Source organism: Melanostigma gelatinosum (assembly GCF_949748355.1).
Source record: "Melanostigma gelatinosum genome assembly, chromosome: 22".
In the NCBI taxonomy this organism is placed as follows: domain Eukaryota; kingdom Metazoa; phylum Chordata; class Actinopteri; order Perciformes; family Zoarcidae; genus Melanostigma; species Melanostigma gelatinosum.
Genome location: NC_136655.1, coordinates 17,861,730 through 18,005,908, shown reverse-complemented (window position 1 = coordinate 18,005,908; position 144,179 = coordinate 17,861,730). Strand labels below are relative to the sequence as shown.

The following is a 144,179-nucleotide window of genomic DNA, read 5'->3' as shown; positions in this document are numbered from 1 at the left end:
ACTGTAAATGGACATTGTTGGGCTCTGACCATAGTGGCTTAAACATGTGCTGTGGACAAAGAGAATCAGGCCTTCACTTTGTCAAGCAAGGGTCTCATCCTGAGTTGTAGTTTGAGGAGAGCAAAGGAATGTCACACTAGGGTGTGAATTCCCCCTCCCCCCAAACAACTATGGCTCCTGAAGTCACCTGAATGCACCGCTGCAATCTCATTGGCCGAAGGCCAAGAGACCCCAGGACCCCTGTGGTTCAACCACTGTCCAACAAAAGTGCCTGCAGATCACACCTCCTTGCTTTTCCCCTTCGACCTCGGTTGAGTTAGGGAGCACGCAAACGCTCTCTTCGCTCGGACACCCCCGTCCAGGCCACGAGGGAGCCCCTCAAACCCTCACCAAACCCTGTCAGGTCACGAGCCATTTCGCTGGACGAAACAGCCCGCGAGACGACTCCGCTTCAGCGATCCGTTCTCTGCTTTTTGTTTCTTTTTATTTTGTGCACAAACCGGCACAGAGGAGCCCGACGAAGCCTCGCTCCTCTCCTGACCGATGATTACCGGGAGACCTACGGACCACGTCGTCTCAGCCGAAGTTAAACTGTCCTCCCTGCAGCGAGGATAGTTCACGTCTGCGTTTGCTCCAGAGCCACGCCACGACGGACCGAAACAGCGCCAGCTCAACGCCGTGCGACACACAGCGCCCGCTGCAAAGCCGCGCCGACCCGCAAGCTCCCCCCCTGTCCCCCTTCCCGACGAGGAAAACGGACCGCTTTGCTCACGAACACTTCAACGTTGCAACGAAGCATCTACAAGTAAGGTTCTTGGCATTTGGGCATAGCTTAGCTTAAATTAACGTAAGTTTAATTCAGGTCATTCATTTATGTGTTGATATTCCCGTGTTTTTGTGTGTTTAAGTTACGGTCGCGTGATATCGAGATATTGCGCAATCATTACGGAACAGAGAAGTTCCGCTGTATTTGTGTATCAACTATGACTGTTTGCTTGGGATTTATTTGATTTCTTTTCATTCATTGTCTTCCACTCCGGGTGGAAGTTCTCTTTTCATTAACTCGACTCGGTGAGTGAGCTGAGGTGCGTGGTTTATCACGGCATAAGTTACCGGCAGTTCAAAGACGACAGCGGTATATTTATGCATGATAGAACCAGCAAGCAGGCTCCCTACCACATCGCACGCCGAAGCGTGATTCACTTCGAGTTCTCGCTCCTTTTTCTCTTTCCTCCTCTCACGTAACACACACAGCTCCTAGCTCTACACCTGAGAAACCCCGTTGAAACGATCGCCTCACACACGTGCTGCCCAGGCACACGTGATTACATACAGCAGCCTAACTGCCATTTTGTCCGAGTTACTCGACTCCGCCATCTTTGTAGTTTCTAGCTGTAGTTCTTAAGGCCCCTCCCCTTTTGGCCCGCGTCACTCGACGCCGCCATCTTTGTAGTTTTTAGCGGTAGCTGTAAGACTCTCCTTCCTGTTCACCCACAGACCCACACACACACATACACATACACACACAGACATACACCCTCATCCATTTTATTCATTCTTTAGTTTAGGCATATAAAATTGTATGATAACGTTTGTTGGTTGCAATATTAATTGATTTGATCATTTATTATTTTGATTCAATAAACTCTGTTATACTTTCAGGAGCAGTCGTCTGTGATTACTTGTGCATATGTATTTGATAAGACTGTATGTAGTAGCCTGTGCTCGAACTTAAAAACCTTCACTGTCACTGAATGTATAGTCATACGCAGACTATTGACATTATGAGTGACTACTAATTATGAGACTTAGTTTTGTCGTTTGGTTATTGGTCCCTGTTCGCAGGGTGGTGCCCCGTTTTTATTAATAATCATTAATAATTGTTACATACATCAATAATTCTATTGATGTCAAGAATTCAGTTTCTTAAATGCTGATAACCCAAACACGTTCCTTTAGATCCCAACAGACATCTCTATAAATGGACTGTTTGGTAGAAGCTTGTAATGAAAACAATATTTTTATAATATTTATTATTGTTATTATTATCATTATTGTTATTATTAGAGTTTAATTTTCCACATTATGTTTTTATATTGAGTTATTGTATAGATATTGGTCAAAGGCATGTAAGAAATTTGAGTAAAAAACTGTAGTTAGTAGATATAATAAGTGTTTAATAATTCATAATTAATAATTCATAGTTAGTCATAATCATAAGGGTTTTGAGAATGCATAATTAAGATAAACATAAGCATAAACATAAACATGCAGAAGCATGAAACTTCTGCCAAGTTGCAGAAGTATAACTTTTATTTTGAAGGATTATTATAGAAGGGTTTAAAACGTAACTGACAGTCATTGAATGTGATATTAAACTCAGAGCCAGACAAGTGAATACGCTCCTGGAAGTTAGCCAATAGGAATCGGGATAAACGGAGGAGGAGGGGTTTCGAACAAATGTGGGAGGTTTAATTTGAAGCCTTTTTCTCTCTCTCACCTGGATGCTCGCAGAGGACAGACGTGTTAAACCCTGAGGAGCTGAGTAGAGTTTTTTGCAAATGGGGTTTTATTGTTTTAATATTTCATAGGAGTATGTACTCCAATGTATAACTGTAATCGTGCTTACATCAGTGGAATTAAATTCCTTATAATTGTAAACCAGTTTTGGTAGCGTTATTATTGCAGTGTGTCGACGGCACAAGGAAGCCGGCCACATGGCTGGCTCGGCCTCCCCTTTGTTATGAGGTAAAAAATACTATCTTAACAAATTTGGCAATCCACGAAGGGACAGTCTTGCCGGCCTCGCTGTGTGTGCTGACGGCGGCGTTAGTCAAGCAAACATCCCGGGCCCACAATATCGGTAGGCAGAGCCGTTTCATGAAATCTGTGAGTTAGCTTCTAGGAATCTTAGGGGAATCTCTGCTTGGCTAAGCGCTGCTAACGGCTAACGCTCCGTTGCCGGTGGGTACGTTCCACGAGGGAGGCCACGTTCCACTGAGGTAGGTACGATTTACTGTCTGAAGTATGATGAACTTAAGGGATTAGTCAAGAGTATAAGGATCCTAAGAATTAATTAAAGACGGACAGCGCTGTGTAAGTAAATCACCACATTGGAATCAAACAAGCTGTGGTACAGGCGAACTGCTTTGCTCATGCTGGGAGTCTCCTTCGGCCCAACATAAGTATTGTTAGGCCTGCAAATAGCTAGTTTAAAGCAGGTATGTGACTTGGCGGACTGAAATATCTTGGCATTCCGGCTTAGGGGTGCGATCCTTTGTTGTTTTGGCCCAAGAATTTTCGGGCTTTGAGCATACGCTGCTTAGAGAGCTAGGCTAGCGGGAGTTAGCTTCTGAGGCCGCAGGCTCCAGGAAAGACACTCTTGCTCGCTTTGGCTGTGAATATAATTAGTGGATCGTGTGGGTGATTCAGAAGACGTAGAATAAGGGCTTTTGGTGAAACTAGACAGACTGGGTGAGTGGTTTGTGGCGTTGGCAGTGAATAACTCGCGTTTCATATACGTAACAGTGAGCTCGGGTCTGGAGAGCTAAAGCCCGTTAACCGGAGGTTTAAGGTATAATAACACCGGACAATAAGTCCGATAATACGTGTGACTAGTCTGTGTTTTAGCAGCGTGGAAATACGTTTAAAATGATTAATATTGCATGATCGCGCTGTGGGGAGCTAACGCTAGCTACGTGTAGCTCCGGCGTTGCGGTACTCTGTATGTAAAATAAGTGCTTATAAAATAAAATAACGGCTGGATTGAGAGAGGAGACAGAAGGCGTATGAGTGGAATTAAAGTGTGGGATTTTGGTGATACTTGTGTGTGCGTACGCTTTATTAGAAGCTCCGTTTTTGTCGTTAGCATTGCGGTTAGCATATCTGTTACAAAAAAAAGCCGGTTTCATGACAACTTCCGGTTCGGCGCAGAACAACTTCCGGTTCGGCGCAGACGGCAAGGCAAGTTTATTTGTATAAGCACATTTCAAAGTGCTTCACATAAAACCATTAAAAGCATCAAAACATAAGGCAAAAGAAAAGGAGATTTAAAAACAATTAAACAGAAGGAGTAACTGCAGATAACCGTAAAGAAGTGTTTAGAATCTGAATTTTTCAGAGATTCATTGTCTAAGAGCTGTGAGCTTATATCCTGACCTTAGTTTTAATTAAGCATTATAACTTTAGTCGTTGACTTTGGTTTTAGTTCAGCATTTTAACAAAGATTAATGGTTTCAGTTGTGTTTCTTCAATTCTTGAACTTAATTGTGACTCATTATTGTGCAGACCAGAGTGTAAGTGAAGTTCAACAGTTTGACTTGCATTGGTATTTCTGATTGAATATCTTTGAACACAGTTATTGATTTTAAAGTTGAATTTAATATTTAATTGATTAATTATTCATTGTTTTTTTAATTTCATTTTACTTCCAATTTTAAACCTTTCGAATTCTGATTTGGAACTGGATTGAGATTGTGATTCTGATTTAGATGTTGAGTTTGATTTCGGAATTCTAGCTTCAATTTTGGATTCGAGATTCCTTCACATATCCAGTATTGACTAATTTTGGTACACTTACTATTTTACATAGTTCCTAAGAATCAATTTTGACACGGACGGCGCAACATATTTGAGAGATCGTTGACCTCTCTTACACTACAGACGTATGCTAACATTTACTGCTGAACTTTTGGCAGTTCTGTGTTTGTTTTAGTCAAGGTGCGTGGTTGAGTGGGTCCAGATCTGGGAAGTGGAGCAGCGGATCCCAGTTTTGGAGTCAGCAGGCCACACGCCATACAGCACAGAGGGTGAGTTGACTTTGATTCATGTGATGACAAGCATGCACATTTAATACACACATTTGAATACTCCTAGGCTGCATAATGTTCACATTAAAGAAGCAGAGGAAGGAAGCAGGAGAACTGGTAAGAAAACTAAGATGTGGAGTAAGGGAAGTAGGAGAACTGGTGGGAAGACTAAAATGTGAAGTAAGAGAAGTAGAATGCATCAGAAAAGATTTGCAACAGCAGATAGAGGAAAGACGAGCAGAAAGTAAAGAAGACGAGGATATAAAGAGAATGCAGCGGCGACTGCTGAAACTGCAAGTAGCAGAGGTCGACAGAGAATTAAATAGAAAAGTTCAGGCCAAGAAACAGATGATAGCAGCAGAAGCCCAGCAGCAACAAAATCCAGCAGTACCAGCCCCCACGGTGGTGTACAATCAGCCCCCACCACGATGCAGAAGTGGTGCATCCAACAGAGGGAGAGGTAACGATAAAGGGGGGCATGGGGGTCTTGTAAGTAAAGGAGTGTGCTACGTATGTGGGAGAGAAGGTCATTGGGTGAGAGATTGCCCTCATAAAAGAGCAGGAGGACCGATCAGTGCAGCACCACAACATGCTCCGTTCCCACCACAACATCAGCAGCACCTACGACCAGGTCCAGCTGGACCTCCTCCCGTGAGACATCAACAGATGCCCATGCTGTCACCAGGACCATGAGGAGGTTCAGTGTATAGCAAGATACATAGATGGTTGCCATGTGATCCCTTACAGCAGAGATATCGAGGTGAAGGGGGGATATGGTAAGGTGTCAAACATTTTTTGTAGATCCACATTTAGAATTGTTTTCAGTAAAGGTGCTACTCACAAATTTTGAGATTTAATAACGTCATGATAAACCACAACTAGACTTGCTAACTCTAGAAATTGAGAAATATACGGGAGCTCTAACTAACATGAGCCGAGTGTTGTTTTCTCAGGTGACAAACGCAGAAGCAGCAGCTGACGAAAGGAAGCAGGCTGACGTGTCACCAGGCAGTCTGGTGTGGATAAGAGTCCATGAGCGCAGGTGGAGTGAACCAAGGTGGACCGGTCCATGGGAGGTAGTATTGGCAACCTCACATGCAGTAAAGGTGAAAGGTAAAACTGGAGCTACTTGACACCACCTCACTCACTGTGCAGCAGCGAAGGTAACGAGTGTGACACTCGCAGAGACAGGAGTGAACATCAGACAGGAAAATTTGAAGCCAAAGACACCTCAAAAGAGGGGTTAGACAGTACTGAAGATGACGTTTCCCCCACAGTTTAAGCGAGGGCGTCCAGTAGGAGACTCTAGGTTCAGTGGGTTATGGAAGTCTGTAATTATTTTATTCCTGAGTTCAGTAGTTTACCTCTTAGTATGTGGAATTAACCACAGACAGGAACCAGAACACATGCATGACTACATCAGGATTCGACATTTAGCCTCAGTAGCTAATCAAACCGATCTTAGACCACGTAGAGAGGCTTCTCTGACGACACTCACCTATGAAAATGTAACTCTCACTCTTATGTTCAAAGAAGGTACAACATCAACGGTCCAGTTCGACTTCTGTGAAGTAGTTTCCAGTCCCAAGTATGAACACGCCTGCGGGTGGATGACCAAAACCGTGTGCATCATAACTGACGAGTGTGGGCCTGCCACACATAAGTATGGGAAGCTGTTATCATATTATGCCTGTGATGTGTACAAAGGGGGTGGGTAGATGTAATCCTTTAAGACTTACCTAAATTGACTGACTGAGGACTTTACGTAATACAGGGAAAGGCTACTGATAGTCCTGCCCCACAAGGGCTCATTAGGATTATTGTTAAGCCTGTAAAAAGACCAGGTTCGACATACGACTGACGCAGAGAATGAGGTAAGGGGTGGAAACTGGAATGGCAGATGGGAATTTATGGTGGGTACAATAGACGGCTTCAAGTCAGTAGTACAGATTGTATTGTGTGTTCAGGACCGAGCAACCCCTAGCAACACCAGTTCCTTCAAGATTCAGACTCATAAGTCCTGAATTTAGTTGTATTTTAACTCTGTTTACTGATGACACTTTGCCTCTCCATCACACTTGTCAGAGGCTACACTGGCATTACCCACCTGTAGAATATAATACCCCACCTCTGTTCAAAGTTACAGAGGGTCCATTTGATTGTATAGTCTCAGATACCGCTAAGGGCCCAATGTAGGTAGTATTATTGCAAATTAATGCAAATTGTAGCAACAGTCACAACGCTAGCGACTATCTATATAACAGTGTGTTAAGACAGACAGCACCTAGAGCTGATTTATGGTGATGGTGTGGAGGAAGAACCATACATCCAATCCTGCCTAAAGATTGGACCAGTAGATGTGCGTTGATGCAACTTGTATTGTCATTCTATATCCTGCCTGTCACTGATGCAACTTATGGAGAACTCATCTCTCCACGCCCACATGCTAACAGAAGATCCAAAAGAGATGCCGGTGGCCCGAAGGGAGCCTTTGATGATCAAGTGTACATAAGATGTCATAAGACTGCCAAGGGGGGTGTCTAATGACTTTCAAGCCAGAAATCAAATAGCAGCAGATTTAGAATCTGTTTTCTCTCAGAGGGTGACGATTAATAAAAATGTCGATTGGATCAACTACATTTACTATAACCAACAGCGTTTAGTAAACTTCACCAGTGACGCCATATCAGGACTGCATGCACAGCTGGCGAAGACTAGTTTAATGACCTTGCAGAACAGAATGGCATTAGATATGATTTAGCAGAGAAAAGTGGCGTGTGCCAGATGTTTGGGTCTGCGTGCTGTACTTTCATTCCAAATAACACAGCTCCTGATGGATCGGTGACCAGGGCTCAGGAGGGACTGACAGCACTCAGCCAAGAGCTAGCGGAGAACTCTGGTGTCACGAATCCATTCACCGACTGGTTGGGAAGTATGCTTGGCCAGTGAAAACATACATTTTTGGCAATCGTAATTATTCTGTGTGCTGTCGTCATAGGCCGCCTAGTTGTCTGTGGATGGGGGTTCCCTTGCATCCGTGGACCTCTACAGGGGTTTACTGCTCTACCGATGAGCCAGACACCAGTCCAGGCAACCAGTTATGTGACGAGGATGAGGACGAATTGGAGCTTCTGATGGCCACAGTCTAGATGAGGCCACCAGAGGGACTTCACGAGCGGTTCCTGACCATCCTCTCGGAGATCCTGAAGGACCTGATAAAGGCCCAGATGGACTTCTAAAACATCCAGTGAGATGTTGGAAGTTTGGAAAATAGACGGATTGTTTTGGATGAGTATTTGGAGATTAAATTTTTTTGTTTAATTGGGTTATAAAGGGATTTTAAGGTGTAAAGATTAAGAAATGCAATTTTGTCAAGTGTAAATGAACAGTCAAGGCTTCTCAGTATGTGTTCTCTAGCCTACAGGCTGTATCCTGATCCTGCCAGCCCCAAGACATGGAAGGCAGTGACTTTCAACGCACTCTATCTTGAAACGAACTGAACAGAAATACTTGAAATGATATCTGTGTGCATGAATTCTTTGCCTCTGTTTAGATAGATAGGGAGCCTCTCCCTGGATTGAGTAGGGGGGAGGTCTCCAGGGACATTTGAAAAACTAACTACATTTGAGTAGCTAACTCACAGTGAACTGTGAGTTAGGGGGGAATTGTAAGAAATTTGAGTAAAAAACTGTAGTTAGTAGATATAATAAGTGTTTAATAATTCATAATTAATAATTCATAGTTAGTCATAATCATAAGGGTTTTGAGAATGCATAATTAAGATAAACATAAGCATAAACATAAACATGCAGAAGCATGAAACTTCTGCCAAGTTGCAGAAGTATAACTTTTATTTTGAAGGATTATTATAGAAGGGTTTAAAACGTAACTGACAGTCATTGAATGTGATATTAAACTCAGAGCCAGACAAGTGAATACGCTCCTGGAAGTTAGCCAATAGGAATCGGGATAAACGGAGGAGGAGGGGTTTCGAACAAATGTGGGAGGTTTAATTTGAAGCCTTTTTCTCTCTCTCACCTGGATGCTCGCAGAGGACAGACGTGTTAAACCCTGAGGAGCTGAGTAGAGTTTTTTGCAAATGGGGTTTTATTGTTTTAATATTTCATAGGAGTATGTACTCCAATGTATAACTGTAATCGTGCTTACATCAGTGGAATTAAATTCCTTATAATTGTAAACCAGTTTTGGTAGCGTTATTATTGCAGTGTGTCGACGGCACAAGGAAGCCGGCCACATGGCTGGCTCGGCCTCCCCTTTGTTATGAGGTAAAAAATACTATCTTAACAGGCACTTTAGAGTAAACACACGGCTGATGTGATGATGGAGTGATCAGCTGATCTGCCTGATGACCACTTTGATCCCATAATAAAAGCAAACAACACAACAACTTTCCTCAGATTTGTATTCAAATATTTAGCAAAGATCCTCATTGGTGGTCAGAAGTTTGTACATCACCTTTTTACAACTGAGCATGAAAACATAAAAACGCAGAAAATTGTGTTGTGCAATATTACAAAACACCACATCGCTTATAAGAAGCTGATTTAAAAAATAGGTTTTCAGAGCTTTTGAATACATAGCAATTATAAGGGAAGCTTTGTTCCTTATATGAAAAAACGGCAGTTGTTTGTAATATATGCAACATAGTAGAAATATATTGTTACATATTCTCCACAAAATGTCATAGATGTAATAAAAATGTAGATCAATATGGCTCTATAGCCACGGCTTAAAGAATCATGTACAATATGTAAATTTTCTAGATCTCTTCATGTGAAACGTGTATTTGTTGCGTTGAGTAAAATAACTTGAGCCTGTTGTGTTTCTATGTTGAAGAACAGAGAATCAGTGGCCAGTGTGTGAGCGATTGTCACTCTTAGAGTTCTAATGACCCACTAGACAAGTCTTATTGTTATCGCCCCCATCCAAGCACTACAGCTGCCCCACTGTGGATGTTCACCAGCAGCCCTGACTACCTCCATTTGGTCCAACTTCTGGGGGGCACCATCTTCCCCTCGTCACTCCCCCCTTCTGAAACATCCATAACGCCGGAGCAGTTTTGGAGAACAGAGGGCTCCAAGATGGTTCACGTGATTGGTTCCACACTGTGGTGCATCCAGTGGAAGAGGAAACGAGGGCGAGAGTGAGCGAGTAACAGGCAGCAGCACATAACGAGCCTCATCCTCCGGCTTCATTAGAGAGGAGGAGTCCCTAACCCTGGGGGGAGATGGGGCTGCTCCCACGGCCCTCATTGCACTTTTTAACAAGCCCCTATTCCTGACACCACCAGAGGTTTGTCGAGTCCATCTGATTTGTCGAATCCAGCCCACTAGCGCATTTTTAGTTTAAACAGGAATCCGCCCCAGATTGTGGCGGCCCTGTGGGAGCTGCCGAGCCTCCCTCTGACACCGCCTGCGTATGTTCGCAAACAAGCGGAGTCTCTGCAGCAAATAAGGTATCAGGAGCCAAAGAAGGTTCACATATTACCTGAGCACCTGTTTAAAGACAACGCCCACATAAGACAACATGTTTGAACTTGAAGCTGGACTAACTTCCAGGGATGTTATTGCACAAAAATATCACCAGATTACGAATCACCTTTGTTTGCCAACACACCTCTTGGTCTCGTCAATATGCTTACCGACGTCACGTCCCTTATTTGCTGGTGCTGAAGGCCGCGGACTTCATGGCTGACACAACATTATTATAGTGACAACGCGCCGCAATCCATTTACAAGAGGGGCCTCTGTAATAGCTCTCCAGGTATGTTCAGCTCATATTCACAACAACTGCTTCTCCTAACAGGAGGAGACGAGCGCGGTAATCATCCTGTTTTCTCAGAGAAAATGCCGTTATTATTCAAACTTCACTGTGAATAATTGAGCCGGTGAATGTGATGGGAAGGGCCCAGAAATGAGACAGTAAGTGTGTGTGTGTGTGTGCCTTCTTAGCATTCGCCTGCTTGCCTTCCCTTTGAGGAGCAGCCATTACTAATCGCAAAGAAATTTCCTCCCTTTCCTACCTGCGGGCCTGTCAGGTCGTAAATGAAAAGGAATTAAGTAGAAATCCATACGTCTCGAAGCCTCCTCTTCCATCCCCGCCCGCCTGCACCGCACTGCCGTATATCATTAGAGGAGCAAATTAAACATTAGCGCTTCGGCTGCCGCTAGTTTGGGCTAATTGCTAATCAGCAGTAAAAGTTGCCTGGCACAGAATATTGCTTACCATAAGCTAAAGGTAATTTGCTTCTCAAGACGAGCTCGACCGGCTCGTCTGTTGTTGTCCAGAGTCCATGCCTAATTACTGCTGGAGGGTGATGACAGTCACTCAATGGAGATTAAGACCGAGGCGAAAAATGGAAATGTGCCATAATGCTGGAATGAGCTAGAAGTGCTTCTGTCTGCTTTTCTTTAATTCCCTCTCTTTCTCCCTGCATGGCTTGCCACTGAAATAGATGAATTCTGGAAGAGGAAGTTAGAGACAGGGCTGTTGCTCTCTGCAGTGGTCCTGCATTATAAGCATTTATTAAGGAATTATTATAACTTAATGTGTTCTTCAAACAGGCCAACTGATTTAGGTTTGATTTTACAGATATTGAATTACTACAACATGTATTGTGCTTCAAGGTCACGTCCTGTTCATTCGAATGAAGGTTTCTCACGTGGGAGCAGACACAGGGGTTCAATGTGTTTGGGCCACTACCGCATGAAAGACCGTCTGTGACTCCCCAACAACATGAATGGCAAAAAATAAATGATTCATTGTAGCGGGAATAAAAAAAAGATGGTGCTGGAGAAGGGGGGAATATTCTATTTTCATCATGAAGGATAATACATTTGGATATTCTTTGTGACTTGAGTGGTAAATTTGTGATGAAAACCTCAGAGAATTTCTGAGACTGACTGCTTGAAGTTGATGCAATCTTGGAAGGTGAAGCGATGTGATTAAAACGCTTTCATAAGAATGAAAAAATTGTCTTCAATTGTCTTCAACAAATAGAGAATTTCTGTGTTTATTCTCTTAAATTTTAAATAGTTTTTTCCTCCGAAATTTACGACTTCAATCTGGGAAATTCTATTTTTTTCCTACAATGACCCTAATCGCCCTAATCGCCCTAATTGTATTTGTTTGGGACAAAGAATTTAGTCATTATTTTTACAACAGTGATGCGTTCACTGACTGTACGTACTGAAATGTATTTCAGCGCTGATGCAATTGCTTAGCTTTGAAAAGAGCAAATGACCTGCTTAGTCAGTATGAATCTATAAAGTGACCTGAAGTGAATCATAATTCACACCTCTACAGCGCGCATCCAACGAACCAGCAATTATGACTTTGGCCACTGTGCCAAAACTGCCTCCAACCCCTGTTGGATTGGTTGGAACACAGATATGTCTCACTGAAAAGGGAAAATGCTGTAGTTTGCAAGTGTTCCTCACCATGCTGCAGTTTTAAACCTGTGATTAACGTAACAAAACAAAACGAAAACACAACGAAATTACTGAGGCAACTAAACTACTTGCTTATATATATATTAAAACATCAAGTTTTGCCTTATAAGTACATTGGTTATGTTATTGAAGTTACAGACCTAAATCAAAGTAATTCAATGCTGACCTGTGCTTCCCACCGGACACAAACACTGGTCTCCTGGGTGAAGGTCTTGTGTTGAATCTTCCACCCAGACCTCCTCCCGACACAGACTGTGATATGATTCGAGACGTAATTGACAAATCGGTTCCGTTGTATTGGAACATACTTTGAAGGAGACCAGGATGTCACTGTGCTGACGTCGGTCACCTTCTCTCATGAGGTGTTGATGTCTGCTGTATGCCTGTATGATGGCGGTAGATCATGCTGTCTGACCTCTGCGCTGCTTCCTCTGTCTCTCAGCTTCATGTTTCAGAGGCCGTGGCTGTAGAGCCGGTGATGGAGATGATAGTCCAGTCCACACACATCATCATGAACTATCTCTCCTTGCTGCTCTACTGCTCTACAGGCCGACATTCAGGCCTCTGTCTTTCTGGGGCACCTTCTATTGAGGGACTATACTGGTGCACTGTACATTCATTGGTAATATATGCCAATTTTATTCTAAAGGAAAATGGTTTTGGTGTCATACTTCAGTATCACACCAGTTTTTTTTCAAGCTTTATGCATATTACTAAAATTTCAGAGACAACAAAAGACATCCTCGGTAACACTTCATAATAACTACACACCATGAAGTATTAGTTAAGTATGAGTAAACACTTCATTCATCCTTTATAAAGCATTGTTCCTACATTAACACTCATTATGCAGTTCATAACAGTTATAAATGTTTTATTCTTCATTAATAAGCTCGTCTATTATGTTTCATGATTGTGTTTTCATACTTTATAAATGATGGATTCCCAATTCATAAATGAAGGATTATATATATTACCAACCAATTATTAAGGAGTTGAAGATGATTAATAAGATCATTTATAAAGTGTTAGTAAATGATTAACAACGTATTTATCCATTTATATATATTTATATACATATATACATATGTATATATATAATGATTTATGGTTAGGGGCTATGTTAATATATGCTTTATAAACTCGTATTAATACTGCAATTCATGGTTAATTCATGATTAATTCAGGTAGTTGCTACTCGTTCGTAAAGTATTTTCTGTGCCCTCATCTACAGTGAGGATTATTTATGCCCTATAAAGCATTTATTAATGACATTGAAAGGCCATCAGTGCCTCAAAACCCATACTTTTTCAACAGAAAAGGCAAATAGACACAACACAAAGTGATCAAGAACATATCAATATTTATTGCAAGATGCAAACGATATACTGTTCAATAAAAACCTCTCAGCCATTAATTCATGTAAGAAACAAACAAACAAAGAGATTCTCCTTCAGGAGAACATGGCTGCATATACAACGAGCTAACCAGGAGCTTTGCATATTAGTTTACATTTACTTATTATTTACAAATAAATCAGCGTTGACTTGTCATTTCACACGCGGCCTCCTGGGTGGAAGACCTGCTGTTCATGACTCATTCATGATTTCCTGGATTTGGGGATATTTAAGAAATACAACTCATTCATTTGAGTAAGTATAGCTACGAACGCTGTATGAGAACCGCCTGCTTCACGGCTCATCTCCCTAACATGTTTGACTGTTTCTCTTGTTAGACAACTGAAGTATGAAATAATGATTTAATCAGGTCTCATAATCTTAATTTGTCCCAATCTTGTGATGCCCCGACCACATCCAACTTAGACATTGAACTGAAAGCTCTGGAAAAGGCAAGTTAGTGGACCTTGAGTTGAGATTGTTGAATCATAATGTATTCATTTTAAAGGTTCAAAAGAAAATCAAAAACTGAGAACGATTATTCTTCAAAGCAGTCAGTTCAATAAAAGGCCGGCAACATGTTTAAATATTGCCTTTGAAATGCTGTTGAAGCCTGTGAAAGGTTAGTGGTTGCTGCATGACACCAAAACATATCGATGACCCTGAAAGAGAAAAGCTAGAGACACACAGATGGTAATGCTTCAGCTTCAGACACTTGAATGTGTTATTGAATAATAAAAGCTCTTCTCACTGGGCAGTGTGCATTCTTTCTTTCTTCATTACAGTAATAATGACATCACTCAATCTGATCAATACGCATTCACCCTACACTGATGACTGAAACAAATACACTGTAACCTGGATCAACAAATGAAAACTGGTGTTAACCTCAAAGGATAAATGTCTTCGCATCTACAGCAGAGCAGTGCTCACTGGAACGTCATGTCTTCTCTCCAGACTGATTCAGGAAGAAGCCTCCATCATTCTGAGAGCAGAAGATACTGACCCTCCCAAATACCACGGAGAATAAAAGGCCAATATCTGCCTCATAGAAAGTTCCAACCTTGTTCAAGAAAATAACTTCTTGTAAGTGTGCGAGCTTTTTCTTTGTGTGTGTGTCTGTGCGCGTGTGTCTGTGCGTGTGTGTGTGTGTCTGTGTGTGTGTCTGTGTGTGTGTGTCTGTGTGTCTTGTATTTCATACAGAGTTTCGGGGCCTGTCTTCCTTATGTTAAAGTCCAAAATAGCTCCAAACCAAAATGTACAGCAGCAGATACTGGACGATGGAGAGGAGGTGTCGGTGTATCTGGCGTGAAAAGCAGCCCGGTTGGATCCCACTACAGTCCAATCAATATGTCGTTATAGATCGTAATCATGTGAAGCGTATAATCGCCTAAAACCTATCAATTATAAAGAGAGAGATAGCCAGGGCCTCCAAATCCTGGCCCGCAGCCCTCTCCCTCCTTGGATTAGGATCTGAGATTGGGTCAGGATCATAGGGGCTGCGCCCAGGCCGGCCAGATATCAGATTAATGACCACTCCAGGGGCACACATCTCAGCCAGCAGTTAGAGGCAGAGGGATCAGCGAGTTACTGCAAAAATAAATAATACATCATTTGGTCTGGGAGCTGACATAATTATCACCTAAGACACAGGCGCTCTGGCCAGCGCCTGAAGTCTCTCATAGACCAGAGTGATGTCAGCCCGTAGGAAAGCAGCTCAGATACATGTGATGAAGAAAATACAGAGACTTGAATTTACTCGTAGTATTTTCCATTAACTTGATTTTGTAGATTTAAAAGAAATAAAAGAACACTATTTAGGTCAAACCAGCTCCCAGACTTCCTTCAGCCACACCGGGCAAACAGAAGGAGATTACACTAGATAACAGGTGCATACTGTACATCCCGGTAATTACCCTCAATGCAAAGCATCCCTGACATGATAATACTCAAGGACTACATAGAATGGACTGTATAGGGTGTCGAAGTGTAAAAGCAAACCATGAAGCATAACCTCCATCAACAGTATGCTGGCTTGTTCATTCCACATGTAAAAGATAGTACACGTTTAAAAAAAATAGAACATTATTGTTATCAGACGGTCGCACGAGCATGAGCGGATGTGGAATCGTGACGAGAAACCTTTTGGATCTTTTATACAAATTCAGTGTCATCTCTCTTATTGTTCGATTCTTATTACAACACTTCCACAGAGTCCAGATGAATTATTCACTCCTTTTAAAAGTCACCGTTGGGTCCCCCCTCTGAATGGGCAGATAGCTCATCATAGTTTAGGATAACAATCATGTACCGATCAGATGTTGCAGGGCCTGTGCCGCCATAGGCCACTCCCTGGACACGCCCCCGTCAACTGGCTCTCCATCACCTGCTGCTGAAACACCTTGTTGCTAACAGCAAGGCAATTAAAGTCACAGGAAGTCATTTCATTTACGTGTCTCAGCAGCTGAAATCTCCAATCGGGAGACTGTGTGAAGTGAGGCTATGCGTGGATGGGAGACCTCCTGCTTCCAGCTCGCCTCCACCCTCTGCTTTCACTAAAAATGAAAAACAGTCTGATGGTTATGGGAAATCCAACTACAAAAACAAAATATGTATATTTTCAATTTATCTCACCTCCCATACCTGCCTGTGCTCCCCACAAGCCTTGGCATCTCTGCTAGCTGCCCCTCCAACTCACTATTTAAATTCAGAATTTCCTAAGCGGATTTTCTCAATTTAGCCATACTTTTAATCTTTGGCGAAATGAGTGATGACTTCTTTCAATAAAAAAAAAACCTGACAGGCTTACAGCGCACACCGGCGGATTAGTTTCCCGTTGAGATGAGGTTTTCCTTTGTGCCGCCGTGTGTCTGTTTGATGGGGTTTAACAGGAAGCGTTGGTGCTGAAATTGGATGCAGCAGGGATGGTGGGTAGATGGCACAGGTTCGATACGGACCCCCACACTGCAACTTTGCCCTGTGCCTTTTCCTTCATTTTTCTTTCCCTCGGGTCCAATGGCTGAGTCTTTAAACAACTGAAGACACACTGACACACAGATACACACACCTCCACACACAGTTACAAACAGAAATACTGCTTCTAAACACACATACGCAAACCACAAAGCAGCACACACACCAGTGCATATGCTGTTAGCAATATGCACATCCCTCCAGAGCGCCTCCTTTGAACAGTCCAGTGGAGTATTAAATCCCACCGGCTCCATAATCTATCGGGGTGTCCACACTTTGTTGTGCTGGATGCTCGCCATCTTTCCTTACACAACAGTGGAGCACCAGACAGTTCATCATCCATCCCGGACATACCGGAGCCATCATCGCCAAACATTATGTGCATGTTGAATAGTACCTGTGATGTCATTGTGATGAAGGCAGGAGCATGTCTTTCTCTAAATCAGAAGTCTTCAACAGGGGTCCGCGACCCCTCGGGGGTCCGTGAAATATTTGGTTGATTAGACAATTCTTTCTTTTCTTTTTTTTTCCAAACATGAATGTGTCCATTATTGTAATAGTTCAGTATTGTATGAAAGATAACAGGTATGTTTATGCATGGCAGTGGCACTAATAGGCCATCACTCATTTGTGTTTCCACATTTATGTTTAAAATAGAAATATCAGTTTGAATAGCTTGTGTGCATGATTATCATGCAATTGACAGATAATGTTGATATTGACATTGGTATCAGTTGACAAGGTGTGTTTATAAATGTCAGTGGCACGGCCTCCCTACTCACTGTACCTTGCACATGTTTAACATAACAACATGAATATATGAACCTGTGTCTTATTTGAATAGCTTAGTATTGAATGCACAATAAAGAGGTATGTTTATACATGGCACTATGCCCAGTTTAATATAAAATTGTATACAATATATATAGTCGAGGGTCCCTGCTCCATCTCTATCAGTTTGGGGGTCCTTGGCCTGAAAAACGTTGAAGACCCCTGCTCTAAATGAAAGAGGGAATGGGAATGTCACCATTTGATTGGATCTATAGCTGGTGATAAGATGCCAGTGGCTGGTAGCTCGTCCAATCAGAGAACAGAGCTGTGAACTGTAGCCGCCGGTTCCAGAAGTGTTTTTCACATAGACTGTATAATGTATCCATGGACTTAGTGCCGTCTTCCGTAGGTGTCTGAAGAGCCATTGTGAAGCTCTGTGTGGGCGGCTCCGGCCCTCGCCATCTTGCCAGTGACGACACAGCCTAACTGGGACCTGGGTGATGTAGCACAGGAGACAGCTGGCAGTGAGCGGCCCGGGACGGTAGCCACTTGTCACTGAGGGCGTTGCACTTTAAGCATCGATACAATTTTAACGGGTGAGTTATTTAAGAATTCAACCTCGTACAGTAAACAGGCAAATTAGCTATTAGCTATTAATTAATAAGAAACCAAAACCGTTTTTTTTACCAGGCTATTTATTGGTAAAGTTGGGCATTTTAATAACATGGAAGTCTATAGTGACTCGCTTTTGGAGCCGGCCTCAAACGACTCTGGATATGTTAGTATGCTAATGTTATTAACTAAGATGGTGACCATAGTAAGCATTATACCTTCTAAACATTCAGTATCTCATAACAAAATAATAATAACAATAATTGTCATTGTCAGCATGTCACCATGCTGCCGTTAGTGTAGCCTAAGCACAGCCTCATGGGGTTTGCTAGCATGACTGTAGACTCCTAGTCTCGTGCAGCGGTTCCCAAACTTTTTAGGCTTCTCTCTCTCCAATCATACATTCCACCATCTCTCTGGCAGCTGGCAAGCACGTCTTCGCCGATTGTGTGCGGTAGCCCCTTTCTCGCTATTCTGTAACTGTCACCAGATATGAAGCCCGTAGTGCGTGTTTTGTAGACCCAACATGAATGAGACTGCAGTTGTTTTTGGGCTGTTTTGTAACTCCTCCAATTTCGATATAAACAATGTAAGGGGCTTTTGACTTGCACTGGCATGCTTGGTGTTCAGGTGGCGACGTAAATAAGAGCTTCAGACTGTTAGCCAGAACCTCACTGCACACCACGCACTGTGGCTTTGGGGAATCTGCGTTGCCAATCCAAGTGAAGCCCAGACACAGATACTTTTCATCATATTTCCTCTTTTTTTCCCAGTCTGATGCTCACTCTCGTTTCCTCTTTTTTCACCTTGACTCGATGGGCCGATGTGCTCCCGATTTGTCTGTGCTATCCCTTCCTCCTTTTCGGTCTCCTCTGTCTCATCTTCCTCTGACTCTGGCTCGATTTCTTCTCCCGGTCTCTCCCCAACGCACCTCTCCGTTCCCCTCGCCTCCGATTCCTCTCTCTCTCTCTGTCCCTCTCTGTCTCTCTCCTCTTTTACGACTGATAGCTTCAGATGTCCCACCTGACAGTTTCCCCGATTTCAGCCAGTTTAGCATATTTAAATGAATGTTGCTGAATGAATGAAGTTCGCTGTTAGCTGACGTTAGCTGCACAAGCTAGGCTCGCTAGTGTGTACGACTGGCGGCAGGTGGCAAGTCTGCCGGAAGGAGCTCAAGTGCATTTATTAAATTGTACGTTTTTCATTTTAAATCTGACAAAGGGAATTTTTCATAATTCATGTTTTTATTTTGTGAAAAATCCCACTTTTAAAATTAAAATTACATTTTTTTTATATTTAATATTATTACACCATCAGACACCGCCATTACACCGCCATTACACTTTTCCTCTCGCGCACCCCCTCGAGGCAGCCCCAGGGGTAAGATGAGAAGATTAATATCAATCTAATGGGGAGAGGGACGTGAAGGGTCCAGGGACAGCGCCGTAGAGCTGGTAGTCAGGGCTCAGCCGCTGCAGCTGCAGCACAGGTTGCCAGATACGATCCCATTGGTTAGCACACGTTTCCGTCTGCCAGGGAGCTGATTTATTTTTGAATGTTGTGGTGAAAATGCTGCTCAGAAATTAATTCATTTGAATTTAGTTCTTATCTTTTGGCCTTTATTGAGCAGCTGAAGAGACAGGACCATGACAGCAGGCCACTACAGTAAGGCGTCAGTATACTGGTGCCTGCTCTACCAGGTGAGCACACCTGTTTTTAAGTAATTTGGCAATATCTCCACAAAATCTGACAAGTTCTCATGGAAACAGAAAGCGGTGACAGCCCAGTGAGCTGTGGAAGAGTTCCTGTGGATGTCAGGGTCTGTCCTCTGCTGTAAGGCCTGATGATAGTCAAAGTAACCACTGCATGTAGCCAAAGGTCCAGGACCAGGGTCATGACAGATGGGCTCAGCTAGGCTGGGCTCAGACAGTCTGAGACACTTGGCTTGGTGGCTGGAGTTAGAGTATCTATGGCCCGCCATTATTCCTATACCTCCTTAATCCAGCATGGAGGACTTAAGCTTCTTTGTTTGCTCATTTGACTGTGTGGGTGCCATATCCCAAAGCTGCGGGTAGGATTAGTCAGGCATTGTGTCAGTAGCTTGTGATGATGCCGGGGAGGGGGAGGGGCTGCTTGATTAAACAGAGGCAGCAGAAACAACAACACGAGCTTTCATTTGATGAGGGACCGCACTGAGGTATGAGGGATCCCACAAGGACACACCGGCCGATTCTATAAAATCCACCAGATACTTTGGCATTTCTATAAGATCTGTTGACTCGTTTTAATTTGACGCAGCCTTCCCCACCAGCAGGAGAGGCATTTAAGTAATCTAACAACACAGAGAGCTTTGGAAATAGCCGTCCTCGTCATTTCCTTTGATGTGTACATACATTTAACGTGAGCCAGAGCTGGCTGAGAAGCATGACTAATCGCTGGAGAGAGTTCCTTCTCTGCACGTTTTTTTCCACGGGGTCGGGCTGGCGCTAGGGCAGTGCAGGGCTGGGAGATTTTGGCATTCCTTTTTGGAACTCTGCACTTGACCTACTTTTCATTAATGGGGATTCTTGGGTGAATAAGATAGCTGTTTAGCCTGTGAAAATGCATAATGACATTTGGTTAAAGGCAGTGGACAGAGCAGATGCAGTCCCCCCCCCCCCCCCACACGGTTGTATGCCTATTGTGATGGGGCGAGGCTGCTGGTTGGAAAGGCTGGCTGAGCGGAGAGCTAGATGAGCTTGGTGACACAAACACCTTTTGAAAAATGTTTGGTGAAAGCACTGCTGGGAGGTATTCAATGCCCTCGCTCATGAATCCAAAAAAAGGTAATTTCCGAGATGCTCGGAACTTAAAGTCCAAAGGGGATATATTGTATGAATTGCATTCACATCCATCATACTGAGTGGAGATGAGCTGGCCTTAGGTGAGGAAACCACCGAAGTTGGCCTGAGTGCAGTGGCAGCAGGTGAGCGAGAGAGACATGTGAACACTGTCCAGAGAGGGGAACGCTACTGAGCCGCGGCAATTAGAGTCTCACTTCCGAGGTCCAACGGACATCAAAGAGAATAATTCAGGTCCCGCCCTTATTCCTTTATTTTATTATGGCATTGTGACCTCTCATCGCTGCAGCCACAATGCCTTTCACCAATTAGCCTCGCTATGTGGATGCGGCCGATACGCTGTCAGAGCATGAAAGGTGGCACAGCATACCTAATGTTGTGTCTCAATCTGCAAATTATTCACTGCAGCACATAAATATATGATGACTGTACCTCACAGCAAGGTATTGGATTCTTCTAACCCCCAAGGTCAAATATATGGAATGTTAAATTGAAAATATAGATGTTTCACAATAATATGCTTGACGGTCTTAAGTATCTGCTCCTCTCCCTCTTCCTCCCTTCCTCTCTTGTTCTCTCTCGTGCTGGTGTAGCCGCTGTCTCATTTGCTATTTGAAGCAGCTATTAGTGTTTTAACACCACAGGAAAGCGGCTTCATTGAAATGCAATGAAAAACTGCACAGAGAAGGCAAAGTTAACGAATGGGCTCAAATTTTCAAACGAATGCAAGATTAAAGTCAATTGAATCTCCCATTGGGTTTTGACTGAAACCCTTTGAAAAGGAGCCCCACAGTGGGTTTCAGAAATGAAAAATAGGGCTTGTTCTAAAATATTAATAACATTTTATACCCTCATTACAGCAAGCAATAACATTTGTTCAGAAACTTACTTCTATCTTTACCTTGAGGTGGTTCATGTGGTGCGGAGAGGCCGGTGTCGGCTCACCTCAGCCTCCTTTGCAGATGGTCCTCATTGACACATCACAGGGCAGCATATCACTGCAAATATATTATATTCATATTTCATCTGCAGCTCTAAACTTTCCAATGCTTTTTCATTGTGAGCACAATTTGAGCCATGATCTAGTTAAAATGGATGAGAGGGAAGACATTCCCTGACAATATTATGGTGTCTTGGCTGCCAAAAAAAGTAAAAGAAAAAAGAAGAAAAAAAAGTGGGGGAGCATAACTACAGAATAACCAAACAGAAGAAAGAGAGCTGAAGCAAAGGGGGAGGGAAGAAAGGGAAAAGAAGGTGTTGTCTGACTCAAAACCTTAGAGAGACAACTACATGGATTCCTTGGAGGGCGTCTTTTCTCCTTCCTTTGCACTATTATTTAAGGAGCACACACAGCAGATCCTCCATCAACTACGATGGCCTAGTTTTTCAACTTTATATACCATGAATTAAATATATTTTACAATACGTGCCCACAGTCCCATAAATGAAGTGTGCATGATAAACGAACAACATAGAACACATTAGGGAAAGTTGGATCTCATTCTTTGACAACAGATTCAACTCTTTGTCTCCGGCTCTCATTTCTGCGTGCCTACACACACCCACACACACCCACACACACTCACACACACACAACCACACACTAAAGTGCATGTTCTCCCTGACTGTCTTTGGAGGATTTAAATGTGTCAAAACTCACATTCAAGCCTCAGACAAAGAGCAGCAGGCCCACAGGAGTGACAGGAGGAAGATCTGAAAACTCTTGCGTTGCCTGTAATGGGCTAGAAGTCATTAAAAACATCACTGCCGGCCTAATTAAGACGGGACATCTGGTCTTTCCTCACAGAATGGATCGCAGCAGAGTACAAATAACTCCTCGATGACAAGTTGAGAGGTGTCATACATCTCAGTGATCGTCAGTCAACATGGGAGTTATGGAGCTCTTTCATCATTAACGAGCAAATGCTTTGTTTTTGCCGTACGAGAGAAAGCAGTTAGAGGAATTAAAATAAAAAATTCTGTATCTTCCAATGCTGCTCAATCTCCCTTTTATGTTGCTGCCAATTAGTTGGAATAAACTTTACTCTGTCTTTGATGATATCAGTCTTTGCATGGAGCAAAAGTTGGCTTGAGTCATCTGCGCTCCATTCGGTCATTTCCCATTAAATGGGTCAATCACTGATTTAGCTACAGCAGCATAAATATGGCTTAATATGTATGGTGTAGTTACAGGGATGAAAGGAAAAAATGCAATATCATTGTACAGCATATAATACTACATGTTGCTTCCTGAAAAAAACAGAGTAACATTTATTTGTTGTGTAAATAACGGCCAGAAACCTAAATGATCAGCATTTCAAGAAAAGATTGTCCATATAAATAAAGCTTGTCTCTTGCTTCTACAAACGTGAGTGAATCCTGATAACTTAATACATTGTTTATATAAAGCCAGAAATATTTACCTGGTTGGCTGCTGAGAGGTACCAATAACCATCCGACGGCTCGCTCAGGAAGGGAAAGCAGGGCCTACCCGCTGACCCAGACGGGGGACATCGTCGGGCGGTTGAAAGAGCACTTTGAGGAACTCCTCAACCCGACCAACATGTCCCATGGAGAGGAGGCAGCGCCTGAAGACTTGGGGGGCGCCGTACCCATATCCCTGGCGGAGGCCGCTGTTGGGCTCTGGCCTATGGCTTAAACATGTGCTGTGGACAAAGACAATCAGGCCTTCGCTTTTTCAAGCAAAGGTCTCATCCTGACTTGTAGTTTGAGGAGAGCAAAGGGATTTCACACTCAGGTGTGAATTCCCCCCCCCCCCCCAAATAACCATGGTAACCGCGGCAATCTCATTGGCCGAGAGCCAAGAGACCCCAGGACCCCTGTGGTTCGACCTCTGTTCTATAAAACTATCTGCTGCCCCCACTTCTATGCTTTTTCCAATCGACCTCGGTTGAGTTAGGGAGCACGCAACCGCTCTTCACCCGGACCTTCGTCCTGGACGCATGAAGACACCTCGGCCTCTCCTCCCCCCTCCAGCACGACGGAGGCCACGAGGAAGCAACGGCCCTTCAACCCTACTCAAACCCTGACAAGCCGTTTCGCTGGATGAAACAGCCCGCGATAACGAATCTGCTTCAGCGATCAGTTCAGCGCTTTTTGCTCCTTTTTCTTTTGGTGCACACATTCCGGCGAAGGAAAGACGACAACGCCTCCCTCCTTCACCGACGATTCCCGGTAAGACGCACGGACCACGCCGTCAGCCGAAGTTAGATCACCCTCCCTGCCGCGAGGACAGATCACGTCTGCGTTTGCTCCAGAGCGAGCTGCGCCACGACAGACCGAAACAGCGCCAGCTCAACGCCGCGCTGAGAAGCACCCCCCCCCCCCTTCCTCTCGAAGAAAAAGGACAACTTTGCCACGGACACTTCCACGTTGCAACGAAGCATCTACAAGTAAGGTTCTTGGCATTTGGGCATAGCTTAGCTTAAATTAACTTAAGTTTAATTCAGGCCATTCATGTATATGTTGATATTCCCGTGTTTTTGTGTGTTTAAGACTGTCGCGTGATATTGAGGTATTACGCAATCATTACGGCGCAGAGAAGCTCCGCTGTATTTGTGTATCAACTATGACTGTTTCTTTGGGATTACTTTCATTCATTGTCTTCCACTCCGTGTGGAAGTTCTTTTTTCATTAACTCGACTCGGTGAGTGAGCTGAGGTGCGTGGTTTATCACGGCATAAGTTACCGGCAGTTCCAAGACGACAGCGGTATATTTATGCATGATAGAACCAGCAAGCAGGCTCCCTACCACATCGCACGCCGAAGCGTGATTCACTTCGAGTTCTCGCTCCTTTTTCTCGTTCCTCCTTTCACGAAACACGCACACACACAGTAGCTCCTAGCTCTACCCCTGGGGAACCTCGTTCAAACGAGCGCCTCACATCACGTGCTGCCCAGGCACACGTGAGTACATACAGCAGCCTAACTGCCATTTTGGTCCGCGTCACTCGACTCCGCCATCTTTGTAGTTTTTAGCTGTAGTTCTTAAGGCCCCTCCCCTTTGGCCAGCGTCACTCGACGCCGCCATCTTTGTAGTCTTTAGCGTAGCTGTAAGACTCCTTCCTGTTCACCCACAGACCCACACACACACATACACATACACACACAGACATACACCCTCATCCATTTTATTCATTCTTTAGTTTAGGCATATAAAATTGTATGATAACGTTTGTTGGTTGCAATATTAATTGATTTGATCATTTATTATTTTGATTCAATAAACTCTGTTATACTTTCAGGAGCAGTCGTCTGTGATTACTTGTGCATATGTATTTGTTAAGACTGTATGTAGTAGCCTGTGCTCGAACTTAAACCTTCACTGTCACTGAATGTGTAGTCATACGCAGACTATTGACATTATGAGTGACTACTAATTATGAGACTTAGTTTTATCGTTTGGTTATTGGTCCCTGTTCGCAGGGTGGTGCCCCGTTTATATTAATAATCATTAATAATTGTTACATACATCAATAATTCTATTGATGTCAAGAATTCAGTTTCTTAAATGCTGATAACCCAAACACGCTCCTTTAGATCCCAACACCGCTAAGGTAGTCAAAAAGCTCCTTGTTGGGCTGTCTTGTGTGACACACCTCTTCAATGTCGCATGGGGGTCGGGTTCCGTGCCTATGGACTGGTAGACCCATTTTCAAAAAGGGGGACTGGAGAGTGTGCTCGAACTATCGGGGTATCACACTACTCAGCCTCCCGGGGAAGGCTTATGCAAGGGTGCTGGAAAGGAGGCTCCGACCGTTTGTCGAACCACGGATTCAAGAGAAGCAATGCGGATTCCGTCCCGGCTGTGGAACAGTGGACCAGCTCTTTACCCTCACAAGACTACTGGAGGGGTTCTGGGAGTTTGCCCAACCAGTCTACATGTGCTTTGTGGACTTGGAGAAGGCTTTCGACCGGGTCCCTCGGGGGTTCTTGTGGGGGGTGCTGCGGGAGTACGGGGTGCCGGACCCATTACAACGGGCGATCCAGTCTCTGTACGACTGCAGTAGGAGCTGTGTCCGCATTCTCGGTAATAAGTCAGACACGTTCCCGTTGGGTGTTGGCCTCCGCCAGGGCTGCCCTTTGTCACCGGTCCTGTTCGTGACTTTCATGGACAGGATATCTAGGCACAGCCTGGGGGTGGAGAACGTCAGGTTCAGGGGTCTCGGGATCACCTCTCTGCTGTTTGCAGATGATGTGGTCCTGTTAGCCTCCTCGGATTATGACCTCCAGCATTCACTGGGGCGGTTTGCAGCCGAGTGTGAAGCGGCGGGGATGAGCGTTAGCACCTCCGAATCTGAGGCCATGATGCTCTGCCGGAAACCGGTGGATTGCGCCCTCCAGGTCGGGACGGAGTACCTACCTCAAGCGACCCGACCCCGGATAAACTGTAGAAAATGGATGGATGGATGGGTGTCAGAAGGTGTTGACTGAGTCCTTAAGCTCATTGTTTTGGTTTTATGGCCCACAATTATACTGTTTTGGGTTCAGTCTCAGAGCTCGAGTTAGCCTTGCTTCCGGATAGAAAGTGAAAAAGCTCTATTAACCCCTAGCTGCTGGATGTTGTTGTTTTTCAACAGGCCTATATTTGGAAGAGGCGTCTACATTTTGTATTCCTTACGCACAAAACTCTTGCTCTGCAAACATGGTATATACTATCAAATTGTTTATTTAAACCAGTAGAAATATTACTTGTATAGAAATGAGGCTATCAACAAACATATTGATATTTCAATTACATATTGGTAATCATTAATTTCATCAGCCTGCCAACTACGAGCCTATTTGACTCACCAAAAATGGAAAACTCAACAGAGAAAGGTGGGGCCACTTTTACTTTGGTGCCAGCAATGTATCAAAAACAAGCATACCCCAAATCACAGTGCAGGAAGAAGAGGAATCATTGTTTATGTCAGTTCTAATGTGATCTTCATTTGTCGGACAAAGTTTGCAGACAGTGAACAAGGACTTTATGTGACAATAGTCACAAAGACTGAAAGAATCCATGAAATGAACTAAGCAATTTAATTGTGAGAAGAAGGATCTAATGCTGACAAAGGTTAGCCAGGCTTCTAACTGAGAGCTGCATTGATGTCAAACTTGACTCTGGTTCTAATTGAGGCTCAACTACTGTAAGTGCACAATTATCTTGCACTATTGGCTCTGATAATGTACAGCAGGGGGCGTACTTAGTGATTTGGGGTTCTAGGCAAATTTTGTGTTCTTTTGTGATTTTTCTTTCTGCTGGAAAGTGTATGAAGGCAAATCACTGTCAAAATCCGAGAGCGCAAATGAGATCCATGCGCGCTTTGGATTGGCCGGATATCACTCCACAGACACTCGGGGGCGATTTTCAGATTGTACTACATCACAGAGGTAAATACTGTACTGTACTGACACTACAAATATACCATGAGCTGATAGAATATGATGAATTGCTGATTAAACTAACCAACAGTATATAAAGGAGTTAAAAACATGCAGCATGCACGTCAATGCAGCAATATATATCCTGAAACATCAGATATACCGCACTTTCCGGACTATAGAGTGCACCGGTATATAGGCCGCACCAGCCGATTGTCAAAAGAAAAAAAGAATTTGCACATAGATAAGCCGCACTGGTCTATAAGCCGCAGGTGTCGCCGTTAAACAGCAAGATGCTTTTAACAGTACTAAAGTTGTCTTCTATGAACATCATAACATGTCGCTAGCTTCTAAGCTAATTTTAACATTACGGCCAATGGGGAAATGCTAACCGCGATTAGCATTAGCGAATACAGTGAATATAATATATATTCATACATCTTTTCATGCAGACATACTTACAGACTAAGGTCTCTCAAGGCTACCAAACTGAAGAAGTAAAACGAAGCAGCGTGTCTTCTCATTAGAATCTAAAAGCAACGAGGCAATAACTTGTTGCTCGTAGCTGTAGCTTCTGAATACCGTAGCTGCAACAACAGGACTCGGACAGCAGTTATATTACAAACCAAGATGATTTATTGCTCTCACTCAAAAACACGCACACAAAAACACGCAATAACTGTCGTTGAGCAGCAAGATGCTTTTAACAGTACTAAAGTTGTCCTCTTCTCTGAACATCATAACATGTCGCCAGCTTCTAAGCTAATTTTAACATTACGGCCAATGGGGAAATGCTAACCGCGATTAGCATTAGCGAATATAGTGAATATAATATCTATTCGTACATCTTTTCATGCAGACATACTTACAGACTAAGGTCTCTCAAGTCTACCAAACTGAAGAAGTAAAACGAAGCAGCGTGTCTTCTCATTAGAATCTAAAAGCAACGAGGCAATAACTTGTTGCTCGTAGCTCATCTTGGTTTGCAATATAACTCTGCTGTCCGGAGTCTGCATTTGGGTCCTTGAACACACCACATCATGTACCGGTACCTTCATGGCTGAATGACAACGAATGGCTGAGATAAAGCAGACTATCATCATACCAGCCATTGTAAACACAATTATACATGAACTAAGATCATATCTGGAAGATTTGCCACAATTGTGAAAAAGCTGATCTTCTCATGCAGCGTGTCGACGTGTCGACGTTGCTCATAGCTCTGAATAGCATTTACGGCTAACTGGCTTGGCCAGTTGCTGCTAGCACAACAGCTATTCAGAGCTATGAACAACAACAGTTACCGGTATTGCCTCATTGCTTTTCGTTTGGTAGCCGTGAGAGACCTTAGTCTGTAATGCAAGTATGTCTGCATGAAAAGATGTACAAAGAACATTATATATTCGCTAATGCTAATCGCGGTTAGCATTTCCCCATTGGCCGTAATGTTAAAATTAGCTTAGAAGCTAGCGAATCGGACATGTACTGTTAAAAGCATCTTGCCGTTCAACCTTTTTTGTTAACAGTCCTAGTGAGACGTAGGTCAAAGGTACTTCATCCATATTGTAGCGACCCTGTCAGTAACAGCTGGTAGCAACTGTTCTGTGTCGGGAGCTAGTAAATGTTGTGTTAGACCGGAACCGGAAGTTGCGGTTGTTGTTGTGGTGGAGAAAAGCTACGGAAAAATCCGTATATAAAGTGCACCGGCCTATAAGCCGACGCCGCAAAGCGTGGGGTAAAAAGTAGCGGCTTATAGTCCGAAAAGTACGGTAATAGTAAAACACTGACAGGGTACATTTTACTGCACGGGTACTTTTACTTTCTGCACTTAAAGTACATTTTGCTGATAATAACATACTTGACCAAGGTTTTGAATGCAGGTATTTTACTCGTAGTGGATTCTTTCATCAGTATGGTATTAGTACGTTTACTGCAATGAAGGATCTGAATACTTTTTCAACCACTTCAATCACTTTGTCAGTGATTGAAGTTTGGGAACTCACTTGGCAAATGTAATAGACAAACAATGGTTCCTAACCGTGGCTCCAGATCCTTGGCCGGGTCAATTGTTGCTCATCGTATGCACAACTACATTATATCTGTTAACATCTGTAAACACGACGGTATGATTAAATATGATCACATCATGTTTGAATCAATCAAGATCAAAGAGTTTCTTTGAGCTGTTTGTCACAAGAGGTTTGACGATCAAACACATTGTCCGTAATAGAATGATGATTGAATTTAAACCAATCTGAGCAACTTGACTCCATTTTATTTACAAGAGAAACACATTTTTAATGATTGTATTTCAAAACACTCGTAACATACTTAAAAACCTGTCAGACAAATGTAGAACCTTTACTTCTGAGATGTAGTGGAGACGTGTTTAGTGGCGGATTGAAAACCTCCTGAGTGACATCCGGCCAATCTAAAGACAAGGATTGTAACCAATTCAATTTAGTTAAACAATGATTACTGGGTCTGCCCACTTGGTGTCAAAAATAAAATCTAAAATACTTGTAAGCGAGCAGGTGAAAGTTTGGCGAGCAGAAGAGCGGTGATAGTACTCGCGCTCAAAGCATGGTTTTCTCCTCGCAGGCTGCAATCTTCCTCACGCGAGCAGAGACATTCTGCACGGAGTAATATAAAAGCGCTCGTCAAAGTAATTCATTTGCACGTGTGGGATCTCATTCACGCGCTCGGATTTTGACAGTGATTTGCCTTCATAAAAGTGTGCAGTTTTTTTTTGTTACAGGAAATCACACGTTGATTTTGCAACTGGCTTCTCGAGCTGGATATCGTGAGAAATGTACTACAGCTGTGATGATTGACTGAACAAATAAGTTTACCAACAACTTTTCTGCCATTTGAAATCCTGATATGCAAATCAAAACATAGATACCTGCAATGTGAACTTTCATAAAGCATCCAGCCTTGTTTTTGGGACTGGTTTGGCACTTGCAGAATTTTTCCAGACCCAGTAGCTTCACTTCCTGTCTTGCTACATGTGTTGAAGTACTGAAGTGTATACAGTGAGTGTATCATATCCATATCCATGAACTAGCCTCATCGTGTCTCTCGTATAGCAGCTCGATTTCTACACACAGGGTGGAGGCAAAACACTTTTTTTATATTAAAAAAAGAATTGAGTCAGACACTGAGGGAGCAAATGCATGAAAATAATTGGAGCCCAAGGGGTAATATTTGTTCCCCTGAAATGATAATTATTCTTATGGTCTTTGTGTACCAACGCTTTGCTACAGAGGGAGAGCACAATCCACCATTATATTTTCATCAATAACCGTTTGTGGGCGTCAGTGGAGGCAGCTTTGTTTCATGCATGTCGTCAGCCTCACTGTTTACACAGAGAACATAACTCCTGCCTCAGAGTATTCCATCCATTCACCTCATGGGTTTATGATGGACCACATTACAATACCCAATCTGGGGCCGATGAGGCTTTTTACATTTTGAACAGGCGTCAAAAACATTGTCGTGGGGTTGTGTGACATACTTATCATAGTTGGAGTATTACTACCTACAGAGGTTGGCCGGCAGGCCCCGACCTGAAGAGCAGAGCACAGCAGCACCAAAGAACATCAGTTTAAGTGACACTATATTGAGCACATTCTCGCTGGTTGACTTTGCTGTAAAACAGCGGGTTCCATCACAGAAACACTCAAGATGTTGTATTAATCTCTGCTCTCGCCAAAGCCACCAGCATGAAAGAAAATGTAATGTCACCTCACTGAACACGTGGGATGCTAGTCTACCTCCGCCTCCATTGTTTGTGTTCTTTGGTTAGTCCGGTTCTTATATTCCTGAAAAAATCGAAGAGAGCTTGTGGCACATATTGAACTAGCAGCTCCACGATCTCACAGCTGGAGATTTGCATGAGCTGCACCGGACGGCTCAAGTCACGTCAGCGTTCCTATTAGCGGTGGCGAAAGCAAAAAGACACAAAAAGCCTTTGACGGTATGTAGTCCTCGAGGGAGCTCCGCAGTGGGCAGTTCCTATGTGGGAGTTGGATTAAGGAACCAAACCTTTGCATGTGAGCCCACCATGACAGTACATTTCCCCCAAGCCTACACACAACTCGATGAAATGTTGACAGGAAAAACTGGGGAATGATCCATCAATCCTTCCGGACAACCCGTGCTTCCATCTGAGCTGCAGCTGCCCAACACAAGGTGAGTTTAAACCCACAGATTGGAAACTAAAGGCCTGGTCATGAAGGTAGAGTAGTGTCGTCTCATAAACTGTACTGTACTGTACTTACCTCTTGTACTTGAGTACTTAGGTTTCCCCCTCTGACAACCAACAATAGAATGGGAAGGCCATTCATAAGTGATGAAAATTGCTCTATCAGTGCAGTGCACCAGCACAGGAACACTCTTAATCAATGGCGTATCCTATCCAGACCTCGGATAAAGAGCTATAATGAGAGAATGAAAGACGTCCTTATTTAGTCTAAAATAAGGCAATTTCTATGTAAATCAGCAATAAAGCAGAACTTTTACAAATGCATAAGCTTTCCCATTATTGACATCGGAAGTCGGAAGTCGTTTAGCTGCTTGATAGCAGTCATCTTATCACCTCCTCTTATATTAATGTTTCCGGCGATATGAAGCTGTCCTCCCAGGAGATAAATATCTGCTGTAGCAGCCACTCACACGATAGCTTGTGATTACTTAGCCAGGTAAGTCCTCCATAGACACAGTGCTGTAGCTTAGCAGCCACATGATATTAACTGCAAGCATAATATCAATTTCAAATTGAACCTTGGATGCATTATTGATTGACCACTGATATTGTTCTGTGAAAATAAGTGCCATTGGGTTATTGTTTAATATGAATGATAATGCCAGGCCTCTATGTGGTCCAGGTGTTCTACCCCAGCCTCTGGAATACGCTCTGATTGACTCAATTGATACTATGGGATTGCGAGGAAGGCAATACCAGCGGAGGCCAAGGTTCCGTCATGATATCAACATAGACAGCGCAGAGGCACATATACTGTGTGTTTGTACATTCTTCTCTCTTCTATATGACTTTGATTGCACTGTGCTCATCTTGCTGTTGCCTTTTCAGCAGCATCAAGATTATTAATATAATCACGGTATATTATTACCATGATAGTGTTTCCATGATTAAGTTATTACTATACTTATTTTATTTAAGACGATATTATCATTGACAAACAGGTTGTCGATGAGGTCTGTATCATGCACGGTACATTGTGTACCACTGCAGGTCTTCAGGCAACCCTGGTCTAAAACTTCAAGTATGTCTTAGTTACGGGTCTCATTCATGGATGAAATCCAGTTCAACTGTGGTTGGACCCAACAGAACACCAAAACATCTTGTATGAGAAGGTTTTCACAACCACGCGTTTTCACAAACCTCTCTTGTGAGTGACGGCAATGTCAGTCGCTCCGTCTGCTGGTCCAATACTTACATCCCGACTATATTATCTGAACAACTATTGGATTTCCACGACATGTTCCCCTGAAGATGAATTGTAATCACTTTGGTGTTCCTCTGACTTTTGATCTATGTCAGTGAAGGTTCAATGATGATGAACAATTAAAAGAGACACAACGTAGAAATCACTTCTAACTCTTTGCTGCAATTTCTTCATTCAGTTAACGGTTGAAAAGTCTTTGTCACTTCCACCAGGACACTGAATAACAATCACAATAACCAGTGGCTGACTTAAAACGACCCACGCCGTCTGTTTCCCTGACGTGGCCGTGGAAACGATGACTGTCCTCAAAAGCGAGGAAGTAACACAACGCTGTCATCAAACTACAGAACGAGAGGCCGTGTTAACTAAACGTTAACATAATCAGTTCAGTCATTCATTGTTTCTACAAAGCAGAATTTCGACTATTTCCTTGCATAATAATTATTGTTGGTCCGTTTTGTTTTTCAGCTTCACAATAGAACCAGAATCTGATTCAACACACACAGAACATTCCTGACAGCTCATTGATGAAAGGATTTGGTGGATTATTGTCAGACTCGATGGCTTTCCTCTTGGTGAATCTGAGGTGAATCTGACACTGGTTTCTCATCAGCCCTTCATTCTGCTTCCTGTACTCTCCACTGGCCATTGACTGGCCATTGGCTGATGGCTCTTGTGTATCTTGGGTCTTCGTTTCTGTGTCTGAGGGTAGATTCCCTGTAACTTGGCCTGATGCTAAGGAAAGAGGTCAAAGGAGTGGAATGAAATACTCTGCACTAAACTAACACTCACCTGATATACTTACATATTCAGAATTGTTGGCCTGAACACTTGTGCTCTTATTAACAAGCAGGCAGCTCAGCAGCTACTGTCGAATATTTGTGATGTTTTCATCAGCATACACTGAAAGTAGAGTAATGGGGATTGAATGCTAATAAAACATCATAGAAAAAGTAGACATGTGTTTCCCAAAGTCCATAAGGTCAGGATTACTGCACAACGTACAGTATTTGAATCCCAGTCAAGTATCTGAAGCAGAGGCTGCTTGGGTTTGATCCAGTTGTCTGTCACAAGCTCTGGCTGCTGATAAGCATCCAGTTGTAGGCCATTGATTTATTCATGCTGTTCCTTTAAATATTCACATTGTAGAAATCTATGGAGACATGCGTTCTGTCTCCAGAGCAACAGATGAGGTGACGCAACAGCCAAAGAAAAAGGACGAAGGACAGTTAATTATTGAGTCAGTCAAAAAATAACCATCAATGTGTCTCCCGAGGATCACGAGCATCAGCTCTTTCTACCAGGTCAATGATATGATGTGTGTATGAGAGCGTAGTGAGAACAGAGCTGCTCAGGTCACTGTTTACACGGTGGGATATACACAAACAACAGGGTTGTCCTTCCATTTGGAGGACATGTTGCTTGTGTAACTTTAACAGGAAGTAAAGATTTGTCATTGTGTTGGTTATGAATGTTGTCTTAGAAATGTCCAGCTATGTGAGACAGGCCTTGATGCTGGATGTGTGCGCGTGGTTGTGAAACAGAGGCGGCTAGGCTTAGGTAACATCACCGGTGGGCTTCAAATAAGTAAGCTATGGACGTATTGTCACGTGATGTAAACTCACTCAAAATTTAGTTTCATGCAGGATCCCGTCCCCTGAGTAAAAGTACTGTGTTCACCCATCCAGCCACTCTTGGAGGAGTTCTCGCTCTTAAAGGGACAGTGTGTAGGATGTAGTGGCATTTAGGGGTGTGGCTGCAGATTGTGTTGCGTGAACCGCACAACATACTGTTGAGGAAGGCTACATATTAACACGTGACACTGTTATTTGTGTAATTCTCATGACAGATGTCATAGATGAGGTTTGCGTACACCTGAAACAGGACCAAACAGTTGCTCTTCATACCAACAGTAAGAATGTAGAGCCGTATTTGTGTCCAACTTATACAGCTTGTCAATATTTTAAATAATACTATTCTTATGATTCAGATTTCTGGGATTTAACAGCAACCATTCATTTCATTCGATTTTTTTAATTAAATGGTTTATATTTATAATTATTATTTATAGATACTTTATTCCAGGTATTTGCATTATAGGTTATTCGTTTCCTCACGTTTGATGTCCCGCCAAATTCATACTACATACTGTACATGTCTCTGTGTGTTTAACCAAAGAAACAAAAGAAGAAACAAAGAAATACATTTAAAGAAACCAAAATTAAGAATAGTGCTAAAGATCTTTAAAAATAATTCTGCATAGTCAGCTGATATGCGACAAACATTTTGTACATATTATGGTGTCATTTGGCCAGATCTCATGTATAAATCCTAAATATATGGACAACAAACTGCCTGAAAGTTAAGGATGTATAAACTGTTGACTCAATATCCTTCAAAGACCAGAATAAAAACCCAGGGATCGTCATCAGATTGTTGTTTCTCACTCAATATCTTGTTTTAGTGCATCAATCTGAAGGCAGGGCTAATGGAATTCTGTGGAGCACACTGTCTGGCATATTCTGATCACTAAAAGATTGCAGTATTGACCAAATGTCAGCGATAGAGCAATGCAATGGTTGAATAAAAGAGGATACATAATCGAAGCCGAGGAGTCCGCCTGCTGCCGTCCTAACAACACCCTCTCTGAATCATTAAGCATGGATACGTGTGATTCACTGGCATAAGTATGGAGTTATTTGTGTCTTTGAAAACGAAATGATATAAATCAATTTAAATTAAATAAGACAATGTAGTGCAGTCTTTCTTCAAGTCAGACATTTATTTTCAAGATTCTGTCACAGCTCCGCCCCTTCTCTCCTGTCACTCTCCGCAGTTTGGGAGAGCGTCCAGCGTTTACCCTCCGACTGGTTGGACTTGTCCGCCTTGCCTCTGCCCCTGGTTCTGCCTCTGCTCCCTCTGGTTCTGTCTGCCCTCTCCCTGACAGCTCGGCGTTCCACACGTGTGCAGAGGCTTGTTGTGTGTTCAGCCTGGAATAAAGTTTCGTTCCAACTTTTCCGCGTGTCCGTCGTCCTGCTTCTGGGTCCTTACACACCCGTGGCTCAGTAACGGGTGGTCCCACCAGCTGCCCCTCTGTGAGAGCTGACTGCTTGAGCTGAATGAGCGCATACAGTACATGCTGTGATTGGCTGATGTACAAACACACACATGCACACACTCCAGCAGCTGTGCAGTGCCTCAGAGCTCACCCGCTCAGAAGAAAGAAGTACCTTTTCTGGGTTTTTGGATGTCAAACATAAACATTAAGAGAATATGACAAAAAGCCAGTTTGTGTATTACATACAAGTACCTCAGTGTTGTATCTGCATCAGATATCAAAGGCACCATTCAACCCAAGATGTTTTATAGCTTTGACTGTCCACTTCATCTATTTTGCTTCATATGAATGCAAGGATCTGCATCTGATTGAGTTCAAGTTGACATGCTGTAAGTGCAAAGGGTGGGGACTGGATTCATTAGTGGGGAGAAGCACCCACCACTACCACCCAGCCAGAGCCAGGACGGGAGCTAAGCTAACCCAGCTAGTACCGAGGCTACTCCATCACCCAATCTGCTCCTGCTGACAGTTGGTGACTGTTTACATCATGATGCTCGGTGCTCAAACACAGTCAGAGTTGATGGACAATGTTTTCCTCAAATGTCAAACTTTGAATGTTAAGATGTCGGCCAAATGATCTGCCCAGAGAATTCTTTTATTGCTGCTAGTTGACGTATGTTAGATGCATACAGGAGCGTACTACTGCCTTGGTTTTGTTTTAGTTGTGTTTTTCTGGTGTAGCTAATGAGCTACAACTGCATTTTATTGTGCAGCCCCGTGTTGCATAATGACAAATGATCCTTGAATGTGACCGATCTCCAACATCTTGTCTGACTAGATTTTGTCAATGCAACATATAAATTGAAAATAAATTCTGATTGCATGAAAACTGATTGATGTACAGTATTGGCTCTGCTGGTTCTGTACACTTAACATGCATTTAGACCTTAATGCATTGATTATATAACTAATAATACACCGTACATCTCTTCATAATGAGCTGATGCTGAGTTAATCAGGCTGCAATACAACATATTTTGAATAGAGTGGCTGGATTGTAAATGCAACTGCAGTTAATGGGCCTCAAATGGCATTTAATCCTCACATAACTCATATTAATATTGAACATTTTAAAATATGTAATGAGTTTGCACCATATGTGCAAAGGCTGATTAAAGGGATTGTTATCTCCCCATGAATAGACCTGAGGGGAGATCATGCGCTCAGATTTCTGTGCATGTATCTGTCTGTCCATGGCTAATATCCCATACTACTGGACACATCCTCCTAATATTGAATGAAAACCTATTTTAGTGACTGTTGACTCCTCCCTCTTTTTAACCGGCCAGTCGGGCTGCAAGAGATCAACAACTGCTTTTGTAGCAAAAGACATGTCAGCGAGGCTAAAAACAAGTCATTCCTCGTCTGTTGCAGGCTCAAAAACTGACATCCATCAAAAGGTTTGGTCTCATTATCTGCAGATTATGATCTACAGAAGTCAGGCACGGTACCAGATGGAAACCCTGTTTTTTGTCACATGCAGGGTCTTGGTAGGGTAAAAGATATAGATACAAAATGAATTTAGCATGTTTCTCTGAAATATGTCATTGACTGGTAATTGATGTTTATCTTCAATGAAAAAGAAAATGACACATATCAATGTATAATCAGGATATGTTGCATAAACAACGTAAAGAAGTCGCAAGATTTCTATGACTATAATCAGACCCATAAATCCTCATCATCCAGGATCTGTACACGTGACTTTCAATTGAGGAAAGTGGAAAATGTTTGAATTCTCGTATTAAAATGCGGTCAACATGGCCCCATCTGTTCTCACGGGCCCTCTGGAGCAACCCTCAGTATCACACGTTACTTCATGGGAACAATGCCTCATGAACCTTCAAGAGCTAATTTGTTTGAGGCAATTATTCCAGGACGACTGTCTCTGTGAAGCTCTCTGTCAGACAGCAGAGATGATTTGCTCCTTGCTTTGGAGAATGACTGAAGGCGATCTGAAGACATCCCATATGTTTGCAGTTGTGCTTCCACCAATAAAGACAGAAAAGGTCCGGCTGGGGACAGCCGAGCCCCTCTGTATATACAGGGTGCAGGGGACGAACCAATCAGAACTCAATGTGGGGGAAAGAATCTCTTCAAATGAAAGAGCAGCTGGTCTGAGTCAGCAGCAGCTTCTTTCTGGTGGCCCGGGCCTTCGCTTCAAAGCGGAGGTGGAAACGCTCACAGAACTGCGACACGGCGATCATGTGTCCTCCTGGCAACGGGGGCGTAGTTACAGATGACGAGCTCCATCTAATACGTCCTGACGCGGGGCTCGGCGCTCCCATTTGCCTCATCCTGCGATTTTCCCATCCATAGGAGTCCAATTATCCTGCCTCTTCTCAGCCTTTTGTAACCACGCGTTTTCATCCGGCTGTGACAATGTGACAACGTTTCATCACCTCCTTCAGCAGCCAGCAGTACAGTCACAGCAACAATGACAGCTAAATGCCTATTAGATGTGTCACCCACAGCACCGCTAAAACAAATTCTCATCCAAAGACAGAGTGTTCGACAACTGACACCTGACATGTAAGGATATTAAATATCCCGCTCTCTTTTTTTATCACTCGACTATTTTGGAGTTTTCCAAACCTTCCCTCATCTTCATCCTCCCCCAGACTGATGAGTGGAGTACATTTGAAAACAGCCCTTATCCGATCTGAAGGGAGCCTAGACGGGGAGGAAATATCAAAATGGCTCCAGAAGATGACAGGCCCGATGTGTAGCGAAGCCCTGGATCTCTCAGCCTCATCCTTTGTGATTCCAGCATATCAATCCCCCCCGATGGATAAGAGTGAGAAGAGACGGCTCCTCCTGTTTCTCCTGTCTCCATTAGCTCCCTGGTGGATCCGCCTGATGTGAAGTGACTCCAGCTATAATCTCTCACTAACTTTGTATGTTCTTCAACTTGGCATGATTGAACTCAACTTCTCACACTCTTTTCTCAGACTTTTCCCCCAGCCGAGCTGGTGCAGACAATAAAGCAGCAATGCAATATTGCGGCCTCGCACGCGCAGACTCAGTAATGTAGTCGACGTTGCACGAGGCCGTTTTCAACCTGCTTATCCACGCTGAATCCAGGTGGGAAATCATTCCCTTGCAGTTTCCTTTCATACGTACTGGTTGGGGCTTAGCTCCGCTGTGTTTGTCCCAGCACACAAAAAAGAAATTCACTTTTCAGAATGGTCAAAAGAGCAAATAAATGATGGGAGTGACATCGAGGCCGGGGTCAGCTTTCCAGATGGAGTTCCCTGTTATCAATATCGCTTTGGTGGGGAAAAAAAGAAAGGCTGCACTTGGTCCTGTGCCTGCCGTGCATAAATACAATCATCCACCTTCACCGGTGGAGCAATGTTTGGCTCCCTTTTCTCTAAGAATCAGAATAAGTCCACTTGACATAAAGAGCAGCATCCAATAGCTCACGGAGAGTGATTCTGAAAAGGACAGAGGTGACTCGCTTTCCTCCTGGATTGTTGCTGTATAACAAGCTCGTCTCGAGAATGTATTCCTCGGCCGTTGTTGCAGGCGACACACGGATATCACGGAGCGGTACCCGAGTCCCTCTGACGCTGGGTTGGGGTGTGATGATCACAGGGGGGTTGGCAAACTGTTGTGCCGGGTCCCCTGACACTCTGAGAGAGCAGTCAATTAAAACATGAAGGAGGAGGAGGAGGACGGGCGCTCTCTGCAAAAAATAAAGTAAAATACAAGCCAACGGAGTGAGATGTGAAGAGTTTTCTTGTACATCGCCGTGCGCTGCGTCTCAGTCAGAGCGCTTTCATCCGGAGGGGCTTTCAACCCCAAAGCAGCATGAACTACACGCCTCATTTGCAGCTTGATGACACAAACCCTCACAGGTCTGTACATCGAGGCCACAACATGGTACAATACCACGCTCACCACCATGAGTCCCTCTCTGTGTAACTGTGGGATTCCATTTATCTGACAGTCTGTGTGTCCTTTCTTTCTGTTTTAGTGATTTGAAGGGAATTATAATGTTTGGTCTGAAGTTTGTATTTGAAACGTACTGAGAGGGTCACCAAGTTCTACACACTGAACAACAACTGTTCATAACGTATGGCGGCATTTTGTAGCAGAACTATTTTTAAGTGTGTAGAATAATCTCTAAATGTGTCGTAACAATGTGTACAAGAATCTGCCAACGAATAATCTGAGTCAGTGTGAGTCAGATTTGTAAATGTGTAAAACAAAACTCTCCAAATCTGTATTGAGATTTGTAAATGTGTAGTTAATGATGCTGTTAATGTCTGAAGAGTGGGATTTGAAACTCAACAATGCTTCTCAATTGGTCGTCTTTTTACTCGTATCTCGCATGTGGCAATTTTCAAATGTGTGTGTTACACATCTCTCCACGTACATCTGTAAATAGTTCTGCTCCATTAATAGCCTCACAGTAACCGCCTTCCAGAACGACACAAGTCACTTCCTGATGTGACCCCGCTAGTTAGGATGACCTCATTCCTCTGTGCTTCTTTAGGGTTTGGCTCAGTTCATGATGAACTAAAAATGAGCCATAAGAACATTAGCACTGATGATGTGTCTGCTGGTTCTGCAACATTTTCCACTACTTATTTATTGTGAGACATATAAAATGCTCTGTACAGGGGATTCCTATAGAGACTTAAAAAGTGACTTTTATTAAATGAGTAATATTGCTATGCTATCTGATAAGAACAGGGCTAGCAGCTTAGGGAGGCTGTGCTTACAGGCACAGGCCTTCTTTGGCTACTAGGTTAGGTTCAGCAAAAGATGGTGTTTGTTACTGAATGAGGGCATGTACGTGAGTTCAGTATGTTAAGTAACTTAAAAGAAATCAGCGTTAACGTGGTTTCACGAGGGACAAGAAGCGTTCTGGGTGAAAGTCATGTGTTTGTTTTCCCTCCTGCCTGTACTCACCTTGTCGCTCTTCACACTGCTACTGTAGTGACTTTATCCTGTCATGTCATAATTACTACGACCCAACAGTAGACGTTGATATGGGTCATAAGAAGCTGCGTGCACAGACATCGTGTACATCGTTTGGTTGAATGCTAGAACGCTGTATGTGATGTGCCCCTCAGTGTAACCACCTCATCCTTGATCTACTCTCATTGCCACCTCAGTGCCAAGCGTTACTTGTCATTTCCACTACATTTTGAATATCGCAAATCTCAGCTGCTTAGAATCTTCATTCAAACGTCATCAACGTGTGTCGTGGACATGTTGTCCCAGGACTGCAGGACTATAAGGCCCGTCTTTAACCGTCTCCCACCACTTTGCCCCCGATGTTCTTACTGTTCCTGCAAATCAGTAATGTTAGAAATGCCCGGCTCCTTCTATCACGCTGCTGGTACCAAACAACAGGTGCTGTCAAGAAGAGTGACAAAGCCTGCAGCCGTTGTAAAATGCAGTGATTAGCTATCTTAATTAGCTGTCGTCTTTGGCCCTGGCCTTCTCTGCATGATGGAAAGTTGTGCTCCGAGGATCAATAGGGAGTAAAACAACAGCCACCCACCAGCCTCCTCTTAATCAAGCGTTCCTCTGCCTGGTGGCTGAAGCACAGAGAGAGCGAGGTGGGCAGGCTGTGTTGGTAGAGGACGCTGTCTGCCCTCACTATTGGCATCTGTTAAGCTCATTATTCATTCAGTCAATAGGCGTTACACTTCTTGCTACTTACATCAACTATTGCTGAACTCAACGCCTTTGACCTCTTCTATGACCAATAGCAAAGCAAACTCTACTCCAATATTTAATTGGATAATAGAGGAACAACCACTTTAGTCTCCGTTTCTCCAAACCTTGGTGTCCAGGTCGTTACAGTTCCTTTAACTGTCCCCAAGCCTGAGTCCTGCTGAGTGCACGGATTCTACCACGAATGTGTGTTTGCTGATTGGCCAGGGCAGAATGTGCTGGATGGCGCTAGATCTGCGTTCTCCTGCAGTATCAAGCAGCCACTATCTAGACCAGGGGTGTCAAACATACGGCCCGCGGGCCGCTTCCGGCCCGCCACGTAATTTTATGTGGCCCGCGAATCCGCCAGCAAAAACAAATATATTTGTATTACTTTTTTTACAAAAATTAAAAGTTAGATGTGAAAATAAAAATATCCCCATGGTCGAAATTATGAGATAGAAAGTCGCAGTGATGAGATAGCACACTGTAAAATGTAATTGATGACCTTACTTCAAAAAAAAAGTGACCATAACTAATTTCTGCTTAATTAGTTGACTATACTGAAGGAAACGTGGTAAAGAACACTTTGAGTAAAGTTGTGAAACTCATCAGCTCAAGTAACCTTTAATTTAAAAAAATCAGTGAGGTGGACCATCTGTAAAGTCCGGCGAACTCGGCCGCATTCGACGACTACACATGCGCAGTTCAACACTTCACCTGACTGAAGACGGTCTTTGCTCGAGGTGTAATGGCGGATGCACGAAGCGAGAGGAGAGCGCTACTTCGTCAAGTTATTTGAAGGTACGTTTCAGCTACATAATGAAATAAAATGTCACTGGCTATCTATTTAGCAAACCTAGTCGGCCCATACCGTATTATCTATCTGTTAATTAGGGGTTGGAGGTTAACTTTATGTCTTCGATTTTGAAAGCTAGCGAACGTTAAAGCTAACCTAGCTAACGCTAGCCCGTGCCAAACCCCGCTACAATAACTGTACTTTTAACAATGACTTGGCAGACGGAGCGTACTTTTTAGCGGGTGCAATGGCAACTGTGTCGATATTTCAGGGCCACTCTTGAATTCGGCAAGCATGTCTTTTCTTTTTTTTTGAGTCCGTGGCTCCTACAACCGTCTACGGCGCAGTCAAATGGGACCGTCAGAGAAGCGACCTGTTAGATCCTGGGATACTTCTGGCCCGATACGGGGCTACTTACTGACTCAGCTCTCTATTAAAAGATTGTCGAGCTGGTGTTCTTGCGAGGGAACTCGCCTGGCTCCGCTAACTGCCGTTACTCCCGTCGTCTACCCTGCTTCCTCCGGTCAGAGCGCGCTCGGCCGAGAGACCAGTCCTGGCCCCGGGCGCTCCCACCAGTCGCGTCGGTTATGGCAGCTTCCCTCTTATGGATCCGTGCTCTTGGTAAATGCCAGGTTAGGTTTTAACGGCTAGGATTACTTCTTTCTAAAACCGTAAGGGGTTGTTAAGTGGATTCGGTCTCTAGGATAACCTTTCAGAACTCAGTTGTTAGACATACAATGGCTTTAACCTTTTACTGCCACGAGGAACTTTTTACTACTTGAGCAAATGAATGCACTTGAGAAATTTACTTTAAATGCAGATTAGATATTTATTGCAGGTTATATTTTAGTTAGTTTGCAAGGGTTAAAGCTACAGCTGTGGTGAACACTAGATGGAGGCATCTCACCTCAGAATGGACACTGGTTGGGTGGTAATGGGCGGAGCCTGAGAGGGTACATAGGAACGCACCTGTACCTGTATGCCGGTTAATTTGTTTGGAAGTAAATCTCAGAGACTCCATACTCCTGTCTGTTCGTCTCATTTACACGCTTCCACAGTGGTGACCCCGACGTGATCTGAACAATGTCAGATAGTGAGGGTAACGCAGCTGCTGTCGCTCCTGCCGCGTATGCAGCGACAGTCAAGTTGCCCGGGTTTTGGCGACATGACCCAGCCCCGTGGTTCCAACATATTGAGGCGCAGTTTCACCTCCGCGGGATCAGGGTGGATGATACTAAATACTATCATGTGGTGGCAGCGTTGGATTCCTCCACTACTCGCCGGATGATGGGATTACTGAGAGATCCACCTGCATTGGGGAAATACAACGCTCTCAAAACACAGCTGTTGCGCTTGTTTCAGCTATCTGACGAGGAGCGCGCAGATCGCCTGCTGTCACTCAACGGATTGGGGGACAGCAAACCTACTGAACTAATGGAGAATATGTTGGCACTGCTCGGTTCAGGTGACACCGCCTTTCTTTTTGTCCAACTGTTCCTACGGCAGCTCCCGACGCAGGTGTGCACGGCGTTGGCCACCTTGGCGTTTGTGCGCACCAAGGATTACCGTGGGCTGGCAGAGGAGGCAGACAGGATACTGCTGGCCTCTCGTCAATATGTGGCTGCGGTGTCAGACCCCGAGCAAACTGTTGCTGCTGTATCGGGCCGGTCGTCCGAGCGCAGGGATCAGGCGCAAAGAGAGGACAGCCGGCGGTGTTATTATCATCGCCGTTTTGGCTCCAAAGCAAAGCGCTGTATTCCACCATGTTGTTATGGCAACCAGGGAAACGCCAGAGCCGGCGCTCGTTAGCGGCTATGAGCGCTGGCGTCATCCATGAGCTGCTGTTTATTGAGGACACGTCTTCTGGTCGGCGTCTGCTGGTGGATTCGGGGGCACAGAGGAGCATCCTACCTGCATCTGCCGTGGACGCTTTGGGAAATGCACATGGACCACCGCTGGATGCGGCTAATGGGACTTCCATTCGTACATTTTGCACCAGGTATGTCGATGTGTGTTTCAATGGACATCAGTTTGGGTGGGAATTTATTATTGCTTCAGTGTCGGTGCCTATACTGGGCGCGGATTTTCTGTGTGCCCACAGACTGTTAGTGGACGTTGCGAATCGTCGGCTGATTGACTCTGTGTCCTTTGACACATATCCGTGCACACTGGGGGGTCCAGGGCCGCCTGCCCTGGCCAATATGCTTGCCACCGGGGATGCGTACCAGCGTCTCCTCTCTGATTTCCCTGCCCTGACTGTCCCCGCCTTCTCTGCCGCTGTCGCCAAGCATGGTGTGGAACACTACATCACAACTGTTGGGCCGCCAGTTTTTGCACGAGCACGCCGCCTGGACGCTGTTAAACTGGCAATAGCCAAGGAGGAGTTCTCCACAATGGAGCGGCTTGGCATTGTGCGCCGTTCTAATAGTCCCTGGGCATCTCCTCTCCACATGGTCCCCAAGGCGGACGGTAAGTGGCGCCCGTGTGGTGATTTCCGGCGCTTAAATAATATTACCACCCCTGACCGGTACCCGGTTCCACACATCCAGGATTTTTCTGTCCACCTGGCGGGAGCCACTATCTATTCTAAAATAGATTTGGTGCGTGGCTACCACCAGGTGCCGGTCCACCCACTCGATGTTCCCAAGACCGCCGTTATCGCCCCGTTTGGGCTGTTTGAATTCCTGCGGATGCCATTTGGCCTTAAAGGGGCAGCACAGACTTTTCAGCGGCTTATGGATTCCGTTCTGCGGGGTATGTCATTTTTGTTCGTTTATCTGGATGACATCCTCGTAGCCAGCACATCGGCAGAGGAGCATCGGAGACATCTCCAGCAATTATTCGAGCGGCTCAACGAGCATGGATTAATTGTGAACCCGGCCAAATGTCAGTTTGGCCTGCCGGCAATGGATTTCCTGGGACATCGTGTCTCCCCCCAGGGGGCTGTTCCTCTACCCGCCAAGGTGGAGGCTATTGTTGTTTTCCCCCGCCCCCTCACCGCTAAGCCTCTTCAGGAGTATCTAGGAATGGTTAACTTTTACAATCGTTTTCTACCCCATGCGGCTCACCTGATGAGTCCCCTGTACGAGGCGTTAAAGGGGAAGAAAGACAGCGAGGACGTGGACTGGTCCCCGGAGCGGGTCCTGGCATTCGAGAACTCCAAGGTGGCTCTGGCCAACGCTGCCATGCTGGCACACCCATCGCCGGCTGCTCCTATAGCTCTCACAACGGATGCCTCCGATTACGCAGTCGGGGCGGTGTGTGAGCAGTGGGTGGCTGGCGCCTGGCAGCCCCTGGCCTTTTTCAGCAAGAAGTTGCGGGACAACGAGAGGAAGTATAGCACGTTTGACAGGGAGCTCCTGGCCCTCTTCCTCGCCATACGTCATTTCAGGTTCCTGCTGGAGGGCCGGGGGTTCACAGTGTTCGTTGATCACAAGCCCCTGACTTTTGCCATGGCCAAGATCACAGAGCCGTGGTCGGGGTGTCAACAGCGCCAACTTTCCGCCATATCGGAGTACACTACGGACATTCAACACGTGGCTGGTAAATACAACCAGGTGGCGGACTGCCTCTCCCGGGCACATGTCAGCCCTGTGCACCTGGGCATTGATTATGCAGCCATGGCCGCTGACCAGCTCACGGACATGGACCTTCAGGCTTTCAGGACAGCTGTGACGGGACTGTGACTGGAGGATGTGGCGTTTCAGGACAGCGGCGCCATGCTCCTCTGCGACGTTTCCACTGGCCGGCCTCGCCCCATGGTTCCGACTGACTGGCGACGACGTGTGTTCGACACCATGCATGGCCTTTCACACCCGGGGGTGAGGGCGTCGGTGAAGCTGGTGGGGGCCAAGTTCGTCTGGCCAGGCCTAAGAAGGGACATTAGGCAATGGGCAGCCTCCTGTGTGGCGTGTCAGCGGGCCAAGATACACCGTCACACTAAGGCCCCCCTGGAGCCATTTCTCATTCCGGAGAGGCGGTTTGACCATGTCCACGTGGACCTGGTGGGCCCACTTCCCCCGTCTCAGGGTTTCACTCACCTCCTCACTATGGTGGACAGGACCACCAGGTGGCCGGAGGTTGTTCCTCTGTCATCCACAATGGCTGCAGAAGTGGCTCGGGCGTTCATCTCTGCTTGGGTGACCCGCTTTGGCACCCCATTAGACCTGACTTCTGACCGGGGTTCTCAGTTCACCTCTGAGCTGTGGAATGCAGTGGCGGAGAGACTGGGTGTGAAACTCCACCGCACCACGGCATATAACCCGAAGGCCAACGGAATGTGTGAACGTTTCCATCGCTCCATGAAGGCTGCTCTCCGGGCCACTCTCACAGACAGCAATTGGATCGACCGTCTGCCATGGGTGATGTTGTGCCTGCGTTCCGCCCCCAAAGAAGACCTGCAGGCCTCTTCGGCAGAGCTGGTTTTCGGTCAACCTCTGAGGGTCCCTGGGGAGTTCCTCCCGAGTTCCTCTACTCCTTGGTCCATTGCAGCTCACCAGTCCACCTTCCGGGATGCAGCGAGTGCTTTGGCCCCGGTTCCTACACATCACTGCCTTCCGCAGTCCTACATCCCAAAGGACCTGATGGCTGCCAGCTATGTGTTTATCCATCATGAGGCTCACCGTTCTCCACTGCAGGCTCCCTACGACGGGCCTTTCCGTGTCCTTGAGGCGGGCCCGAAGAGTTTTGTCATGGACAGGGGGGGGAAAAAGGAGCTGATTTCGGTCGACCGTCTTAAGCCTGCCCATGTGGTTCCAGACGAGCCTGTGGAACTGGCTCAAGCCGGCCACGCCGGCCACCTAAGTCTGCACCTGTCCCAGGCCCCCCGTCCGTCGGGACCCCTACTGGTCCCCGTCGACGACGGGGACGCCCTCCTGCCCTAACCCCTGCCCCTGCCGAGTTGCCTGTGACTGTGAAATATAGCCGTTATGGCCGCAGGGTCAGACCTCCTGAGAGAGACTATTGATACTGGGTGTAAGGTTGTTTGGGGGGTTTGTACGGGGATAATGTAATGTTTGCACATACTGTCAATTCTGAAGGTTCTGGGGGGGCCTGTGTGGTGAACACTAGATGGAGGCATCTCACCTCAGAATGGACACTGGTTGGGTGGTAATGGGCGGAGCCTGAGAGGGTACATAGGAACGCACCTGTACCTGTATGCCGGTTAATTTGTTTGGAAGTAAATCTCAGAGACTCCATACTCCTGTCTGTTCGTCTCATTTACACGCTTCCACACAGCTCACATAAAATGTCACTACACTTGATTCGTTACTTTAATTTTCTTCTCAGGTTATACTCATTAGTTTTAGTTGCCGAGATGGCTCGGTTGGAGCTGGATTTTCAAAGGTGCGATGAAAAGGTTCTTTTGGAGTTGTTAGGAGCGAGGGTCTGGCCAGACCCTCGGTCCTCCTGCTCTCGCAGCGAAGTCCGTTCAACAGTCCTCAAAACTCAGTACAAAGTCTTTCTAGGGCTGCTGCGTCTTCTCCGTTGTCCAGTTGTTAAGAATCGAGCAGTGGGGAGAGGAAACCTCCGTCTTTAAATCTTATTGTCCACGAACAGCGGTCTTCTTTCCGTGAACAGAGACGAAGTCCTCAATACATCAGTTACGATCGTCCGTATCTCCTCATCGGTGCGCTTGGACGGCACCCGTGTTGAAATCCCAGTTTGCCGTTTGCAAGTCACTTCTTTTATAACACTTTTGGGCTGTCAGCCCCCTCCTGTTCAATACATGATCTCATCCCCCCACCCTCTGGAGAGGGCGTTGGGTTCAAACATGTCCGGACATGTCCAGGCTTCATCCTGTATCCTGCCTCTATGACTCATCTCTTGCAACAGTCTTCTCCTAACCCCACCCACAACATCTGGTTCCTATTTTCTGCCAAGTCATCCTGACAAACACTTTTATCGCAGCTCCGGTTACACAAGACATTTGTTAAACACTTATTACAATTGTTAAATCACTCTATGCATTACACATTAGTTACATATTGATTAAACATTTCGTTATATAATTCATACACTTTATCTTTCGATTACACTTTATTCTGAGTATATGCTTTGTGCTTTTATATCCTGACTCTCCCTTGAATGTGCCAACATGTTACACCGAGGCAGCCCTGTGGGCTCAACTCTTCTTGACAGACCTTATCGGGAAACGAGTCAAAATGTTACATCTGTTTATCCGTTTACCAATTTAGAAGTAACGTACAGTACACTTGACATATAACGCCACGTTTCATTTATTACTCTTGATGTTACCGAAACATTTTTTTAAAGGCAGACGGGATGGTGGCGGTTATATTAATAACAGTGGCTGTCTGAATCGCGTACATTGAAATACACCGCATTACGGGAGTCTCACAACGTTACTGTCAGTGAATGAAGCTGAAATGTAGTGTTCGGTTGAGCTGAACGAGGAATAATTCTCCAACAACCGTATGATGGTGGGCCTCTCGGGCACAGAGAGAGTGACACTGTCCCAACAGCAAGCGTTACGTTACGGGTTTTAACGTTAAAATAACGTCTTATATTGTGATATTTACTGGAAATTAAACGCCGCAGATCGGGAGGAGGGAAGGACGTTGAAAGTGAACGGAAAGATTAACGTGCGACAACATCCGGTTTCTTAAGATGAACATCCGGTTTTCAGAATAAGATGCCAACAAAGTATACATATTGCATAATGGAAATTTGATTAAATTAATTATATTCACATTAAGTATAAAACATGCTACCTGCATCTCGTGAGTTAAAGGGAAAATACACCTAAATTGTGCGTAAAGTGTCTTTATTCTTTGATTTGAGGGTTGCTGGAAATGAATAATACCTGACAGTCAATTAAGATATTTTACTAAGTAAAAACTCTGACCTGAATTTGTACCTTCAAATGGCACATTTAAAAAAAATTGAAGGTGCTATAAAAATGTTTTTCTCACAAATTCCACACAATGACTAATGCATGAGTTCAGCACAAAAATGGGTAATATCACAATATTTGAGGTGCTACAAAAATATTTTTTCTCAATAATTCCATACAATGACTGATTGTCCTTGAATACTTAGGAATTTTGTTTGAAATGATTTTTACAGAGTACAGATGTTACTGGGAGACGAACAGCAGTCCTCCGTGGCCTTCCTGTCATCCTTGGAGATGAGAACACAGACTTCTTCAAGACATGCTTTGTAAGTAGACTTTGTCAAATTGATTTAATTCTACACCACAGGATGCCCAATCTATCTTATGCATTCCTTCTGTTCATTTTTTGGTATTACTTACTTCTCTCCCACTCAGCCTGAATTAGTGCTGCTATACTTAAATTTTTGATGCACTGATCACCTATGCCTAATTAGGACCCTTTTAGTAGTATCTACCGTCTTTCCAGTCGGGTCCAATTGTAGCTGAGTCATAACATAACCCAACAAATGCCTTCAAGAACCAAAAAAAGAACAACAAATTGCATTTGAATTTCACACCCAAACAGGTATCTGTACACCTCCACTTGTCTGTATGATAGTAGAGGGGTTCTACTAATATCTCATATTACCAAAAAAGGTATGAAATGGGGTTAAACACAATGTTCTGAACTATCCCTAGTAACATCATCAACATTTCTTTGTCGCTTATGCTCTTGGGCAATGTGCTCGCTATACTGCCACAGGAGGCTCAGGAGTACACCGCCAATGTGTGACAGCTACAAGCGGTAGGTCGCTTACCTGTTCAGCCTCCTGTGGTAGTAGCGAGCACATTGCCCAGAAGCAGCAGTGACAATATTTGGATGTTGTCCACAATGTGGATTAAAATCACTTTTACATGTCATTTTGGAGTCAGATATTCAGAGCTACTTATTTGGATGAATATAATGTGGAGAGGCTATAGTATACTGAATAGTATATGGAAGAGTGGGATGTAGCAGCGGTAGCTACATCAAGGGATAAGCCTTGCCAACTGGTGACAACAGCAGCTGCCCTGGCAGAGAAAGTAATTATTTGTCCAACTAAATTTCTTACCAAGACCCGCCTTATGTAGCTGGTTGAGGCAAAGACGATTGGTTTAGGTCAAACATTGACAAAGGTCGGGTTTGCCGGGTTTGGCAGATCAGGCTCATTGCATGGGAGACGGGTAGACTGGTATATGTTAAACTTGTGATGCCCTCTAGTGACGCAAATCTGTAATACGGGTGTGAGCAGTTAAGTAGGGAAGTAACACCGGCGTGAAAATTTAACAGAGACATGCCTAGGTCAGAATATGGTCGTGTTTAACCACGTATTAAACTTAATTTGGTCATAGAAGTTATAAATAGAACCCCTCTACCTTTAGACAGGTGAGGACGTATACCCAATATCCGTTAGGTTGTGTTTTTTTCATTTTTGAAGATATTTGAGTTTTGGATGGGGTGAAGCTGTGACTTGACCCTATGGAAAGACGGCAGATGCCACCAAAGGAACTAACTACCTGACATTTCTATTTCACTTAGTGTTGTGATGCTACCTCATCAACCCATTGTTCTCAGGCCCATCTACATTCTGTTGTATTCCATTTTTTGCTTTAATTCCATTTAAAATATCATACTTGTATGTAAAAACCAGCCCTTTTGGAAATCCATATTTAATATTTGCTTTTGCAACCATTCAGTGAATAAAATGATCAACCAATAAATGGAGTATGTACTCTGCAGGATATTATTTTACTTGATTATCTCATAATATCTGAATCTAGCTTCCTGTTAGTGGCTGTGTCTCGTCAATGGTCAGATTGGTTGATTTTGTGGAGCCTTGTTTTGCTGTAAGGCACAAATATATTCATTGTGTGTTCTACTATAGAAATGCAAAATTACATTTGACATGCAATTGTGGTTTTAATGCTGCTATTGTTGTTAGGACTGCGATGACCCTCCAGACATGTCCCACACCTCCATGGGGATCCTGACAGTGATTGCCGAAGACGGTGTGGCCTCTCCTCACTCGCTGCACCTGGAGTCTACAGCTACTGCAATCGTTTTGGAAGGAACAATGGTGATGGGTGACCTTGACAATCTTCCGCATGCCATGTGTCTACTCTTCGGACTTATTTACGCCCTGAATCTGGAGTACCCGCAACAACTCAGGTACACCTTTGAGTTTATTCAAAGAGTGCTTCTCTCACTTGGACCGAAATCCCTAAAACCTAAAATACAATCACTGAAAAATCTACTGATGCAGTGAGTGACTGTCTTCACGATGTAAATGGTATACTGAGTCAGGCCTGAGACCTTTACCCTTTCATCTCCAATGGAAGTCTTTACTTGTATGGAAAAGGTTTTTTTGTCATTTAGTCCAGTTAACTATTGACTTTGTTTATCTGTCGTTTCTGAAGTTAAGGAAGTTCATGTCAAGATACAGACATAAAGACATATTGCTGGTAATATGTTATTTTTCGTCTATAATTTGGTAGCTTTGTTTGCAGAAGTTCACTTCATTCTACTATTTCAATACAAAAAACTGAAGAAAGGCCAAAAGAAATGTATTTTTATGTAATTTAGTCCAGTTGACTATTGACTTTGTTTATCTGTCGTTTCTGAATCTGAAGTCAAAAGAGAGCAATTCACGATGCAAGGCATTTTGATTTTGATTTGACTAATAAAACTGTATGGTCTGCGTTCCAAAAAAATGCATTTTTGTTTACATTTTTTACATATAAGGGACATCTGTTATATTTCATAACTTCATCTGGCAACATGTCCAGCATTTTGTTAGCACTTAGCAGTTTGTTAACAAACTGTCTGAGGACAAAAACTCAGACATTTGTTTTTCGTAAAAATAAACACTCTGCCTTCCATTACAAATGTTGTCGATCTTTTGTTTCAGCAACTTACAGTTTGTAGTTCAGCTTACTTGAGAATTTTAAGGCAATCGGTTTCCTGATAATTTCCTAGTAATGTGAATGCTTGGACTTGTAAGGATAACTTGTTCTTATTAGTACTGCTGACTTAATATAACTCAGAACTTTAAGTTGTCTGAATTGACAATTTATAGTCAACCTAATTAATGGTTTTGAGTTAACTTTACACAGATATTTAAGTTGTCTCAATTCACAAATTATAGTAACCATAATTAATAATTTGAAGTTAACTTTACTCAGATCTTTAAGTTGTCTGAATTGACAATTTATAGTTAACTTTACTCAGATCTTTAAGTTGTCTGAATTGACAATTTATAGTTACCGTAATTAATCATTTTGAGTTAACTATACTAGTTTACTGCAATGGCATGAGTTGCCTAAACTCAGTTACTTTAAGCTTTAACAACTTAAAATAAATGAGCTACTTCACTTCGAAATTTTAAGGCAATCGGTTTCCTGACTTTTTTTAAGTAAGGTCAACTTGTTACATTTTACAGTGCATGTTGTCTGTGTACCGACATTAAAACTATCCCAACAGGTGGACAGGAGATGCAACAACCCATAAAGAGGATTTCCAACAAGTGATCGTGCCTTTCTCAACATGCGTACTTCTCTGTACTTGTGAACTCGTGAACTTGTGAAACGTCATCAGTCTCAGCCCAAGTGCTGTTCCAATTCAAAGTTTACATCGAGCCAAGCACGGTCCTAATGCCCGGATGTGGCTCTGCCCATTTTACCGGGGATGGAGGTGACTTGTCTGTACTTGGGACTGCCAAATATCCCAGAATGCATTTTGCACCAGCAAGAGGAAACAATGGCGGAGGAGAAATCACACAAGTGGAAGTTGAAACTTTCGAAATACTACTGTTGTTAAGTCACAGAAAGTCATTTTAGGATGTTTTGAGGCAAGAAGTTAGTTGTTTAAGCACCAAATCTGTGGTCGGTTTGTCAAGATTCAGCCGATTTAAAAATGTGCTCCGACGATTTCGGAGATGTGAGGTGTTGCTAGCAGGATCTGATCCACATACATATATTTATTTATATATGTATATACATATATAATTGTATGTATGTATATGCAAATAATAATATATCATTTTTGATTTTAAATGAAAACGAAAACAGCAGGGTTGTCATATTTAGTTTGATTGTAAAAATACTTTACAGAAAAAAACGGATTAAACTCATGAGACCAGCTGAGGTGGTGATGTCATCAAGTAAGCTGTTGTTCCAATTGTCTGTAGGGCTGCAACAACGAATTGATAAAATCGATGATAATCGATGATTAAAAGAGTTGGCAACGAATTTCATTTTCGATTCATTGTGTCGCGCGATTATTACGCCATTCAATAAGTCGCGGAGATGTTTGAGTATAAAAAAAAGAAGTTGAGTTGAGCCATTCGCGCCGCCGGTCTCGCCGGGGGCTATTTGTGTTCATTCGCACTGGACGCGCCGGAGAGGGGGCGGGGCTTATTGCCCTGAAAGCCGTTCAACTGTCCGCCATTAACCATGGAAACAATAACCTCTATTTCTGCTTAGTAGGTGTTGTGGAAGTCACAGATATCCCAGGAAACTAAACTAAATATGTTTGGAGTCGTTACATTTACACCGTCTTACATTTACAACCGGCCGTTTGAGGGACCGTGATGCTGATGTGGCCCCAGAGTGAAGATGAGTTTGACACCGCTGATCTAGACAAAATATCTCGGAATCTCGTTGATGATTGTTTTTCCATCACATTTGCAGTTGGTGGATTTTCTTTGACCCCAGAGGATTATCCCTTCATGCTGACTCCACCTACCACCATCGGGCCACAGAGGATGAGCCTTACTGTGTTTGAGTGTTATGGGCTTGGTTATTGTCCCACAATCTATCAGCTCAAAGAGAAAAAGATGAATAATGGTCCTGGGGGGTATCCATAGTATGTATATATATATATAGATGACACTTTTTTCAGAGGAATTTTGCCCTGAAGTCAAATTGCAACGCACAAGAAAATTATTTTTACAAATTAAAGTTTTGCAAGATAACACAACATTTTTGGCGACGACAAATCTTTGTTAAGATTGGTAAAAGATTATGGTTTGGCTTGAAAATGAATAGGTTTATGAAGTAATGTTTCAATGGTAATGATGAATGAAGCTCTCCCATGTACCTTTGGTTTCACGCGGTGCACAGACAGCGGCCTCCAGGGTGAACGTCCTGTTTGTTTGACCCGTCCGCCCGCCCTGACCTCCTCCCTGTGTGGACTCCCGCAGACGTTTTTGTGATACATTAAGCACAAACGTAGTCTGGGAGAAAATATGTTTCCATTGAAATGTAACTGACGAGGCAGTTTAGCTGTCTGGGACGTCATCTTTAGGAGACCAGGCTGAAATACCACGAGAAATCAACAAAGTCGCTAAATTGTCAAGTTATTTAAAACACGTTGCATTACATCTAATAACTAACACTCCCAAGAAGCAGTGCCATTCATTGCCTGCTTTCAAGTATGTTGTTAATACTTTGATGCCACATTTAATCTTCATAAATTGTATCTAATAACCAGGTGTTACTACTTTCTACACTGCTAACCGCTCTATAGCACGAGTGCATTTCATGCAGGCCAAACAGGCGGGAGCGCCGGCTGCTGGACCCGCTGGGCGAGCTGTCCCCGGCATGCTCCGTCTTGTTCTACGCGCTGATGTTCTGCTTGACCGGGGCTCGGCTGTGCTCCCCTCCAGGGGGGCTCATTTGTAAGACTCCCTCCCTGCGCTACTCTAAAGCAAGAACCACTGCATGATGAGGATCCAGTGCAGAGCTCAAACTGCTGCAGCTGATGCTGAACTCTGTCTTGTAAAAACAACTGCAGTTTGGATGTCCTTGACTTGAAATAATAGTTATCATCAATAATATTGTTTTGTCATTTGTATTTACTGATTTATCTATTGATTGTGCAGTGGCGGTGCTCTTTTGCCCCAAGTATCTGCAGCTTCTCCTCTCAGGCTCCAAAAGCCTCCAGTAATAATCACAGTTGTATCACTTAGTCGTTTCTTTCTCAGCTACTTTCCCACATCGTTTGATGCAAACCCATTCACACTGCTCTCAGAGACAGATGAGGCGCAAACATCTCCTCCTTCCAACTCCACTGTCAGAGGTCACTCTGGGTTAGGTGTGACTGTTGTCCTGCTGCTGACAGAGGTGACCACCTCAAGCCTTCCATGTCTACAGACGCCTTAGTGTCAGAGGTACAAAGAATAGTATCAAGATGTATGTTTATATTGAAATCTTTAATCCAGAGTGAGATTTGCTCACTCAGCATTTTTCTCTCCACTTTCTACAAAGGGATGGAGCTCTGCACGTGTGTATTTTCTGCTGTGTGATGACCTTTTTTGCGACAGTGTGTTGGAGGATGGAACATGCTGTTGGGAAAGCAATCTCCCATCATCAGGGAGGGAAAAACTCTACTCACAGGTATTAAATTGACTTCATTCATGTGTATGTAAAAATGGCAACCGCAAATCCAATATCAACATCCCATTCTAAGCGGCACAGTTTGACTGTCAACTGATGCTCTGCACCGCAATCAGGGATTGTCGGCAAGAGATTAAAAGATATTTTCCTCTTCGGGCGGAGTAAATTGGTTTTGGATTAAGGCTGATTGATTGCTGCTGAGGTACACGGCAGTCTGTTTGAAATGCTCAGTTCTGAACACACAAGTCGTTTCAGCCCAAGCTACTCAAGGAAATGGCACTGGATGGAATCGATAGATATGATGTAGCAGTTACCAGCATTGCATTGTTCAAGGTTATCATCAGAGGCTTGGAGAAGTGATATTATATGATACCAAATGAGTTTGCATTAGTGTAAGATACAGATAGAGAGCTTGTGTTCAGATGTTGTCAGTGTGTGTGTGTGTGTGTGTGTGTGTGTGTGTGTGTGTGTGTGTGTGTGTGTGTGTGTGTGTGTGTGTGTGTGTGTGTGTGTGTGTGTGAGCTAGCATGTGTAAGGGCATCAAACATGAGTTTGTATTACATATGTCATGTCCGTATGGATATCAGTGTTTATGGATCAATGTGTCTTGGCAACGGGAATGAAGTGGAGTGGAAATGAGAGCGGGCTTCAGCTCGGCTCTTCTTCTGCCTCCGTGTTATACTTGGACTGGGCCGTGCTCCCCGGGATGTAGGGTTTCAGTTTCAGTACCAAAACACTGAAAACTGTCAATACCACTTACGAGAATAGAACAGAAATCATTCTGTTTCCTCTCACGAGTGTGATACCAAACTGCCGTGCGGGAATACGGAAAATTTGCATGCAAATTTTTTGCATGACAACTTTGCATGACGGGTCCGTGTGCATTGCACTGATCTATTTTCATCAACAAGACAAAAACAAAGAAGAGAAGAAAAGGGAGTCAAGCTGTAGCGCCTTCATTTCCTGAGGAAGAGGAAAAAGATTCTGGGTTCATCCAACTTTGTAGAGACTCGTGGAACATGGAGCTCCTCAGGCAATATTTTCGGATCAGCGTGGAACAGTTTGAGGGGATGCTCACCCCACACATCCAGAGAAAAACACTCCAACCACCACTAGTCAATCAACCTTCAGCAACGAGTATGTGTGAGCTGAGCATTTTCCTCCATTTCTCTTCCAAATGTTAGATAATTAGTTGGGCTTGATCTGTGTAAACTGCCTTTTGCTAACTATAATGACACTGTTGTCTTTGTGTCGCTCAAGAAACGTCGGTGTTCACGTTTTCACTGATCGGACATAAAACCAACGTTCAGGTATTTTATTTGTTCTGGCATGAAAATGATTAAACAATATCTAGCACATGAAATTGAGTTGTGTACTTACTGCCACTTACTCAATGTACTCAGGTTGTGCTTCTTCGATGTTCTTGCTTTGAACTCCCCAAGTTATGGAAGTTTATTCATACCACAATAAGTGAGGTAGAGGTAAGTAGGAACAGGAGTTAGTACAGAAGCTCTGACACGTCAACTCTTGGCTCATTCAAAAATGGGCAAAGAGCAGGCGGCACCCTCCAGTTTTGAAAGGTGAAGCAAACATTGAAGTGTGTTGAAGCTGCATTCTCTCTAGTGTCCACCAGGGGGCGACTCCTCTGGTTGTATAGAAGTCTATGAGAAAATGACTCTACTTCTCTCTTGATTTATTACCTCAGTAAACATTGTAAACATGAGTTTATGTCTCAATCTCTAGTTTCAAGTCTTCAATACAGCATGATGTTCATTTAGTAACTTAGTAAAGCTAAATGTATTATTATTATTATTAAAGCAGGGTGCTTAACGGAAACATTCGTTAACTGATTGGCGACGGCCAATACGCCGAACTCGAGGATTCATGACCACAGTCCACAAACCAATGGGTGACGTCAAGCCAACTCCGCCCACTTCTTCTGTACAGTCTGTGGCAAAGAGGTGGATTGTCGGTGGACCCGGGTGACGCAGCAGATTAGACAGATAAACAACGCAGTGGTCATCGCTATGTTACAATGTCAACAATATCTTTCATGCTATGTTATGCTACTTTGTGTGCAAGAAATAGTCATTTGTTTGCACAGTTTGCTGATTTGAAAGAACGATGAATCATCTGTATGCACCCCATTATACCTCCTGGGTTCTCATAGACATGCGTCTGCTCCTGAGATATTAATAGAATATAATCAAATTAGTTATTTGGTTATCTGTATGAAAGCAGAACAGACAGACCTTATCCATTAAAAGTGTACAGCGCAGACACCTTTCATATTTGCTCATATTTATTCTTCAAAAGTTGTTCTTGCTGTGCTGATTTTGAAACAGGCCGATGCTTTATGTTCAGCAACAGTAAAGTCTGATGTCTTGATAACATATTCACAACATTCTCGACTCGCCATGTTACTGGTGCTGTTTAGATGTCCACCCTTATTCAATAATATGTACATAACTTTGATTTGCATTCGTTACTCAGAGGGCCAAAGGAAAAAGTTATTGTGATGTTCCGATCAATAAGTCCTTGAATTCTGTCAGAATGTAGGGATGAGAATATATTGCCTTCTTTATATTACTCTCTTTTCTTTTATGTTTGCAAGATATTTACCAAATCCAATGAATCACGATCTCTTTCCAACAGTAGTGCCGTCTTTACTTCAAATGTAGCTCAAGCGCAAGTTCAATCAGGAAGACACTCACTAGTAATCGCTGTCTTTCCTCTCCTTGTAAGTACTCTATCAGCTGATTGGGGGCGTGTACTTTTAAGTAACCAACCAGATTCGGCACACCGGGTCCTCAAGCCAATCATATCGTTGCTGTCAATCTTTAAATAGTGTTCTCCTCTCTGCTGCTGTCAGGTGTCATTTCAGCTAAGCAGATGCAACCCTCCTCCACCCCAGTCGCCTCCAGTCAGCATCACGGTCGTGCTCCTGATTCAGCATCAGATTGCAGCGACTCCTGTCATCACCACCACCAGTGTCTGGACTCCAAGGGGGGATTAGGCCTGTTGGACCTCAGTATCCCTACCCTCTGTGATAGTACTTCAGGATGGAGTACAATCACCAAAGACTTTGCACTTTTTCATATTTGACGCTTGTATAATAAATCATTGTTAAACTTATGAAACAAGTCTCTCCTGATTGAAATATATTTGATCATCTATGACATTTATTTACAAGGATGAGCAGGTGGATTACAACTCATCACATCATTACCACAGAACTATAGTTGTGATGATAAAGACTTGTTGGTTTCACACAGGACATAACATGGTCTCCTGGTTCGACAACGGCCCACTGAGCCAATAGAGGTGGAGTAAGGCCTGACCCCGACTGACAACAGACATTTAATGGGCCGACAACATTCGAAGTGGATGCTCTGAACTGAATAGCATGTTCTGTGGATTATCCAGACAAAAACGGAATATGTTTCTCACACCACAAACTAAATTGCTGAATGTCTAAACTGGTTCAGATCAAATCAAACAATCTGCATGAATAGAAACCACCAGTTTGGTCCCTTTACCCCTTCAGAGTTGGCCTCCATTTTACTGGATGTTTACTATAATACCTGAAAATGCACTGTGCAAGTTCCTCTTGTGTTCTAACTAATACATGTGAGGAACAAGTTTCAAGGTGGCAGAGTAAGCCATGATACAGACCATGATGGCACGCATACAAACCAGGAAGTGGACCAGCTTGTGTAGGAGTGGGTGGCATCTAGTGGTGTGGTTGCAGACTGTAACCAACTGAATACCTCCACTCACTCCTCCCTTTGAAGACTGTCGTAACGTGAGCAGTCGAGGGCAAAACCGTGTTAACGCTGCTTGCCTGCCTCAGAAACCGTCCACACCTCGATAGAAGTCAGACAGCGGCTGGCGGTACCTCGCTTTCACAAGTGTGTCGGAGAACATCGGTGTCCTTCAGTGACCTGAAATGCAAAAGGCTCTTCACTAGAGCCGGTGTTTGGCTGGTCTGGTGCGGGCGACTGTAGACTCTGTGGAGAGGACCCGTTCCCTCTGAAGGGCTCGTTCTCAACGAAAACATGATTCCTCGTTTCAGGGGATTGATAAAAACACAACTATGAATATTAGATTAGATTTCTCATAATAGACCCCCCTGGAATGCTACACACAGGCCCTTTAAACATTCATTTAGATATGGGCACAGTGTCAATAAACTACATTCACCATTGCAGGTTTGGTCAATATGGAGATCAGAGGAGCTTTGAGAAGTTGCAGGCTCTATTCTTGTGCTGAGCACGGCGAGTAGCTCCCTCGTCCCTTGACGTGGAGATTCCAATCCAGGTGCGTATCGCAATCTTGGTGCCAAGAATGAGTGCGTCTGGCAGGGTGAGTGTGCACGGAGCAGCTCTGTGCACCAGTGGTCTGTGATACTGTGGTGAAGACACTCCCATATAAACCTCTTTAAAATCACACAAACGCAGACTCTAGTTCTGTTCGTCTGACATGACAGGAGAAAGACCAGTTGTATTCTGATCAGAACATTAATGCCACAGAATAAATATGAATGAGCATCCTGTTCTGCTGGCCTTCCCTTCACTCTGACTCTCTTTACAGCCATCTGCAGGCAGCAGGTATCTGTTCCATCTGCAGCCTCTAATTGGAGTGATGTTGCACGCTGTCAAGCCACAATTACACAAGAATCAACAAGCACCAATGTGGTGAAATAACCACAGAAAGCTCGGTGCTTACATGCACATCACACTTGTCTGTAGTAATTCATCATCCTACATGCTTTTTAATGCATTTTAAATCAGCAGGCATGTTGAACACTGACACATGAAACACTGTTCATGACGCTACAGTGAGACGTGAGGCTGAGCAGCAACATGATGTGATGAGATTGCTGGGTTTGTTTTTTACATATTTACTTGGATCGTTACCAGGATCACATTCATGGTGACGGTCACGTCTCCCATAAAGAGTCACTGTGTCCTGTGCTTAAAGGGGCGACTGTGAGCTTCATCCACACAACTAGAGCCCCGAGCGTCCATCCTGGTGGACATCAGGTCTGGAGTGGCAGAGAAGGTAGATGATGGTGTCAGTATGGCTTATTAACTGGCACAGTGATTTCAATGGTGAACGTTGTTTGAAGAGTATATACGCAGTACTACTTCTGAGGTTCCTCCAGATGAAGTCAGTCCATCTGTGAACCCACACAAGTGTTCTGATGTGTGTTAAGTGAGATGTTTGACCTGATTAGAAAGTCTTCCTGTAACATTTTGGGCTCGGATGAGCTGTTACATGAAACACTGGGGTGGGCCGGCTTCTGGGACTCAAGCCCTGAATGTTTCCTCAAAAGCCGCGATTCTCTTCGGTCTTTACGAGACTTTATGTCATTTCTCCTCCGTCTGTCTGGAACAGCAAATGAAAGGAGCAAAGGTTCCATCACCGGGGAAATATTGCCATAATGTGCACAATAACATTGTCTTACTATTCTATTCCCGAGAGAACTCTAATACAACTAAGTAAATGTTCTTCTGTTCGTCTAATATTCACTTCTGAGTATTGGACAGCACATTATCAGTTCAATGGGTTTCCCTGTTCTGATGTGAGGGTCAAAGGTCAGAGGATGTCCATGTGTATAGATTGTAAAGCACTCTGAGGCAAATTTGCAACTTGTGATTTTGGGCGATAAAAAAATAAAATAAATTGAACTGAATTCTCTCAGCATTGTTTAGGCTCCTCGATGTGCAATTAGAGCAGCCCAGATTATTATGCCATGGATTGAAATGTCGCAGATTTGTTAGCAAAATATTCACTCTGTGAACTGTAATCCAGCATAGTGTAACAAAGAGAGGTTTCAAGATGAGTGATGTTTCTTCCTACCCTCTCTATGTATTCTTGTTATGTAACTTAGTAATAATATCAGACAATGGTTGCCTCTTCTTTGGTGTCAGTATTAAGTCATCCTCAACATTTGTTGTGTTCTGGTTGCAGAATGAAGAAGTTGGAGAACAAATAGCAAATAAGATGTCGCCTAGTTTTTTTCTGCTTTGGCAACTGTCATGTCTTTCCCAAATGATGAACCGTGTTTGCAGGTATTCTCTTATCGAATGGCTTGACATAGTGCACGTATAGCTGCTGTGAATGGGACCCCCCCGGACCCTCCCAGGTTCGGGCCGAGCCCCCGATGTTAACCCACGTCTTGCTCCGCCCCTGCTCAGTGTGTGGATTGGTTTCTACCATATAGTCTTTGAATTCACAATGTTCACTGGATTACTCATCTGTATGAATGAAACAGCACAAATCATGTCCGGTGTCTCCAGAAGCTGGAGCCCTTGCTTCTTGCTTCTCGTTGATTGCTGATCCATCTTCAGAGTCAGACCGAACGAGACCGGGCTATTACCAGAGCCCCAGCTCTCTGACTGCTGCTGTCCTCCTTTTATATCTGGACTAAATGAATAGCGCTTGAATTAAATAATCTCCATTAACTCTCAGCGGAGTTGTAAGAAGGGTCAATACTCTTTGGACGGCTCCCTTCTGACCCATTACCGAAGGTGATTCTCCAGATTTTTTTTTTGTGGAAGGATGACTCTGAACTTAGCTCTGCCACTTCTCTTCCTGCCAAAAGACAAAATTGGCCTGCGGGGGAGAGGGAAAGGGGGAAAGTTGTCATTAAAATGACGTATCCCTTGACCCCACTTGAAGGTCGTATACTGGCAGCAATTACTGCGTGTGACTTTAAGGAGAAGCTCTGCTGGTCCTTAGTGGAGACAGTCCCGGCTATCCCCCTGGGGGAGAAGAGAGGGAGTGTGTGTGTGTGTGTGTGTGTGTGTGAGAGGGGCTGGAGGACCAGAGTGCAGCATCCAATCCTTAAGCTGCTGGTTGGCCTGTGAGCTCCACTATAGGGCAGAATGAGAGCAGAGAGGTGCTGAGTGTCCTCTATGTCAAAAGCCTCCATGAGGAGACTCTCTGAAGGACAGACATGTGAAACGTTACTGATGCACAAAGCGCTCACATCTGGTGATCATGACAGCATGATATCAACACTGTACAGCCATAACTCCTTTCAGCTGTTAGAAACACCTGCTGTCTGTGGGCTGTTTCTCTAGAAAACCCTCCGAGTCATTTCTCTCCTATGATGTACATGGGGGGGGGGGGGGGGGGGGGGGGGGTAGAAAAGAGGAACAGCCAACGAGGTCAACAAAAACTTAAAGTTCATCAACAGGAAAAAAAACTTTACGTCAAACTGAACGCTTAAAACTTTAACTGACAAACAAAACAGCACACACACACACACACACTGTATTGATTTGCATTGTCATCTCTCTGTTGATGTGATAATCAATGGTGGAAGTAACGAAACATCCACTGAAGTAGTTTGATTTACAGGTATTTTCCACTACCCTTCTACATAAAAGGACACTTTGTACTATGTATCTGACTGTAGAGTTGCTCTGTTGTTGTGTTGCCTCTAAATATTTTTAGAATTATTATTTTTTGCACACCTTAAACGACGTCTCCTCATACGGTTCATATATCTTACAAAGAGTTATGAGTTGTTGTTGTTCTTCAGTGTGTTTTGAGTTACTCTTAAATACTTGATGACACCGCGTCACAAATATAATTCTATATGTCACAGTCAAAATGGTGTTCTTCTTTATTACATGCAAAAATGTGACATTACCATTTCCCCAAGTGCTTTCTGTTGTAGCACAGCACTCTGGCTAATGAGATGCGTGATAGGAGTGGCACTGATTGACATTATAAAAGCTGCACTATTACCCCCCCCCCCCCCCCCCTCTTCTCTCTCTGTTCAAAGTTGCCATCAGAGGAATTATTTAAGAGAAGAAAGATTCTCCCCTGACAGATATTATCATTACAACCCTTTATGGACAGTGCGAACTTACCTTTTTCTCCTCCCTTTCCTCTCCTTTTCTCTCTCCATCCGTGCCTCTCACTCCCCCAACGGGTGAAAGAACAGGCAAGGAGAGAGGAAGGAGGAATAGACGAGTGAGCGAGCTCTGTCAGCTGGAGTGAGTGCACTGCTAAGTCTGGCTACACTACAAAGGTTAGCAGATCTGACTGTCAATAGTGTCTTGTGGGTGGGAGGGGGTGGAGGGGGGAGACGTGGGGTGAGGTGCTGGTGGGGGTGGTTGGGGGGGCGATCGCTTTGAGAGAAAGAGATACTTTGATATTTCGGAATGTTAGAAGGGTGAACGTGGAGAACTGGAGGTTGGGGATCTAATTACCGGGCCATAATTGGGGGCTGGGGAATAGGTTGCCGTCCTCTCAACTCGCTGCAGATCAATTATGTTAAGAGAACATCTGTAAGTAGAGCTTAATGAGGTCCATTAGAGCAACATGCGCTGCCTTCCCTAACGGTGCTTGTCAGCTTCTTGGATGAGCTGGAGTGTGCTGCTGACTGGGGACCTGGTGGAGGGGCTTAAATAGGAGAGGAGGCTCCTCTCCGCTGCTTCTTTCTTCTTCCCTGCCAGAGAAACCAGAAAGACGCACAGACGAGTCAGGGGTGAGGAAGCAGCAACAGAGGGGGGAGAGAAAGAGAGAGAGAGAGAGAGACGACCTGTGAGCCGGGGTCCGGGACGCGCAGAGAGCCGCTGGTGTGGGGAGCCGAGTTTTAGGCTGATTTGACAATTTGAGATCCTGTCGCCAAGTTTTCTTTGAGACAACCCGGAGTTGCACGAGCTCCGAGGGGAAAAAGTTGCCTCGTGGACACTTTGATTCAAGTGAGAGGACGGAGAAGACGAGCCCCGCTGCAGCGACCCCCTGACTCTTTTGCTTTGGGCATCTCTGGCTGGACTTGTAAAGGTACGTGTTCGGTCCCGTTGTGTGTTTCTGGGCTTTTAACGCGTAAAGTGTCGTCAACACATAAACACCACCAGCGCACAGCGTCTTCATCACCTCGTGCCCCCCCCTCTCCATCCGCTGTTCATCACACGGCGCGCTGGTTAAACGAAGCAGCCGCCGTCGTTTTCTTTTGGCGCAGGTCCCTGCTGTCATTTATTTCGTCATTTAGAGACACGTGCGGAAGGTTGAGGTCAGGTACAAACATGACGAGCTTCTCCTCCGCTTCCTGTCCGCGCACACGTTTGATGGTTATAAACAGGTGCGCGTGTCCTGTGGAGGACTGGATCCGCGCGCCGTGCTACGATCTCCCTCCATCCTCCACCGCTGCCGTCTCTCTCTTCCATTCACACGGGAAGATGAATAACAGATCGGAAGGGCACCCCCCCCCCCCCCCAAACACACGCGCGCTGCAGAAAATTGCATGATTACCGAGATAGGCCTCCTTGAAATAATTCAATCCATGACAAAACCTAATTACTGGCAGGTAATATACCCTGTCAGCTTTAATGCATCTCATCACTCATAATGGCGCAGAGAGCATTTTATGACCCATCTCATTATCGCTGCGTTTTAGGCTCGAGCCGCATGCCAACTATTGACTTGTATCTCCTCCTCCCACAGCCTCCCTCCCTCCCGCCCTCCTTCTCCCTACCAGAATATTCAAGGGACTAACTTCCACTTGTCTAGGCCGCGTGTTGGAACACTGAATGGTGCGTATATATGCAACAGGTGTGTGTGTGTGTGTGTGTGTGTGTGTGTGTGTGTGTGTGTGTGTGTGTGGCCGTGGGCCTCGCCGTGGTCCCAAACTATGCAATAACAAGGCACAAAGAATAATCCCGTCCTCTTATTACCGGAAACATTGACATAACGGCTGTGGAGCAGAGAGGCGATCATCGTCGGTGCAGCCCGGGACCTCACATGACGCCCGGGAGCACCGGAGGAAGAGGAATCGGTGACCTTGATTGATCGAATCTTCGTGTTGTATCTGCGCTCTACTTTTCCTTTTCCGCCCTCATAACAGAAACACACGAGTGACTGACTCATACGCACTCATTGTTTTAATGATAAACTCATAGTCCTATTCGATTTAGCCAAGTCAAGTCCAACACAAGGTGCGTGTGTGCGCGTGACTGTACCTCCGTTTAACTCGGTCTGGACTTGACGCTGTTGTTAACACTGAACAACCACGTCAGCAGGTGTCGGAAGGTGTGTTGTACGTCTCCTCGCTCGTGAGGTGCCCCTGAACGCAGCATCCACCTTAAATCCAAGACTAAACTTGTCCTGACGTTCAGACCGCTCTGCGCGCGCCTTTAGATAAACTGTGTTCCTGTCTAATATAATGAGCGCCGCGCGCACCCGCGACTCCAAAATGAAAGGACGTTGAGGGGGGCGGAATGGGCGTTCCAGGGACGCGCACGCGATGCATGCCTCTCCGTCATATAGTGGAGCGGCTTGTAATACGTGAATGACCTTATCGTGGCGGTGTAATGTTTCTCCGGAGAGGGATTGGGTTTTTTTGGAGGTAATAAAGCTCGGCTCCCCACCACGTCTCTCGCCACTCTCGCTGATGCATCGGGGACACCGTCCGGCCTGAGCCCCACGCGCACTACTGCCGCACGCTCACACCGCTTGAACACCTGTAGCCGTCTCCCACAAACCAGTTCGCTCTGACCCACGTGGAGCTCATTCCATCCTGAAGAGCGGCGCGGCGCGCGATGTCAGTCTGGTGAACTTTTTGCAGCTGTTGTTGTTTTTGTCCCGTTCAGAGGAGCAGCTGTAGCGGGAGTTCATTCTCACTTCTGCTTCACTTGTTGACAAAGGTGAGTGCGCTGGAGAAGCTTCCTCTGCTGTGACGAAGCTGGGAGGGTTCACAGATAAACAGATAGACCGGCTATGTGAGTGAATACAGGGGAGTCGTGGAAGAGCAGGTTTAATGCTTGGGAAGGGGGGGTGGGCGGGGGAACCGTTCCATCGGTGCACGGTGCCCCGGTGGCGGGGCTACGTCAAAAGCGCTGATTAGCGGAGCAGCGTGCAGCAGCAGCCACTGCGTGTAGCGGGGTTAGAAGGTGTGAGCTCCGCGGAGGGGGAGAAGCGTCTCTCCCTTTTTCTCGTTCTGTCATTCGCTGTCTGCGTCTCTCCGCGCGGTGATGACCCGACGGCGGCGAACAAGCTCGCTCGAGCTCCTCATCACATCCGCCTGTGTTTTGTTGCCCCCCTCCCCCCTCCCCTCCCCTCCCCTCCGCCTTCCTTTCCTCACTGCTCGCTGGTCGCCGTGCTGGATTGTTCCCTCTAACAAAGCGCCCGATCCCAGCCTGCCTGCAGACAGCTGCTCCCCGGGACCAGGCGGCTTTGCGGGTGTTGCGTGGTGAGGCGCCTCAGCGGGTTCAACAAATGCAGAAAAGGGAGAAAAGTTTCGGTAAGAACGCTTACTTTGCGCTTCGGTTTGTGTGTGAAAAATGGCACGTTTCGCGCGTGTGCGAAACGTGTGTGTGTTTGGCGTGCTCTGCGACGTTGCAAGTTGCAGCATCTCTCTCCGTCGTAGAGGGCGACGCGTCCAGATCCGACCTGCTGCTGCTGTGAAGCCGGCCGACTCTCCGCGTTATTCCGCTGATAACCTTTTCACCGGGACATCACCGGGACATCACCGGGACGTGCTCTGATGTCGTGGCGGTTGATCGCGGAGCCGATGCGTGCGCAGCGGCTCCGGAGAGGCTGCTTGTCAAAGCCGCATGGCAAATTGAGTCTCTGTGTTCAATCCGTTATTGGCCTTTTACCAGCGCTCCGCTGCCATGGCAACAGTAATTAAACTGATAGGGTGAAATGTCAGCATCTCTCCGCCGAACAGCTGGGACTGAAATAGCAGCGCCGCTCCGTGCCCCTCGCCATCATCCTCCATCCGGCTCGGATGGTGATACATGTGGCCGAGACCCGCGGCGGCAGCAGCAGCCTTGAAGTCCACAATGCGAGAGGGAGAGAGGGAGAGAGGGAGGGAGGGAGGGAGGATACCAGCCGGAGCACAAACAAAACAGATATGATTAGGGCTCCGAGCAGCTGTGATTCCCTTCATGGAGAAAACGAGGCTTTTGTTCACCACTTCCCCTCGGCAGTCGGAAGAGCGAAGTGGTCAAATTCTTCTTCTTCTTCTTCTTCTTCTTCTTCTTCTTCTTCTTCTTCTTCTTCTTCTTCTTCTTCTTCTTCTTCTTCTTCTCCTCCTCCTCCTCCTCCTCCTCCTCCCCGGGTTGATTGCATAGTGAAAAAGGGGGGAGTCTAAACTCTTCCCTCTTTTGGTTTGGTAATGAGCAGCGGGACTTTGTAGTGTTAACGAGGCCCGGACGGATCAGTGCCACTGAACGGACGCAGCCGGCCGAGCAGCCGCGCTCCAAAATCCAGCCAATTAACAGATGAACAGCCCCGAAGCAGGGAGCAGTGCGACCCGTTCCATAGGCTCCGCAGATGATTCATCACCAAACATAGACTGTGTGGCACGTGACAACAAGTGATCTTCATCCTGATAGATTGTTTTATTTCAGCACCGTATGTATTTAACGCGACTCAGTTAGTTTGAAAACACATTTGTTTTTTTCCTACTTCCAGGAGTACGAGTGTATTTATTTACAACATTTGAATAGAAGTAGAAAGTTGCCTGAGGACGATGAGCATCAGGTTCCACATCGTGTAATGTTGTCAATGCAGACTGTTCAGAACAAGCAGCAGTGACAGCTGACAGGATTTGTCCAACTTTACTGCACGTTAACCACTCAATGGAAAACACTGGTTTCTAGGAAGAAAGACAAAAAAACATCCCAAACAAAGTAAAACACCGCAGCATCCTTTACCAGCGGTCAGGCTTAATGACACAGTGAGAACTTCTTTGAGCTAAAATAGTGAAATAGATTTAAATACTGGACTTTCTAAGAGACACCGAGCGTGTGTGTGTGTGTGTGTGTGTGTGTTGAATGGGGCACAAAGGGGAGTGGGGGTGTGCCTCTCCTCGGGGAATGGCAGGAGAATACTAATTCCAGCCTGGTGTGAAGCGGGATAATGTGGCTCGCCCCCCCGATGGGCCAACAAAGGCTCTCCACGGTCAGCTCAGGCCAAACAATACAGGCTGCTACAAAGCCTTGCCTGTAGCCACGCCCCTTTAAACACAGAGGAGGTCAATGTAAAAAAAGTGTCCTGGCAGAAATGTGAAACTGTGGCTTTGTGTCTGTGGGCCTCGTGTGGGTCCACAGGGCAGCTGCTGGTGCTGGTCTGGCTCTACGTCTGGCTCTTGTTTTACAGCGATATGATAAACACTGACTGATAAACCACATTTTCCTAAAGTGTTGCTTTAATGCCTCTTTAAATTAGTATTCATTTGATTTAGACTATTCACGTTCTCTTCCATAACAACACTATGGACGTGAGTTACAATGAAATGACCTCACCTGTTTTTACCAGATCAGTGCAGGGGCTCCTCAAGTATTCTCCATGTAAAGTGCAATAAGTGTGTGTGTGTGTGTGTGTTCTCACAGACCAAAGACTACATCCTCCTCTTCGAGTAATGTGCTAATCAGTTAACGTTTCCATGACAATTAAAGTCCAGCGCTCCTCATGTCAGAGGGTTTGTATTGAAGGCAGCGCTGTGTGTTCTCATGAGATCTCCTGCCAGCGCTCAGAGATGTGGAGAACATCAAACATCTCAATGATTCTGACCAACTGCCTGCATGTTGCGGTGATATTGTCGGGTTGGTTGCTTTTAAAAAATGTACACAATGACACTTTGAATAAATACTGATCAGTAACGTGGATATAAAATAATACAACAGCTGGTAACTTACTGTGATGCAGCCGTTAAAACCAGGAAGAGACTTCTGACACATTAAGATACACAGTACATGTGCTGTATAGTCTCATATCAGGATATCCGTACAGTCGTAGCACTTCTAGGATGCATACTGCATACATTTTTGGACTGCACTTAATTTAAGCTTTTTTTTTTACCTTTAGTACGCTGGACTTTATTTTTGGTACACTTAGTGTGAACACTATTTGCTCACAATTAGTGTGTAGTTCTAAATTAAGACACAGCTAAACTAAGACTCCACTGCTGAAGTAGTTCTGTTCTTCACAGCTCGTTGTACAGTCCGCAGAGGAATGTCTGCAAAGTCCACCAACTCGCTCAGTGTACTTTAGTTTGTCCCTCTGAGGACTGTGTGGTCCAGATGCTGCTCTTTCATACAACACGGCTCCAGACCCATGCTGAAGAGTTGAATCAGTGTTTCTGTTACATTTGAATATGTGCATTGCCGACATGCAGTGTATGAGACCTCATGTGCTGTGTTGCAGTCCAGGGTAAAGTCTGTGTTTTTTGACAATTAGGAAAGCAAAAGATATCGTCTACGAATGCTCGTTTTAACTTGTGTCTTATATAAATAGTGAAATACGTGAATATTGTTCTGACTTTATACTGCTGCTTAAAGATGGAGGAGCACAATGAGAGCATGTGAAGAACTGTGTTTTGTTCCCATTATCCATCACTTCACTTATCAACGACAGCCTTTTTAGAAAGACCTCATGCATGTGAAACAGGATTGTTAAAGCCTCACACTCGCCCTGACTTATGATTTTTGGAAACGTTCTCCTCGTCCGTCAGTGCGCTGGTGTTGGACGAGCGTCTGAAGTCTCTCTCTCTCTCTCTCTCTCTCTCGCTCTCTCTCTCTCTCTCTCTCTCTCTCTCTCTCTCTCTCGCTCTCTCTCTCTCTCTCTCTCTCTCGCTCTCTCTCTCTCTCTCTCTCTCTCTCGCTCTCTCTCGCTCTCGCTCTCTCTCGCTCTCTCTCTCTCTCTCGCTCTCTCTCTCTCTCTCTCTCTCTCTCTCTCGCTCTCTCTCTCTCTCTCGCTCTCTCTCTCGCTCTCTCTCTCTCTCTCTCTCTCGCTCGCTCGCTCGCTCGCTCTCTCTCTCTCTCTCTCTCTCTCTCTCTCTCTCTGAGTGGAAGGACGTGTGCGGAGCTGCAGGAGCGGAGTTTTGAGAGCGATAATTAACGTGTTTTTCGACATTTCTCTTCGTTGGGTAATGTTGGGTATGATGGTGTAGTGGGGTGTGCAGGGTTCACGGGTTTTTTTTGCGTACTTTTATCGGGTTTTTGGGTCGTTTTTTTTGAGCGGAGTGCAGCCGGGCAGCAGGTGCTGTCGGCGTGCTAACCGCTAGCATGCGCCTGACGGAGCTAACCAGGGAACACGGCGTGAAGATACCGCCGCCGCTGTTCGGGTGTTCGTTGGAGGAGATCAGTTTGGCAGTGGGTGAACTTGTCGGCCACAGCCACGTGAAGTCCGCAGCACGGATGAACAGCGCGGTGGTCATCTTTTTGGACAGTATTGAACTTGCGGATGTGGTGTTGACGCGCGGGATCTCCGTGGGTGAGCACTTCCTGCCCACATATGCTCTCGCCACACCGGAGGTGAAAGTCACTGTGTCCAACGTGCCGCCATTCATAACGGGCGCTGCCATCGCCAAAGAGCTGTCCAAGCATGGGAAGGTGGTGTCTCCGGTGATAAGGATGCCCTGTGGATTTCAGTCTCCGCTGTTGCGCCACGTGTCGTCTCACAGGAGGCATGCTTTCATGATCCCCAGCGACAGGAGCAGAGCGGTCAACCTCAGCTTCCAGATCACTGTGGGCGATTTTGACTACGTCATCTTTGCAAAGACGAACGATTTTAAATGTTACAGCTGTGGGAGAGAAGGACATCTGAGCAGAGCGTGTCCTGGGGAACACGGCTCAAACAAGGACCAGAACCAGGGAGGTACTGAGGCCAGCGGGGGCAAGCAGGATGGACAAGAGGGAACAGGTGGAGCACGGGGGGTGAGGGTGGAGGAAGCAAGTGGGACCAAGGAGGTGAGGGTTGAGGAAACAAGTGGGACCAAGGAGGTGAGGGTTGAGGAAACAAGTGGGACCAAGGAGGTGAGGGTTGAGGAAACAAGTGAGACCAAGGAGGTGAGGGTTGAGGAAACAAGTGAGACCAAGGAGGTGAGGGTTGAGGAAACAAGTGAGACCAAGGAGGTGAGGGTTGAGGAAGCAAGTGGAGCACAGGAAGTGAGGGAGGAGGGGACAAGTGGGGTACAGATGGCGGAAAATGAGAGGAAAAGTAGGGGACAAGAGGTAATGAAGGACAGGGCAAGTGAGGTCCAGCAGGTGAGGGAGAGTACTGGATGACAGGTGGAGGCAGGTGGGGAGGTGGCCATGGAAGCAGACGAGGAGCAGCTCAAGGCCCCTCAGCTGAAGAGGAAACAGCGAGGAGACAGAGGAAGCTCACAGGCCAAGAAAGTGGCAACTACAGACAGTGGAGGAGCAGCCGAGTGTGAGTCCAAGCCGGAAGAGGACCCTGAGTCCGGTTGGGAGGACTCTGAGTCCAGTCAGGAGGAGAACTCTGCTGTTAACAGTGAGCCCTCTACACACGGTGCTGGCAGCTCTCGGGGCTCTGGAGGCTACAGCGTGGAGGAGATAAAGGAGTTTCTGAGGCGGAGTAAGAACGTGAGAAAAGTCAGAGTGGAGGACTACCTCTCTGACAAGGAGCAGCTCTCCAGCTCTGCCAGGTCTCACATGAGGAGCAAGGACAGAGGAGGGCTCACGAAGCAGGAAGGATACAGACTAAAGAAGATAGTTCACAAAGTGAACAGAGAACTGGACAAAAGTGGGCGCTGAGTGAGAGTCAGATCTCAGCCTACAGACAATTACAGACACGTTCCTGTTTGATGGACCGTATTTGTTGAACAGTTTTAAATGATAGCGTATCGTGTTCAGGAAAAGGTTGAACTGATTGTAGCAGTTTAGCGATGTTTTGTTTGTTCATATGACTTGAGGAAAGACAAAAAATAAAAAAGTAAAATAAAGGTTTGTTAAAAAATCAAAAAAAATCTCTCTCTCTCTCTCTCTCTCGCTCTCTCTCGCTCTCTCTCTCTCTCTCGCTCTCTCTCTCTCTCTCTCTCTCGCTCTCTCTCTCGCTCTCTCTCTCTCGCTCGCTCTCTCGCTCTCTCTCTCTCTCTCGCTCTCTCGCTCTCTCGCTCTCTCTCTCGCTCTCTCTCTCTCTCTCGCTCTCTCTCGCTCTCGCTCTCGCTCTCTCTCTCGCTCTCTCTCGCTCTCTCTCGCTCTCCCTCTCTCTCTCTCTCTCTCTCTCTCTCTCTCTCTCTGTGTGTGTGCTTCTCACAGGTATACAAATGCTCTCCGTCCAGCCGGACACCAAGCCAAAAGGCTGTGCCGGCTGCAACCGGAAGATCAAGGACCGCTACCTGCTGAAGGCCCTCGATAAGTACTGGCACGAGGACTGCCTCAAGTGTGCCTGCTGTGACTGCAGGCTGGGCGAGGTGGGCTCCACGCTCTACACCAAAGCCAACCTCATCCTGTGCCGGAGAGACTACCTACGGTAAGAAAGACGCCGTCTGGGCCACGTTGGACCAAACGCCACATAGATAACGCACACATGTGCTCACAACATTTCGAGTTCAGGTTGAGCTCTCTCATTTTGTGGAATGGAATAAAGGCCGTTTTTATTCACAGGAAGGCGTTCGGTTGTGACCTGTGGCCTGTGGCCTTGTTTTAAAGTGTCCGTCCTGAGGACGTGAGGTTGATTTAGTGAAGCAGTGAAGTGCAGAGTTCAGTCTGGGCTCTTCCTGTTGATACATGAGCACGTGTTCAGACAGTTTTAGTGTTTATACAATCGATCAAAACAGTTTGTAATGCTGCAAATAAATATTCCAGATTGCCATTTTAAGGCTTCAGAATTAGTCACAAGCCAGCAATTAGACCGTTGCAAATGTAGGCAAATTATGGTATGGCATTCAGAGTATTTAATCAGATACATTTCTGTTCCTTGTGTTTTATTTTTACTGTAATATCATTATTTTCGGTTTATTCAGAAAGCACTAATATAACATTTCTATAATTGTATTTACTCGCCTGTTAAAGTCTGAAATTGGTTCTTAAATATGGTGTGTCAGCGTTATTTCAGGAACAGCAGGGCTGTTTGAACATGAAGAATTATTTGGTGTCACTAATTGCCATACAGAATTGTATTTATGGATTTTAGACGTGTAGAGTATAGGTTAGGTTAGGTTGTCTTTAAAAAAATACAACTTTGAAATATGGCAGCTTGTGAGTGACACCGACAAAGCCTATGAGCATGACGAGTAATGAATCCTCTGGTGAATCATGTGAACTCTCACGTAGACTCTCTGACATCAGGGGTCAAGAGGTTACAGCAAGAATGTCAGTTATTCTCAAAAGCATCACAATTAATAAATTAGTCCGTTAACAAAAGTGATAAGGAACCCGTTACAGTCTGGTCCACGTGTCAGAGGAGACTGTCGTTACCACCAATCAAGATAAGGATCCGCACTATGATGTGTGATGGACAGAGCGACGCACCAATCGGATCAAGCGTGAGCCGCACCTATGGGACAGCAGCATGTCACGGTGACTGATAGGATGAACTCTTACGCTTCCTTCTGCTTTTATCTGAATTTAATTTATTTGCTGGAGTAGAGTTCACTCACCTGGTTATTCTGTGGAAGAGATTGTTTTTACTTCCCAGAAATAGAAGTTCAGCTCTTTCTATTCGCAGTGCAGCGAGTTTTGTTGTTTTTTGCATCTTTAAGAAACTCTTCAGTATACATGCGGGTATACTATATGCTGTATACTATATACTATATGGTCAACTATATGAGCCTTTTAAAAACAATTTAAATCCATATGTCCAATATGAATCAACCTCATTTCCCAAAAGTGATCAAAGGATCATCTCTCCTCATTGACTGTCAATTTTAACACGAATCAGTATTTCTCTTTGCATTACTGGTCAAGGATATTTCTTTGCTGTCCTTGAGCGCAGCATCATTTCTCAGTGTTGTGGTCTGAGACCTGGTGGGAGACAAACAGCCGCTGGTTTACATAGAGTAGTTGACATAAGAACGTGGAGTTTATGGAGGCCTGGCACATGTAAAGCTCTCTGCAGACACACACTGATTTCTGTTTGACCTCACTTCAGCTGGACAAAGGGTCCACACATTCGGAACTGGATTCCTGAGAGGCTTCCGTGCTGATTTTGAATGTGACGTAGTGTATATATGTATAAATGGTACTTGATATAATAACATTGTGACAGACATCTCTTCATTAAAAACACAAAGCGATGACAGTAGAGATGTCCAACATGGATTCCAATGTGACAGCACTGCGTTAAAATCTCATTTATTTATCGAGTAGTTTCAACCATCCCAAAGCCTTTTACGCTGTTACTGTCACCTGAAACATTGGCATCAAAAACAGCCAACGTTAGCTAGCCCTCCTGCTAATTTCAACACAGATTTGTTGTTAACATTATTGTAGCATTATCATAGAAATAATTAGGGTGCACAAGAGTGTTACAGCACAGGTGTGTAGTATTAGTTTGCACATTGCAGTAGCTATCAGGCGGCAAGGACATGTGTTGTTTCTGTGCAGTAGACACTTCATAATATTGTATGGTGTTGTAGCTGACACAAATCATTTTAGAATCGAATAAATACAAAAAAACTCATTCTTAATACGTGGTTTATAGACCCAATAAGTCATACTTTTAGAAAGAAATCAAATTAGGACGTTTATACCTCATGTAAAACAAAATCTGCTGTCAAGCTAATGTATGTCGGACGATGTGTGTGTGTGTGTGTGTGTGTGTGTGTGTGTGTGTGTGTGTGTGTGTGTGTGTGTGTGTGTGTGTGTGTGTGTGTGTGTGTGTGTGTGTGTTGGTTGCAGGCCTTGGCACACTCTGCTATGTGCTGCACACTCGCATGCTTTGAGGAGAAGCTGCTGTGCCAGAGAATACATCCAAAAGGTTTGGAGCCCCGCTGCTGGATTATCCACCCACAGTCAGGCTCACTTACTCACACCGGCTCAATGTGCAACCTGGTGCTGGTGGAACATTTGAGACCCTTTTTAACATAAAGTATGTTTCTGTCTATGCACCTCACATGTCACCAAAATGAGCGAGGCTAATGCAGAAACAGCTGCAGCTCAGGTCGCGCTCTCTCACTGACTCACTGCTCTCTCTCGCTCACCCTGTCCACATGTTGAGGAAAACACCCAACTGCATCTTGCACCCACTTTGTGTGACAGAGGGGTAAAATGTTGCTTTGGAATAAAGTGTCAAACAACACATTAGGTCAGAGGTCAGGGTCTCTAAGCCCTCTGTTTGAAGTGTTGTTGAACAGTTAGAGTTAAGATGATCACGCTTCCTTTGGATAGCAATCTGAGTCTTAAAATACTGCGTATCTATTGTGTTTAGTCGTCATTTCCTACAAGCCCAACACCACGGTGCTTACTCTAAATGTCTTTACTGGACTTGTTGGCTTGTACAGAAGCTTCCGTCAGCGCCACAGCTGGTGGTCAGTCTGATGCAACACAATAAGACAGAGACAGAGAAGCAGCTGTTTCATGTGTTGTTTGCAGTGTTGATTTGAAATTCTACTGATGCAAAACTCCTGCTGTCTTTGTGTCCTACAGACCAATACACAGACCACGTATTTATCTCCACCCAGTGACAACGCTCACCTTAAAACAACTGTTGCACTGCGTGACACTTTCATTCATGACCATGAACACGCTGTAGTTAATTTTGACTTAATAATACTTACACCGTCCTGCTGCTTTAATGTATTAATCGGCCACATAAAATAGTCTCCAGCTAACGCACAATTTACTCCTGGTTGAGTAACGTTTGCTAAAAACTACCGTGCCCAGCTGTTAAGATGGAAATCTTTAAAAAACTTTGTTTGTAAAAGCGGTTCAGTAACTCCTTAAGTAGGAATCAATGGCTAACACTTGCATAACACAAATGTCCGTTTGTTGACAATGTAAGAAAATGTAGAATGGCCATCCCTTGGATATGAAGGTTAGAAAAGACATCATGGTTTGAGTCTGAATAATAACGTAACGCAACAACGTGACGCAACAACGTGACGCAACAACGTGACGCAACGTAACTCAACAACGTAACTCAACAACGTAACGCAACAACTAACCAAACTTAGCATTAACGTTATGTAGCAAGTGCAAGTCCATATTTCCTTTTGGTTTTAAATGGGACACGAACAGTGATCTCCTTGGTGAAAGTCCTGGGTTTGTTTGATTCATCCACCCTTACTGGACTTTCTTGCTCTGTATACTTGTAATTTTGCCATGTAACTTCCAATAATGCTCGTTCCATACATTACGTCACTAACTCTGCCCAAATGTACAAACGTCCACATTCAAGAAAGAAAAGTCGTGCTTTGCAGAAATGACAGCATTTCTTCCAGGCGACTGGGCTGCTTAGTCTCTCATGTATATATCCACACATCAAGCTGAGTGCCAGGCCCACAGATAAGGCTGTTGTATAGCAGAGCTCCAGAAGACAAAAACTGTAAATGTCATCAACGAATCAGCTGATTGGGCATTGTTTTCCCCAACGCCAATGCATTCAGTAGCAGCGAGGTAGGGGGCTGGGGCGTTTCAGAACAGGTGTGCAGGCTAAGAGGAAGACCCATCCCAACATGTCATTCTTTCATCTTCGAAGTTCAAGGTGACTGAATTGATTTGATGCTCGGTCTCACGCAAGTGGCCCATCCCAGCGAATGCGCCCTGACATCTCCTCACTGCTAATGAATGGCAAATATAGCGAACCGCAGCACTCGGCATCTGCGGAGCGACAAAGAAAGCCGGGGTCCGTCGCTGAGGCAATCAACGGCCGCACCGTCACAAAGCAATACAATTTTACACACACACCCACACACACACACACACACGCACGCACGCGCACACACACACGCACACACCCTTACTCAAAAGGCGACCTCAAATGTATTATTTCTACTTATATTTATCGCAGTCTGTCAGCCCAGGTTAGCGACAGGAGAGGAAAAAAATCAGAACGCCCGCACATTGGGTCCATTTTTGTATTCCATTGGCTTCAACTGTAAATGACGCGGGCCTTCATCACACACCCCCACCCCCTCCTCCAAGTCAATCCTTTTCTGCTAAGCAGGGTGGCATGTTATTAGGCCTGACATAACCAGGGTTAATAGAATTCTTCAGGGGTCTACAACCATCCCACTAGCAGAGAAATAATAATCCTTTATAGCAACACATGCACAAACAACTGAGGCGAAGGAAAATAAAAACAAATACAGGGAGAAAAAATCTTTAGCAGTGATCAAATATGATGTACAGAGGTGTGTGTGTGTGTGTGTGTGTGTGTGTGTGTGTGTGTGTGTGTGTGTGTGTGTGTGTGTGTGTGTGTGTAACTAAGCCATCCCTTCATAAACCTGCGACTGCAAACACAATTACAGGTATTATCTCCTGGAGCTTGATTTGTGCTTCGCTCTCTGCGAATGTTGAGAAAACGCAGCGAGAACATTTTATCAACAAATGATCCCTTTGAAACGGAGGCTTCCATTGATGGTGCTGGTAATAGTGCGACGCCTCTGTTTATGCTGACGTGTGATTTCCACAGTACAGAGCGATAATGTTTAAAAGCCCCAGAGGAGGGAGGAGAGCAGACAGACTGACACGTTTAAGTTCAGAAAACGCTGAGGAAATGAAGATGGCCTGCTGAGTGCCACCCGCTCACACACACACACACACACACCTACACACACACACACACACACACACACACGGCGCCGGTTCCAAGGCCGGGTGCAGGCGTGAAAAAAGCTGTTGGGCATCAGTTAATGGAAAACTGTAAATTCCAGGCATCCATTTTAAAGACAGCACCAGGAGAACACTTATTTATTTATCTATCTATTCATTCATTTTTTTAATCCAACTTCAATTTTCCTCTACACTGGTTTTACTAAGATTGTAAATGCAAGCAAACTCACAGAGCCGTCAACACGGCTGGATTTATTAACGTTTTGGAAAGCTGGCTATCAGCGAGAGATAACCCACATGTAGAGCATGGTTCAGTGTAATAACTCCCCCCCCCCCTTCAGGATCAACTCTGCAGTCCACAGCCACCTTCTATAACCACATATGTAAATGAAAAATGTATCTTTTTTCATCTGGCATGGCGCTTGTGACGCATTGTCAGTTTGTCTGTCGGCGTGAGGCATGACTGTGACATCCAGTCGAGCTTTATCTCCAGCGACCGGCAGGGAGGCTCCGGCTGTCTGCAACTCATCTGTTCTTTTCAGAAATCTCCTTTAGATGCATTCCTCCTTATGTGTCACACCTTTTGTGTCATTACTCACAAAGTGGCGAAATATAGTTTTCTTAGCTCAGACGCACACATACCGATGAAGTGTTGAAGGCCACATTCTGAATCATTCCTCGTGTCATTTTCTCTTTTTACATCGTGGCAACATTCACCTCTGCCACATATCTTCATTATTATTATTTAAATCTTGACTCATGCAGCTTAACTGTGAGATAGCGACATTAACCTGCACACATATTTTCCTTCTCTAACTTGAAAATATTATTTTGTTTGTGTGTTCGGAGTATTTCCCAAAGCAAACAAGCCTGACGTGTATTCAGATTGAAGTGGAGGATAAAATCATTTTGTGTGCAGCTTGTTTAATCATCCCAAAATGTGCCTAATTTACATTTGTAGCTACTGTGAATGCTTGTGTGCTTGTGGTGCCTGTGGCTCAGGAGATAGAGCAGGTCGTCCGTTAATCTGAGGACGGCAGTCTGATCCCAGTCCACATGGTGAAGTGTCCTGGGCGAGATACGAAACCCCAAATTTGCTCCCAAAGCATGAGCCATTGGTGTGTGAGTGTGTTTGAATGAGCGATTTACATTCGAACCTGATGAGCTGGTGGCACCTTCTATGGCAGCCTCTGTATTAACCTGTGTGTGCTGTTAAGTGGTTACATGTTGGCATGTAGTGTGAAGTGCTTTGAGCGGTCTGAAGACTAGAAAGATGCTACGTATATCGATGCAGGTCTGTCAGCGCTTGGCCTCCAGCTGATCTCAGAAGACAAACTCCAGAACTTTCTTGTTCTGTCGCTGCAGACCCATCTTCAGTTCCTCTTCTCTCTGTTCTTCAATGATTAGGAGTCTTTGCCTGGGCTTCATATGCACGCTCTCTAACATTAGCTCCTCATTCAGTCTGAACACATCTGTTCTATGAGTACAGACGATCAATGTGACTGAAGATGGCTTTACAGTAACTAATGTGTACCATTGTGTAGGGCTGGGCGATATGGCCTAAAAAAAAAATCTCCGATTTTTTTACAAAAAATCCGATTCACGATTTAAATCGATTTTTTTCCCCCAAAATTTTTTGCAGATGACAGAAGCTGTTGAAAACAATTTTTTCTTTTATTTTGTGATGATTTTCCCAAGTAGGTTGATAAAAATAAAGTGCAAACAAAACCTGAACATTGTAGAAAGGTGCCTGTAGTATACAAAAAGTATTTGGTCACTCTTTTGTTTGCCTGAATCATTTAAATATAAAATTAAATTAAACATAACATTAAATGGCATTAAATAGTAGCCTTCCATTGTAAACAACTGTGCAAATGTAACTTTTTACAGTAAGCTTTTCTAACTGAATACACTGATACAAACACAGCATGAAATAAAATGTATATGACCCTTTAACATTCACATTTTCAAAAGTGCAACATCTGATCTAACATCAACATAACATATTTTGCACAGTAAATAAGTGCATGTAAACAAAATCAAGTGCATTCACAACATAACCAACAGTATTAAACAGTAGTGCATGTTTTTTCTAAATATTTTTTGCCAGGAAGACAAGCCTGTCTACTACCTCTGGCTTCAGGCATGCACGGTGGCATGTAACAATGCCCCCCCCCCACACACTGAAAAGCCTCTCAGAGGGGGCACTTGTAGCTGGCACAGAGAGGTATTTCTTTGCTAAAGTACTTAGCCTTGGAAAGTTAAGTTGGTGACGCTTCCACCAGTCAAGTGGATCGGTGTCTGGGTCAACCTGCTGGACCACAGGTCAGTTGTTGCGGAGTAGAATGACATCCCCTCCAGCTCCGCAGAGATCCTTTGGCGTGTACTATTGTACAGCCGAGGCAAGGCAACGTCAGAAAAATGTTTACGGCTTGGTAGCACGTACCTGGGGTCCAAAGCTTTGAGACGGTGAATAAACCCCGGCTTTTCCACGGTGTATATGGGCACCATATCTTTTGCGATATACATCGCGACTGCATCCGTGATGGCTTTCCACCGGGCACTCTTCTTCTCATGCGGAGTACAGTTGGTGAAGCAGTGAAGCTGCTGGCCGCCATTGTTTTAGTTTGTAAACAATGCGCGCGCACTCTACTACGGGAAAAAGGGGTGGGGGCGATTTTCTCGATTTTCAATAAAACACATCGCCTTAAAGCACACATTCGAATTAATCGATTAAATCGATTTATCGCCCAGCCCTACCATTGTGTATAACTGACATGAATCAACACTGACTACAGCCACTATGAAAGACTAAACTACAAGCTTGTTTGTGTTGCTAACTGGCTCATGTAGCTTTACTGACAATGAGGGACACATCACTCAGTCGTGATTGGTTATGAAAAATAAAACCTCCCCCCACTAACGACATAGAGGAAGCACCAAAGAGCAGTCGGTGTCGGACTGAATAATGGCGTGGTAATGAAATGTCCATTCAGCGTGAACGTCAGGCTAAAGATGCAGCTTCGTTCTACCCAGATTACACACACACACCTTCCTCAGAGCAGCCTGGACTCCCAGCTGCAGAGCCCTCATTGTTCCGGCTGCGATGGATGGCAAACGGTTCCACAAAGACCTGAAGGCCCGCGACTTCACAATAGCCAGTGCACAACGTCCCGCTCACCCGAGTGCCGCCCTCCTGGGAGATGTGCAGGAAGCTGGGTGTAGTTTGTCATCAGCATCTCTCCTCCCTGATTCTCTGCAGGCTGAAATATTCAGGCCAGCTCCTCTTCCTCGAACAACTAATGCGCAGATGTTCAGCTGTTCTCACGCTGAAGGGCACAAGGACCGCTGGTCAATGAGCGCTCTGCTGAGAGGAGCAACGTCTACCGTTACGTCTGACTCCAAATCACTGCTCACCATCTGTTACAATCTTATTGGAGATAAACCTTAGCTGAATTTCAGGAGCAGGGCCACACCTCCACGGGGCCACTTCCGGCCACACCCTACAAATACCCACGGCCACCATAGCTCAGCCTGCTACGCCTTTCGCACCAAACCGTAAGGCTGCTACACCTTCAGAAAAGAGTCAGGCTGCTACGTCGTTCGCACCAAAACCCAAGAATGCCCGCAGCACCGCAAAAACAACGAACAGGGAAGGAAAATAAACCCCTTACCTCGCCAGCATGGACCTGCTACTAACCGGGCCTCCCGATGACGACGAACCGCTTGCCTCCCCAGCCGCCACCCGCACAGCCCGGGGCCGCACTCCACCGAGGCAGGGCTTCCAGACGCCACCGATCGCCTCTGGGAGCGGCCCGGCGGCCCAACGCAGCCGAACCCGCCGACCGGCCACATCCATCGACCGGAATCCCTCCCTCCGGGCAATCCGCCAGTACGGGGACCCAGACCGACCGTCATCGTCCAGCGAACCAAGTCCCACACCGGCACGCCTCCGTGGCAGACGGCGATCCGCTGCCCCCGAACGCGGGCAACGGACGCGGAAGTCCCCCCCTTCCTCCTCCGCTCGCTCCGGACGCAGCGCTCGGGGACAAACCTCCGACAGCCCGGCTTCCGGCGACTCCAGCATCCCAGCACGCCGCGCTCGAAGCCACCGGCACGGCGCTCGCGCCCCGACCGCATCTCCCAGCGGAACCGACCCGCCCAGGATCGCCACCTGGACCGTAGCGCGCCTGTTAACGGAGCGCAGGAGAGGGGGATCCCCCACAAGCGCCGCGACAAAAAAGCGACACTGCTCCAACTCCTCGCAGCTGCCATGACACCTCGCCACGCAGCGACGGACTTTCCATCAACACACGGGCGCGCCGTAAGTGACGCAATCACGCACCACCAAGCCCCGCCCCGCCGGCCTCGACGTTCCAGGTTGCCAGGTTCACAGCGTCCCCCTCCACCACCACAAGGAAAGAGAGAAGAAAGGGAAAAGAGAGTCTACGCAACAAAGCACACAGTGCCAACTCCTCCAAACCTTCCCAAAGTCACGTCAGGCACCAGGCAAGTCCTGGCACCGGGTTGCCAGGTTCCCTCTCCTCCATCCCCCTCTTTAAGTCCGGGCACCGAGTTGCCAGGTTCCCTTTCCTCTGTCCCCTAATGCCGCTTTCCTACTATGCATACTCTGCCCACCAGGCGATTCCTGGCACCGGGCTGCCAGGTCTTCTGGCCCCGTCCCCCTCTTTAAGTCCTGGCACCGGGTTGCCAGGTTCCCTTTCCTCTGTCCCCTAATGCCGCTTTCCTACTTCGCATACTCTTCCCACTGGGCGGATTCCTGGCACCGGGTTGCCAGGTCTTCTTGCCCCTGTCCCCCTCTTTTAGTCCTGGCACCGGGCTGCCAGGCTCCCTCTCCCCCCTCCCCCTCCCCTATCCCGCTTTTCCTACTACGCATACTCTTCCCACTAGGCAGATTCCAGGCACCGGGTTGCCAGGTCTTCTTGCCTCTGTCCCCCCCCTAAGTCCTGGCACCGGGTTGCCAGGTTCCCTCTCCTCTGTCCCCCTCCCCCATTCTGCTTTTCCACCATGCAGATACCAAGCAACAACGAAACGCAGCAACGCAGCCACGGAGTGCAATGACGCAGCCACTCAAGCCATGCTACGCAACGCCGGAATGGAACGGAGCGCAGCAACGCCGGAACGGAGTGCAGCAACGGCAGAACGCAGCAGCCACGCATCGCAGCCACTGACCGCAGCCACGCAACAATGCAGCAACCGAACGCAGCAGGCAACGGGACGCAGCAACAGGAACAGAACGCAGCAACGAATCGCAACAACGCAGCAACGCAGCCACGGAACGACTCAGCCATGCCACGTAACGCAGCAACGCCGGAATGGAACGGAACGCAGCAACGCCGGAACAGAATGCAGCAACGGCAGAACGCAGCAGCCACGCATTGCAACGACGGAACACAGCAACGCACCCCAGCAACGTACCCCAGCAACGTAACGCAGCAACGTAACGCAGCAACGCAACGACGCAGCAAGCAACAACGGGATGCAGCAACACAGTGCAACGGACCGCAGCAACGTAACAACGCAGCAAGTAACGACTCAGCAATGCAGCAAGCAACAACGGATCACATCAAGCAACAACGGAACGACGCATGACGCAGCCACGCAACGCAGCAGGCAACGAGACGCAGCAAGCACGGAACGCAAAGCAACAACGGAACGCAGGACGCCAGTGCCCCCGCCGCCTACAGCAAGTGACCATAACCGGGACATCTGGCACCGGGGTGCCTCCACCCCGCCCACTTCCAGCGACGAACTCACACAATTGGCCAACAACGATGCCGCTCCCTCTGCCGTCTTTTGGGGGGTTTTCACGACGGACGACATTGCCGGAGACCAGCCTCGAAGAAAGAGAAGAGAAGAGCGGTCCCCTTACTATATTTCAAATTCAACTCACACCTGAGCCCCTACGAACCCCTCATGCGCTAACTACAAACCAGGAAAACACAGCAAACCGCCCCCCACGAACCACTGTTCACCACAGAGACTGGCCGCATCGCCGACCGATCCTGGTTCCTCTTGCACTTCAGGGGAATCCTAACCATCTCCGGGATCAATCCCGGTTCCTTCCCTGGCCACTCCTCCCGCGTAGGAGCCGCCACCACCGCAGCGAGCAGAGGAGTCCCAGACCACCATCAAAGCCTGGGCCGCTGGCCCTCCCACGCCTACCAACTCTACACCCGCCACAGCGCCACCGACATGCGCAACGGGCAGGCGGCACTGCTCCCGTAGGCAGGCTTTTGGGGGTCTGCAAGGCCCGGGAGCCGCAGTGGACCCTCAAACTAGCCTTTCCCCAAACTGCTTCGCTCAGGCTACCCTCCACCAACCATCCCTAAAACTCTCCAGCCGGCCAAATCGCAGAGGTGGGGCCCTAAGCTAGTGAATTGGAGATAAACCTTAGCTGAATTTCAGGAGCAGGGCCACACCTCCACGGGGCCACTTCCGGCCACACCCTACAAATACCCACGGCCACCATAGCTCAGCCTGCTACGCCTTTCGCACCCCACCCTCCCGCCCCTCTTTAAAACCACTCCCGGAAGGCCACCTGCCTCCACAGCCACTACTGTCCCACATGGACCGGGGGGGGGGGGGGTCTGCAAGGCCCGGGAGCCGCAGTGGACCCTCAAACTAGCCTTTCCCCAAACCGCTTCGCTCAGGCTACCCTCCACCAACCATCCCTAAAACTCTCCAGCCGGCCAAATCGCCGAGGTGGGGCCCTAAGCTAGTGAATATGTTTGTTTCCCATGATGAGCTTATTGCTGTCGCTAAGAATAATGTTCATATGAACGAATATGCAGCAATGGAGGTGGACGAGCAACGTGTCCCGCATGGAGACATAGCGTAGTTCATTTAGCAAAGCCTGGGTCCTTCCTACCATCCCATAGTGTAGCTGTTATGTGTATTAAGATAAATGTTGTTGAATGTAATCAGCGTTCTGTCTGGCAGCAGGCTCACTGGTAAACGCCGTGCTTTCCTGTTACAGTTTCTTATGCAGAGGTTGTTCGTTTTAATGCCACACAATGATGACATAACTTCAGTCATGAAACTGCATTTCCATGATTAGGGGAGTGTGACCAGTGCACCCACTGGTACGCTGTGAAACTAACCACCTAACACCAGCAACATGTGGGAGGTGCAGGACTGGTGAGATCCAGTCTAAACGTATCCTCATACTGTATGAAGTCTCACGAGAAGTTATTTGTCATCTTTTGTGTGTTCTCCTACGACCAACAACGTGAGTGATCAGTACGCCAACCAGTGCACAAGCTGTTCATGCAGCAGAAGCGTTTGGTCCGGTTCAGGAAATGATTGTGGTTTGGGTTAAAAGAAGTAATATATTTGATGCATAAAATAAGTATGTTTATTATGTAGGTGTCATTAAAGATCCCGTTAAACTAAATCAACGATGACTTTTGGTTTCACATGAGGCGGCAGCCTTCTGAGCGTCTCCGTAAGAACCACAGTCTGAAACAAAGTCCTTTCCTGTCAACACGGAAGTTTATTTTGAAAGGACAGTGAATGCATGTAACCAGCGTGAATTGACACCAGCATGTAGAGCGTCATGGTTTGACATGTGATGAGTTGGGAGTGAGAACATGTTGAAATGACAATGCAGAACAGTGCAAATTAGAACCTCTGGACTGGAGAGTTATTGATATAAAACCATGAGATATTAGCTGTTCAGCTCGATGCGCCAACTGAAGCGAGATGTGTGACATGAAATATAATGTTTTATGTTTGCATCTCCCAGGTCTGCCCCTGTGCTGGGGGGTAAGAGGAGAATGAAAGGCTACCTGCCGGCTACCGAGAAGTGTTGCTGTTTTTTGTAGCAGATCAGTCTTTTGTGCGTTGGCGCATTTTCTACTCTTTCTTTAGCGTGACAGCAGCAGAACTCTGTTAACTGCAGTTTAAATCTAAAAGTTGAGTCACACACTGGCAGACCAGCAGGCTTTAGCTCATCCACTTATTTGATCTCTGGAATGGTTAAGTGCGCTTCCCGTTTACTGAAGTCAGTATCATGTAAATGTCACAAACCCGCCCTAAAGGTTTGTGCAGGTTTGAATCTACCGCAAAGATAAATGAGTTTCTTTGAGGCCTCAAAGAAGAAGCAGCCTTCTGTCTATTCTTCTTCTTCTTCTTTGGCACCACTTGAGCACTTGAGGGGGACAATGTGCCTGGTCGGTTCATTCGGGCCCCAGATTGCATCACGTCTCTGCTGCTTGTTATTACAATAGATCACTCGGCATGCAGAAAGGGCCTCTGCTGCTCAAGCTCTTAATGGAACTTAACGCTGGAGAATGCAGCACTCGGTCTGTCAGCCTTGCCATTTTACCTTCTTATTCCATCATCTTTCTCACACACACACACACACACACACCGTGTACCTCTCCATCTCCCTCTTCAGTCTGGGCCCTCTCGGCCTTCTTTATGCTGCTAATCAGGCTCTCCATCACTTTAGAGGGCCGTAGGTAGATGATTACCTGATTCTAATTACATACAAGGGGGAAACTTTAGTTTGATGTCTTTTGTGCGTTTCTGGCTCTGGCTTCCTATAGCTTTCACTCTCCCCTTCTCCTCTAAACCCCCCTCCCCCCCCCTCCCCTGGAGACTCCTCTGTATGAGGCCGGTCATACGCGCAGCAGCGAGGCGGCCTCACCGCTACAAGGTGAACTATTCCCCGGCACGTGTTATTATTAATAACTGCCAGAGAGAGGGGTCACCCAAGACAACTCCTTGAAAAGAACCGCGGGCGAAGCAAGTAGGCCGCAGCTGGGCTGTGTTGTAAAACAATACCCCGTCACCCTGAGGAGACGCTCTGCTTAAAGCAGGAATAATGCATGGGGGGAGAGAGGGAGGCGCGAGGGGGGAGCGAGGGGGAGCGAGGGGGGAGCTGCGCAGCCACATTTTTCGGGGCCATGAAAAATTAAGATGTCACCACCTGGTGCTTTTAAGCATACCTTTACCACTGAGATGGAGGTATCAGAATATGAATAGGTCGGGGCTATAACTTTCAACACCCTTGTCTCCCTTTGCTCTCTGTCTCCCTGCTTTGTCGTTAAACTTCCGATGGCGGCGTTAAATTCAAATGGCGTGTGAGCGCGGGGGGGGGGGAATGCTAATCGCCAGTCAAATGACGGGATATCTCTAGTTAGTGGAATGATGGGGTTTTATAGCCGTCCCAGCTGTGCCTTGTCTAAATGTCTGCAGCAGGGCCGTGTTTTCTACCCTGGAACCTGGACAGTGCGATCCACACAGTGTATCTGAATCACACCTGTTCCTGTTTCCTGTGGATTTCTCTTCCACTCGGTTTGCATGCATCACAAATCCAGCTTCAACGTCCTCCGTCTCTGAATGAAATTGCTTTTGGCGGGGTCAAAGTTCACAGAGTGGTCCATGTTATGATTTGATCTGTGCCGAGGAACAGAACGGGGGTAATTCTACCCTGTGCAGCTTCCTGTTCTCCTGCCTCGGCGTAAAGGCCTAAATTGTTGCATTACTTTCTCCTGTTTGTTTTGGGGATTTGAAGGGAAGTGAGATGAGTCCTGGTGATTCCTCCCACACGGCCAGTGAGAGGAGGGTCTGCTGGCTCGGACTGTTACAGTGACAGAGATGATCTCCAAGATTGTCTGGCAGGAAAAACTCCAACATTATTTATTCTGTTAACTCAGAGATCCCTGAGAATGGCAGTTGATCCTCTCTAAGAAACCACTTATGGGCTTGTATTTTCTACCTCTGATCATACAGCCTGGCATGTAGCCAGAGCAGTGATGTAACCTCGTACTGGAGGTGATGAATGAACAGTCCTGTGTACATGAGATGTTTTTCTCCCACATATGATTGAAGGTATGGTTTTCTGAAGATTAGGAAGCTGAGAGTTGACAGAACCACCAAGTGACTGTTGCCTTTCTATTCATTCAAATGACCTTTTCAATATTGATCTTTTGTTGTCAATGTATCTCCCAACTTGGTGCACCTTCACATTTCTTATGTTTTGGTTTAAAATAGTCACATTTAATGATAGCCGCTCTTAAAATATCACAATCAGCTAAGGAAGTTATAATTCGACCCAGGGAAAGAAGACGTACCTTCATCAGGAGAAAACACAGTAAGAAAATAGAATAACATGGTACAACGCCATATATCTGCATCTTATCTACATCTAAGCATTGCAACTTTATTCACATGGGTTTCACATTAAAAGCTTACCGAGGGAGGGACTGTGTTCAGGGTTTGACCGTGAAACACATGTGCAGGAAATGTAGCGTAACACCAACTGAAACATGGCAAAGTAAGAGTCCTGCAACATCATTGGGTCCTATTCGTCATGCTTTTATAGGAAACATAACCTGATGTGCCTCATGGTTGGTTACACAGAACCATCTGAGAAGCCGTCATTGGAAAAGAAGACGCACCTTCAACAATATAAGCTTGGCAGGTGATTGGATGAAGCATCTGTCAATTGAGTTCTTATCGAAGAGAGTCGGAAGAAGAAACACTCTCCAGTTCTGATATAATGGATACTATCGCAGCATCTACGCTCGTGTTGTGTCACACACACCTAAGCCCCGCCCATAGCTGGCAGTGGCTCCTCATAGGACGCTGATTGGTCCCTCACACTTTAGTTTCAGTCAGAACTTGAAGCCTAACCGGATGGATTCTCACGGGATCTTGTGATATCGCGAGAATCCAGCTGATGACTAACGGCCATTGTATGGCTTTCTGGTTTTCGGGGGGAAACGGAGTACACAGAACTACCAAGTGACTTTTTGTTTTGTCTTTCCAATCATTCGGTTTCCTTTATAATAATAATAATAATAATGTATTTTATTTGTAACGCACTTTTCATTTTTTTTTTTTAAATCTCAGAGTGCCACAGAGCCAGTACATAGTAAAAACCTGGTAAAAAGCATAGTTAAAACATAGAACATAGAATTCGACCCTGAATTCAGTAAGAGTACAGAATAACATGGCATAACCTCATATATCTTTAGCTATCTATGTGTTTGAAGTGCAGTTGTATTCCAATCTAAAGTGAAAAACCCATTCAAACATAAGAGATGTCAAAATATTACTCAAAGCAAGAAACTTTCATTTTATGTTCATTTGGTGGTCCCTGTGGACGGTAGCGGTAGTGTTTCTGAGACCAGATCGCCGTTAGAAAGCTCACTTTACTGCAGCAGGGTCTGACAGTCCTGGTCCTGGGTCACCTGTTTAAATGAAGAGCTCCCTTCACTTCGTGTGGCTCAGGTTAGCGGCCACGTAATATCGCAATAAAATACAAATCATATTATGTTTTATGTCTTTTAAGAAATTGCTCTGACTTTCTAATTTCCGTGACTTAGTCACGAAATGTTTAATGCCAATTCAAAGGGTTTGGACTTCAACTTAAAGCGGTTTGGATCATCTGGTTGACCTGTTGGTTCTTCCTCACCCACCATATTCTTAGAAGTGATGTTGTTGCCCACCATCTTTACTTCCTGTAGGAAGAAGGACAAATAGTCCTCGGTGTTGACATGTGTGGGGGGCTGGATTTCACCCCACAGAGAGGAGGCCAGAGCGCGTGGTCCAACTGCTGTTGACAGTAGAGACGCTGCGATAATAAATCTACCAAAAGTGGTTTACAATTAAAAGGAATTTAATCCTACTGAAGCTAATACAATTATACAGTGAAGTACACTACTTCTATGGAATATGAAACAATAAAACAAACCAAAAACCCTCGTGCAAAAAAATCTTCTCAGCTTCTCAGGAGACACATGCGTCCCCTCGAAGCAAAACCCGAGCCAGAAGAGAAAAAGACTTGAAAATAAACCTCCCACATCCGGTTTGAAACCCCTCCCCTTTTGTCTATCACAATTCCTATTGGCTAACTCCCAGGACCCTTGTCCAGGTGCACTCTGTAATCGCCTGTCTAAAAGTCTCTCTGTCCCTTCGTTCTTAACACATTCACGGTCGGCCTCCACAGGTTCCTTCTTATCTCAGGCCTCATCAGTCTCCAGTCCAATCACCTGCAACTCAGCAGATACAAGCAACACACACACACGATGTACAGCACCACCCTCAGGCAGGGAGGCACACAGCATTCATGTTTTCAAATCTTATGACGCTCTAATAACAGTTACCACGGAGCCTTGGACCAGTCATCATGGCTCAGGTCATGGACAGCCGGGTGTTCCGTCCACCCAAAGCTCATCACATCTCTGTGTCTGGGATGCTCCCGCACCGCCCTGAGGCCGGCTGGTACACAGCCTCGGCTCTGTGTTTCATCAGGGGGCTTATCTAATTCACTGTCCCAAACACATCAACCGAGCTAATGAAAAATTCATTGAGTCAGTTACTTTGCGCAATTGAACACATCCATCACCTCCCGACGCTTTGTAATATTGTAAATCATGTGACCGTCGCAGTCGCGAACCCCCCTCCGACCCGGCAGAGCTCTTTGTAATGAATATTGACTCGTATTCAATTCATTCGAGCAAATCAAGCCTTTTGAAACGTCTAAAAGCCGCCTGCCCCCCACTCTGGTCGCAGAGGAGCCCAAGTGTCAGCGTTCAAGGTTTTCATTTCATTTTCAAACCGTGTAGAAGTTGATGTTGGTAACTCCATTACCTGCTGACTGGACTAAATTGAACTTCCCTCCGCGGTGCCGGCTCGTGTGGATTTCTCTCCTCATCCAGACTATTTCATATCCTCCCTCCTTCCAGATTAACCTTTATGGCCCTAATAAATGGTCCGTATTGACATCAAAGGGATGGGAAGATGACGCTATGCCTTATGGGGAAGGGAGCGCGGGGCCTCCTGAAAGAGCCCGAGCTGGCTCCCCTTCTCAGCGAACAGTAATTGTGCCTGTCCTCTGAAATGATGCTCTTCTTTGTCTTTTTAATTAAACTCAAGAGCAGTTTGGAGGCTATTTGACCTTTGCTGGCCCCTCTTTATGGGGAGTGCCGCAGGTCATTTCCATGCATATATTAATGGCTGGCCCTCCTCCCTTTTCCTCTTCGGCAATGATCCGCGAGGCTTTGCAGATTAAGGGGCGGTTTGGGTCTCGGGTATTGCCCGTTTTTAATCTGCTAGGTTGGAAGTTCTTTGATGGAGAAGAAGCAGAAACGCTTTAGACTTTAGTTCACATGGTTAAGGGGAAGTCTATTTCAAGTGATTGTGTTTTGTCCTCCTTGAACCCGTATTTTTCCCTCTCAATTTCCTTAAGTTACTGTAAAGATATATACATTTTACTCACTTCATTATATTTAATTGCTGTGAGAATCAAAGTTGAATCAATTTATGAAACGTGTAAAAGGAATCCGTCTGCTGCAGGTGTCGGTACAGAATTTAGAATTGTATTTAAAGGAATGTGTGATAGAAACGAATAAAACATATGCATGGAAATTACACATCAATATACAAATACACAAAGAAGCAATCGCGAGGGACAGAATGTCGTGTCATATGTGGATGTGGATATGGACACATTGCTGTGTGTTGATGGGATCCTGTAGAGAAGATGACGGCTGAGCTCTGGTGCTGTGTCTGCAGCGTAGTGTGGTCACCACCTCTGCAGCTCGTTGCCGCGCCTCGTCTAGAACACACCGCTGGCTGCCACATAGTTGGCTGCCACCTCTCTTCTGCAGGCATGTGAGAGTATGATAACAGCGCTGCTGTTGGACACAGTGACATGCAGCAGCAGCCCCCCCCCTCGCCAACCCTACAGGCTCTTGGCATCGGGTTTTGTTTTGTTCCGGGGGGCTGTGTGTTTGGGAACCATCCACAGCTCTCATCCTGTATATGACGCTCTCACAGTCGGGGGGGTGGAACCTGCCTGAAAGGGGAGACAAACCCTTCTCCCACGTGAACCTGCCCTCCTCTCCGTATTCAACTATTGATGCCCAAACGCTCCGAGTGACTAAAGCAGATGCGTTGTGGCGGGCGGGAGCAGACCCGGCCATGCATGATTAATGCGGCCTCGCCGGAGCAGACGAGGGTCTGGCTTTGTGCCCGCTGACGAGAGGGTGGAGTGAGAAGGATGGAGGGAGGTACATGGACAGAGAGAGAGAGAGAGAGAGAGCACCTGCTAGTCAAACACTTCCCCTCCAGTGTGACCTCTGCATGTGTCAGTATAGTTAGCAGCTCAGTGAGAGCAGCTCCGAGACCACCAGGGCTCCGGTCTGGGATCAGCCGAGGTCCGGTCGAGCTCGAGGTGATGCTGCTGGTGGTGCTGCTGCTGCAGGTTCAGAGAGCCTGCAGAGCTCCATGGCTCTCTCCTCCGTCCCCTCTGCTCAGGGCTCACCGGGGGGGCTCCAGTGATCGGCCTCAACAGGACTCCAGTTACCAGTTCATGTCCAGAGACACAAGACTAACACGAACACTGAAGTTTGAGTGGAACTTTTAGTGTCTTTACATTGTGGTGTTGTTCTTCCGCCAGCGTACTTTCAGCTCCTCTCTGACTATTTCTCGTGTCTGAAATGTGTTGGACTGTGATCGTGGTCGTCCTGCAGCCCCCTTGTGTCAGAGGCGGTGTTCCACGTTGAGGAGGTCGCCTCATGGTGTTAATGTAAGTATGCGCCATGGAGCTCCAGCTCTGCTGCGGGAGCACGGACGCAGCACGTCTGCACGCGTGAACCTCAGCTTGCCAGCAATTAGCGCGGTGGGGTGTGTGTGTGTGTGTGTGTGTGTGTGTGTGGACGCGGTGGGCTTCAGCCAGGCCTTCTGTGCCACCCCTTGGTTAATGAGGCCTTTATGGAGATGAAGTGGGGGGGATGTGGGAGAGGTGGGCGTGGAGACAGTGTGACTGGAGCTAGCTGCAGCTGTTAGAACCGTGAGTGGTGAAGGGGAGGAGTGTGTGTGTGTGTGTGTGTGTGTGTGTGTGTGTGTAGGGGCATGGGCAGCACTGTGGAAAACAGAATTTCAAAATGCTGATTGGTCGGTGTCAGCCCCACTTACAGGCGTTATTTGGATGGTATAGGCAGAGCTGTGAGGCCTGCGCTGAACCCCTGAGCGACTTCTCAATTAGTGGGCGGCCTAGCGGAACTGCCAGACACACTATTGTGTGCCCCCCCCACCCTACCACCACCACCACCACCCACCCAGCCCCGATCCAGTTGCCTCCTCCTCAGGCCGCACGCCCCCCGGATCTCTGCAGCTGGTCAAGTCGTTCTGTGCGACTCGGTGTGAACATGCTCCTTTTGTCAGACGTCTTCTTAGGTAAAAACACCACGTGGGCGTCAGAGCTGAGGAGAACTTGTGTACACGGTGCAGCAGCTTTAGATGTGGCGCTGTCCTCCATGATCACCAGAGTGTGATGCTTTGTGGTGCGTCCAGCCTGGATCTCTGCGATAACACGAGGAGGGGGAGCAGTGCTTTCTGCGTAAACTCCAGCCGAGCCAGTTGGTGTGAGCTCGTTGTAAAATGAGATGTAAATGCAACAATTTGAGCAGCTTGAGTTATTCATGAGGAAGCCAAAAGAAGGAGAGGAATGCTAATGCTACACACTGCTTTGGCTCAGGGCCGCATCAACAAACAAGACACTCGGTGAAGGAATTAACAACTTCATTAAGTCACCTGACGGCGTCACTTTGTCTGCAATGGCTAATGCCAGAGCTATCGGCTGCTGCTACATCTCAGACTTAACCTGCGAGTTAGCTTAAAACGTGTTTTAAGGCATCATCTCAGGATGTTTGTCCAACCGAGACTCTGCGAACTAAAAAGAAATCTGTCAGGCCAAATCCATACAAAGACTCATTATTGAGAAGACATCCAATCTATAATTGGTTTTGGAGGCATAAAAGAATCAATGTGTTGCCGGGGTCACGCCCGCCTCTTGTATATCTGATGTGTATCTGAGAGGCTGGGGGACACAGCAGTGACTGCAGAGGGGCTGCTGCTGCTGCTGCTGCAGCATTGATTACCCCTTCCATCAGCTTCCATACCATTTTAATCTGTGAAATGCTAAAGAGGCAATCAAAGCGATCTGCAGCCGCGCTGTCAGAGCAGCGTCCATGTGTCAGTCTGGTGATTTTCACAGCCACCTCCGCTGCATTAAGGACACTGATCAATGGGTGGGAGAGCCGGGGTCTTGTGCCGCACGCAGGACAGAGATGGTGATGAGCTGCAGGAATCATCCCGCCAGCTGACTTCACCACACAGAGCCAAGATAACAACTCTGCTTCATTTCCTCTATGACCACCTGCATTGGTTCTCTGCGTTGATTGTCACTTGATCCATATTTGCCCATGTGTTGTTAGACTTCTTGTCTTTTATCCGGTTTTCATATTTAAAACGATCAAGTCGTACTTACATTAATGAATATGGACATGGAGTTAAAATGGCAATTACATTCATTACTTGGCGTCAAAATTGAAGAAGAAAGACTTAAAGACCACATTCAGAGTGTACATCCTTATATAAAATAATAACAATAAATACACAGCTGGGGTGCAGGGTAATATTCAACAATGAAAAAAAGGTTTCTGAGAAAAACAACTCATAAATTTGTGCAAACCCGAGGTAACGCCAGCCGCCGTGCCTAAAGTAAGATGGCCTCTGAGAGAGCTCATAATGCATAAAACATAATGCTGACATTGTGATGTATTGTACTGAACCTCATGTTCGACCTGTTGTATGTTTCATTTTGCCGATGGGTTATCAGATAAATCCTAAAGTTTCCTCTCTGATGTTTTTGTGTTCTTTTATGAACTTATATAGATAAATTATTATTATTATATTTTGCAATCTGCAACTCCTGCTACCGCAGTGTTTAAAGCGGTGTCTGTGGTGTGATCGAGTCAACCTCACAATGTGAAGCGATGTGATGAAGTAACCACGTCGCTTCACATTGCAAGGTTGGGTTTTTATTTTAAATTAGTGATTATTTTCTTCACACATTTGCCACATTTTTATCAGAATATCCAAGTTTTTTAAATTTATATATTTTTTCCTTTCTTGTTTACCGACATTGACCCTCCTACTTTGCCGTAGCGTTGACCGCTGAACGTCCAAGAGAACAGGTCAAAGCAAAGTAAATGATCGTGTGTATATTTCTGATATGACAAGTGGACTTAATCATGGTTTAGTCATGCTTTCTAGATCATGATGTAGCAGCTCTACTCCAGCTGCTGCTGACACCAACTGTATAAAGTTGCTCTACAGCAGTGCTCTACAACGCCTCTGACTTTAATGGTTCTTACATACTTGGGTTTGGCCAGATCGGAGGCTCTCATTAGTTGAATTGGCTGCACTTGGTCCATTCATTATCAAGATCTCCTTTGTTCCACAGCTCGCCGAGCTTCATCTGCCTCATCACGACGTTGTTCGTACAATACAGAGTCAATAAACCAGGACATGTGGGCGTTCCTGTCCACCATGCCTGTGGTACCCAGATGTACGCAGTCATAGAGCAGGGATGCCTTTCATACTCACGGACATGAATATTTAGATGTTCTAAAGACAAAATGTATTGAGAGTTCATCTGTTTTTATCATTATTTGATGAATTACAATTATAGTAGAATCACTGTATCAGTGACTAAATGTGCTTCGGTCAATGGCATGGCCCTCTTTGATTGATCCCTAAACAGTGTCTTGGTGCTGTCCAGCAGCCGTGCTAGTCAGTTAGCACCGTGTCCTCTTACAGGGCTGCAGGGATGACGTAACCCCAAAGTCAGCATTGCCCCGGTTCCCTCGACAAAATGCCAATGAGATTTTTCCATAGGGTTATGGATTATTGCAGAAAATTAGTTGTGTCAAACAAACATGATTGATACGTACAGGTTCTGTTCAGCAAGATAATCTTTACAACTGAAACCCACTAGAAGCAAAAAGCTAACATTAAACAAAGTACACCAAGGTCACGTGACTCAACGTCACCACCACTAAGCTTCCAAGATCTTCCATTTTAATAAATCTACAAGTTGAACAGTTTCAGTTAGAATAGTTTGCAAGAGGGACTATAAACCCAACAAGGCTGTGGAGGACTAGCGAGGAGCATGACGTTCAGCATGATGACGTCTAATGTCGACAACCTTTGTCACCTGATAGCATCCGCCTTTCAGAATACATGAACAATTCACGAGTGCTCTATTTACTGACAAATTTGATGTCATAAACCAATCTCTGAAGCTCGTGTTAACAGACCTTATTTCAGGCTTCACATGACTTCAAGACACGGGAACCGTTTTCCAGGTTTTGTGGCTCATTCCTCGAGCACTCTAAGCTTTGGCGCTTTGTGGATCATTTGATTGGTGGAGGTTGTTGGAACAATATACGACCTGAAAGGGACATCTGCAGACATTCAGCTAGATGCAACTAATTACAATCAGTGAAGGAAAAGATGAAAATGCATCATTATTTCCACAAGTATTTCCATTTTTTTGTCAGAATGCATTTCGATTTGAAAAGGATAACATGATGAGATAGTTAACAGAAACATAATTACCAGCAGTTGTTCTGATTGGTTAATGCCAAACACCCTCACTGATGCAGGTATCGGTGTTCTCCCACTGTATAGGAATGGGTTGGGGGGGTTTCATATTGTCTGACCGTGAAAGCTATTTAAGGATGTCAACTTTTGATGAGCTTATTACACTGTAATAAGACTACACTAAACAATTTGCAGAGGAATAAACAATAACAAATGTGAGATAAACAACAACAATAACAGTCGTTATTTTGCAGGCCTACTGCCGTGAAAAGCATCGTGACCAATTTCATCACGATCATGTTTAGGTTGATATAATTGTATATAAATGCAGGAAATATGATTTTAGTCATATTCTACAAAAAATCATTCCAGTTGCCATCTGAAATCCTTCACGATGTTAAAGTCCTATAAGTAAGTGGCGCTTAATACTTAGTAAAAACTGTGGTAATGAATTACATAATGGTGAACTGGTAGCTTTCTTAAGAAAAGGATGTATTGTATTTTCCACCAATTATCTTGAAGGACAGAATAAGCAACAGTATTTATCTAAGATGACTGTCGGAGGAAAGTGTTGACCTTTATTGATGGCAGATTGTTCTGATTTTTCCTCTGATGGGTAGCAGATAGAATAATAAGGACATGCAATAACTAAGAAAGAGACATGGCTGCTGACAGCTTGTTGTTGAATTGGAGGCAGTGGTGGGAATATTTATAATATTCCTCAACAATGTGTCAATCACAGAGATTTCACCTGCTATGTCTTGCCTGCATCCTCCAGATGCTGAGTTGGAGGTGCGTTAACATGCTTCAGCTCTGGTTGTTCAGCTGCACATGCATTCCTTTTCTGTCAAAGACACTTTTGAGATAAATAATAATTGATCCACTGTGAACCAGACAACTGGATTGGACCATCACAAGCTACGAACCCAAAACAGGAAGTTGCTTGATGGGTTTCTTTGGTGTGTTCTTCCATTTGTTTGTTTCTAAATTCTCAATCATTTGTCCTATTTTTTTCTGTCCCTTAAAGGTTTGAATATCAGATAATATACAAATAAATCTGTGTGTGTGTACCTTGTTTAATGAAATGGCACATAGATGTTAAAGCTCTGAAAGCACCCGATAATTGTTATGCTGTGATTTGGAAAGCTTGGCTGCCATTAACCTCCCAACACTTCACACGTCTAGCAATTACCTCAGCAATAATGCCCGAGCTTGCAAATGCGTGAGTTCTGAAGTTCCTGTAATTAAATTGGGCTTTTCACATGTAATCTGAAAATGCTGAAGGTGTCAAACTGGGCACCGGTAATCACAAGCCATTGAGTCTGAAGGAGGGTCTCGTTTCCTTCCAGCGCTTACCGTACTTTTCGGACTATAAGCCGCTACTTTTTACCCCACGCTTTGAGGCGTCGGCTTATAGTCCGGTGCGCTTTATATACGGATTTTTCCGTAGCTTTTCTCCGCCACAACAACAGCCGTAACTTCCGGTTCCGGTCTAACAGCAGCAAGCCAGTTAGCCGTAAATGCTATTCAGAGCTATGAGCAGAGAAGATCAGCTTTTTCTCAAGTCTGCCAGTGGATCCTAACAGCTCGGAATAGTGTGACAGAATCCACCTTCACCAACGGGTTCTGAAAGTCTGGGATAGTACGAGATTAAGGGGACAGCGTAATGAGGACGACAACGCAAGCTCAGGGGCGGATTTGCCCCGGTTCATGATGTGGTGTGTTCAAGGACCCAAATGCAGACTCGTTTTTTCCAGTTTCTTTTTTTTTCCAGTTCTACAAAACTTGTTCTACAAAACTTGATCGAGTGTTTTTGTGTGCGTGTTGTTGAGTGAGAGAAATAAATGTTTTGTATGATCTTAGTTCATGTATAATTGTGTTTACAATGGCTGGTATGATGATGTTGCGCAGACTTTTTTTCAGACTTTTATTTTAATATGTCTGGACTATTTCCGGTGATCATATCATAAGATCATATCTGGAAGATATCTAGAAGATTTGCCACAATTGTGGCCAACAATTGACGAACTATGATCGCTGTATGGCGCCGTCTCACCACGGAGCATATGGCGGATGAATACATAACACACCTGTATTCGCACTGGGCGGAGCCGATCGCACACGGCGGATGAATGCATGCTCGTGATTTGACCCCGGACGGATAAAAGCGTATCCAGCCACTGTGAGTTTCATTCATTCCACACATCTCGCCTCGCTCGCCATGGAGAAAACCGGTACACGAAGAAATGCGTATGATGCTGCTTTTAAGTTAAAAGCGATCCGCCTGGCTGTCGAAGAAGGAAATAGAGCTTCTGCACATTCGCTCGGCGTCAATGAATCGATGGTGAGACGCTGGAGACGCCAGGCCGAAGAACTGAGCTGCTGCAAAAAGACGACAAAAGCCTTCAGAGGCAGGAAAAGCAGGTGGCCTGATCTTGAAAACACTCTTGAGGATTGGGTGAACACACAGAGAGCAGACGGTCGAGGTGTTTCCACCGTGTAAATCCGACTGAAGGCTAAAGCCCTCACCACCGAAAAGAACATTGGAGATTTCAGAGGTGGACCGTCTTGGTGTTTCAGATTCATGCAACGAAAGGGCCTGTCGATTAGAACACGGACGACCGCTGGTCAGAAACTCCCTCCCGACTTCAAGGAAAATATGACAAACTTCAGCGAATACACGCAAAGACATATAACTGAAAATTCCATTGGACCAGACGACATCATAAATATGGACGAAGTACCTTTGACGTTTGACCTCCCTCTCACTAGGACTGTTAACAGAAAGGGTGAGTCTTCCATCACGCTCAAAACAACTGCCATGAGAGAACGCATTTCACGTGTGTTCTGGGCTGCACAGCATCCGGAGAAAAGCTTCCACCCATGGTGATTTTTAAGCGGATGACAATGCCGAAAGAAAAATTCCCGAAAGGAATCGCCGTGAAAGTGAACAAGAAAGGGTGGATGATAGAAAGCGTAATGAAGGAATGGCTGACGGAATGCTACACCAAGCGAACAGGGGGATTTTTTCACAGAAAAACGGCATTGCTAGTTTTGGACAGCATGAGAGCCCACATAACGGATTCTGTTAAAGCAGCCATCAAGACGACAAACTCTATTCTAGCTGTGATTCCTGGGGGCACAACAAAGTATTTGCAGCCCCTTGACATTAGTGTGAACCGTTCATTTAAGGTGGCACTCAGAGTTCAGTGGGAGGCTTGGATGACTGACGGAGAGAAATCCTTCACAAAAACTGGCCGCATGCGAAGAGCAACTTTCTCTCAAGTCTGCCAGTGGATCCTAACAGCGTGGAGCAGTGTCAAAGAATCCACGATCACCAACGGCTTCCGAAAGGCTGGACTACTGCGAGATGATGACAGCGCAAGGGCGGATTTGCCTCGGGAGCAAAGTGACACTGACGAAAGATTGACTGAAAGCACGAACGAAGCAATTCTGAGGCTGTTCAATTCCGACACTGAAGAAGATGACTTTGATGGTTTTAGTGCACAGGAGGACGAAGGCGACAGCGACAGCGATCAATAGCGATCCTGTGTCTATCCAGCCACTTTCCGTCTCGGATCAGAGGGATTACCGGAAACCACTTCCCGGCTTGGACCTGTGCGGAGCACATGGAGACGCCTCCTAGTTGACTTACGGTATTACCGTTTTTTCCACTTTTTTTTTTTTTCTTTTTTTTTTTTTTTTTTTTTACAGTTCTACAAAACTTGTTCCAAGAGTTTTTTTGTGTGCGTGTTTGAGTGAGAAATAAATCATCTTGGTTTGCAATAGAACTCTGCTGTCCTGCGTCTGCATTTGGGTCCTTCAACACACCACATCATGAAACTGTAGGTACCGTACATGTCCGATTTGCTAGCTTCTAAGCTAATTTTAACATTACGGCCAATGGGGAAATGCTAACCGCGATTAGCATTAGCGAATATAATATATCTTCGTAGATCTTTTCATGCAGACATACTTACAGACTAAGGTCTCTCAAGTCTACCAAACAGATGAAGTGAAACGAAGCAGCGTGTCTTCTCATTAGAATCTAAAATCAACGAAGCAATAACTTGTTGCTCGGAGCAGTCTGCAGTTAGCCGTAAATGCTATTCAGAGCTATGAGCAATGTAGACACACACGCTGCATGAGAAGATCAGCTTTTTCTCAAGTCTGCCAGTGGATCCTAACAGCGCGGAACAGTGTGACAGAATCCACCATCACCAAGGGCTTCCAAAAGTCTGGGATAGTACTAGATTAAGGGGACAGCGTAATGCGTGTTTTTGTGTGCGTGTTTTTGAGGTTTGCAATATAACTGCTGTCCGGAGTCTGCATTTGGGTCCTTGAACACACCACATCATGTAACGTTACCGTTCATGGCTGAATAACAACGAATGGCTGAGATAAAGCAGACTATGAAAACACACATATTACTCGCAAGCTGTGGGGTGGGGGGGTGGGGAGGTACAGTTAGGACAATGTTTAGAAAAGTGTAGCATTCAGCGTGTTGTAAATGCTTTCAACAACACGCTGAATGCTACACTTTTCTAAACATTGTCCTAACTGTACCCCCCCCCCCCCCACAGCATGCCAGTAACATGCTTTCAACAACACGCTGAAAAGTGTAGCATTCAGCGTGTTGTTGAAAGCATTTGTCACGGAGAAAAATGCTCCATATGCTCAGACTTGAGAAAAAGCTGATCTTCTCATGCAGCGTGTCAATGTTGCTCATAGCTCTGAATAGCATTTACGGCTAACTGCAGACTGCTACAGACTGACCTTCGCTGACACCTCACACTGTAAACATCTAATTAGTAGCACGTTACTATAATTGAGTCCTTAAAGGTTCACAATTCTTCAAGGACTAGGTATGTAGGACTCAGGGATATCTACTGGTGTGGTTGCAGATTGCAACCAATCGAAATCCCCTCTGCTCACTCATTATTTTCCAAGGCTGCGGTACGTGAGCCGCTGAGTGCAGAGCCATGGTAACGGAGTGTATCAGGGCCTTTGCCTTGACTACTTTAGGGGCAATGAACTTCAGACAGCAGCTGGCGTTGATACGGTTTTGCACTCTGCGGCTCACGTTACACAAGCAATGTCGGTGAACCACGTAGGCCTCCAGGTTAAAAACGCTAAGGACTCCTACAAAACACAAGGATTCTTAGTTTCAAGGGATTATAAAATATTGACAATATTATATAGTTTTAATAATACAGTTTCGAATATCTATTCCACTTCGGCCAATAGATCTCCGTAAACTTTTCTAAATCCTACAAAGTGGTCCTTAAAGATAATAGCCAGGTGACCATATGAACACCCCTATAGTCCCGAGCCTTGTAACTCAGTGCGAGGCCTTCCTTAAAGGCACAGTCTGCCTAACACAGTAAACTAGGCTCTTCTACACAGAGTTTAGGATTAGGTGACTTGGTTGCGTTCAAATTCATTTGAAGAGATTACACGTTGGGTTTCATCCGTTTGAACGAGAAACTGGCTGCTGGAAATACTCACTAGAGTACCAACACTTTGATTAACGTAATGAATCTAATTAATTAATGCTAAAATAGTCCCCCAAAAAAGCATTTTCTGTTGTTGTGCATACTTGGATCGGCAGATTTCAGTGTTCAACGGGAAACAATGGACTTGTGGTTGAGAGCAGCAGTCAGGCAGAGTAGGGAAGTCAGAGTATTAGTGTGCAGAGACAAACTAACACATCATGGCTAATTTGGTGACTGCTGTATAAAGAATAAGGTCTTCTTTTTATTCTCGTGTTCTTAAACTTTCATAGTGCTGCACCGGTTCTATTCTCTTTCAGTATTTTCCAAAACCTTGTTCCGGTTCTTTCTTGATTGAAAATGCATTCACAAAGTTAATTTGATCAATCAAGGCCACCATTTTGTCTCCATGCAGGACACAACACTGGTATTTTCATTTGTACTAAAATGCTTCAGTTCAGTCGCCTGGACACATCATTTGCTGGACCGCCCCCTCCAGTTGAGATTAGCTAAATTAGCTGTGAAGAGCAGTGACTCATGGGACCGTGCATGTTTGGTGCAGATAATTGCAGGGTTGGTGTGCCACCGCCTGGCACCCAGCTTGGGATTGCAGGTGGGTTGGCGTGGGGAAGTGCCGATCAAACTGCACATCTGGACCCTGCGGGGCTCCAGATCTTTCATTACACCCTCTTCAAAATGGACCCAAACACTGCACTGCCAAACAACTGTGCTGAAAGCCTGTTACTGGTTACTTTGTTTGAAGCATGTTTTTGTCGTTGTTTTTTAAAGAGTTGTTTCTTGTTTAAGGACAGTGGATCTTTGGTGAGTTTTGCCCAGGAACAATGTGGTTAGTGTGAGTAGATTAAGGGTTAGAGATAAGCCAGAACCTCTTAAGGGGAGGGTAGGGTTTGATTTTGATGATAGTAACTGAGGACAGGACTGCCACCAGCAGTTTATTTTTTCTTCTAACAGTTTCAGAGAAGCATGGAATGGCGAGTGTTTTCTGCCCTTTTGGAGGAGTTTTCTATAGGAGCTCATTAGGTAGCACTCTGCAGCTGCTCTTCAGGCTGACAGTTCAGGGGAATGTTCCTCTGTATGGTCGGCAGTCTCTCAGAAAGCAGGCCATAATTCATCATTAGGATATCAGAGTCCAGGTGCAGATGAGAACTGATAGAGCCGGCAGCCAGGCAAGTCGGGGCACTCAAGGAGGAAAATCTTATCCCAGGGACAATTCCCAGGTCATGCCCGTGGTAATTGAAATCATTTTGCCCCCAGAGTTGTTTAATCACTGACAATCACACGTGCGAGGGGAGACAAAATGGAGAAACGCACAAGTCTGATTATATCTGCCACCCTTAATTGTCTCCCCCCTCTGCCACAGCTCACATCAGCCCCTCAGATTTCTGCAGCCCTACCTTTCTGTTTCTTTTCCCGCTCATGTCTAGATTTTCTTGAGATGAAGCATTGATGGGAAAACCATGTCAACTATTACTTGCCTCTCTTGTCCATGTTTTTTATGGACAAAACACGAGCTTCTCACTGTGAGGACATTTCAAGTGAGACACCAGAGTGGCTCCAGCCAGGGTGGATCATCAACTGGACAAAGCACATACCCATTAAAAAGCCTATGTTGAGATGCAACGAATCATTTGTCTGTTATTAACCCTGAGCCTGTGATTATGCAGATTGCCATCGATTTTCCCTGGTTTCCTGGAAGTGAGATCCAGGGGTTGTTCTCCGCGTGGCAGGCGGACGAGGGTACGGCCGTGCATTACTGAACTTGCCACATTCATCATGTTGACTGATGGCACAGGGAGTCGGTCCCCGGGTCCCGGTGGTTAATGTAGTGGGTAATTAACTGTCATTTGCCTAGTAATAGGCCGATGATCAATGGTTTGCGAGGAAACAAATTCTAATCCGGCAGCTGATGAATGCATGCCGAGGCTGGAGCAATTGTAGTGGTGGGAGGGATGGGAGAGGTTGGGGCTGGGGGAGGGGGAGTGTGTGTGTGTGGGGGGGCAAAGGAAAGGCGCCTCCGGAATTTCAAACAACCACTGGAGAGGCTCGTGCTATCAGTGCCCCCCCCCTCCCTCTCCCTGCTCTAAAAATGGATTAACCACCCCCAAAAATTGCCCTTCAGGTGAATGATGGAGGAGCTGATTGATCATCTTGACAAAAGTTTGTTCAGTAAGCAGCCTTCTACAACTACTGTAGTTTTAAAGGGTTGGTTCACCCAAATCACACAAAACATATTTTCTTTCTTTTGTCTAGTTTGGGTTTTGTTTGTTCCAGTCAGTCTCTTAAGATCTCAGTCGATGGGAGGTGAATCAAATGTATGTTACATGCAGCAACATGTATCTCCAGAAACAGTAAGTGTGTTTCTATCCACCTATTTTATGCACATTTTCAACTTGTGTGGAAATGTCGAAAATTAAAACAAAATCTGGTTTTTTTTACGCTTTGCTCAGTTGAAAAACTTGCTTTATCGATACATGTGATACGAGTGGACACGGATACATTGGGTCCGATTGAAACATCCTGATCGCTCCACGCGGATCTAATGTAACGTTTCTGACATTAATATATGAAACAAACAGAAATGTCATAATTCACTGAGTTCTCCAAATAATTTTCCTGCATTGGGTTCTCTCTATTGTTTTTCAGCGTTTGAGGTTGATTGGCGCTCTTTTAATTTGGTCATCTGGTTGTGTCCCCTCTTCTGCGATGGGATAATGACTTTCGGACTTGAGAATTGGAACCACCTGCTGCTTAATTGCAAAGCGGTAGCAGATGGAAACAGGTGTTCGTTTTGCATATTCTTTTGCAGATTTCCTCAAAATTCGATGAAACGTTGCGATACATTTGGATAGAAACCTGACTATTGTTGCTCCCTACGGATTAATTCACAACACAGTGATTGGGACTATTTCTTCGGTACTCAACAGTTCCCACCAAGACATCAGACATGCTTGCTTTGGTACAGTATCTGTGCCTCCATGTATGTATTCCAGCATTATGCATTTTACTTCCTACACCCCAGTAATTGGGCGGTCATTGTATTTGGGATTCAGCTTGACAAAGATCAGAAAAAGCTTTGGCATGACACCACTCCCGCATTCTCCACAATGGGCGGGGGGGGGGGGGGGGCCTGGACACTCAGATTGGGTTTTGGGGTCCACTGGGCTAAAGCCTTGTGGAATAATTTAATTGGTGTCTGTTTTTCTCTCATCAAATAGGTACCACTGAGCCGTACCGGGCTGTAATGCACAGTCAATGCCTTTTGACTGAAACAAGGTATTGGGCATCGACTGCCTCGATTCTCTTTCAAATTCGGATTTGAGCAAAGCATGAATTTTAATTTCATGTTGTATCCTACAGCTCTTTAAATATCTATGCTGTCTTTTCAGCCATGGGTATGAAGTGTATGTCAAGCCTACTACATATGTTATTCTGTTTTCTTTCTTTTTTTTAAGCAGACCCACAGTTAGAAGCCCTCTAGATATGGCAGACAGCTCTGCTGTTGTAAGCCTGACAGAGATGCATTAGAAATGTATATATTTATTACCAACTATAATATTATAATCCAGCGCTGAAGGCACTGAGTCCCAGGCACAAGGCCTCTAAACCGTCATCCTCTGATTGTGTTGGAGCCTGGGCCTTTGAATTCATTGCAACCAAACCACGCTTAATTTGCCTCCTCCCTTGAGAGCCATTAGCGTCTGTGGCATCAAACTGGCGGAGCAGCAAAAGACGAGTGGCAGGTACGCTCCATCCATCTTCCCTCCCCAAAGGGTGAGCCGGGGCTTCCAGTGCGCTGCCAGTTTGAGGAGTGTTTGCCACACAAGAGCCCAGCGAGCCGGCTGGCTACATGCTGACTACATGCTGCCACAGATACAGTTTGGGCAAATCTCTGAAGAGCCTCATCAGCTGCTCCACTTATTTAGCTCAGCTTGTCGACGACACTAAAAAAGATTGAAGATTTGAGTGTATGTGATGAATGTATGTATTGTTCCCATAAGGCGGTGTTTAATCATTTACAGTAGTAGTGAAAGTAGCGCAGGAAGGTACGGGATGAATTATGCAGCAAAAAAAGTGGATGAGAAGCAGCCAGAAGTTTGGATGTTCGGTTTGGGAACCCTGAGGGTCTTTGTATTTTTTACATATTTTTTATTTGTATTTGATTTGATTTATTGAATGGGTATTTTACATGGATTCCATTTCATTAGTAAGTAAAATCAAATGCGTGTATACTAGGCTGAAAAATATCCTCAGGAATAGAATTTCATTTTTTCAGAGTCCAACAACCTCAGCTTGAATGTTGGTGTCCACTCTGGAGGCAATAGCATTGCCTCATACAACTACCTGGAAGACATTCATTTGAACTGATGTGCTTACTTCATTAACTTTCACTTAATCAGACATAGATTGTCCTGATCAAAAACTAAACTATAGTTGAGTTTTTCGCACATTGTGTTTCTTGCGAATCCATCCATCCATCCATCCATCCATCCATGTGAATGAGTGTGAATGATTAGTTAGAGTCCTGATGGTCAGGTGGCACCTTGCATGGTAGCCCTCATCAGTGTATGAATGGGTGAATGATACATGTAGTGTTAAAGCACTTTGAGTGGTCGGACTAGAAAAGCGCTACACAGTACACAGTACCGATCGATCGGTCTGTCTGTCTGTCTATCTCCGTCTGTCCAGCCTATCTTTCTCAGAAACACACAAACACTGGTTGTTCACAGATAAGAAGATCTTCACCCAGAATTTCTCAGAGCAAAGTAATGTGACAGTCTTTTCAGCTGCGCAGGCCACCTTACATTTGAAAAAACAGAGTGAGGCCAGACAGTGAAACAGAGGACTGTTTTGATTCAAGCTGGCAGGCAAAAAGCTTAAAACATCATTTTTTACACGAATACCTTCCATCATTTATAATACAGAGCCTTGAGTGCATGCTATCTGAAAATGACTCGGATTACTGGAAGACAAGGACACTCGCCCCTGCATGGTGAGAGGCGGCTGCATTGTGACTCTTTGAGTTGTAAGATGCCGTGCAAAGTGCTGCTGTTTTGCTCAAACACGCTCATTATCTCGCACAAATGTATCATTTCTTCCTCTTTTTTATAAAGTTTTTTTGAGATCAATTGCTCGACTCTGTAAGGAGAAAAACAGATGAAATATCTATTTCATGTGAAGGCCTTCCGGCAATGCACATTTGTGCAGAATAGAGAAAGGACAAGAGATCCGACAAATGTATCTAAATTTAGATTGCTCAAAGGAAAAGGCATAATTCTTTTAATTAAGTCAGCACTAATCCATCCAATTGGCCCTCTTTGTTTTCTCCCACCTACCATGTTACAAGAGATATCCTTCATTGTCTCAAGGTGTGTTGACAGTGGCTCTTAATTCTGTAGATATTCATGAGGGCACAATCTATCTGCTTCCTTTGCCTCGGGGAAACATACTTTCTGAAGGTTAATAAACAACCCTGAATATCCCGAGCCCTGAGATCATTTATCAGATTGCGATCTCTTACAGACTCTGAGAGTGGCATGCCGTTTTATCATTTTAACAACGACGGCTAAAAGTGCCTGAAGAAGTCAGCCTAATAGGTTATTTTGTTATATGATTTCGTTATCAGAGTTGTTTTTCCTTGGTCTAGGTCGCTGTGAAGTAACAGCCCTGAATCCGTAATGAATACTCACATTAATGTCCCCGGAGTAGGAGGAGAAATAATAGGGTCCTCCCTGGGCAGTAGAGCTGGCCATGGCCCATCTATTTCTACAGCACAAGCTGTTGCCCTGCTATTCTTTACTGCGCTGCTGTTGCCCGGCTCTGTACAACCTATTTTAGAGACCCTATCTGTCTCAGCAGCTCATGTTAGTGTGTTTACCACAATCTCTTTGACAGCTGTCACTCTGGTTCTCAGAGGCACCGAGAAGCAGCACAAGCAGTCGGCCTCTTGTAATTCTGTTCTGAAGTGTGCGACACAGTGCTGGGTGGAGTCAAGTGCACAAATTTTGGACTTGTTTCGTCCATTGGGACAATGGAGTTCAACTGTTGTGTTCCTAAAACATTTAGTTAAACTGAAATCTCATGTCTTGATCATTACCTACGCCAAAGAGTTTGTGTTTTTGGTTTGGTTTTGGTTGTCGGTTTGTCTGCAGGATTACGGAAAAACTACTGGCCCCATTTTCATGAAAGTTGGTGGAAGGGCTTAGCATGGACCATAGGAGAACCCATTTCATTTTTCCGACACACATTACTTTTCACTTTCTTTATCATTGCGAGATAGGGCATATGGCCTTGGTGGAGGTCTGCTCTCTCCCAGTGCCCTTCTACTTTTTATTGTTTTTATTTAAAACTAATGGACTGACAAATCCCCTGACGACTTTTCATCAGAGCACGTATGACAGCAGTGAGCTTTGATATTAAATGTTATATCATGCCATCAACAGTCAGTGGGAAACCTGTACGCTATGGAAAAGATCCATAAGACCCACACCTAAATAACAAGTAAAACTAGAAGGCCAGACCTCCGCCAAGGCCAACCCCATGATTTGGAACTGCTTCGTAATGTAATGGGTTTTTCCTTGGCCCGTGCTGCAGTCTTCAACCAAGTTTCATGAAAGTATGGCCAGTAGTTTTTCCATGATCCTGCTGACAAACAGGCAAACAAACTGGACTGGAAACCCCTTGGCGAATATTAAAATAAAATGAATGAAGTCACCGCCCAGACTTCCTGTTGTGTACTGAGATTTTGGGGGAATGACTAACATCGTGTGTCTTCTTTGTGTTTTTGTGTTATCTCAGGTTGTTTGGCGTTACAGGGAACTGCGCGGCCTGCAGCAAGCTAATCCCAGCCTTCGAGATGGTCATGAGGGCCAAAGAGAACGTCTACCACCTGGACTGCTTCGCGTGCCAGCTCTGCAATCAGAGGTGAGTGATTGGACCGCACTCCTGCTCCTCTCTTGTACCTGCGTCGAGGCAGATGGCCGGTCAGGGAAGCGAGACTGCAGCATGGTGAATCTCTAGTGCTGCTGAAAGTTGAAACAAAGATCCCACATTGTAGATTCATCACTCTAACCAGTGGCCAAGAAGACACAACCAGGGCCTCGAGGACACCTGCTGGACCTGGCGCAGTGATTACAATCCTACACTACTGCTGTACGCTGTCCGCCTAGAGCAACAAGTGCAGTTACATGTCCATACATATGCTCCCCATCAGTCTTCATGACCAAGCCTCCTTCTGCGTTCTGTAGACAGGATGTGGTCAGAGATTTTAGGACATACAGCAGCAGAGGAGACGGAGCTGGTTGGAAGCATTGAACTCAGTGATAGAAAAAGCCTTGTTTAATAAAAGCTAGTGTCACCCTGACTGAACCTCTCTGGTACCCGTACAATGGGTTTATTATGTACATTGTTTCAATTTATTACAATCCAATACAACAGCCCTAAAATATGTCCCCTCCCCGTAAAGCCTACACTATTCGGTATGTGAGTTCATAGTTATTGGTTGTGGATTGATTTGTAATAGTGCTCTTGTCCACCCTCCTTTACATACATGGATGGAGTATTAGAAACATTGAAACAGAAGTTTCACAGTGACGCAAAAACATTGTCAGTGACAGTGTAGTGTTTGATGGACCGTTTGAAAAAACACAATTGCCAATTTGGACATCGGTCTCTGCAGCGGTATGCAGTGTCTCCTTCAAATTAACCAGTATGTATGTCAACCGTGTCTTAAGGCAACAGTGTTTATACTATTCTGAACGGCTGTAGTCTTTTTATGAATAATAGTTTAAATGGGCACGATGGAGCACACTTTCAGATAGTCTCTCATTGAAATGGAAGTAGCCGTTAATCAAGGCTTCGTCAAATACCGACGCCTGGTCACACCTCGGCGTCTGATACCGATGCACCGCGGCACTCTTTAATGTCTGCTTTCCACTAACTCCTTTGTAGACCGATTTGAGTCTGAATTAGAACAACTGACACAGTGAAAAGAGCAAGAAAGTCCAAGCAGGGTAGTAGGACGGGGAGGTTGGATAGGTCAAACAAACACAGGACTTTCACTCAGGAGAAGGCTGTCCTTGTCCCACGTAAAACCAAGTCAGCGTATACCGTAGTTGTTTTACATAACTTCCATACTTAAGTTACGCTAGTTATAGAACAAACATTCTAATTTTACAAAACCAACATCCATATTTCAACCCAAACCATGATATTTTTCTGAATCTAACGGAGTAGTTTCGTTGCTAGGTAAATCTAAGTAAACCTCTGTGGGAAGTCTGTATTTGAAAAGATGTATGCATGTAACGTGTGGAAACGAACAGGCTGTCCCTGACACGCCCAAAACCTACTCTAGAGTAGTACCGTACCTAGATCATAATAGTTTGCAGTGTAGGGCCACTGACCAAGTCGTTGGTATCTGACGAGTTGGAGGATGAGAAAACAAATGTGTTGCTAGTAGTTGTACACATGAACAGTGGAAGAACACACCCCAAATCCCTTAAATGCTGTCGGAAGGAGGTTTTCAGCCGCCATTACAAGATCTCACAAACTCTTTGTTGAAAAACGTACCAAAGCCCTGCATGCCCTGGGCCCCAGAAAGTCTTCTCAACGAATGTTAAATTCCTTTGCATAGTTCTGAGAACCTTGCAGGAACATTGTCCGAACAGGAGAGCCTCAAAGAATCCATGCTGCCACGTTTCTTTGAATGAACTCTGTCTGAAAATCTTCTTGAAGCTAATGAACATACCAAAACGTTATCAAAGGTTTTTTGAAGGTTACACCATCAACAACACAAACAGAACACCTCAGGAGAACGTCAGGAAGGTTACGTGTTGGCCGGCATCCTGTTTCTCTCACCTCTGTTCCTAAACTTGCCTTTATTGCAGACGGATAAATGGTAAATGGTCTGACCACTCATAGAACTTTAACACTACATGTCGTCATTCACACAACATTCATTCATACACTGATGACAGGGGCTACCCTAACCCATGCAATGTGCACCCGCCCATCACAACTAACTAACATTCACACACCGCAAGAACAGCCTACAGGAGCAATTTGGGGTTAAGTGTCTTGCCCAAGGACACATCGACGTGGACCAGCAGAGCCGGGGATCCACTGAGCCACAGTCACCCACAAGCACCCGAATGCAACCACACACACACACACACGACCCAGACACATTGCGCATGCTAAAGGCAAAGGACCTTGTTACGCACAATTAGCACTCGGTTATTGTCTTGCCACTTCAGCCGGTTGCACCAGACAGCCTCTCCTAATGGAAGAAGTCAGCTAATCTTCATCAGCCAGACCGAGGCAGGCCAGCTCTGCGCCCCCACATTAAAACCCATTAAAGCACCAGCAAATCTTTCTTTTTACATTAGGCCAGTTGATGAACTGTTGAATAAAATCGACGTCAGTGTGTTTCACATGGTCCGCTGTGGCCTCGCAAGCACCGTTCAGATGCCCATCACAATTTCACCGGGGCCCGGCCAAGATTTATGGCGTGGCACCAGCTTTAATTGAAGCTGTTCCTCAGCTCTGACTTTTTGTTTTCCAGTTTGTTTCTCTACAATGGGGGAGAAACACCGGAACGCAGGAATATGTATTTAAAGCGAGTTCACATCCTAGAGACAAGATATTTCAATGGGAGTGTAAACTTACAAAATAAAGCTCTGATGCAGAAATGTCTTTTTTACCCTCTGTCTGCAAACATGAGCCTACTAGCAGGCTGTTGTTCTGAGAGGAACTCTTTTGGAGTTTTATGCCACTGCAAGATTTAGTCTCGAAGATTTTGAATTCAGAGCAGGTTTAAGGTGACAGTTCACCCCAAGATCCAAATGACATATCTTTCCTCTTTGGTGTTGGAGTTTTTGAGATTTCTGCCTCCTCTCCATTATAATGGAAGTAGATGGCCCTCTGCTTGTGGTGCTCCAAGCACCAAAAAATCTATTTGAGAGAAATCAACAGAAACCATGAGCATGTTACTCAAGATGATCCACAGACCTTGTTGTGAGCAGCTTCATGTAGGAACTATTTTCTTTCTATCTAACTACACCTACCAGCTCAACTTATCCTCGTACAACGGGTGGTATATCTTACAAAAGTTAAGCCCATTCTTTTTCGTAGGTATAGCTACGAGCGCTGGATGAGAACAGCCTGGCCAGCTGCTTCACCGCGCAGAAAGAAATGTTCACTAAAAACTTGTCTGATGAATATTTATATTTTTGGGTGCTTTGAGCACCAGAAGCCCAGTGCTAACTACTTCCATTATATTGGCAGACACCTCTACACCCGATATCTCAAACTTTCTCATCTCAGACCAAAACAATCTAAAATGATGAATAGCGCTACAAGTGTAAACATATGTCTTGTTGATTTGGGGGGGAACTGTGTCTTTAATGCTGTCAGCGATGAACGCAACATCACGAAATGAGTCTCGTCTGAGCGAGTTTCTCAACATTTATATCCAGATTAATAGAATGACCTTTTACAAATGTTCCCAGCCTGAGATCTATCAGGAGGTCTCACTTAAGATTTCCTGAATAGTTTCTCAGCGTCTCGTTGCCTGGAAATGGGCTTCTGGTCTTTGTCTGGCATACCGATCTGCCGGCTTGTTCATCTACACCCGCTCTGTCCCCTCTCGTTTCCCAGCCTCAAACAAACATGAAAGCCCCCCTCCCCCCATCGAACCCCCCCTTCCCCTGACGGGCCCTTCAATAAAGCAATCTAATCCATCTCACAAATGGCCCAGAGATTTCTCCGCGGAACATCATCAGAAAATGTGAAATCTGATAAACAGAGCAGGCGATCGCGAGGTCAGCAGGGGTCCCGCGGTGTAATTACCCGTCGCTCTTGCGGGTCAGTCTGTGCTGCTGTTTGAAGGTTGGATCGCTACAATTAAGTGTGAACATACAGCCACCCCCCCCCACCGCACACAAACATACTCACTCATGCCGTCAGTTGCTTTGTGGGTACATCCACGCTACTCTATCCCACAGTGATTATTCTGATTTCATCACAGGCTCTCTGCAGGACTCTAATGGGCATTGCTCAGCTATTAAGGGCCTTGTTTAAGTTTTAGGCCACTTTGTGCCAGACAGAAAGACCGGCCCGATGGCTTAGAGTGGACAAGTCATGGCAATCATGACCCGCAACCGCTTTCTTCTTCTTTGTCATCATTGCCATCAAATTGGCAGCAATCTCTTGCTTGCCACGAAAGAAGCATTGAGTGCTGAACCTGCTTCGGGAATAAGATAAATGGAAAAGCCTCACCAGTTATCTTACTTGTTTATCTGCCAGAGAGCACAAGTCCACCCCCAACCCCCACTCCTCTCTTCGGTCCGTGCACGACTTTGAAATGGTATCAAGCCGAGGGGAGTGAATAGCTCCTGTCCCTGGTCTATCAGTGGAAATATAGGATCCTACATTGGCTCTGATTGCTCATGTCTGCACCAAATGTGGCCTTACTCTGTTAAACTGGACATAAATCTACCGTCGTGACCTTCCCACCAGCCAGACCTGTTATTTTTCCTACCTGAGCTGGAGGAAGGGAGTGGTCTCGGAGCCAAAGGGATACGGGGGCTAGTTCTGAAAGGAGAAGGGGCTGTTGGCGAGGGTGGGGGTGTTGGGAATAAGGACAGAGATATGAGACTCCATCCAGCAAGCAGTTAGCCACAGATCAGCCCTGGGGGACAGCTAATCGATGGGGCTGTCGTCCAGCCTCATCATCTAGCGAGTGCTGGCCCATTTTCCCCCTGATGAGCTGGAGGCCACAGTCTAGGGAGGCTGAAGGAAGGTTAGAGTAGAGGGGAGCGGAGGAGAGCAGGATGGGTGACAGTGCAGGGGAAGGTCACTGCTGATAAGGGAGGATGCTCCATACTGGAGCCCTGGAAGGAGAGACTGACACCAATTGGGTTCAGCACAGCTAAACTCAGCCACTGGTGCCTTGTATGTCACGAGTTAGGCCTGTTAGACAGGGGCCTAATAGCCAATAAGGGACACAGTTGTCACTTTGTGTATGATTGGTGTTGAGAACTGGGAGCCTGTGCAGCCAGCCTACTAGAGAACACAATTTCACTGCGTAATCCTCCACAATTCCAAGTAAAAACCTCGCCCACCATCCCCGAAAGTCTGGAAGTATTTTAGACCCACAATGTGGTGCTCAGAGACCTGCAACCTGAAAATGGCTTATCTGCTCGTGAAAATCCTCCCAGACCGCTTCGTCAGCACCGGGTCCTGCTTACTTCTTATATGTAGGGATTACTCATTTCTGTTAGTAGTCACTTAAACTTGATTCTCAATGTTCTTTTCACCTCCATGAAAAGAAATGTCTGCACCTCTGCTGCTATGGTAAGGTAGCGTTGTTATTCATCCATTTTATATTTTATCTTTATTTTACGGCCATTCATGAGTGACAAAATGTTTTTAGTGAATAAATTGTTTGCAAAAATACATTAGCCAGTGATTATCCTAACTGCATATTTCTCCTTTTAAGTCAAGTACTGAAAAAAAAGACTTATTCTCCAGATGAGGGAAAAGGGTTGCTATGACGTACTGTGATTAAATCTAGAAGTCACAACAATCCGTTCCACTATTTTTCTATTTCGACATCTGACAACTAGGGTCTGTTATTTTGTTACATTTGTTTGAATTGAATATTTAAATATTAATCGGGAACGTATTTGATATTTACTTCCTCGTTGTAGGGAATACTTGTTAGAGTCACTAACGAGACAGTAAGTTAATTAACACACATCATAGGTAGTATTTGTAGCATCCACTCCTGTCTCCTGACAGTGTCGCATGTCTTTTGTGGTCTTTATACTTCATACAGGGCAGGGTCATATTGAATTGGATGGTGCAACACAGTTAATATGATGGCTTCCTCCATTTGTGGCCACATTGTTTGATGAGCAATTGATTTTGTGGGGGTACAGTAACCAGACATCTGCGAGCGCTGAGTCTCATAGACTGAGACAGAATGAGGGAAGAAAGCAAAGCAGTTTCAGATATAACAGCAGTAGACATGTAGCCCAGTAACTACGGTTACAGACATTTATATACAGACAAAAACACGTCAGTCTCCTCCTGAAATGATAGTCACATTACACTCCCTCATCTTCAGTGTGTCCTTGTGCTGCCGTCTGATTGCCCAGCAGCAATCTGCCAAAGAAGATTTACAACATGCTGTTACAATTAAGAATCAGCGTCACAGGGCCAAGTGTTTCTGAACCTGTATGCATCCTAACAGTAATTAGATTTGCTGCAGTTGAGACTATTTTCTCTCTTTGACAATCTCACTGTTTCTTCATTTGAGTGGAAAGTGAATACTCTAGTTAACACGGGCCTCCGAGGCATCGCAAAACATCTTTTACGTGTGTGCCTGTGGAAGCCATTTTTTCTCTTCCTCCTACAACAAGAGGTCTCTAAAGACTCATTAGTCACAGTCACCTCCAAGTAGAGGAAGGAGGGAAGTGAAGGCAGTACAGGGAGAGGGGAAGGGAAGCTGACTGACTGTAAAGGTAGAAACCATGATATGATTGCCCAACTGTGTAGATACCAACAGATGTGGTGTTAAGGGGGACCTTAATGAAGGTTGAGCTATAGCTCCTATGAGCTGCTCACACAGTTAGACATGTTATAAGCACATATGGGGGCCAAGATAAGGGAAGAACCTGAACCTGATGCTTCCACACAGGGTTCAGGGGCTCACTGAATGAGCTTGAAATTGCATTAAACCATATGCTGTGGTCTTTACTGTAGACACATCTCAACCCTAATTGAACACCAATTTCAGATGTTGGCGCAGCATGGCAAGTGCTTCAGATGAACTAGTTCCTACAAACATGTGTAAACGGGTCTAAAGGGCAAAACTCTATTCATGTTTCTAATGAACACAATGTAAACAGTGAGTACAGACCTACATAGGTAGGGCTGAGACATGTTACAGTTGTTGACAATGCAGATGTTTAATTAAGCCCTTTTCCCAGTGGACAAAAACCCCACTAACACCCACTAAGATCTAGATCATTGGTCTTCAACAGGGTACTGCAGGGGGTCCGCGAAATTTTTGGTTGATTAGACAATTAAAAAAAAAAAAAAAAAAAATCTCTAAACATGAATGTGTCCATTATTTTAATAGTTTAGTATTGTATGAAAGATAACAGGTATGTGTATGCATAGCAGTGACACTAATAGGCCATCACTTATTTTTAGTTTCCACATTTACGTTTAAAATAGAAACATCGGTTTGAATAGCTTGTATGATGATTATCATGCAATTGACAGACAATGTTGATATTGGCATTGGTATCAGCTGACAAAATATGTTTATAAATGTCAGTGGCACGGCCTCCCTACTCACTGTACCTTGCACATGTTTAACATAACAATATGAATATATGAACCTGTGTCTTATTTGAATAGCTTAGTGTTGAATGCACAATAAAGAGGTATGTTTATACACGGCACTAGGCCCAGTTTAATATAAAACACAATTGGATACAATATATATAGTCGAGGGTCCCTGCTCCATCTCTCTATCAGTTTGGGGGTCCTTGGCCTGAAAAACGTTGAAGACCCCTGGTCTAGATGGTGTCATCAGTGGGAAAGGTGACAATCAGAATCAATTCCAATACAAATGACTCACAGGTATTTATCAGCTTCAGCTCTGATCTGCAGTGATGGAAACATGACACCATGGTGGACACGCTAATTCCCGCCCCTTCATGAATATATAATTAAAAAATCAACAGAATTTATTAATGTACAAAACTAACGTACAAAACATACAATTAATATGCTCTTTTCAAAGCCACAAGACTCCATTGGCAGTGCTTTTGATGCGCTGATCATCGAAACTCACTTCAAACTCAACAGAAACAAATGAAAACTCATCAAAACACACTTGGTTAGTCTTTCCACTGTTTCAACAATCACCAACTCTGGTATGGCAGAAATAAACCCATAATTCACAGAGTTAGATGTGAATACAAACAGAGATTATACATTCTCTTCAAAGCCAACAGATAACAAAACCACCATTGTTAACCCTTCCACTGTTTCATAAGCAGATGCAGTTCGTATTGTATAAAAACACAATAGAATATAACATATAAAACAAATCCATGTTTGACTGAAAGTCCAGTCGTACCAACATGTCAGCATAGAGATCTGTATAAAAGATGCAATTGTTTTTAAGAAAGTGGAAATACTAGGGCAACACAAGGTCCTTTATTAGACACGGCTGTGTTGGGCCCAGTGTAATGTCCTCATCATAATTGGTGCACAGATGTCACATATGCTGTTGACATTTCACAGAGCAGAAACAATTTGGCCGTGTGAAATAAGTGGAGGGCTGGGATAAGAGCTGCAAGAAAGGGGGAGAAGGAAGGGGATGACAGAGAGAGGGAGAGTGACACTGCGAGTGGAGAGAGGGTGGAATAAAAAAAATAAAGGGAGATCAAGTTAAAGTGAGAGTGGGCTGGGCCTCAGAAAAGACAGACACTAATAGATTCTGAGGAGGGAATGTGTCATTTTAACAGGACGTTTTTATCAGAGTGGATGACAGCGTGAAACGCACCTCTGCCTCGGCTTAATCACGATGTCAAACAGACCATATGAATGGATATTAGTGTTTAGTTAGGTAATAAAGGAGTGCTAGCATCCCGGCATTAACCACAATACTGTGCATGTGTAAGAGAAGAATTGTATTTCAGAATAAACTTTCCTCTCTGCTGAAAAAGATATCCAATCTTAAATAAGGGATGCCCCTCGAAAGCAGCTTCTAAATGGGGACTGCTTCTAAATTAGTCAAACTAAAGCACCCATCCATCCTCGCAGGTAACATTAGCGATAACTATGGAGTCAGCTAATAAGAATGAGCGAATAATGAACACTAACCACTTAGCTTATTGTTAAGGTGAGAATGTATTGGAACGATTTTGGAACTTCTTGTATTGCTGCTCAAGATAGACTATTTGTTTACATACAAGAATAATCAAGCAATGACTCATCAAACCGATAGGTAGTATCGATAAGGAATCAAACCGATAAATAGTATCGATAAGGAATCGAACCCATAGGTAGTATCGATAAGGAATCTAATCGATATGCAGTATCGATAAGGAATAGAATCGATAGGTAGTATCGATGAGGAATTGAATCGACAGGTAGTATCGATAAGGAATCAAATCGATAGGTAGTATCGATAAGGAATCTAATCGATAGGTAGTATCGATAAGGAATCGAACCCATAGGTAGTATCGATAAGGAATCTAATCGATATGCAGTATCGATAAGGAATAGAATCGACAGGTAGTATCGATAAGGAATCAAATCGATAGGTAGTATCGATAAGGAATCAAACCGATAAGTAGTATCAATAAGGAATCGATAGGTAGTATCGATGAGGAATTGAATCGACAGGTAATATCGATAAGGAATCGAATCGATAGGTAGTATCGATAAGGAATCTAATCGATAGGTAGTATCGATAAGGAATCGAATCGATAGGTAGTATCGATAAGGAATCTAATCGATAGGTAGTATCGATAAGGAATTGAATCGATAGGTAGTATCGATAAGGAATCAAACCGATAAGTAGTATCAATAAGGAATCTAATCGATAGGTAGTATCGATAAGGAATCAAACCGATAAGTAGTATCAATAAGGAATCGATAGGTAGTATCGATAAGGAATCAAACCGATAGGTAGTATCGATAAGGAATCAAACCGATAAGTAGTATCAATAAGGAATCGATAGGTAGTATCGATGAGGAATTGAATCGACAGGTAGTATCGATAAGGAATCAAACCGATAAATAGTATCGATAAGGAATCGAACCCATAGGTAGTATCGATAAGGAATCTAATCGATATGCAGTATCGATAAGGAATAGAATCGATAGGTAGTATCGATGAGGAATTGAATCGACAGGTAGTATCGATAAGGAATCAAACCGATAGGTAGTATCGATAAGGAATCAAACCGATAAATTGTATCGATAAGGAATCGAACCCATAGGTAGTATCGATAAGGAATCTAATCGATATGCAGTATCGATAAGGAATAGAATCGATAGGTAGTATCGATGAGGAATTGAATCGACAGGTAGTATCGATAAGGAATCAAATCGATAGGTAGTATCGATAAGGAATCGAATCGATAGGTAGTATCGATAAGGAATCGAACCCATAGGTAGTATCGATAAGGAATCTAATCGATATGCAGTATCGATAAGGAATAGAATCGATAGGTAGTATCGATGAGGAATCTAATTGACAGGTAGTATCGATAAGGAATCAAACCGATAGGTAGTATCGATAAGGAATCAAACCGATAAGTAGTATCAATAAGGAATCGATAGGTAGTATCGATGAGGAATTGAATCGACAGGTAATATCGATAAGGAATCGAATCGATAGGTAGTATCGATAAGGAATCTAATCGATAGGTAGTATCGATAAGGAATCTAATCGATAGGTAGTATCGATGAGGAATTGAATCGACAGGTAGTATCGATAAGGAATCAAATCGATAGGTAGTATCGATAAGGAATCTAATCGATAGGTAGTATCGATGAGGAATTGAATCGACAGGTAGTATCGATAAGGAATCAAACCGATAAATAGTATCGATAAGGAATCGAACCCAGAGGTAGTATCGATAAGGAATCTAATCGATATGCAGTATCGATGACGAATTGAATCGACAGGTAGTATCGATAAGGAATCAAATCGATAGGTAGTATCGATAAGGAATCTAATCGATAGGTAGTATCGATAAGGAATCAAACCCATAGGTAGTATCGATAAGGAATCTAATCGATATGCAGTATCGATAAGGAATAGAATCGATAGGTAGTATCGATGAGGAATCTAATTGACAGGTGGTATCGATAAGGAATCAAACCGATAGGTAGTATCGATAAGGAATCAAACCGATAAGTAGTATCAATAAGGAATCGATAGGTAGTATCGATGAGGAATTGAATCGACAGGTAGTATCGATAAGGAATCAAACCGATAAATAGTATCGATAAGGAATCAAACCCATAGGTAGTATCGATAAGGAATCTAATCGATATGCAGTATCGATAAGGAATAGAATCGATAGGTAGTATCGATGAGGAATTGAATCGACAGGTAGTATCGATAAGGAATCAAACCGATAGGTAGTATCGATAAGGAATCAAACCGATAAATAGTATCGATAAGGAATCGAACCCATAGGTAGTATCGATAAGGAATCTAATCGATATGCAGTATCGATAAGGAATAGAATCGATAGGTAGTATCGATGAGGAATTGAATCGACAGGTAGTATCGATAAGGAATCAAATCGATAGGTAGTATCGATAAGGAATCGAATCGATAGGTAGTATCGATAAGGAATCGAACCCATAGGTAGTATCGATAAGGAATCTAATCGATATGCAGTATCGATAAGGAATAGAATCGATAGGTAGTATCGATGAGGAATCTAATTGACAGGTAGTATCGATAAGGAATCAAACCGATAGGTAGTATCGATAAGGAATCAAACCGATAAGTAGTATCAATAAGGAATCGATAGGTAGTATCTATGAGGAATTGAATCGACAGGTAATATCGATAAGGAATCGAATCGATAGGTAGTATCGATAAGGAATCTAATCGATAGGTAGTATCGATAAGGAATCTAATCGATAGGTAGTATCGATGAGGAATTGAATCGACAGGTAGTATCGATAAGGAATCAAATCGATAGGTAGTATCGATAAGGAATCTAATCGATAGGTAGTATCGATGAGGAATTGAATCGACAGGTAGTATCGATAAGGAATCAAACCGATAAATAGTATCGATAAGGAATCGAACCCAGAGGTAGTATCGATAAGGAATCTAATCGATATGCAGTATCGATGAGGAATTGAATCGACAGGTAGTATCGATAAGGAATCAAATCGATAGGTAGTATCGATAAGGAATCTAATCGATAGGTAGTATCGATAAGGAATCAAACCCATAGGTAGTATCGATAAGGAATCTAATCGATATGCAGTATCGATAAGGAATAGAATCGATAGGTAGTATCGATGAGGAATCTAATTGACAGGTAGTATCGATAAGGAATCAAACCGATAAGTAGTATCAATAAGGAATCGATAGGTAGTATCGATGAGGAATTGAATCGACAGGTAATATCGATAAGGAATCGAATCGATAGGTAGTATCGATAAGGAATCTAATCGATAGGTAGTATCGATAAGGAATCTAATCGATAGGTAGTATCGATAAGGAATCTAATCGATAGGTAGTATCGATAAGGAATCTAATCGATAGGTAGTATCGATAAGGAATCTAATCGATAGGTAGTATCGATAAGGAATCAAACCGATTCATTTCAAGTGCATGTCTCTCTTATGTATGTGGCCACAGCTTTCAAAGTACTTCATGACATTTAGGTTGTTTAAAGGAGTTTTGTGTACAAAGCTTCTGAGGAGTCAACAAGGCCCTTGATTCATTTGCTATAGTGCTGTGGAATCAGCTGGGAGTGACCTACTGTACCTACTGTGACAGTCCCACTGTAACGCTCATGTCATATGTCGCTGAAATACTAAATTCAAGGCGCTGCGTCAGTGTGTGCAACTTCACATGATTCATGTCAGCTCTTCCTCAGAGCATTTGGAATTCATTTCCAGAAACACGGCATTCACTCACACTTTTTGGTACTTTGTGCCAACACCTACAGTGTATTTGAATCCTGCTAATTGGTCCCGAATGGATGCAACAAATCATGCTCCCGATCTGCCCTGCAGCCCTGAATAAATGCTGCTCATCAGGTACCTCCATCTCTGTGTGTGCAGCTCCCAGCCCTGAACTCTGCAGTCTCAACATCCAAGGAAGTCAAACGGGGGCGAGGCTCGCCCCCCCCGCCCCCCCCAACCCCGGCTCCACCACCCCCCGGTAAACACTGGCACCGCTGCTTGCCGACCTTGTCTAACCTGCACAGTGAGGGAGATAAGCAGCCCTCAGGACAATACAGGGAGAGTTACTGCTCTTACGCGTTCAACATAATCTCCACTTGGCACTGCGCTGAAAGGTCAAGTGTAACTGTACACACCCCCCCACCCCCCCACCCCTGACCCCCCGGCCGGAGCAGGACCGGCGCCTGCTGAGGTTGGTAGGGGTTTCTGTAAGAGCTGCAGGTGGAAAGGAACCCCGGCTTGGAACAGAGATAATCCCCCCCCCACCCCACAAACCCTGCATTTCGCCCCCTTGTAATTGAGTTGACTGTTTCCTGGAGGAGAACCTTGCCTGCATGCGGCTGTAGCTGAAAGGGGGGGGGGGGGGGGGGGGGTGTTGGCACCGAGGTAATGCTCGCTTAAGTAGAGATTTTGCACAATAGTCAGGAAGCTAGCAGCTGGCTATGCCTGCTAGCCTACAGCTCCGTGCTAATGATGAGATTCTTGCTTTGATGCTTATGTAAATTGTAACCCCCCCCCCCACGCTTTGTCTCTTTGTGTTGCGCAGGTTTTGTGTGGGAGACAAGTTTTTCCTGAAGAACAACATGATCCTGTGCCAGACCGACTACGAGGAGGGGCTGATGAAGGAGGGCTACGCTCCCCAGGTCCGCTGACCCTCGTAGGCCAACAACAAGGAAGAGGAGGAGGAGGAGGAGGAGGAGGAGGAGGAGGAGGGGGAGCAAGAGAGAGACCCGAAGGAGAGCTTGCAATCACACAACAAAAAGCACTATCGCCTCCTGTCCAGCTCCTGTCCCCCACATGTACATAACTAAGCAAGCTTCCCCGGGAGGGGAGGGGACACACTCTGCTGTACAGAATAGCCATAGAGACATGTGGCAGGAAAGGCCCGGGGAGCCTACAACAAACTACAAGTGTGAAAAAAAAATTGTTTGGCCATTTCTTTGTTTATGACGGATCCTGCCTCTTTCCTTCTGGACAGCAGACACCGGCCTCAGAGCAATTCCTAACCAACGGCTGATCCCGGCTGTTGGAAAACAAGATATATATTAACCCACCCAAAACCAGTTTTGCGTCTTCTTATCTGAAAAGGACAGACAACTTCTACTTGAATCTAAAATACACTGAGGTATTGTCAATGTCATTTTGAGGTAACAACCTTTTTACCGTATGACATCAGATTTAAAACACAGTGAATGTAAGCGAAAGAGCGGCAAAACAAACGCTGATGACTAATTTGTTGCTCTGTGTGTGTGTGTGTGTGTGTGCGCGTTGAGGACTTCTCCGTCTTGCAAGGCTCGGTCTGGTCCAAGTAGTCTTTAAGAACCTTAAGATTCCAAAATTGATCACAAATATCAAATAGTGTCGCCATGCTTCCAAATCACAGAGCTGTGTTGGCTCCCGGGCAAAGAAAATCAGTTTGTGGCAAAATGTGTGTGTTTCTCTGGATGGATGGAATCTCTCACAATCACTACATGCATATATTTGAGACCATCATGTCACTAGAAGACAATTGATCCTTGAAGACGAGTGTCACGTTAACGTGCTTTTGGCTGTTCTGATTGTTAGTGAAAACACCTTTCCTGGTCAAAGTCGGCAGCTTTTGAGGACATTAAAGGGGGTATATCATGCTCATTTTCAGGTTCATACTTTTATTCTGGGTTACTACTGAAACATGTTGACATGTGTTAATGTTCAAAACCACATTATTTTTCTTATGTTTATCTGAATATACCTGTCTTCACCCTCGATCTGAAAGGCTCCGTTTGTAGTGCCTGTCTCTTTAAGGCCCCCTCCCGAGAAAAATCCAGTGTGCTCTGATTGGCTTGCAAGAAAAATTTGCAATTAGAAGATGACCCGCCTCACCGCCCAGGCAATGGTATGTGTGCAAGCACAGAAAAAGGAGTTTTTTGATTGGGCCCCAAAAAATCCTCACAACTTTCACCTCTCCTGAGCTTCATGTCGCTTCACCTGCTCAGCAACAAACGGCAGTCAAGGTTAGCAACTACTTGGAGCATTTAGCAGCTAAAGAGCCACATATTTTTCACAGCAATTGGTGGAGCCCAAAACAGAGCTAAAACATTGGAATTCTATTCATCCGGTGTACACAAAGATCCCTCCAAGGAGATGTAGATGTTGCTCTGTGTCTGATGTGTAAAGAGGCAACAAACACGTTGCAACCAAAGGATTACAGTATTGTCAGATCTTTTCAGCTCTACTGCCCCCAAGTGGTCAAAATATACAATTAATGCGGCTTTAACGTAATGGACCAGACCTCATGCCTGTGGACAAACACGTGGTTTTGCGAGACTGTCATGGGGTGACGAGAGTCACCGTTCCCTTCCTGAAATGCATTCCGTCAGCTACTTCCAGCAGTATTTGGGCAGCCGGGCTACGTTCTGAGGGAGGACTGCGTCTTTTTGCTGGAGACAGTCTTTCTATTCATGAAAACCTTTTCCTTCACTCTGGTCAAACAGAAAAGTGGGGAGATGCCCATGGCGGCATGTTGTTGTAGCGCTTGTTAGCGGAGTAGGGATTGGTCGGGGATGGTGGGGGTTGGTTACTTTTTGTACACTATTTATTTGATAAGCATTCAGTACATCGCCCGTTGTTTGACATGCTCATACTTGAATCCAATTGAGGATTTCTCAATCTACATTTGGCTTATGCTGAGGGCGGCAGTGTGATTTTCAACACGCTGTGGGTTCAGGTAACTGCAGCCTGCGGCAGGCTGCACCTGAAGGGCGTGGTGGCTCCCTGCTGCAGAGGACCAGGTCCAGTAGTGAACATCAGCATCTGAGTGTGTGCAACAGCACTCAGCACCATTTCTTAGCTGGAAAAAAAAAGTTCTTTCATTTGTAAATTGTGGGTGTACATAAAAGAAATATTCATTTTTGCTTGCTATTGTACAATGATTTCTTTTTATGTGTCATCCAGCATGAGATGTTTATTTTTAGGACGCTTGTAAATACTGTAATTGTAATAATTTTAAGCACAAATGTAATACAGTTTTATTGTGTTAATTGTGAGTGTGGTGTCTTTCTTTCTTGGACTGTTATTTCTGTCCTGTATATTTGTCAGGCTGAGATTTATATCTGAAGAACTTTTAGACTTTCATACTTCTCATATCCATTTAGAAGTCACTGAGGTTAAGCATCCAGCTCAAGGGCACAGCGTTGGATGCAAACCAGCCCCAGAGCCTGTTCTCTGTCCATTAAGCTAACCAGCAGAGCATGGTGCAGCCAATGATATATGATTGATCTAAAGTGCAATCATTTCCTCAGTTTGTTGTCTCTCCAGCTTGTAAAATGCCCTTTCCAGTTTTGTCCCGGTGATGTGGAGCTCACAGAACCTCAGACAGAAGAACGCTGGTTACAGGGTTTGAATTTCCCATTCAAATGAGATTCTTTTTCAAATCCATCCTTTGTTCAGCTCTAAAAGCACAATGGGCTTTCATCTTGTCAGATGTGGATTTTATATTTTGGTGCTTTGGTTGTCAGGTGTCAAACACGGAACGAGAGAATAAACCAATGCTTCAAGTATATGTTGCCGTCAGCAGCTTTCAAGAAGGGATGCAGCTATCTCCTCGTGGGTTGTTTCAGCTAATTACCTGGATTTCAATTTAGAATCATCCGGAATGTCGAAGTAAAACATTTGGATTAAAGTTATTGCTCTAATTAGCGAGGTGCTTCCAAAGTGCCCTGTGAAGTTTGTCGACACTGATGCTTACATCACATTACAGAGCATAATATCCAGGCCAATTAAGCTAATTGAATTTCCTTTTCCAGAGACACAGAGGAGTGAGAGAAGCTCTTTGATTAGGCTCAAGCTGTTCGAGGTTCTTTAGTCGATGAAAACACATGGCGGTTACAGCAGAGTCAAATTAAAAGAAAGTGTGGCAACCATGGGGAGAATTCTTACTAATGGCAGACATGTGTCATGTGTTATTATGGCTCAGCTGCTCTGGAGTCAGATGTTAACCCTTGAATCCGGCTGCTGATGAAGTAGCATCATTATTGCTGTGCTGGCTGGTGTCTCGGGGATGATGCAACACCAAGCGATGGCTGTTAGCAACAACATATGCAAACAAAAGAAAGTCTTTGTATGGCCGAGGAGAAGAATACTACAACCATGCACCCTTGTTTATATGACAGATGGTGTTATGACCACTGCGGTCGGAGTTCACCAGAGCCCATGAATAGAAAAGAAACAAAACAAAATGAATACGCTTAGTTTATGCATTTGTTATCTTGGAACCTTTGAATGCAACACACTGACACAACAGTATGCAGCTGGGTCAAGAGGTTTAGCCATGTATAACCCTTGTACAACCAGGTGAGGGCTGTATCTCTGTAATGGATTACACAGGTCGATGTACCTACTATACCTATAGCCCAACATATACTGTTAACAGAAGAAACCCGTTGCTCAGCCTTCAGGTGAACGGTGTTAAAACAGCATTTCTGATACCTGCAAGCTCTTCCTCCACAATCATTTTTGGCTGCAAAAAATGTTGAGTTTAAAATGAGCCCACCAACACACATGTTTACATCGATTATATGTGCGCGTTTAACACCTTCACGTTGTGTGACTCAGAAATGACCAAAGTATGATGTATTTCCACCACAATGACAATGTCTTCAATTTAAACTTGAAGTTTAAGTTCACCTGAATTACTTTTAAAAATAATACGATGATCAATTTTTTACTTACTTCAACTTACATGCAGAAAGTTTAAAAATCATATTGGTTTGATCCAAACAAGCGATTAGTCAGTGTCACTATTGCATTACATCATCTGATTCTAATACTTTGTTCAGAATACTTAGTCAACTAAAACCTTTTTGTTGCCTTTTGTTTTACTTCTACATCACTACGTCACGATTTTACAGATCCCCAGAAGGGATCAACCAATCACGTGCATGAAAAAAAGATTATTTAGGTCAATGTGTAAAACATCTAAATAATAATATCAATATCAATAATGTCAAATGACCATGAAACCACCACAGCAATGGAGCCTACACACCCGTGGGAGAGGTTTGTTGCATTTTATTTTGAGACCGGGCCAATGAGAGGTGAGGATTAGCTGCTTGCTAACCTGCCTCAGCCCCTGTACCCCGACCCGTCAGGAAGAGCGTGGTCAGAGGTAACAGAGTGGTGGCCTGCCGTTAGCGGCTAACCCACTTCTCGACGGATCAGTATACTTTCTGTTGCTGCCGTTACACAGGTTAGATCCTGCGCTGCCACCAGCTGACTGTGAACCCGGTGCCATCGCTTGCTCTGGCTGAAGGGCCGTCTGGACCTGCCGACCGCTCTCCTCCCTACAAAGTAGACTCCTAGCAGCTGGTCGTGAGGCAGATGGGCTGCTGGTGTGCTAGCTAGCTAACGCTCGTCTCATTTGTGCTCTGATAAACAGTCAATTCATCAAATTCAGGATCGCAATTTTTCCAAGCTACTGTCGTCGTTCTGGGGGCCTTAAATGAAAGAACTTGAAAAGTACTTGGCTACGTACTATTGTATTTCAATAGAGAGGGAAGTAAAGCACATTGGACATTTCTTCTGCTGCAGCTTGCTTGAGTAAGGTACTTGTTTCTCCTCTTGCTCCCTCGTGTCCGTCTGAATTTGGAGTAGTCCTTCACATAAACACTCAGCTTTACCAAAGGGAGGCTAGACTGCAAGACTGTGTTTTATTTAAGAGCCTTTATTACAATATCAGCCGCTTGCAGCTCACTGGGCCCTTCAGTGAGATGTGCACTCCACTCCCTCCGCCCGGAAAGAGGCAGAAAAAAGAAAATAGAAGAAACCCTGAAAAAAGTACAGAAAATGAAAAAGCAACAACTCGGCCAAGTCCCTGTCAGCTGCAGTGAGCTGACGAAACACAAAGCAAAACACAGATCCCGAACTCTCCCGCATTAGGGTTCGCAGTCATTAAGAGCATTTAGAAAAAGCATGAGCTGCCAGGCTGCGTATCATTAGCGTCTTCATCCCTGTTACAGCTGACCCTGGAGTTAGCGCTGGCTGTGCAGTTAGCCCTGCTCTCCTTTACCAAACGGCTCCAGGGTCGAAAATAATGATCTTTACAGACATGCCAATGCTATCTGGACCAGATAACACTGCTTTAATGACTCCTTATCCTTTGGCCCTTTTAAGAAGATGGGTGCCCTGGCAAATGTATTCCCGTTGTTGGGTCATTAGCTCTTTATTGCAGTAATAATGGACTTTTGTATTTTTGGTCTGATTTGAGTGTACTTCCGAACTGAGTACAGCCCTTCGAAAGATTAGTCAGTCCTCAGTAAACACACAGGTCACCATTAGTGCTTCACCAATCAGAGGCCGGCAGCCCAAACAAATGACATTTGATCTATCGACAGAAGACAAACATCAAATGAATATATAATTGTCTGGTTAATGATTGTTTGTACCAAAGTTGTAGATCTCTGAAGTTTTTAAAGAACTAGCTCAGCACGAATTATGTAGATGTTCCATCTGTGTTGCCAATCTGTGTTGTGGCACTTTTCAGGGCCAGTCAAAGCCATTTTGGGGTCTTATTCAGATTTTGACCATCACAGTCGCAACAGAGGGAGGGAACAGGGGGCAAGCAGCAGTACACTGATTCCATACAATGCTCTTTAATTTCATAAGCAATACTAAGAGATAACAGCTGTGGCGTTAGGAATGCAGCTGCTGCTACACCTCAGTCGTGGCTGTCAGAGCAGCTGTTTTGACTTTGACTGATGGAAAGCAGCTGCGTTGACAGCCCTTACTGAGTGGTAGAGAGATCCCATCATGGAGAATTGAATATGGATATTTGTGTGGTGTCTCATAATTCAAATGGCAGATTGCCTTCAAAGTTGATAAGTAGGTTTATGCTCACAATAAGATGAAACCATTTGATGACCGTATGCTGTTGCTGACTGTTTTAATGTATACAGTCACACCAGGAAGTGGCATAACTAAATGTAACTGCACATTCTTGAAAAGAAAGGTAGTTTTTGATTATTTAGACCTGGACAGCTGTACGAGCAGCTGTGAATGCACCAAAGACACATTGAGATCTGATGGCTCAGACCACACTGTAAGATATTCTGTCCTGTGCCACACTGAAGGACCACCTACTCAACTGACGTCCTCTGCTTAAGCAAAAGTACTCATTTGGCAGCTTTGGCCATGAGAGATATATTACAAATAAAAATCTTGGGCGATTTGGTGTGCCCGGAACATGGCAAGAATTAGATATCGATATTAAAGTTATATTGTCGTGATTTTTTAACTCATTTTCTTACCCAAATTTACAAAACCAATGCCAAATGTGAAGCATAGTACTTAGGATCAGCCAAAGAGCACGTTGATGCCAGGTGTGAACAGGGCCTCAATGTGCTCTCGTTGGGAAGGTGATGTGCATGGTGCAATAGTTACAGCTGATAGGATACCTTCCACAGTTCACCAGAGTTGACTTCTGCAAAGGTTACATTACATTACAGTCATTTAGCAGACGCTTTTATCCAAAGCGACTTACAATTAAAGCTGCGAGCAGCGATGAACGGGCCCTCGCCATGCGCGCGTCGGCGTGCCGGCAGGACTCCGGCCTGCGCGTCCGAGAACATCCGCGACCGTCGGACGGCGCGTCCGCGAGCGAGACGTGTTTAATCCCGCGTGGACCGCCTGATGCCGGAAATGACGCTTTGCAAATAGTCCGACGCTTCCTGTGTCCTCTGCCTGGCGCTACAGAACGCGTGCATCGTGTTGCTCCGTGTCAGGTGTAAACCACGTAGTATAAAAGTCACGTATATCAGATGCAGTTTGTCAGAAAACGCAAATTTCTTTTCGCCAGCAGGTGGCGCTGTGAGTACTCGTGAAAATAAGCTTATAGACACCCTCAGGCCGTGAGTTTTATCAAGCATGTGAAGTTTGAGACCGTTTAGAACAAGTGCAGCTGAGTTACATCAGCTTTTTTCACGGGGAATCACGTAAAGTAACCGCCCGCTACGGCTAAACGATTCCGTCAAACGTAAAGCTTTTGATAACTTTTAATCACAACGGTCTTGACATGGAACTGGCAAAATTTAAAGTGGATCTGATGAAGTCCCTAGGAGGAATTCGTTAAAGTATAGCGACTAGAAATAGGCCAAAATCGATGGAAAATGACACATAAATCAAAATGGCCGACTTCCAGTAGGGTTTAGAGCAGGGGTGTCAAACTCATTTTCACTCTGGGGCCACATCAGCATCACGGTCGCCCTCAAAGGGCCGGTTGTAAATGTAACCACTCCTAACATATTTAGTTTAGTTTCCCGGGATATCTGTGACTTCCACAACACGTACTAAGCAGAAATAGAGGTTATTTTTTCCATGGTTAATGGCGGACAGTTGAACGGCTTTCAGGGCGATAAGCCCCGCCCCCTCTCCGACGCGTCCAGTGCGAATGAACACAAATAGCCCCCGGTGAGACCGGCGGCGCGAATGGCTCAACTCAAAGTTTTTTTTATACTCAAACATCTCCGCTCGATGTGAACTTTGAATTGGAACAGTACTTGGGCTGAGACTGATGACGTTTCACAAGTCCACGAGTTTACAAGTGCAGAGAAGTACGCATGTTGAGAAAGGCACGATCACTTGTTGGAAATCCTCTTTATGGGTTGTTGCATCTCCTGTCCACCTGTTGTGATCGTTTTAATGTCGGCACACAGACAACATGCTATCTCATCACTTCGACTTTCTATCTCATAATTTCGACCATGGGGATATTTTTATTTTCACATCTAACTTTTAATTTTTGTAAAAAAAATAATAATAATAAAAATACTTTTTTTTTTTTTTTTTTTGCTGGCGGATTCGCGGGCCACATAAAATGACGTGGCGGGCCGGATGCGGCCCGCCACGTATGTTTGACACCCCTGGTTTAGAGCATGGACCCAAGAGATTTATTTTTAAGTCTCCATAGGATACATGTGCGTACCAACTTTCATACATGTAGTTCAAACGTAGCGCTGGGGCTGCCCTTTCGAAATCTTGTAGGGGGCGCTATAGAGGCAATTTAAAACGGCCAAGCCAAAAAACCATATACACTCTGTCTTCCTATGACCTACGACACATGTACAACGTTTCATGAGTTTTTGAGCATCCCAACACACTCAACCATCAGCTTCCTTTTTCATGAATACGATGCGTCGCCATGGCAACAGCGTTCAACGAAAGCGCACAATATTCATGATCATGCATCATCAATGTCTTATGGCTATCCTTACCAAATTTGAAACTCATCAGGTCACCTGGCTAGGAGCTATAAAGAAAAGTATAAAATATGACATTTCCTTTCGCCAGTAGGCGGCGCTATGAGGTATTGAATTTTTTTCAATTGAAATATGTTCAAGCTTGATGTAGCATCATGCATAAGAGGTTTTGTGCGGATTGGATAATGTACCTTGGAGTTATAAGAACTTATAAGAATTTATTTTTTCCAAAACAGTGAGGCAAAATGGCCGCCGCGCCACGTCAAGGTTCTTCGATGAAAGCGCGAGATTTTGATAACTTTTAATCACAAAGGTCTTAAGAACATCCTGACCAAAGGAGAAGTTGAAATTCTCTAGGAGGAGTTCGTTAAAATGCGAAGGCTGAAATCTGCAAAAAGTGGCAAAAAGGCCAACTTCGCGGGTTTGCTGTAGCGCCCCCTAGTAGTCGAATGAAAAACAATTATCAGGGTATGTTCCAGCATGCGATGTGCACATATGCTGCAAATCTTGGAATTTTAGGACAAACGGTTGAAAAGTTATGTGTATTGATATTTAGCCACGCCCCTAAGAAGTTTATTGGTCCATATCTTGTTAACGCTAAGAGGTATCAAAAAGATTTTGATACCTTTTTTTGATCCACAGCAAATTTGGTAGCAGTCGGACCCAGCATGTAGGAGGAGTTTGAAAACGGGGTTTTACACAAAATTCAAAATGGCGGAAAATCTAAGTAGGCGGAGCTTAGGGGTCTGAGAGGCTTTTTTGTAGATCTAGCTGAAGTGGACATGGGTGTGGAATTTCAAGTCAGTCGGACATACTGGGCGAGGGGCGTCACTCTAGGGGGCGCTAGAGAGCCATTTTTTTACACCCAAATATGCAAATTTGGGCAGCAGAGTATTTACGCGAGATCTGACAGGTGTCCAACTTTGGTGAGTTTTCATGCATGGCAAGTACCCCTACAAGGTCCATCCCCACAAAAATAAATATCACAAAAAAGAATACCCCATACAATTTCAATAGGGCCTTCGCGGCCCGACGTTGTCGGTGGCTCGGGCCCTAATAAGTGTATTCAACATCGGTTTTCGAGAGAACATAGTCACCAGAAGTCATAAGTGCATCGCCTTTCTTCAAACAAGCATCTAAGAGCATAAACCAGAGCCAACGTACAGTGCAGAAACAAACGAATGCAATAAGTGCCACAAACTAATATGAAAACGATAAGTGCAATAAGCTAGTATGAATACAATAAGTGCTAAGTGGAAGGCTCAGGGTAGGCCTTCTTGAAGAGGTGAGTCTTCAGCCTGATGAAAGATGGGCAGCGACTCTGCTGTCCCGAGGCAGGAGAGCGTAGTGGTCGATTGGGGGTGTAGGGCTTGACCATGGCCTGGAGATAGGAAGGAGCTGTTCCTTTCACTGCCCTGTAGGCTAGCACCAGAGTCTTAACCTGATGCGAGCTCTTACAGGGTAAGAGAACGGAGAAGGGAAGTTGTGTGGGAGAACTTGGGGCTATTGAACACCAGACGAGCTGCAGCTTTCTGGACAAGCTCCAGAGGTCTGATGGCCGACGCCGGGGCTCCGTGAAGCAACTCTGTCACCGCACGGAGGGCTGTCTCTGCCGAGTGACCCACCTTGAACCCGGACTGGTGGGGGTCCAAGAGGTTGTTCTGGTGGAGATAGGAGGATAGTTGAGTAAAGACAGCACGTTCAAGTGTTTTGGAAAGAAAGGGTAGAAGAGAAACCGGTCTGAAGTTCTTGACATCAGAGGGGTCAAGTGATGGTTTTTCCAGAAGGGGGGTGACTCTGGCAGTCTTGAAAGCCGTGGGAAAGCATCCTGAAACGAGGGTGAATGCACTTCGCCTGTGCGAGTGAATCCACTAACTGCAGGAAGTTCCACTTAAATTAAGTGATTAAGTCCAATTTGGCTGTAATAAATGCTGACTGAGCTCTAAGAACAGCAACATCAGAATGTTGTTTTCTCTGTCAAACACATAGTAGGCTGTAATGGACAATCGACACACAGTGTTTGAATATTTTACACCGCTTTTGCAGAAGATTGAATCTTATAATGTCTTATCATCAGGCAGATTTGTACTCTCAGGCTTTCTGGTACAATGTTGTCTCTACAGTGAAGAAGCATTTGATGTACTGTCACAAGTTAACCCGGTTGATTATTGACATTGTAGATAGCAAAAAGACACACAATTACCGCCGCATTGATTGTGTAGTTGCATCTCAAACATGCTCCAGCACTAATCTGAACCGGTCAACTGATCCTCCATTCAGGGAGCGCATTAGGCGAGTTATCGTCGCTGAGGAATCCGCCTGTTTGCCACAGTACGGTCAGGATGCATAGCAGGGTGCTAATGGGCGGTGAGATCCAGGATTCTGCAGGCATTCAGCTTCATGGGTCTCAGAGATCTGTCTTTTGATGTACCTCTACCAGATGTCTATTTAGGCCTCAGTCTACCAGCTCACCCATGCAATCCACCTCCCATCCACACTCACCACAGCTGACCAGCAGAAGAAGTGCACTGCAATGTTATTTAAGTGTTTTCGTGATGAAAGTGGGCCTCTAGTAGTAATAAGAGAAATATTAATGCTCTTCTCAGATGGCGGCGCTGATGTCAATGCCGTCGTATCTCAAACACTGAGAACTCGTTTGTTTGTTCAGATATGATTTATGTTGAATCAAAAGCAACAGCCAAAGCCGTAGTGTGTTTACTGATCCAGCCGCAAATCAAACATCCAATCTGGTCATGCTGCTACGGAAGGAGGGTGGGGGGTCGTCGGCTTCTCTCCTTCTCCCAGTTAGTAACAGAGATCTGTGGATTTCGGTTTGTTTGTTGCCCTGGTTTCTGCTACTGCCAGTGTCATGGCAATCAAGGCTGGATGCACCCAGAACAGGGGGAAACGGTGCCACCCTCCCCATCCTCCAGCACCAGCGTGCCGACCCTGTGTGTTTACGATGCGCTGTTTCCATATGACCTAATCTCAAACAAATTGGAAAGATGATTGTCATCTGCAGGGGGGCAGGAGCTGCATTATTCTCAACAATAACCTTCAGAAAACCTTTCAGGGGGGAAAAAGAAAAAAGAATCAAGAAGTGGATTATTCAAAAGGCAATTCTCTCTCAGTTTCCAACCCACCCAGCTCGTTTGGTGGAGACGCGTCGTGCGATGAAACGTCTTATTTAGTTGTGTGAAATGGCAGAGGAGACTCAAAGGCACTGCTCCCGCTCCCTCTCTCTCCTCCTCTGGAGGATGACTGGAATCAAATAGTACAGATGGGGGATCTGAGGGGAACTGTGTACCAGCGATAAACAGAGGTGCAGTTTTTGAAAATACAGAAAGTAATAGGCCTCCTGCATACACCGTTCACAAACTCACGCAGTTAAATGTGCAAAATGGAAATCAAAAGGTATATGTGCAGCAGAAATATATGACAAAAAGTATGAGGACCAGCCTGTATACTTTTGGTCGACTGATGATTTGTTCAAGGCCCCATAAGTTGTGTTCATGGCAGAAAAGAACACTATTGCTGCTTTGTACATGTCCTGGAAGTCCCAGATACATCGTCCAGTCTGGGTTCATGAAATCATCTGGAAATATCACCGACCTGTATTCACTGTATCTCACACGTTGCATTACTACAACGGTGAGCCGATGAACCCGCTGTGCTGTGACTTTATTGCAATAAACAGATTTTAAAAAGGATGCCGAAATAATTACATAATGATGGGAAATTTATAAAAAAGTCTAGATCCATGCGATGATAGGTTTGTCCGCATGACGACAAGAAAACAACTTTTAAAATGCTTGTTTTTTAATGGAGTTTACAGCATAGAAGTCTATGGTTTATACACATATGGTTGTACTATGTACTATCGCTGAGCTCTGCGTGACCACGGACGGCTGCAATATCTTTTCAGACAACAGAAGGAGAACCCCTCCTTTACGACACCACGTCGTGCAAATATTGCCCTAAGCAAGTTTGCGTGGCTACTTTAAGGCGCGAAATACAAGATTGCCTCTCAACGACTCTCAACATGGTGACAGCTGAGTCGGCAGCTCGCAGCTGATGGTGCAAACAGCGCTAAGAACGAACAGTACGGCGTTATCGGCTGTAACCGCTGCATGACAGCAGTGAGCTAGCCAATAGGACACGCTCACATGCACTAACATGCACTAACAGCATGCACGGCCGGCTATGTGAAAGCAAGGAGAAGCTCAGAAGCTCATATATTGTACCTTTAATCTGTTTCTAAAATCTGTTTTAAAACTTTGGACTTGATTTCTTTTTTTATTTAAACTTAAATTTAACATACATTTCCGAATGTGCATTTTTTTTCCTATTTCTTTCTAATAACGTCTTGACTTGGATGTCATATTCTGCCTTCATCTTTAAGCTTAAAGCTCTGCTGCCTTTGTGGTAATTACAGATATTAAAATATGCACATGAAACACACAAACTACAGTTTAACTGCCCTCTGACCGTTGACTGTTCCTTTTTTTGCCACATTGTTGCCACGGGCTTAACTGGACCAGTGGAGTTGGAAATGGCTAATATTGTGGTAATAGATGTGTTCTATGAAGCTACTGTAATATGACTAGTAAACAGGGAGAAGAACCGAATGGTTCAAGTCCGCTTCTCCAACAATACGATGCAATCGTTGATGTGAGGTCTCGATTGTCTGCTCGGCCAAATCTGGTGAAGTGAAGTGAATCTGGTTGTTTAATTGGTTTAAAGGCGCTGTCTTCTGCATCTGCTTCACACCCATTGACTTTACATAAGAAGTGAAAATAGTCATCGTGACGTCACCCATTGACTTGTGGACGAATGGTTTGAAGCCTCGAGATCAGCATCTTGGCTGTCTCCATCTTGTTCTTTCTGGAATCATTATGACGCAAACCCTTCTTTATGAATATTTTATACTACTTTCCTTTTGATACTTTTGAATTAAATTAAGCTGATAATATTATGTGAATTTTAACTGAAGTATAATATTGAATGCAGGACTTACATTACTTTGAATTAAGTTGCATTGTGGTTTTTATACTCAATAAAGTACATATATTTCTTTCATCTCTATTTAAATTGGATTAATGGATTATCACTGATGTAGTGATGTGTAAGCAGCATTTCAATGTTGTAGTTAGTAGTTATATACATGTAGCCCACCTACTCAATTCAAATTTCGTTCAGGATCTTGAGATTATACTCCTGTTGCATGGGAGGTGAATTGGAGAGGGTCTACGAAAATATAGAATTGAGGAATGTGCCTACAATAGCTCAATTTAAACGAATATACTCTGACTAAGGTGCAGAGAGGCCTGGTTAGCTTATGATACAGCTATACTGTTCTATGAGTTCAAACTCCCATGCATTCCTATGTATCCCTGTTTAACCCTTACTTGCTACGTTGACATACATCACTTTAACACATGAATATTTAACAGTCAACATTTATTTCTCTTCAACATTGTGACCCACATAAACATACAATATAACACTCAATAATAATACCCAAGAAGGTGATAGTCAGTGACGGTACCAGGACGTTGGCGCGCTTGTTGGAGCTCATTTGAAAACCTTGGGGAACATCTGTGGTGTACTCACTGCTCCTCGGTTACTCAGAGAGCAGCAGGTCTTGTCTCCACAGATCCAACACCTTTGCTAGTAGCCTCAACAAATCCGTCAGTTGAAATGACGGGCAGAAAGTACCCTCAGAACGGCCCACTTTATTTCTCTTCAGAGCTGCAGCGTTACTCCACGAACCTCCGTGTTGATCCTCGACGCACGGTCCTGTCAGCATTTTCGTCTCCCCGAATAGGAAACCTCACCTCTGAAGTTAGAGGTTCCTGTTAAACACGTTTATACTATCCTTTCAGTTCTCTTCTATGTATTAACATTGTCCAGTGTCTGGGTTTCTGAAGTTAAAAACAACAGTACACTCTGTTATTCCTCTCAACTCTTTCTTTGTTTACTTTCGCGCGTCCCGGTCATTAGTCCCGCCCCCTTGAGAACCCGGTAGGTTACCCCAGAGTCTCATCAGATTCTTCTGATTGGCTGGCAACACATTAGACACCTGACCAACCAATACATAAGGACAGGAGAGGTTCAAGGGCAACTCGAACTGTTGGACACATAAGGACTTTTCCAAACTATGAACACAAATGCAAAAGTACTGTTTTATAGACATTTAAAAAAACACATGTAAACAAATTAGCAGGGCGCTACATACATGTCAAATATAATGTAGAATATTTCACTCTTAAATGTGGTGGAGGAGCATCAACTGAAAAATGATGTGTTATTACAGTTCTTGGCAAAGGAGCAAAGCGCTGCAGCCAGGTTCCAAAATACTGAGGAAGCCGTCTGGAGGAGTGGAGGCTGTTATAGCTGCAGATTATTGCGATTGGTTTTAAAATCTCTTCTTCAACTATTGCATGTCTCTGCAATGTTCATGTATTCACAAACTTTGCTCAGGTTCCACATACTTGTAACCACATAGTGCATGTAGATAATACTGTTAACCCTCAGTAGAAACCTGATGTGTCTGTATTTCAGTAGCAACACGGCCAGAATGTGTCCTGAATGGAATATAAACCCAAACTATCCTTATCAACCCTGAGCAATTACAAAGCCTGTAGTCGGCTTTTTCAATACCAGGTCCGGTGCACCACAAGGTCAGGATCTCTCTTCCAATCAGATCTCATGTAGCATCACACGGAAGACATAACCCTCGTCATTAAGTCGACCTACACGTCTCGCCCTGCTGGCTGCTGGTGTGCGAGTTGTTGCTACTGACTGTGGACCGAGGTGACGCTAAAAACAGCAGTGAGCTCCACAGCTGAGCGGACCTAGCTGGAGTTGTGCAGTGGAAGCACACAGGGGTGGCTTGATCAGGGGCACTGGGCTTTTGTCCTAATGGGTCCTCTGGAGACACCAGAGCTGGTGCTCCTCCTGCCAATCCAGCGCTGTCCTACTGACACCAGGGGATCTTGACGCCGTAATTACTGTTCACAGTCCCCGTCACGGAACCTGACACCTCTAATACCCCGGCAAGCCCCGGCCCGAAAGGCCAAGGCGGCCCGCAGAGGCTGAGAGAGTTCCATTGATCAGTTGGATTGTGGGTCTGTCACAGAAATCACCCAGAGAACTGCCCCGTTAGCTCCTATTAGCATCGGATTCAAAGCGTCATTGGGGAGATCCTGTTGTGACAGTTTGTGATTTAGATTCAATGCCTCAGGGAAGAGAGACGTGTTTAGATTACAACATCTTACTCTTCATATTTCACACAGCTGCTATCAGCATGTCCCTCCTCTCCCAGTTTGTTTAATGAGATGTATTTGTGTTGGGCGAAGCCACGAAAGAAGTCTTTTGGCCGCCTCCACCGTCAACCCCTTGACCCAACTCGCGCAATTTTGAAGAGCACACCCACACGCGGCATTCGTAGGGTGTAAATCCCATTGGGTTGAAGATGGGTTGGGTTGAAGATGTGGGCAGAGTGAGAGAGGAAGGGAACATGAGAGAGGGCAGAGACAGAGTGGCTGCTGATGGATACTGGAGCGTTAGAGTTTGTCTCTGAAGACGGAGCGGACCAGTTGAGCAGGGCTGTCTCTGGAGAGCGGCTGGGCCAAAGCCGTTGCCCGAGGCTCTACCCCGGGGCCTCCCAGCCCCGAACAGCCCTACTGAGGCACCAGGACTTACCTGGGACTGCCTGCAGGGACAACAAAGAAACCAAAAACTCTGAGCGTGAATTATAGATATGTGGCACAAAGGGAAGCTGCTTAACAATACAGCAAGACAGGGAGTGAGTTTCAGCTGTAATTAACATGTTACACAAAAGATTTTTCCTTAAAAGACGATGCACTGAAGGTGCTTTCACTCTCATTTGTACTTGACTCTTCATGTTCTCTCTCTGTATACAACACATTCCTAGAGTGAGTCAAATACTCTCTTCCGTTAGTGCAATCGGTCCGGCTCCAACAGAAAACTATTGCAAACTGTTAGCTTGTTGACTCGGACAATTGGTACTTATAGAGAAATAAATATATTTGCCATATTTTTCATGTTGCTAGACTTAACCTTAAGAGGTCATTTTGAGCTATTTATTATTATTACATAGCCTCTAAACTTGCTAGACACAGATTTAAATAAGAATTAGTCTCAAGTCCAACCTCACTGTGGCATCATCAGCATTGTTTTCACAGCTTTACCAAAGCTCCACCAGAGCTACAGAAGACATTATGCAACTATTGTCACTGGTTGAGTAGTACTTTTTAAAACAATTGAAATTATCTTCATTTGTAAAATGAGTGGAGTGCCCCCCAAGTCAAGAACCAAACTTAACAACATGGCTGCATCTCTCTTCAGATGATAGCACCATGATTTGTGCATCCTTTTTCTATCTGCCCCACCTCCAGATTCAGTTCACTAAAGATACTGCGCTCATGATATCACGGCACAGAGTTTGCAGCAGAGTTCATCTGATAGTAGTTATCATGTACAAATGTCACCGTTGAGCCAAAAACACAGTAGGCAAAACAATGGCTTATAGAAAGAGAACAATGAGCTACAGGTCCTGACTGATAAGGTGCAGAGGGAGTCCTCAAAACCTCTGGCAAGATATTTAGACATGACAGGGAGAAACCGATTTAGGATTCAATATGCCACGATCAGCGATCAGTGGTCAGTCTGAGCGTGGCATCCTTTATGTGCTTCAGTTACCACGAGCTCTCTGAAGACGGGTTAGGGTGAGGGGCTTCATGTTATTATGAATGTCTGCATATTACCTCATTTAAATATGTGCGAATAGCAAAGGAGCACCAAGACGCTTGAGGCTTGGCAGCACAGTTAGCGGTGTATTTCACCCTTCAGGTGCTTTGAGAATTAAACGGTTTGTGGAGAAAACGCCATTTCACCCATTCATACGAAGCGGTGCATGAGGTAACGAAAGGCGATAATCAGCATGCAGGCGCTTGGTGTTAATGAGCCATTCAGTGACGCTCCCACACAGCCAGCCAACGCTGCGCTAATAACCTGATATAGTGTGAAAGCAGCCTTATCAGACTTCTATCATAAGTCATTACTCACCATTCTGAGGTCAAAAGGTTAACATCTGCAAGGTAAGTCAAAGTTGTTTTATTTGTTATGACTTTCCAACCCAAGGGTCCCTTAAGTCACACTGCACAATGTTAAACCAACATTCAAAACATTTTGTTGGTGAGAAAACCTCAAATATCATTTTAAAAAGTGGAAAGAAATGTCTTGTGCTTGTTACTTATCTTGTCAGGAGCTGAGTTTGTCCGTTCTATCGGTCGGGATCCATTAGAACAGTGCAAAGAGAAACCTGACTGGAACTCAGATCTAGATCTAGATTGAGCACATAAACACAGCGTGCCAATAAATATGAAAATATGGAATTCTGACCCCCACAATATTTGTAATGACCAGTGATCATATGTCGCCAAAATCTAAAAGTGATCTAATGTCTCCCGTTAATATTCAGCATCAAACCTACTCCAAAATACACTTCATCATGTTGTTTACAGGTCAACCAGTAACAGGGAACAGATCTCTCACACAGGGTTAATACACAGTCTACACAGGGTTAATACACAGTCTACACATGGTTAATACACAGTCTACACGGGGTTAATACACAGTCTACACGGGGTTAATACACAGTCTACACGGGGTTAATACACAGTCTACACGGGGTTAATACACAGTCTACACAGAGTTAATACACAGTCTACACAGGGTTAATACACAGTATACACAGAGTTAATACACAGTCTACACGGGGTTAATACACAGTCTACACGGGGTTAATACACAGTCTACACAGAGTTAATACACAGTCTACACAGAGTTAATACACAGTCTACACGGGGTTAATACACAGTCTACACAGAGTTAATACACAGTCTACACTGAGTTAATACACAGTCTACACAGAGTTAATACACAGTCTACACGGGGTTAATACACAGTCTACACAGAGTTAATACACAGTCTACACTGAGTTAATACACAGTCTACACAGGGTTAATACACAGTCTACACTGAGTTAATACACAGTCTACACAGAGTTAATACACAGTCTACACAGAGTTAATACACAGTCTACACAGAGTTAATACACAGTCTACACAGAGTTAATACACAGTCTACACGGGGTTAATACACAGTCTACACGGGGTTAATACACAGTCTACACAGAGTTAATACACAGTCTACACGGGGTTAATACACAGTCTACACAGAGTTAATACACAGTCTACACAGAGTTAATACACAGTCTACACAGAGTTAATACACAGTCTACACAGAGTTAATACACAGTCTACACGGGGTTAATACACAGTCTACACTGAGTTAATACACAGTCTACACAGAGTTAATACACAGTCTACACAGAGTTAATACACAGTCTACACAGAGTTAATACACAGTCTACACAGAGTTAATACACAGTCTACACGGGGTTAATACACAGTCTACACAGAGTTAATACACAGTCTACACAGAGTTAATACACAGTCTACACGGGGTTAATACACAGTCTACACTGAGTTAATACACAGTCTACACAGAGTTAATACACAGTCTACACAGAGTTAATACACAGTCTACACAGAGTTAATACACAGTCTACACAGAGTTAATACACAGTCTACACGGGGTTAATACACAGTCTACACAGAGTTAATACACAGTCTACACAGAGTTAATACACAGTCTACACAGCGTTAATACACAGTCTACACAGAGTTAATACACAGTCTACACAGAGTTAATACACAGTCTACATGGGGTTAATACACAGTCTACACAGAGTTAATACACAGTCTACACTGAGTTAATACACAGTCTACACAGAGTTAATACACAGTCTACACTGAGTTAATACACAGTCTACACAGAGTTAATACACAGTCTACACAGAGTTAATACACAGTCTACACAGAGTTAATACACAGTCTACACGGGGTTAATACAGTCTTTTAGAATGGCAGCATCACTGATGCAAATGTTGAATACAAACCGCTGCGTTTCAAACTTCTCGTCTTTTGTTTTTCAGTGCAACAGTCTGGAGGATCTTTGGTGTTTCACTGTAATTGCATTTTGAAAACTGGATCTGCAGTTGATTTGTCTCTGAGATGTGTCGCTGTGGGTCGACCAGGTTGTTCTTCGGTTGACATGTGCGTGTGCATGTGCATGTGCATGGTGTCCTATTGATCGCTGTGTACGCTGTTGTACTGAACATGAAGCTAAGTCATAAAGAGTTAAGAGTGAAAATACAGAGTCAGGCTTTCACAGTATACAATATTAAATACACAAATATTGTGGCCAAAAGAATAAAGGATAACAATATAATTTGTTTTACATTAAAAAAATATGAATAAAATATGAACGCTACCAGTCTTTGTTTAATGTGCGTTTTGTTTCATTTCTGGCAAATGAATCACTGAGAATTCAAGTGAAGGAAGTAAAGAGATACCATAACCATAACTGGAGAACAAAGCGTGATTTATAGGTGCTGGATTATTTACACAATATTATCTTGTATGCATGAGTAACATTAACATGCCCATATTATATATCAATACCCGCAAATTACAACAACCCAAATACGGAGAAATATTGACAAGAGACGCTTGATCGGTTTCACAAAATGTGTTATTATTCAGACTTTGTGCCAGATGTGCGCGTGAGTGTGTGCGCGCGTGTGTGCGTGCGCGTGTGCGTGCGTGTGTGTGTGTGTGTGTGTGTGCATGTGTGTGTGTGTGTGTGTGTGTGTAAGGATATATAAGGATATACAGTACATTAATAACACTGTATGTCCTCAGACCCAGTTGGACCACTTAAGACGTCCTCCTTGCTCTAGAAGCACAACATACTGAGAACACTCACTGTCACCAGTCATGCTCATCCAAAGCTTTGAGTAATGTTCAGCTGTAACGAGCATCTTCTACATATTCAGCAGCCTGCTAAACTCACTTCTATCGCTAATACAGTGGCGGCTGGTCAACAGAGGGCCATGGGGCATGGCCCCACCATGAGCCACACAAAAAAAAAGAAAAAAATTATAATCATCATAAATTATACAAATTGTCAATATTTGTGTTTTTGAACTATGGAATGTACCCAGTAATGTGTGTCAAATATGATATCTGCGCAAAATATATGCTTTTCCTGCTCGTCCTCTCTGCCTGTGTGCTCTCTGCTCGTGCTCTCTGTCTGTGTGCAGACACTCTGAGAACGCGCAGCTTGGGGGGCCTAATCGTTTTGGCCCAAAAGAGGCGGGTCTATGAAGCAGTTTAGCCAATTGCTGATTCAAGATATCAATGAGTGACATACAATTTAGCCAATCAGTGCCCTCAAATAGATTCAGCTTGGGGCCAGAACGATCAGGCCCCCCTCGCTAAATCACAATCAGACAGCAGACTCGCGGGAAAGGGAAGCAGTACATGCGAAGCTTCTGTACTAGCTGTACACCAGACAGGTTTGGCTAGCTGGATGACGTCATGCTAATCATTTATTTAGCTTTTTAAAACAACGGGAACGGATCCAGCACGGACAGTTACGGGAGTGAGGGATGAGGAGGTAAGGAAACATGAGAACACCAGGGTAGGGAGTGAGGGATGAGGAGGTAAGGAAACATGAGAACACCAGGACACGCATGGAGAACTCTGTCAAGCTACATATTAGGCAAAGTGAACATCTTTTCTTCTACATAGCTGTCCTCAGTCTCATCTGCTTAACTTGGTCATGGAGGCATCAACATGTAATAGAGATGTTAAATTAACAGTGAAAACTCATCATAGCTTAATTTAACATCAGTATTCATAATTACACTTCATGTTTACTTCTCCTGATCTTTACCTCCTAT

The 144,179-nt window shown here is 44.7% G+C and overlaps 1 protein-coding gene across 1 annotated transcript; it reads left to right on the top strand.

The window, feature by feature from the left end:
- Positions 1-66,821: 66,821 nt before the first annotated feature.
- Positions 66,822-122,704, top strand: lmo3 (LIM domain only 3; the record flags this gene model as incomplete). The annotated part of the gene is made up of 4 exons (XM_079294602.1): positions 66,822-66,914; positions 72,682-72,895; positions 108,876-109,001; positions 122,599-122,704. Exons 1-4 carry the CDS (start codon positions 66,890-66,892, stop codon positions 122,702-122,704), a joined length of 471 nt encoding a protein of 156 aa, XP_079150728.1. The 5' UTR covers positions 66,822-66,889.
- Positions 122,705-144,179: the final 21,475 nt, after the last annotated feature.